We start from the raw sequence: 123,622 nt of genomic DNA on the forward strand, positions 1-123,622 counted from the left end.
TTGCCTGGAGAATCCCGAGGGATAGAGGAGCCTGATGGGCCACAGTCCATGGGGTCGCAAAGAGTCGGACACGACTGAGCGACTAAGCACAGCACAGCAACGTTTTCTTGAGGGGTTTGCACGTATTTGGATATTGTGTTATCTGTCACTGCCATATTTGAGGGTTCAATGGATAAACTAATTTTGTAAACCGTATAAGTAATCGTTAGTTTTTCAGGTAAATGAGGATAGTATGTGAAATACTTTTGTGGTATTTAAAATATTTTAAAAAATCGATTTAATTGGGGTACAATTTATAGACAGTAAAATGCACCCATTTAAATTGTAATCTTTCACGAGCATTGCAACGTGCATGTTGTTTGTTGTTCCGTCACTGGGTCGTGTCTGACTCTGCCACCTCATGGACTATAGCACACCAGGCTTCTCTCGGAGAAGGCAACGGCACCCCACTCCAGTACTCGTGCATAAAAGATCCCATGGGTGGAGAAGCCTGGTTGACTGCAGTCCATGGGGTCGCGAAGAGTCGGACACGACTGAACGACTTGACTTTCACTTTTCACTTTCATGCATTGGAGAAGGAAATGGCAACCCACTCCAGTGTTCTTGCCTGGAGAATCCCAGGGACGGGGGAGCCTGGTGGGCTGCCGTCTATGGGGTCGCACAGAGTCGGACACGACTGATGTGACTTAGCAGCAGCAGCAGCCTTCTCTGTCTGCCACTATCTCCCAGATAGTGCCCAGACTTGCCCAGACTCATATCCGTGGAGTCTACGATGCCATCCAACCATCTCATCCTCTGTCGTCCCCTTCTCCTGCCTTCAATCTTTCCCTGCATCAGAGTCTTTTACAGTGAGACAATTCTTCGCAACAGGTGGCCAAAGTATTGGAGTTTCAGCTTCAGCATCATTCCTTCCATTGAATACTCAGAGTTGATTTCCTTACAGATTGACTGGTTTGATCTTCTTGCCGTGCAAAGGACTCTCCAGCACCACAATTTGAAAGCATCAATTCTTTGGCACAACTCATTAGCATTAAATACGTTCACAGTGGTGTGCATCTATTTATTTTTTATCAGATTACAAAAGATACACAAACATTAACTGTGGAATATGTAATTTAAAAAAATATAGAAAAACCCAAAGAAGACAGTAGAACCCATCTAGGGGGGAAAAAATCTGTTGCTGTGTTAATTTCTTTATTTCAATCTCTTATCTCTAATTTTAAAAAGTAAAATCGGGATTTTACTCCATGCTTGCTTTCTCTTTGACTCTTTTCTCTATCAGAATATCACAACTGCTTTTATAGATTTATTTTCTTTTTTCTTTTCATGTGTTCAGTTAACAATTTTATTGTTGAATTTTTAATACTGAGGAAAACAGGGACGAAACCTAAAATCTCCCATAATTTTTTCTTAGATTAAAAAAGTATATATATATACACACATATGTGCGCATGCTCCATGTAAGAAAACCATGCAGTACAGAAAAGTTTAAAAGAAAGAAAGAGAAAGGAAAACAAGAGTAGAAAAACAAACAAAAGAGTAGAGACTTCCCGTTTCCTTCCAAACCAATTAACACGTTCATTTTGATTCTTTACAGCACAGAAATGTGTGTTGGTTGTTGTATTGTCACTAAGTCGTGTCCGATTCTTTGCAACCCCATGAACTGTAGCCTGCCAGGCTCCTCTGTCCATGGAATTTCCCAGGCAAGAATACTGGAGTGGGTTGCCATTTCCTTCCCTCAGGGAACTTCCAGACCCAGGGATGGCACCCACATTTCACAAACGGTAGGTAGATACTTTACTGCTGAGCCACCTGGAAAAGCTAAAAGTGTGTATATGCATATATATGTGTGTGTGTGTGTGTCTGTGTGATGTTCTTTTATTTCTGTCCCTGATTTTTCATTTATCAAAATGTCTCAAAACTCTTCACAAGAAAGCAGGTACACCTCTACCCCCACCTTTCTCAAAGCTTCATGTCTGGTGGCTGAGTCCCTCTCCAATGACCATCTACGTGCCCATAAATTTTACCTGACTTTTGCAAGTGGCCTGAATCTGTAGCTGGCATATTGAGTGCAGCACGTTCACAGCCTCATCTTTCAGGATTTGAAATAGCTCAACTGGAATTCCATCACCTCCACTAGCTTTGTTCGCAGTGATGCTTCCTAAGGCCCACTTAACTTCATATTCCGGGATGTCTGGCTCTAGGTCAGTGATCACACTATCGTGATTATCTGGGTCATGAAGATCTTTTCTGTACAGTTCTGTGTATTCTTGCCACCTCTTCTTAATATCTTCTGCTTCTGTTAGGTCCCTACCGTTTCTGTCCTTTATTGAGCCCATCTTTGCATGAAATGTTCCCTTGGTATCTCTAATTTTCTTGAAAAGATCTCTAGTCTTTCCCACTCCATTGTTTTCCTTTATTTCCTTGCATTGATCACTGAGGAAGGCTTTCTTATCTCTCCTTGCTATTCTTTGGAACTCTGCATTCAAATGGGAATATCTTTCCTTTTCTCCTTTGATTTTGCTTCCCTTCTTTTCACAGCTATTTGTAAGGCCTCCTCAGACAGCCATTTTGCTTTTTTGCATTTCTTTTTCTTGGGGATGGTCTTGATTCCTGTCTCCTGCACAATGTCACGAACCTCCATCCATAGTTCATCAGGCACTCTGTTCATCAGGCACTCTGTCTATCAGATCTAGTCCCTTAAATCTATTTCTCACTTCTACTGTATAGTCATAAGGGCTTTGATTTAGGTCATACTTGAATGGTCTAGTGGTTTTCTCCACTTTCTTCAATTTCAGCAAATTTGCCAATTTTTCAATAGGCCAGCAAATTAGGAAAACACAGCAGTGGCCACAGGACTGGAAAAGGTCGGTTTTCATTCCAATTCCGAAGAAAGCCAATGCCAAAGAATGCTCAAACTACCACACAATTGCACTCATCTCACATGCCAGTAAAGTAATGCTCAAAATTCTCCAAGCCAGGCTTCAGCAATACGTGAACCGTGAACTTCCTGATGTTCAAGCTGGTTTTAGAAAAGGCAGAGGAACCGGAGATCAAATTGCCAACATCCGCTGGGTCATGGAAAAAGCAAAAGAGTTCCAGAAAAATATCTATTTCTGCTTTATTGACTATGCCAAAGCCTTTGACTGTGTGGATCACAATCAACTGTGGAAAATTCTGAGAGAGATGGGAATACCAGACCACCTGACCTGCCTCTTGAGGTCAGGAAGCAACAGTTAGAACTGGACATGGAACAACAGACTGGTTCCAAATAGGAAAAGGAGTATGTTAAGGCTGTATATTGTCACCCTGCTTATTTAACTTCTATGCGGAGTACATCATGAGAAACGCTGGACTGGAGGAAGCACAAGCTGAAATCAAGATTGCTGGGAGAAATATCAATAACCTCAGATATGCAGATGACACAACCGTTATGGCAGAAAATGAAGAGGAGCTAAAAGCCTCTTGATGAAAGTGAGAGAGGAGAGTGAAAAAGGTGGCTTAAAGCTCAACATTCAGAAAACTAAGATCATGGCATCTGGTCCCATCACTTCATGGCAAATAGATGGGGAAATAGTGGAAACAGTGGCTGATAGACACTTACTCCTTGGAAAGAAAGTCGTGACCAACCTAGACAGCATATTAATAAGCAGAGACATTACTTTGCCAACAAAGGTCTGTCTAGTCAAGGCTATGGTTTTTCCAGTAGTCATGTATGGATGTGAGAGTTGGACTGTGAAGAAAGCTGAGTGCCGAAGAATTGATGCTTTTGAACTGTGGTATTGAAGACTCTTGGGAGTCCCTTGGACTGCAAGGAGATCCAACCAGTCCATCCTAAAGGAGATCAGTCCTGGGTGTTCATTGGAAGGACTGATATTGACGCTGAAACTCCAATACTTTGGCCACCTGATGCGAAGAGCTGACTCATTTGAAAAGACCCTGATGCTGGGAGGGATTGAGGGCAGGAGAAGAAGGGGACGACAGAGGATGAGATGGTTGGATGGCATCACCGACTCGATGGACATGAGTTTGGGTGGACTCCGGGAGTTGGTGATGGACAGGGAGGCCTGGTGTGCTGCAGTTCGTGGGGTCGCAAAGAGTCAGACACGACTGAGTGACTGAACTGGAACTGAACTGAATCTGTAGCAGTGGAATTGCTGAGTCCAAAAGTATCTGTGTTTATGCATTTAAATTTGTATTTCTGTTGCCCAAACTGTGCCAGGGACTTTTTTGGGAGGGGATTAGCAGTGTGGAGAGGGAGAAAAAGTGAAAAGAAGCAAGCTCCCATAAATCTAGAGGGAGCCTGACAAGAGGGCAAGATGTCCGCCTTTTCCCATTCTACCTGCAGGGGGCAGCAAACGACTGCCCAATTTCCAGCCATAGGCTCACCCTTCGGCTAGCTGGAGTTGAGATCGCCAAGCAACAACTTTCCCCTGACAGCGGATGGGAGCAACCAGGTAGCACCAACTTCTCAGGGAGGGACAGGACAGACTCAGGTGGGAAGATCTGTTCTCCCCTAGGCAACCCAGCGGCTTAGGAGCCCCCATTTTTTCACTTCCAAGGCTGTGTGCCCTGGAGCAAGTGGCCTGACTTCTTTGAATTTCTCTTCTCCCTTTTATAAAATGAGAATGATGATTACAACAACAGGTAATGCTTATATGAATTCATATGGATAACCTCATTTACTCTCACACTCACCCTTTTATGTAAATCATCCTCTGTTCAATTCAGTCATTTAGTCGTGTCCAGCTCTCTGCAACCCCATGGACTGCAGCATGTCAGGCTTCCCTGTCCATCACCAACTCCTGGAGCTTGCTCAGACTCATGTCCGTTGAGCCGGTGATGCCATCCAACCATCTCATCTCATCTTCTGTTGTCCCCTTCTCCTCCTGCCTTCAATCTTTCCCAGCATCAGGGTCTTTTCTGATGAGTTAGTTCTTCACATCAGGTGGCCAAAGTATTGGAGTTTCAGCTTCAGCATCAGTCCTTCCAATGACTATTCAGGACTGATTTCCTTTAGGATTGACTGGTTTGATCATCCTAATTATATATTAATAAAACCCTAACCCTAACCCTAATTTTAATTTTAATTAACATCCAAATTTTCTATTAATTGGTATAGAAACTAAGGCACAAATGTAATCCAGTGCATACTGAGTGTTCGGCCCTTGTCACCCACTATGAGGCCATCCTCTCAAATAAGAGGATTATTTTTATAAATCTTTTCATAAAAATTATGCATTATTTTATAAATCCTAGGAAAGTGTTTCTCAACCTTTACTCCCCATTATTACCTCCTAAAGAGACCATTTTAATTTAATTTAAAGAGAAAGTTTAATACCAGTGAATTAAGATTTTGTCAGGGAGGTTTAAGCTTTGGAGGGCCACTTTGTGACCTATTGAAATATTGGTTTTCTTGTCCGCCACTCTCCTGAACCAATTTTCATCCTCTTGAGGGTAGTATTAACTTCACTGATAATTTGTGTTCTAAGGGGGTAAACGTGGCAAATAAACTACGACACAATGCTTTTGATCACCTACATTTTTTATTTCATTTCTTTTAATTTGTATTTTGTTTGGCTTTGTCGGGTCTTAGTTGTGCGGGATTTTTGGTGTGGTGCATGGGCTCTTTAGTGGTGGCAGGCTGGCTCAGTAGCTGCAGCTCACAGGCCCCAGGGCGTGTGTGTTTCAGTAGTCGCACTGCGTGGGCCTGGCTGCTCTGAGGCCTGTGGGATCGTAGTTCCCCCACCAGGGATCAAACCTGAGTCCTCTGCATTGCAAGGCAGATTCTTAATGACTAGACCACCACTCCTTAATTTATATCCTCTCAAAGACTCTCTTTATTTTAGGGGCTCCAAAATCACTGCAGATGGTGACTGCAGCCATGAAATTAAAAGATGCTTACTCCTTAGAAGAAAAGTTATGACCAACCTAGATAGTATGTTCAAAAGCAGAGATATTACTTTGCCGACTAAGATCCATCTAGTCAAGGCTATGGTTTTTCCAGTGGTCATGTATGGATGTGAGAGTGGGACTGTGAAGAAGGCTGAGCGCCAAAGAATTGATGCTTTTGAACTGTGGTGTTGGAGAAGACTCTTGAGGGTCCCTTGGACTGCAAGGAGATCCAAACAGTCCATTTTGAAGGAGATCAACCCTGGGATTTCTTTGGAAGGAATGATGCTAAAGCTGAAGCTCCAGTACTCTGGCCACCTCATGCGAAGAGTTGATTCACTGGAAAAGACTCTGGTGCTGGGAGAGATTGGGGGCAGGAGGAGAAGGGGACGACCCAGGATGAGATGGCTGGATGGCATCACGGACTTGATGGACTTGAGTCTGAATGAACTCCGGGAGTTGGTGATGGACAGGGAGGCCTGGTGTGCTGCGATTCATGGGGTCGCCAAGAGTCAGACACGGCTGAGCGACTGAACTGAACTGAACTGAAAGAGTCTCAAGATTTTCATCATATAACTGCTGCTTTGTCTACAAACAGAGAAAATACAATGAATCAGTTAGGGCTTCCTCAACGTCTTCATCCTCAGAGTATATTCTTCGAAATCACTTTCCAGCTTTTCCAGGTTGTCAATATCTTTGCTTGATCACATAACATCTCCCTCTGTGCTATCAAGGACTCTTGCAAGGAGCATTTCTTTAAGACGATCTGCATTGTTTTCAAAGACTGAGGTATGGAAAGGGGGAAAAACACGTATGGTATGGCAGGAAAACAGGGGGAATAGTGCCTTCCAAGCAAGACAAAGTTGTCGGTAACGTGGCACAGCCCTCAAGTAATCCCTGGTGGGACTTCGCTGGTGGCCCAGTGGTGAAGATGTCATCCCCCACTGCACGGGGTGCGGTTTGGATCCCTGATCAGAGAGCTAAGGTCCCACCTGCCTCATGGCCAAACTACCAGAATACAACACAGAAATAATATTGTAACAAATTCAGTAAAGACTTAACAAAAAAAAGGCCCCCCAAAAGTAATCCCTGGTATGACATGGTAATGAAATTGAGCAGAACCCTGTAGGGCCTTGCCTGAGACAGACCCCCTTGTCTTCTACCTTCTGTTCTTAGAAAAGTTTTAGTGTCCTAGGCCTGTCCCAAGTTCTGAAGAGTGAACTCAATCAGAGAAGTGAGAAAATGTAGAAAGAAAGGAAAACAGCCAAGCAAACAAAATAGTAATAGTTTAGTCATTGACATAGTAAAAGACCTTTAGTTCCTCCTCAAAAACTATAGATGATATTCCGAGCCCTAACTGAGCTGTTTTGGTTTCCCTAATGGCTCAGATGGTAAAGAATCCGGCTGCAATGCGGGAGACCTGGGTTTGATCTCTGGGTTGGGAAGATCCCCTGGAGGAAGGCATGGCAACTCACTCCAGTATTCTTGCCTGGAGAATCCACATGGACAGAGGAGCCTGGTGGGCTACAGTCCATGGGGTCCCAAAGAGTCAGACATGACTGAGCGACTAAGCACAGCACACACAGCAGATATTGAAACCGCCAGCTGGTGGAAGAAGTTAACTGTATGCTGCCCAGAAGCAGGTAACCCCAGACTGGCTGGAATCAGAAGGTTGACGATCAAGATTCCCCCAAATAGCCACCTTGATACCTCACCACCAGCCAATGAAAAGGACGTACAAGAGCTGATCATTCACCCTGTGACTTGCTCTTTCACCTTGCTTTTAAAAACCCTTTCCTGAAGAGCATTACGGTCTTCAGGTCTTTTGAACATGAGCTGCCCATTCTTCTTGTTTGGCTCTGCATTGGGCACCTTGCCACAAACGCTGAAATTTCCTTCTGAACAATCCGGTGTCATTAGATTGGCTTTACTGCAGGCAGGGTGTCAGACCCAAGTTTGGTTCAGTTCCAACGAGCTAGGTATATCACCTCTGAGGTCTTTCCTCCACCAACCCATAAATTCAGTCCAATCATAAGAAAGCATCAGATGAATCGAAATGAGGGCCATTCTACAAAGGATCTGACTAGTACGCCTCAGGACTGTTGTTGTTGTTGTTCAGTAACTAAGTCGTGTCTGACTGTTTGCAACCCCATGGACAGCAGCACGTCAGGCTGCTCTGTCCTTCACTATCTCCCGGACTTTGCTCACATTCACGTCCATTGAGTTGGTGATGCCATCCAACCAGCTCATCCTCTGCCACCCCCTTCTTGTTTTGTCTTCAATCTTTCCCAGCATCAGGGTCTTTTCCAATGAGTTGGCTCATCACATCAGGTGGCCAAAACATTGGAGTTTCAGCATCAGCATCAGTCCTTTCAATGAATATTCAGGGTTGATTTCCTTTAGGATTGACTAGTTTGATCCAGACTCTCAAAGTAATGGAAAAAAACCCACCAAACTTCCCCAAAACCCCAAATGACAGACTGATGATCAGGGGCCTAAGGAGACATGGTGATTAAACACAATGTGGAATCCTGCAACAGAACAAAGGACCTAACACTAGTGTTCACAGCAGTGTTATTCACAATAGCCGAAAGGTGAATGAAAGAACCCCCAAGTCTCCATGGGTGGATGAATACATGACCAAAGCATGGTAGATCCATACCATGGAATATTATTCAGCCTTTAAAAGAATGGGGATTCTGACACATTCTGCAACACGGGTTCAATCCTTGGTCTGGGAGACTCCCACATGCTGTGGGGCAGCTAAGCCCTTGTGCCACAACTCCCGAGCCTGCGCTCTGGACTCTGAGAGCAGCAACAAGAGAAGCCTCCTCAGTGAGAAGCCTGCACACTGCAGCTAAAGAGTAGCCCCCACTTGCCGCAAGTAGAGAAAACCTGCACACAGCAACAAAGACCCAGCACAGGCAAAAATAAAGTACACATTTTAAAAGGAGCCCTGTGCCATGAACGATCGTTCCCCATGCCCCCTCCCTCAGCCTCTGGCAACCGTGAATTTGCTTTCTGTCTCTGTGGATTTGCCTGCTCTGGACATTTCAAATAAATGGGATCATACAGCATGTGGCCTTTTGTATCTGACTTCTTTAACTCAGCATAATGTTTCTGTGGTTCATCCGCGATGTATATATCTGTATATACTATATATACCTGTATTTACATGCATACATATGTATCATATTTGTATTGATCAGTATGCATAATATTTATATATTGATACTTAAGAAAGTAGCACAATAAATCCTTTAAATGTTCTGAAATCCATTTGTCTTTTTATTTTTCAAAATGCGTCATTCCCTATTATGACTGGATAATATTCCATTGTATGGATAGACCACGGTTTCTTTATCCATTCACCGACTGATGGCCATCTGTGTAGTTTCTACTTTTGGTCCATTTTGAATAATGCTGCAGTGAACATCCACGTACAAGTTTTCATGAGGACATAGATTTTCAATTCTCTTCACCTAGGAGTAAAAATTGCTGGGTCATATGGTAACTCTAAGTTTAACTTTTTAAAGACCTGCCAGATTGTGTCCCAAAGTGGCTGCATAATTTTGCAATCTCGTCAGCAGTGTGAGGGCTTCCCCAGCGGGGCAGTGGTATAGAATCCACCTGCAGTGCAAGAGACACTGAAGACGTGGGTTCAATCCTGGGTCAGGGAGATCCCCTGGAGGAGGACATGGCAACCCACTCCAGTATTCTTGCCTGGAGGATCCCATGGACAGAGGAGCCTGTGGGGCTATAGTCCAGAGGTTCACCAAGAGTTGGACACGACTGAATGACTCAGCACGCATGCATGAACACGCACCAGCAGTGTATGCTGGTTCCAATATATCTACACCCTGGTTAACACTGCTTATTGTGTGCCTTTTTTTATTATAGCCATCCTAGTGAGTGTGGGTTTGATTTGCATTTAATTTATCCAATGACTAGTGATGTGGCGCATGTTTTCATGTGCTTATCGGCCGTTTGTATATCTTCTTTGGAGAGACGTCTATTCAGAGCCTTTAACTGTTTTGTTTTGCTTTAATAGACGTTTTTAGAGCAGTTTTAAGATCACAGCAAAACTGAGAGGAAGGTGCAGAGACTTCCCTTACATCTCCTGCCCTACTAATGTACCACCTCCCCAGTTACCAACACCCCCCATCAGAGTGGGGCATCTGTTATAATTAATGAATCTACGTTGACCCATAATCAGTCAGAGTCCATCGTTTTAAATTAGAATTCACTCTTGGTGTTGTACATTCCGTGGGTTTGGACAAATGTATAATGATGCAAGGGGTAATGATGCAGACTCTTCATTATAGTATCATACAGAGTAGTTTCACTGCCTTAAAAATCCCCTGTGTTTCGCCTATTCATCTCTCCCTCCCCTTAACCTTCGCCCATTTTTCACTTGGGTTATTTGCCTTTTTATTGTGATGGTGGTGATGGTGTAGTCCCTGAGTAGTGTCTGACTTCTGCCAGGCTCTTCTGTCATGCGATTTCCCAGGCAAGAGTACTGGAATGGGTTGCCATGTCCTTCTCCTCTTTCTTTTTTTTTTGGTAGACTTGTAACAGTTCTTTATGTGGCTTGGTGACCAGTCCCTTGCCAGTTATGTGACTGGCAAATGTTGTCTCTGTTTTGTGGGCACGCGCGGGTTATTGTGTACACATAGGTTTTCATGTCCTCTGGGCAAATGCCCAGGAGTGAGATTGCTAAGTCATGTATAAGTGTCTGTTTAACTTTATAAAAAAAACCTGCCAACTCATTTTCCAGAGTGGCTGTACCATTTTGCATCACCATGAGCAATGTATAAGAGTTCCAGTTGCTCTATATCCTTGTCAATATTTGGTATTGTCATTTTTCCCCCCCAAAAAAATCATCCTCAGGGGTTCTTTAAAGCTTGATCATAGTCATACTTTATAAGATGGCTTCACATATTTGGAAGCTGAGGCAGGGGCCAGAGGAGCCCGGTGGGAGGAACTGTGATGGTTCATGCCATGGAAAGCAGGGATGAGGGAAGGGGAAGATTCAAGAGTGGTTCAGGGGGTCTAGGGTGTGGGGCTGGAAGTGGATAGGCGGGAGAGGAAAGTGGAAGGAGGCTAGATCCTGAGTGAGAAGGGCAGGGAGTACCAGGCTGGGAGCAACTGACTCCCAAACTTTCTGCCCAGGAGGATTCTGGGTCTTAATAACATTGGCAGCTGCTACGTTGTACAGTAAGTTCTATACATATGAACCTTCAAGTTACAAACTCAAAGATGTGGACACGCATCTGGCTCCAGCAAGGAATCAGAATCGGTGCCATCGATGTCAGACGGGAGTGAGATTGCAGCTTGCCCTCCATCTCCTATTGCTGATAGTCCTCCAGCTTCACCACATCTCACCTCCTCTCCCTCCTCCAGTCGGCTACTCTTCCTGACTGTTCATTTGATGCCAGCCCCTGTATGCCAGCTATTGTACTGTACTACTGTACTTTTCAAGGTACTGTGCTGTAGGACTTGAAATGTTGTATCTTGTGTGTTTGCTTTTTATGTGCAATTTGTGTGAAAAGTATTATTACTGTATGAATAGTACAAAAAGCCAATTGTATTAGTTGAGTGCTTCGACGAACTTTGTTGGACTTAATGAATGAATTGGACTTAAGAACGTGCTCTTGGAATGAAATTCATTCAATATGTAGGGGAAATTACTGAATTTACCCCTTGAGAATACATGGTGCACATTAACATATTAAAGGGTCTGACAAGTCCGGCAATAAAGAACTATGGTGTTAATTTAACCCAAACTTAGACATTAGATTGCTTTTCTCAAGCCATAACATGCTCATCATCATCTCCAATGCACACCTCGTCTAGCTTGTTCACTATCATGGGTCTAGAACTGGCTTAAATTCAATGGTTACAAATATTTTTTTGTTGGTTGGGGAAGTTGAGCGAATGATCTCATTAGATCTTCAGAGCAACTCTATGTTATTGTTGTTTTGTCACTAAATCTTGTCCGAATCTTTGCGACCCCATGGGTTGTAGCCCACCAGACTCCTCTGTTCATGGGATTTCCCAGACAAGAATACTGGATTGGGTTGCCACTTCCATCTCCAGGGGATCTTTCCGACCCAGGGATTGAAACCAAGTCTCCTGCTTTGGCAGGCAGATTCTTTACTACTCTATGCGGTAGGTACTAATATAATTTCCATCTTACAAACAAGGCTCAGAGAGGCCAGGTGACCCGCCTAAGACCACACAGTTAGTGGGTAAAGAGCTGGAATTTGGCCTGAAGTGTGCTGGCAGCCTCTCCCCCACCCTGCCTGTTTCTCAAAGATGCCCCACACCCCCAGTCTCACTGGTGATGGCAAGTGTGGGCTCCCCACTGAGGGCTGCCCTGGGACCTCCCTAAGCCCTTCTCCTTGCCCTGATGGCTGTGGACATATACTCAGGCCGTTGCCCAGAGAGCTTGGCTGTAACTTGAGTCTCACCCAGGCTGGGGGTGATGAGGAGGGTGGGCAGGTGACAGCCAGGGCAGGGAGATTTGCCCAGACACTGGTGAACGGCGGCCTGGCAACCAGGGTGGCCCTGAGGGGATCGGGGCGGGGGGCTTCGGGAGCCTGTTCAAGAGTCCAGGCAGAGGTCTCCACTATGGGCAACAAGCAAACAGTCTTCACTCACGAGCAACTGGAAGCTTATCAGGTAGGGATGATGGACCAAGCCATCGGTGGGTTTGGCAGCCTGGTTGTTTTCTTGGCTGAAGAAATGGGGACAGCATCCCTTCATCCTGGTGGGGTGGGGGTGCAGTCAGCAAGAGGTCTTGGGGTGGCTCTGTGTGTGGATTCAGGCAGCAATGGGTTGTGGGAGAGGAAGGAGGCGCCCCCCCCCCCCCCCCCCCGCCAGGCATCAGGCAGGGTCTGGGTTAAGCCAACATCTCTCTCCACAGGACTGCACCTTCTTCACGAGAAAGGAAATCATGAGGTCAGTCTGAGGAGGAAGGGAAGAAGAGCTGGGCACTTTATATGCTTTGCAGTTAATGGGGGAATCGTGTGCTCAGTTGGTGGATGCATGCAGAGATGGGAAGGCTGCTGAGAAGTCCCATCTGGTCCTATTGCCACATCTCTAGGCTGACAGGCTTGGGCTTTCTCCGAAAGGTGGCAGGGAGCCATAGAGAGTGTGTGAGCAGGGGCGATGTGGATCAAAACTTCCCCCTGAGGCCCAGTGAGAACAGGCTGGGACCCCAGGGGGCAGAGTCTAGAGCCAGCTCTGGGCAATGGGGTTGACATCAAGGTTAGAGGGTGAAGAGGTGGCCCCAGGCTGCTGCAGGTTCCTGGTGTGAGTGAGACAGGCATGGAGGGGTTATCCTACAGCATCACTCAGCCCATGGAACCATTATCCAGATTCCGGACCCATGAACTTTGACCTGTGAAACCCAAGTTGGCTGGGGTTTGACTGCAGAGTGATCAGGGCCAAGGTCCCAATTGTGTGGGTGCAGGACATCCATTATTGATGGGCAGAATTTCCACTAGTAAGCCCCACCGTCTTGGCGAGGACAGTTCACAGGGTCACCCTGACCATCATGATCAGATTACTGATGGGGAAACTGAGGCTCACACAGGGGAGGCTGACCTCAGAGCCCTGGGTAGATGGGTAGGGCCCCAAAGAGTTTGAGGCTAACATTTTGTGCATCTCAAGCTTCTTGCTTCTCACACAGACCTACTGAGCAGAAAGGGGGAAAAGGGGAAGGGGGACTTACTCGAGGCCACATAGAAACCCAAACCCAGACTATTCTCTGAAGGGACCCAGCGGTGAAGTTCCAGATACCCCCCTCTTCCAGTTCCTAGCCATCATATGGCTTCTATCACCTTCTGAGGCATCCCTAACAACTTCAGGATCTCTGGCTCATCAAGGATAGTCTGTACAAGGTGACTGCTCAGCATGTTCCAGTGACGGTACAGTATCACCAGGCAAGGGCATTGGAGTAGACACTTGACCCCACCATCTAGGCAGTGTGTATGGCCTTTGCTGTTTTGCAAAATGCCTTTCATTTACCCCTTGGAGAAACCTGAATATTAGACTTTGTCTCTGGCGCCTTGAGGGAACTACAACCCCCATTATGGAGGCAGAGAGGGAAAGTGTGAGGATGAGGGTCTTGCCAACAGTGTGATGATGTCCAGCAAATCGTAGATTCACTCAGAGTCTCTGAATGCTCAGTGTGAGATGACCTTGCCTTAAGCACTCTCTTTTCTGTCAACCCCATCTGCCTGGTGAGCTCTTATTTGTGCTTCAAAGCCCAGCACCTAGCACCCATGCCCCCTCCTCCAGGAAGTCCTTCCTTCTCCTTGGCTTACTTTCCCCACTCCAGTTTCCCCTAGCTTTGTTTGTTTGTTTGTTTGTTTTAACATTTTAAAAGCAATGAATTGATTTTCTGGCTGCTCTGGGTCTTGGTTGCTGTGGAGGTTCATCCAGTTTTGGTGAGCAGGGGCTACTCTCTAGTTGTGATATGTGCGCTTCTCACTGCGGTGGCTTCTCTTGGGAGCATGGGTTCACAGGTGCGTGGGCTTCAGTGGCTGTGGTGTATGAGCTCAGTAGTTGCCTCATGGCATGTGGGATCTTCCCAGACCAGGGACCAAACCTGTGTCTCCCACACTGGCAGGTGGATTCTTAATCACTGGACCTCCAGGGAAGTCCCTGGGGTCCTGTCTTTACCTTGGCTTTGTCCCTAGGGAGATAAAGGTGTCCCTGTGTGTGAGGGCTGGGCCCAGGGCTGAAGGCTCAGCATCCTTCATTGTAGAGTGAGCATCTGTGAAAGGGAGAGAGTAGAGACAAGCCCACCCTCACTCATCTCCCAGACCTTCTCATTGTTTCCCTCCCCATACCAGGCTCTTCTATCGCTACCAGGACCTGGCCCCTCAGCTTGTCCCTCTCGACTATACTAGCTGCCCTGATGTGAAGGTGCCCTATGAGCTCATTGGCAGCATGCCTGAGCTGAAGGTATGCCCAGGGCCCTGGGGCAGGCATGGGAAAAAATAGAAGGGATGTCCCTTGTTGTATTTCTATGAGGTGACTATTGCAATTATTTCTATTTTACAGGTGAAGAAACTGAATTTCAGATAGGTTGAGACACTTATTTATGATCACACAGCTAGGACATGAGAGAGACAATTCAAACCCTGGGTTGTGGGAAAGATGAGATGAGATAATGCAGGTAAAGGGCTTAGCACAGGGCCTGTGACATGGCAAGTACTTAGGAACATTGCGCTGAGTACGTGCTGAGTCTCTTCAGGCATGTCCATCTCTTTACAACCCTATGGACTGTAAGCCCGCCAGGCTCTTCTGTACATGGGGATTTTCCAGGCAAGAATATTAGAAGTGGGTTGCTGTGTCCTCCTCCAAGGGATCTTCCCAACCCAGGGATTAAACCTGCGTCTCTTATGTCTCCAGCACCGGCAGGCAAGTTCTTTACCACTTGCGCCACCTGGGAAGCCCACTCAGGAACATTAGTTCTTCTTTTTCATAGTAGAAGCCATTAAAGACAGATTCTTCTCAGCAGGATGTTTGACACTGTCTGGAGGGGACTTGTGGGGTGACAGAGAATAGAGATTATTTTATCACAAGGACAGAAGCCTCATTCAAGAGGGACAGAAAGTGCTGTGCTTCAGAATCCCCCTCCATAATTCAGCTTCTCCCAGGACGAGTCTTCAGTCTCAGGCAGCCTGTTCTCTTGAGGTAGTAAAGGGAAACACCAACTGCCCCAGATTTCCTCCCATCAGCTCTGCAACAAGCAGAAATGAGGTTCCTCCACCCCAACTGTTTAGAAACTCTCCCGAGGCAGCCTCTGATTGGCCATCTCGAGTCACATGATCATCCGAGAGGCACTCGCCATTGCCAGGTGAATGGAAATCCCTGATTGGCCTCACCGGGGTCATGTGACTGCCTCTGAAGCCAGAACTGGGGTTAACTGGCGCCCAGGCCATAGAGGAGGAGACTGGAGTTGCCTGGAGTCCCCTCCAGGGATCATAGGAGGAAGAGAGTCTTGGTGAAGGGTACTCAGAGGTTCCCAGGAAGGTGGGGGCTGACGGTGAAACCACACGGAGCCCCAGAAAACCTGGTAAGGGATGGATTTCCTGTCTCTAGGACAACCCCTTCCGTCAGAGGATCGCCCAGGTCTTCTCCGAGGATGGGGATGGCCACATGACCTTGGACAACTTCCTGGACATGTTTTCTGTGATGAGTGAAATGGCTCCCCGTGACCTCAAAGCCTACTACGCTTTTAAAATTTACGGTGTGTGCGCAGACCCCAGGGTGGGGAAGTGGGAACGAACCCAGGTCTTGGGTCAGGGACTGCATGGCCATCGCCTATGCCTCACCAAGGGCTCTGAGGCCCTGCCTGGCCCTGTCCTTCACCCCACCTTGGTACCTCCCCCTCCACTCTATCCCTCTGGTAATTCCATCCAGCTACACTGGCCTGGCTGTCTCCCCAACACATCAAACCCTTTCTGCCTCTGGGCCTTTGCCTCTGCTGTGCCTTTTGTCTAGAATACCTTTCCGCTAGTTCCTTCTTACCTTGATATTTCGGTCCAGAGTAGTCCCTGCCTCACTGCCCATGCCACATGCAATTTCTCTCCTAGCATGGAGCAGTGCTGCTTAACTTCTTGTTCATTCGTCTGTTCACATCTTGTTGATTTTCTCTCTGAAGAGACCCAAGAGCAGTGACAGTGTTTGGTTTGCCATCTGTCTCTGGCACACAGTAGGTATTCAGTAAATATTTGTTGAATGAATGAATGAAAACTTACCACAGTGCCTGGCACAAAGTAGGCACTCAATAAATACTTATTGAAAGAGGGAATGTATGAAAAAAATTATCAGTTGCTTGACATGTAGTAGTGTTAGTCTCTTAGTTGTGTCCAGCTCTTTGCGACCCCATGGACTGCAGCTTGCCAGAGTCCTCTGTCCATGGGATGCTCCAGGCAAGAATACTGGAGTGGGTAGCTATTCTCTCCAGGAGATATTCCCCACCTGGGGATTGAACCTGAGTCTCCTGCGTTGCAGGAAGATTCTGTACCATCTAGGCCCCCAGAGATTGACACATAGTAAGTGCTCATTAATACTTGAGTGAGTGAATGACCTCCCAGCAGTTACCTACCCAATTCCAAAGCAAGATCTGGCTGTTAGCCCAGGGTCTTGGGTTCCCTCCACTGCCTCAGTTTCTTCCTTTGTCACATGGGGACAAGATGTATTCACCACTGGCCCAGCCTGCCTGGTCCCTGTTGTCTGGTCACCCCCATGTCCCCACTTGTCCTGCTTTGCAGACTTTAACAATGATGACTACATCTGTGCGTGGGACCTGGAGCAGACGGTGACTAAGCTGACTCGGGGGGAGCTGAGCACTGAGGAGGTGAGCCTGATATGTGAGAAGGTGCTGGATGAAGCCGATGGGGACCACGATGGGCGGCTGTCCCTGGAAGACTTCCAGAACATGATCCTTCGGGCACCAGACTTCCTCAGGTGATATTCCTCTCCACTCTGCACAATCCATTCCCATGTATGAAAGGAGCGCTCACAGATTAGATCCACAGACTCTGAAATTTCCTCCATTTTTTCATTTGTGACCTTGGGGAACTTTCCTGACCTCCCTGGCCTCAGGCTGTGTCTTTTGAATGGGGCTAATTAGAGACCCTGGGGACACCTCTTGGGGGTGGACACGCTCTTTGGGTGAGTAGAACATGGTTGGAACTTCAGCCCTCACTTGCCTTAACATTTTGCAGTGAACAGACTGGACAACTGTACTTGGCAACCCTAGGGAGAATCAGCGCTCTAGGGAGGATTGTTGTTGTTCAGTCGCTCGATCGTGTCCGACTCTTTTGCAACCCCATGGACTGTAGTCTGCCAGTCCAAGGGATTTTCCCGGCAAGAATACTGGAGTGGGTTGCCATTTCCTTCTCCAGGGGATCCAGCATAGATTAAATGAGTTAATAAAGGGGGTGGGTGGGAATACATAGAAGATGTTTTTATATCTCCCATGAGCTTGGAATGGTTTTTACATTTTTAAATGATTGGGGGAAAAAAAACATACTCCACAACACATGAAAGTGATATAAAACTCAGATTTCCATGTCCGTTGCTGGTTTTATTGGCATACAGCCATGCCTATTTGTGTTCACAGTGTCCACAGCTGCTTTTGAGCTTTAAGGTGACATTGAGTCATTGTGCAAAGTTGTAAATATCAATCATTTGGCCCTTGGCAGAAGGAAGTTTGACTGACCTTGAGCTAGTACATGGAAAGAATTTAGAGCAGTTCCTTGCACACAGTAGGTGCTCAATAACTGTGCGCTATTGTTACTGTTGTGGCTTTCATGCCCAGAGGACCTCCTTCCTCTACCCCGGATAAGCAAGGCTGGTCTCGTGGCCACTGAGACATGAATAATGACATCACGATGAGTCCCTTGCCACTGACTGAGTACCCGATGTGTGTCCTGCTCTGTGTATTTGCCTCTTTTTAGCCCTCATTACTGTCTGAGCCACCAAGCTTCCCTAGAGGCTCGGATGTTAAAGAATCTGCCTGCAATGCAGGAGACCTGGATTTGATCCTTGGATGGGGAAGATACCCTGGAGAAGGGAATGGTTACCCACTCCAGTATTCTTGCCTAGAGAATTCCATGGCCAGGGGAGCCTGGGCGGCTACAACCCATGGGGTCGCAAAGAGTTGGAAATGACTGAGCGATGAACACTTTCCATTCTTTCCATTCTTCCAACACTTTCCACTCGTTGCAGTTCAGTTAAAGAGGGATAGCTGTTACCCCCATTTTGTCGTTCAGTCTCTCAGTTGTGTCTGACTCTCTGCGACTCCATGGATTGCAGCATGCCAGGCTTCCCTGTAATTCACCATCTCCCGGAGGTTGCCCAGACTCATATCCATTGAGCCTGTGATGCCATCCAACCATCTCGTCCTCTGTCTTCCTCTTCTCCTCCTGCCTTCAATCTTTCCCAGCAACAGGGTCTTTTCCAGTGAGTCAGCTCTTCGCATCAAGTGGCCAAAGTATTGGAGCTTCAGTTTCAGCATCAGTCCTTCCAATGAATATTCAGGACTGATTTCCTTTAGGATGGACTGGTTTGATCTCCCTGGTATTCAAGGGACTCTTCAAGAGTCTTCTCCAATACCACAGTTCAAAAGCATCAATTCTTCAGGGCTCAGCCTTCTTTATGGTCCAGCTGTCCCATCCTAGACTACCAGAAAAACCGTAGCTTTGACTATACAGACCTTTCTCAGCAAAGCAATGTCTCTGCTTTTTAATATGCTGTCCAGGTTTGTCATAGCTTCCCTTCAAAGCAGCATGTGTCTTTTAATTTCATGGCTGATGTCACTGTCTGCAGTGATTTTTGAGCCCAAGAAAATAAAGGCTATCACTGTTTCCTTTGTTTCCCATTCTATTTGCCATGAAGTGATGGGATGAGAGGCATGATCTTAGTTTTTTGAGTGTTGGGTTTTAAGCCAGCTTTTTCCACTCTCCTCTTTCATTGAGAGGCTCTTTAGTTCCTCTTTGCTTTCAGGCATAACAGTTGTGTCATCTGAATATCTGAGGTTATTGATATTTCTCCCGGCAATCTTGATTCCAGCTTGTGCTTTATCCAGCTCAACATTTTGCATGACGTACTCTACACATAAGTTAAAATAAGCAGGGTGACAATATACAGCCTTGACGTACTCCTTTCTCAATTTGGAACTAGTCCATTGTTCCATGTCTGGTTCTGTTACTTCTTGACCTGCATACAGATTTCTCAGGAGGCAGGTAAGGGGGTCTGGTATTCCTGTCTCTAAGAATTTTCCAGTTTGTTGTGATCCACACAGTCAAAGGCTTTAGAGTAGCCAATGAAGCAGAAGCAGGTGTTTTTCTGGAACTCGCTTGCTTTTTATATGGTCCAGCGAATGTTGGCAATTTGATTTCCAGTTCCTCTGCCTTTTCTTAATCCAGCTTGTACTTCTGAAAGTTCTCGGTTCACGTATTATTGAAGCCTGGCTTGGAGAATTTTGAACATGACTTTGCTAGCATGTGAAATGAGTGCAATTATGTGGTAGTCTGAACATTCTTTGGCATTGCCCTTCTTTGGGAACAAAATGAAAACTGACCTCTTCCAGTCCTTTGACCACTGCCGAGTCTTCCAAATTTGCTGGCATATTGAGTGTGGCTCTTTTAGGATTCAAAGTAGCTCAGCTGGAATACATCACCTCCACTAGCTTTGTTCACAGTGATGCTTCCTAAAGCCAGCTTGACTTTGCACTCCAGGATATCTAGGTGAGTGATCACACCATCATAGTTATCCAGGTCACTAAGATCTTTTCTGTATAGTTCTTCTGTGTTTTCTTGCCACCTCTTCTTAATATCTTCTGCTTCTATTAGGCCCATACCATTTCTGTCCTTTATTGTGCCCATCTTTGCATGAAATGTTCCCTTGGTTTCTCCAATTTTCTTAAAGAGACCTCTAGTCTTTCCCATTCTATTGTTTTCCTCTTTTTCTTTCCATTGTTCACTTAGGAAGGCTTTCTCATCTCTCCTTGCTCTTTCTTGGAACTCTGCATATAGTATAGATGGGTTTATCTTTCCTTTTCCCCTTTGCCTTTTGCTTCTTTACTTTTCTCAGCTATTTGTAAGGCCTCCTCAGACAGCCATTTCGCCTTTTTGCATTTCTTTTTCTTGGGGATGGTTTTGATCACTGTCTCATATACAGTGTTATGAACCTCCATCCATAGTTTCAGGTTCTCTGTCTATCAGATCTAATCCCTTGAATCTGTTTGTCACTTCCACCATATAATCATAGGGGATTTGATTTAGGTCATACATGAATGGCCTAGTGGTTTTCACTACTTTCTTCAATTTTAGTCTGAATTTTGTTATAAGCAGTTCATGATCTGAGCCACAGTCAGCTCCTGGTCTTGTTTTTTGCTGACTGTATAGAGCTTTTCCATCTTTGGCTGCAAAGAATATAATAAATCTGATTTTGTATTGACCATCTGGTGATGTCCATGTGTAGAGCTGTCTCTTGTGTTGTTGGAAGAGGGTGTTTGCTATGACCAGTGCGTTCTCTTGGCAAAACTCTGTTAGCTTTTGCCCTGCTTCATTCTGTACAAGGCCGAACTTGCCTGTTACTCCAGGTGTCTCTTGACTCCCTACTTTTGCATTCCAGTCCCCTGTGATGAAAAGGACATCTTTTTTTTGGTGTTAGTTCTAGAAGATCTTGTATGTCTTCGTAGAACTGTTCAACTTTAGCTTCTTCAGGCTTGGATTACTGTGACATTGGGGCATACTTGGAGCATAGGCTTGGATTACTGTGATGTTGAATGGTTTGCCTTGGAAACAAACTGAGATCATTCTGTCATTTTTGAGATTGCATCCAAGTACTGCATTTTGGACACCCAGGACATCCCCAGGGGTGGAACATGACTCAAGTCCCCCTTTCCCCCCTCAATCCCTGAATTTCTCAAGGAGACTAAAGCTTCACCTCCTCGTCGATTCATCAGAACTGCCAGAGGAGGCCTCACTGAGGCTGGCACAGTGCTTTATAGTCACGAAGCCCCTGCCATTCTGCCATTGCATCGCTGTGACCATGAGGACTGCTCCTTTTTTTTTTTTTTTTTGAGGGATTCTTGCGCACAGTGATAGATATAATGGTCATCGGAATTAAATTCTCCCACTCCCATCCATTTTAGTTCACTGATTTCTCAAATATCAGTGTTCACTCTTGCCATCTCCTGTTTGACCACTTTCAACTTGATTAATGGGCTTCCCTGGTGTCTCAGATGGTAAAGAATCCATCTGCAGTGCGGGAGACCTGGGTTGGGAAGATCCCCTGGAGGAAGGATGACAACCCACTCCAGTATTCTGGCCTGGAGAATCCCCATGGACTGGTGGCTACAGTCCGTGGGGTTGCAAAGAATCGGCCACGACTGAGCGACTAAGCCCAGCACAGCACACGTGGATCTAACAGTCCATGTTCCTTTCCAATATTGTTCGTTACAGCATCTGACTTTCACCTCCAGACTGGGCATTGTTACCGCTTTGGCTCCGTCCCTTCATTCTTTCTGGAGCTATTTCTCCACTCTCTTCCAGTAGCACATTGGGCACCTACCGACCTGGGGAGTTCATCTTTCAGTGTCCTATCTTTTGCCTTTTCACACTGTTCATGGGGTTCTCAAGGCAAGAATGCTGAAGTGGCTTGCCATTCCCTTGTTCAGTGGACCTCATTTTGCCAAAACTCTCCACCATGACCCACCTGTCTTGGGTAGCCCTACACGGGGCATGGCTCATAGTTTCATTGAGTTGGACAAGGCTGTGATCCATGTGATCAGTTTGGTTAGTTTTCTGTAATTGTGGTTTTCATTCTGTCTGCCCTCTGATGGTTGAGGATGAGGTTTGTGGAAACTTCCTAGTGGGAGGGACTGGCTGTGGAGAAAACTAGGTCTTGCTCTAGTGGGCGGGGCCACACTCAATAACTCTTTAATCCAATTTTCTGCTGATGGGTGGGGCTGTGTTCCCTCCCTGTAGTTTGGCCTGAGGTCAAACTATGGCAGGGACAATGACTGCTGTACTCACCTGGTAGGTAATGAGTCCTTTTTAGGAGGTTGCCATTATCCTCATTTTATAGGGAAGTAAACTGAGGCCCAGAGAGGTAGCCTTAGAGTCTGGGGCAGAGCCAGGATGTAATCACTGATCCAAAATGATGTGCTCTTAACCCCTGTAGGGGCCAGGAAGACCATGGCCTAGGGTTTATTGAAGGGGCCATCTCCACCCCACCCCACCCCGCCCCCGCCATGGCTCCTTGCCTGCCTTGGGGACTCGCGGTGGGAGTGTTGGGGAGGGGGATGAAGGGAGGCTGCTCTCTGCCTGCTGACAGACTCCTTCCTCTTTGCACCCAGCACCTTCCACATCCGCATCTGAGGGCACCACGGAGGAGCAGCTGGGCCAGAGGACGCTGGGGTGACCCCTCATCCTGCTGTGAAATCTGCTTTCCCTGGGCTGTGGGAATAAACACATGTCACTGAGTCACAGCTGCCTGGAAAATGTGTTTCCCCCCTAAACTGGGGAGATCAGAGGGAGGCAGCCTGGGACCGCACCTCTGTCCTCACTGTGTGATTCTGGCTTGGCTGCACGCTCTGTGGGCCATCATCTTCCCATTTGTACAAGGAAAGGGCTGACTCTGGACATCTCTCCGCTGTGAGGGCTGGAAGTGACTCACCTGGTGGGCAGAGGAGATGAGGCCTCTGCTGTCCCGCCCCAGGGCATCCCCAGGGGTGGAACATGACTCAAGTCCCCGTTTCCCCCCTCAATCCCTGAATTTCTCAAGGAGACTAAAGCTTCACCTCCTCGTCGATTCATCAGAACTGCCAGAGGAGGCCTCTGGGCAGGAATGTCGCTCCCTGAGGCTGGCACAGTGCTTTATAGTCACGAAGCACCTGCCATTGTGCCATTGCATTGCTGTGACATCCCAGCAGGGCTGGCAGAGAAGCACTCCCACTTCCTTCAGAGACAGGGGAGTGACTTGCCCAAGGCCACACCTGAAGTCATTTGCAGGGGCAGACTTGAGCCCAGGCCCACCTCCCTCCAGATCCCAAACCTCTACACCTTGCAGATTTGGGAAGCCACACACTATCCCACTTGGGCTTCCCTGGTAGCTCAGCTGGTAAAGAATCCATCGGTAATGCAGGAGACCCTGGTTCGATTCCTGAGTCAGGAAGATCCCCTGGAGAAGGGATGGGCTGCCCACTCCAGTATTCTTGGGCTTCCCTGGTGGCTCAGACAGTAAAGAATCCGCCTGAAATGTGGGAGACCTGGGTTCAGTCCCTGGGGTGGGATGATCCCCTGGAGGAGGGCATAGCAACCCACTAGCATTCTTGCCTGGAGAATCCCCATGGACAGAGGAGATTGGTGGGCTACAGTCCACGGGGTCGCAAAGAGTTGGATACAACTGAGCGACTAAGCACAGCACGGCACAGCGCTCTGCTCCACCTAGAGTCATCTTAGAGGCCCATTCCATGGCTCTGATCCATCCAAGGAGTAATCATTCTTGTGACTGAAACCAGACTCCAGGGACCTTCCCAGACACCTCCACTGTGCATAATTCTAGGGTGCCCCCTCCCATCCTAATCCCCATTTATCAAGCACCAACTGTGCGCCAAAGCCTAGGTTTTATTCACATTCTGCTGGTTCATCCTGAGAAAAGGGGAATTGCTCTTCTCATTTTCTGGATGAGGAAACAGGCCCAGAGAGGTCTAGTGACGCACCAAAGGTCACACAGCCCCACAACCCAAGATTTCCTCCTGAGCCCACTCCCAACCACAGCCCTGGGCTGCCTCTCCCTTCTTAAAGCAAAGGGCCTCTTATGCTTCTCCTAAAGCTGCCGCTGATGTCAGGAATGGTACTGTGCCAACCTTTCCTCAAGTCTCATCTCCTCCATTTGCACAAAAACCCAGGGGGAAGGCATGAACAGCTGACCAGGTGCAGGGGGTGTGGAGGAAGAGATCAAAGGCCTGGCTGCAGGTCCTGGTGTTGACACCCCAGCCGTGCGTGTGACTTTGGCCATACTTCTTCTCCTCTCTGAACCTGTCATCTTCTTTATTTTCTAAATTTAATTTAATTTTTTTTTTTTTGGTTGCACCTCGAGGTTTGTGGGATCTTAGTTTCCCGACCAGGGATCAAACCTGGGCCCTTGGCAGTGAGAGAGCAGAATCCTAACCACTGGACTGCCAGGGAAGTCCCCTGCCTCTTCTTTAAAATATGCAGAATGAGCCTGCCTGGTGGACCTACACAGGAGGTGAAAAAAAGTGAAAGTATTGGTCCCTGTCAGGCTCTTCCGTCCATGGGATTCTCCGAGCAAGAATACTGGAGTGGGCTGCCATGCCCTTCTCCAAGGGATCTTCCTGGCCCAGAGATTGCATGCAGGCAGATTCTTTACCATTTGAGCCACCAGGGAAGTCCCTGGGTCTGCTGAGAGGCGTGGAAGAAATAACGAATGTGGAGGGTCTAGTGTGAGGCCTGGCGCACAGTAGGTGTCCTAGTCCCATTGCTACAACTGATTGTTATTATTACTATTATTTTTAGATTGTGCCACATGGCAGGTGGGATCTTAGTGCCCCAACCAGGGATTGAACCTGTGCCCCCTGCAGTGGAAGTGTGGAGTCTTAACCACTGGACCATCAGGGAAGTCCTCATTATTATCATTAAAATGACCAGGTCACCCCACTGGCAATCACAGGACCAGACCCAAGCAATGTTTTATTACATTTCTCAGGTCCCTGAGGGCTAGTGGGTTGCGGCAGAAAGCAGAGGCCCAGGCGTGAACAGCCCCTAGCAGTGAGGGTCCCAGAGCCAGGGCAAACCTAGCAGTACCCAGGGGCGAAGGGTGGTGGGGGGTGGTACTCCTCAGGGAGAGAGTCCTGGGGTTCTCTCAAGTCTGCTGGGCCTGGTTTGGACGCCTGTATGGACAGGAACCTCACCACTGTCTGGTGCCAGTCCCTGACCTTCGAGGTTGCCTCGCTCCAGCTGACCGACCTTGAGGTTTTCCTGGAGGGGCTCTGTCTGCTTCTTGGAGCTTGGGGCTGTGGGGGGCTTGCGAGGGATGTGGCCACAAAGGGGTCCTTGTCGACGTTATTTTCCCAGGCTGTGTCACCTGTCCCAGTTTCTGAGCCACCAGTCACTGACGATGAGCTCAAAGCCCCCAGGTGGGATTTCAGCTGCTTCTGGACCTTCCTGCCCGTCTTGGGGAGCATCCTGAGATTCCTCCAGAGTTTCTGACAGGCCTCCTCGAGAGGACCCTCCATGGATGCACCTTCCAGCCTTGGTGACAGCTTCCTTTCCTTTGACCGATGGAGCAGGCCTGGCTTTGCAGAGCCCTGAAATGGAGAACGGGTGAGACCTGGGGCCACCTCACCCACCAGAGCGCTGAATCTCCCCCAGAAACTGGGACCCAGGTCCCACCCAGATGCCCCGGGATGGAGAAAGATCCCAAGAGACCCCCCTAAACTTGATCCCACACCCCATCCTTCCTGTCTCAGTAAAGGGCTTCACTATCTCCCCCAGTGTGCAGCAGACTTTTCCCATAAAGGTTCAGAGAGCCAGTGTTTTCAGCTTTGAGAGTCCAGTAGTCTGAGCTGCATTACTCAGCTCTGCTATCGTGGGAGGCAGCCAGAGATTACAGTCAGTGTGCCAGCATGTCCGTGTTCCCAAAATACGGACACAGAAATGTGGGTTTCACCTGAGTTTCACAGGTCATGAAATACTATTTTTCTTTTGATTTCTTTCACACATTCAAAAACACGAAAGTTGCACTTAGCTCATGGGCCACGCAGAAGGCAGAGAAGGAAATGACTACCCACTCCAGTATTCTTGCCTGGAGAATCCCATGGACTGAGGAGCCTGGAGGGCTACAGTCCATAGGGTCATAAAGAGTCAGACACGACAGAAGTGACTGAGCATGCATGCAGGCATGGGGATTCAAACCAGGATGATGACCTTCTTCCCTGCTGACCCTCCACCTCCAAGTCATTGGCAAGCTCCACCCTCAGACACAACTTAGGGACTTGAGTAACAGCAGGATCTAATCTTCATTCTAGAAACTCTCCTCCGGCAGCTGTGGGTCACCTCTGCCCCTGCATCCTGCCACCCCACCTCCCACTTTCCAGATCGGAGATGCCATCTTTGTGTCACATACCTCCTTGAGCGGGGCCATGGGATAAGAGGAGGGAATCTGATGTTCGCTGAAGCCAAGAGCAGAGCTGGAGGCTTCCTCTGCCAGGGCGTTGGAGTAAAGGAAGAGATCTTCATAATCCACGTTTACTGGATCCTTCTGCAGGGCAGAGGGGACCTATAGCTCAGTTCCAAGGAAGGGGACAGGGATGGGCTGGGGTCCTGTCCCACCCGTAAAACTTCCCACAGCAATGACTGAGGGCTGGGCTAGCCCTCTGGGCCTTATAAGGACTATGCCACACTCACAGCCAGCTTAGGGCCTAGGCCACACCCATCAATCCTTATAAGGAGATATATCCCTCTCACAGCAGCTTCTCAGGGCTAGGCCCCACCCACTGAGGCTTATAAGGAAATATGCTATTTGGGTAGGTCAGCCAAGGTTATACCTGGTACATGAATCCCTGTAAAAAAAAACAGCCTGGGGACCCAGGGAACAAGGACCAGGAGGGGCGGGGCCCCAGGGGAACAGAAACTGCAAGAATGATGGGATCTCAAGAGGCAGAGGGGGCATGCGGGAGCAAGAGTTTGGGGGGCTGGGCCCTTGGGGGGGGGGTCCCAATCCTCACCTGTGGGCAGGGCTGCATCAGCAGGTCCCCATGTGGCCGCAGCGGCTTCTGCTGATAGAAGGTGACCAAAGCATCTAGAGAGTCATGGACCCTCTCTTCCCCAGTGATCATGAAGCTCCCGTCATCCAGCAGTTTCACCATGAAGTGGTGGCAGCAGTTCTGAGCTCTGTGGGGACACGGCTGGAGTTAGGCTATCCCATTCTCCATCATACGGTTCCCAACCCAACCCTTCCTCCCCGCTCCACTCCCAGCTCTTGAGCTGGGAGCATCATGGCTATAGCCCACTGTCTAGATTCCCTTGTAAGCTCCTCCACTCATTAGCCATGTGACATGTGGCAGGTGACTGTACTGTGCCTCAGTTTCCCCCTTTATAATGGGAGGCTACTCAGGCCTTCTTGTGAAGGTGGAAAAATCTACTGCAGGTAAAAGCTTAGCTCCATGCCTGGCAAGGGTAATTGATCAATAGAAATGACAATGAAAATTGGTATAGGTACTCAATAAATGTTTCATTATTAATGAATGAATACATTTACTTGGTTGGCCACTGTGTGCTTACTGGGCTTCCCAGGTGGTGCTAGTGGTAAAGAACCCGCCTGCCAATGCAGGAGACATAAGAGACACGGGTTCAATCCCTGGGTCAGGAAGATCTAGAGGAGATCTTCCTAGAGGAGGGCATGGAAACCCACTCCAGTATTCTTGTCTGAAAAATTCCATGGACAGAGGAGCCCGGCAGGCTATGGTCCATAGGGTTGCAGAGTCGGACACAATTAGAGTGACTTAGTGTGAATGTGAGCATGTGCTCGATATGTCTCGTTTAGTCCTCACATCGAGACTCTGAATGAGCGTTGGCACTTTTATGTTAGCGGTGAGGACTTGGAAGGAGGCACAGAAAGAGTGATTAACTTGTCCACGATCACACAGCATGTTACGTGGCAGCCTTGGCTGCCTAAGTGACTGAAGGCGTAAGCTTTTCCCTCTGTGGGTAACTGTAATAGGACCATTTAAAAAATTCCTTTGGCCTGGAATCCTTTTGAAAAGTAGTTTGTGCTACTAACTCCTCTAACTCAGAGGCCGGATCAGGCGTTGAAAACTTAACGGAGCTGAGCTGCCCTGGTTTTCTGTAACATGTCCCCAAGGAGGTCAGGGAGTTGCTATTTATTTATTTCTAAGTTAACTTATTTAATAATTTTATTTTTGCCTGTGCTGGGTCTTCTATACTGGGCAGGCTTTTCTCTAGTTGCAGCAACCGGGGGCTGCTCTCTACTTTTGGTCCCCGGGCTTCTCGTTGCCGTGGCGTCTCTCATTGCACAGCGCGGGCTCTCGAGCTTGGGCTTCAGCAGTTACGGGGCTCAGTAGTTGCAGCTCCTGGGCTCTACAGCATAGCTGTGGCACACGGGCTTAGCTGCTCCACGGCATATGGGATCTTCCCAGACAGGGATCGAGACTGTGTCTCTTGCATCTCTTGCACCGGCAGGCGGATTCGTTACCACTGAGTCACGGGGAAGTCCAGGGAGTTGCCATGTAAATGGCTGGGGAGAGGGAGTTAGAGAAAAGGCAATAGCTCCTCTTGGGTCTCACGCAATCCCTGTTATCACATAGTCTCAGTTACCACCAAGCCCAAGTCTGCTGGCTATAGCCACACCTGCAGCCGCCCACTCTTCAGTTAGATTCTACCAGACCCTCATCGCGATTGCTCACTGAGAAGCTGTGGTATGAAGCACCCATGCCCCCTCCAAGTAGGCCCCAGAGTCCCCCTGCCCCCGCCCCTACCCCAGGCCTTACTTGTAAGAGAGTGTGTAGCCCACATGACTGTGACTGACCCTGATGAGGAAGGATCCCGGGGGCTGTGACTCCAGCAAGTTCTCAGCATCCCTGGAGAGCAAATACAGGAAAGAGATGGAGAAACACACTGGCCAGACGTCTGGTATACCAGTCATCCAGTAGTGGCACACTCCTCCCCCTCCAGCCCCCGAGCCACAGTGGTCTGTGCTCTTCTTTTCTCTTTTAAAAATTTTATTTATTTTAACTGGAGGATAATTGTGGTGGTTTAGTTGCTCAGTTGTGTCCGACTCTTTGCGACCCCATGGACTGTAGCCCACCAGGCTCCTCTGTCCATTGGAGGATAATTACTTCCCAGTATTGTGATGTTTTTGCCATACATCAACATGAATCGGCCATAGATATACATGTGTCCCCATCCTGAATACTGCTCCTCCCTCCCTCCCCACCCTCTCCCTCTAGGTTGTCACACAGCAACAGCTTAGGGTGTCCTGCTTCATCCATCAAACTTGCACTGGTCATCTATTTTACATATGGTTTTCCATTTTCTAAGTGAACGAACAGCTTAAAATGACTTCTTTTCTTGGTTGTTTCAGACCTTGGGATATTCAGAGACAAGGATGTTCTCCCAGAGGTGGTAGGAAGTCTCTGATGACCTTGATCATCTCTCACAGCCCCTGCTTGCCTTCCCAACAACTGGAAGGCAACTCAAAGACAGCTTTGGGTAGATCAAGGTGTCACAGGTAATAAAGCAGGAGCTATTCTCAAATGCTTTTGATTTTTAAAAATTTGAAATACATTTTTGAATATTTATTTGGCTGCGCCAGTCTCAGTTGCGGCACGCGGGATCTTCCATCTTTGTTGTGACCTGAGAACCCTTTAGTTGAGGCTTGTGGAATCTAGTTCCCTGACCAGAGATTGAACCTGGGCCTCCTGCATTGGGAGTGCGGAGTCTTAGCCATGGGACCACCAGGGAAGTCCCCAGATGCATTTGGTTTTAAATGCATTTGTTTTTCATTAGCTGTGTGACCCTTGGGGAGGGTCAGTCCCTTTCTGACCGTCAGCTTCCTTAAGGGGAAAGTAAACCCTAGCTCCCAGGGCCCATGGGAGGACAGAAGAAATGCACATGGTGTGAATATGGGAACTGCCAGCTGGTAGGAACACACAAGCTGCTCACTGATATTATTACTATTATCCTGGGTTCACACCTAGTGACAGGTAGCCTTCTAGGAGACAGAAGGGGGATTTTGGACCTGAGCTATCTACTACAGTGGAAAAGGAAATGGAAACCCCCTCTAGTATTCTTGCCTGGAGAATTCCACGGACAGAGGAGCCTGGTGGGCTCCAGTCCATGGGGTCACAAAGAGTCGGACATGACTGAGTAAATAACATCTGCTACAGAGGCCACTGGCCACGTGTGGCTGCTGAGCACTTGAAGTATGGCTGGTAGGAATCGAGATATACTAAAAGCATATAATACGTGCCAGATTATAAGGACTTAGGGCTAATTACATGTTGAATATACTGGTTTAAATAAAAAAATATGATTAACATTAATTCTACTTCTTTCACCTCTTTTAATAAAGCTACTAAAATGGCATAAAATTACAGTGTATGGCTTACATTATGCTTCTGCTGTGCACCCCAGAACTTAGAAACCATGCCCAATTCCTCCTTTCTGTGGCTTTCACAAGGTTTCCTCAACTTCCTGCATTTAGAATGTGGCAATAAATGTTCTTTTCCCTGTTTATTTAGAGTTAGCCCCTGGGGGTGACTAGGTGGATTTGTTCGTGTCCTAGGAGCTCAGTGGGGTGTAGAAAGTGCATTCTGGCTAAACCCTAATGGACTGAGAGCAGCTGCCTGGGGGGCACTGTGTTAAGAAAGATTCTGAAGCTGCATTTCACCATCACTGACTCAGTGAGGTTGCAGCCCTGCCTGAGAGAGGTGAGGGGAAGGGGCCTGTCAGATCCCTGGCAGGACTGCTCTGGTGGCCACGTGTATAGAGAGAGCTGAGGTCCAGTAACTTGCCCAAGGTCGCATAGTGAGTCCATGGAGGAGGCAGAATTTAACTCTCTTAACTCATGTAGCGCAGCTGAGCCCAGGCTCCTAAAGTCAAAACCTGCCTAGGGTGGGGTAGACCAGGAAAGAAGGTGAAGGGCAGGGTGGAAGGCGTGGCTGTGTCCTTACTCTCTTGAGATGGCACCGTGGAACCACTCAGGGACCCCTTCACAGGTCAGCTGGTCCACCTGTGTCTGAACGAACCAGTCCAGTCGTGGAGGCAGTGGTGGGGGCAGCCTTCTGGCCTCAGTCATGGCTTCCAGGGATGAGGGCTGACCTGGCGATGGGAAGGAGGAAAGAGAGTCATGTGTGGTCCACTTCCCACCTTCACTTCATTCATGCAGTTCATGGTGCCTCCTCCTTTGAGAAGTCCTCCAGGTTGGACAGAGCAACAGGATTGAAATTGACTTGTTTCTTGAGCACCTACTATGTGTTGGCACTTAAAGCACATTCATTCACTGACTCATCCCCCAAAACCCCCTCCCAAGGATTCTTCCTTTTCCTTTTATTCTTATTATGTGCACCATTACTACAAATATTAGAAAGCCCCTTTTATACATACATGTACTGAAGTTTAGAGCTTCCCTGGTGGCTCAGTTGGTAAAGAATCCACCTGCAATGCATGGAGACCCGGGTTCAATCCCTGGATAGGGTAGATCCCCTGGAGAAGGAAATGGCACCCCACTCCAGTATTCTTGCCTAGAAAAATCCCATGGACAGAGGAGCCTGGTGGGCTACAGTCCATGGGGTTGCAAAGAGTCGGACATGACTGAGCAACTAAACCACCACCATTTAAGTTTAAGAACCAAGCTTGTGTCACTCAGACGTGTCTGGCTCTTTGCGACTCCATGGACGGTAGCTCCTCTGTCTCATGGAGTTGGATGGAATTCAGCAATTGGATGGAATTCAGTATTCCAGGCAAGAATACTGCAGCGAGTAGCCAGCCCATTCTCCAGGGGATCTTCCCGACCCAGGGATCGAACCCAGGCCTCCTGCATTGCAGGCAGATTCTTTACCATCTGAGCCATCAGAGAAGTCCAAATTTATGTAAAGATTAAATTTAGTAACCATCTCTTTCCCAGGAGGGATGTGGAGATGGCAAAATAATAAGTGAATGGATGAAACAGCAGGTACACAGTGGGTGCCATAAAATGTTGCCATGGTTTCTTTAAACACTACAGAGATGTGGCCCCAAACAGCTGCTTCCGCCACTGTTGTCACCAAGGGTGGTGGCTACAGAGGGCACAGCCATAACTTGACAAGTGCATGACAAGTTCACACACGTTCTCAACAGTTTTAAGCTCAGGTACCAATGGACTTCATGAGGCAATGACACCGAGCTGGAAAACAGAGAAAGAAAACACCAGCAATTCGCAAAATGGTATTAAGTCAGTGAAAAACCAGCCAAAGGGTTGTGCCCTGCTTGGTTGTCCACACGTGACCCTTCACTCTTACCCTTAATTCTGTGCCCGCGCCAGAGCTCAAACCTCCCCCGTCCCCCACTGGTCTGATTTTTCAATATCTCAGAAGGTCTTTGTTACCAAGCTGTTTCTACAGGGAGGGTGTGTTTATTAACCCAGTCAATATTGACTTTCTCTTGCCAGAAGACAGATGCCAAGCACACCCTCTGGGGAAGAACCCAAAGAAACTCTGTAGTGAGTGAAATTAAACAAATCTATTAAGAAATGTTTGATAAAGCAGGGTGATAAATCAACTGAGCCCAATCAGAGCCAGACCACCTGGGTTCAGACCGCAGCTCTCCCACTTGGCTGTGTGATCTTGAGCATCTCACTTAGCCTCCCTGTGCCTGAATTGTCATCTGCCATTTGAGGCTAATGATGGTAATTGCCCGAGTTAGCACAGAGGTCAGCATGTATGCATATGATGAATATTCATGAATTCAGTAGTGACCTAGAATGAGGAAATATTCACAGGCTTGTTCTTTTTGCTACCTGGGAGAACTCTTACTTATCCTTCAAGACCCAGCAAGAATATCCCTCCTCCAGGCAGCTTTCTTGCCTCTTCTCCAGGACAAAGCCCTGACATTCATCTCTGTCTTCCATCTTTCCTATCATTCCCGCCTCTGGCTTAGCCTTGCCTCTTAGAACATCTGTGTCTGGTTCTGTCTCTCCCATATTAGGAGCTCTTGGGGATCAGGTCCAGGGCTAGGTTCTTTGGGATTTTTCTGGGTCCCCAGCATCACCTGGCACTGAGAGGGTGGCACAAGGGAGGGTGCAGGGTGATGAGTGAAGTCATACTAAGTTTTAAGCTCCTGACCACGGCTTTGGAGCCTCCCCCACCTCCTCATCGCCCACATCCTTCCTCTGCTCCACACTGACCAAGCTCGCTCTCTCCTCTCCATGTCTCTGCCCCGGCTGTGCCCCTGTCAGGGATGCTCTTTTCCAAATTCCAGCTCTGTTTTCCAATGGTCACCTACCAGTGCCCCCAGAAGGTTCGTCCTGCCTCTCTGGACCCCGCCAGCTCTGGCTCTCCTTCTGGTCCAGCCTGGATCCCATGTGTGTCTCACCTAGCACGGGGTGGGCACAGAAATAGGCACGTACCTGGGAGACCCTGTGGGGCCCAAGGCCCTCACTCTGGCTGTGCCTCGTCAACTACAGGAGCCTTGGGTTTCGGTTTAGGGTCTGCACGTCAGCAGGGCGGGGCACTCTGCCCCAAGTGGTTCCTGTTTCCTTAAGTAGGTGAGCCCTGGGCGGGGACTAGGACACCATCTGCCCCCTCCCCCACCTTCGGGCCCCCGTCTGCGGGGCCAGCTGAGCTGCTGCACTGGGTGCAGGTGGATGGACACCCTTCCTCCATCCAGACCTTGACAAGTCTTTTTCCCTTTTTTACTATTTTTTTGGCTGGGTCTTTGTTGCTGCCCATGGGTTTTCTCCAGTCGCGGTGAGCTGGGGCTGCTTTTCGTTTCGGCTTCTCCTGTTGCAGAGCATGGGCTCCAGGGCGTGCAGGCTTCCACAGCTGCAGTGCGTGGGCTTGGTGGTTGTAGCTCTCGGGCCTCGCGGGTTCTCAGCATGTGGGATCTTCCCAGACTAGGGATCGAACCCGTGTCCCCTGCAGTGGCAGGCAGATTCCTATCCACTGTGCCACAGGGAAGCCCAGACCTTGACAGGTTTTTACTGAACACCTATTGTGTGCTAGATCCTCAGAGGACACAGAGGTGACCCCAAGACAGGCATAGGCTCTGCCCTCCCAGCACTGATAACCTGGCAAGCAATGATGAGGAGTGAGAAATGATTCATGTCGTTTAAAGTGGACAGCCTATTAGGAAGGGGGAGCTGGTGTTGCAAGAACCCCTAGAGGAGGCCAAACTGATCTGGAGGAAGGGCTAGGGAGGGGCAGGTTGGAGTCGACTGGGGGACTGTTGTGTGGAAAGAATGCTCTGGGTGAGGGCGGGGTGAGAACAGCAGAAGCAAAGGGCCTGAGGCAGCAGGACTGAGCCTGAACAGGCAAAGGCCTCACTGTAAGCAGGGCTCCATTACCTTCCTCTGTAAGCAGCAAGCAAAGCACCCATGTAACATTCTACTGTATGCCTGCCTTGACAGCAAGACCAAAGCAGCCCAGGCTGGATGCATTTTATATATTCATTATTATTGTACCCATTTTTTTTTCTGATTAAAAAAAAAAACAGAACTAAGACATTTTGAGGGCATCCCACACACAGTGTGGGCCACGAGGGTGGGAACCCGGCTAACGGGTCAGCTAGCCCCATGTGTGCTGGCCGCCTCACCCCTCCCCGGCAAAACCACTTCCTCCGAACTTCTCAGACAGAAACGGCCCAGATCCCTGCGGCTGAGCTGCGGCCTCCCTGAGACCTATCGCCCTGGTACAGCTGGTCTAGATAGCTGCCTCCCCACAACCCCCACCCCCAATTGAAGGCTCCAGGGGGATTGCTCCAGCCCCCCGCTGGCCCCTCGCACCAGGGGTGGTGACGGGGGTTGGGGGTGCTGGTCCTGGAGCCCATCATGCTTGAACAGGGGGCGCGCTCACTCACTCACTCACTGTGTGGCTTTGCGTGAGTCGCTCAGACTCCCTTTCGGTCTCCGCATCTGTGAAGTGGGCACAGGGTCAGCCCTCCTTAGCCACATGATGAGAAGCTGAGACAACCTGGCAACACACAGCACGGCGTTCAACTAAGAGGAACACGGGGACTCTTCAGCCTCTGTTCCTGGCTGAGGGAGAGGCGAGCTTGGCCTCCCCACTTCATCTCTTGGATCCTCTATGCCTTCCCCGGCCCAGTGGATGCGCTCCCAGCCTTGGGGAGAGGAGCAATGCTCTTGGGGACAGACAGAATCGACCAACAGACCTTTATCACACAAAGTCTGACCATTGGGACCTCATTTACATGAAGCTCAGTCTCGAGAAATGAGGTTTTCCGTCTCCAGGCCACCTTCCTGAGGCCCCACCACTAAGGGCGCCACCCTGATGATGCTGACTGCGTGGGGAATGTGTTCTTTCACAGGCCGAGTCCTCCCCTGAGGCTGTCACAACAGAATCACCCCCACCTCTTGGTGACCAGTCTTTGAACCTGTGAATAGACACATGGCCCTCAGAGGAACATTCCAGAAGGGCACCAGCAGGGAGACAGTAGGGCGGGGGGCTCTAAGAGTCCTGTCCACCCGCTTAAGTCAGCCCCTTACTCTAGGATCTGGGATCCTCAGTGGAGGCCTCAGCTGGTGTGACATTCAGTGGACCCCGTGTGGCGTGGCTCTCCGGTAGCAGTGGCCACAAGGGAGTCTCAGCCCTGGGACACACTGGGCTGTGGACGTCAGGGCTGAGGAAGCCCTGTCAACTAGGCTCTGTCAACTCTGGGCTTCACGTGGCTTCACGGTTCTCAGGTTCGTGCTCCAATGCCTCCATTCTAGCATTCATTTGTTCGCTCCACAGACACTGGCGAGCCCCACCTGCGGGCATCACGCTAGATGCTGGGAAAGAAGGCCAAAGAGATTCTGTTCTTGTCCTGCTGGAGCTCATTATGGTCCACAAGGAGACTGATGCCATGCAAGTCCACACACGGGAGAGGCTGGCAGAAGAGAGGACAGCAGGGGAAATGTCCTGGGAGAGGAACAAACTTGGCAGGCTTGCGTAGCAGACAGGCAAAGTATCCAAAAGGTGGAGACAACCCACATCCATCAACGGGTGAACGCAGAAAAGATGCGGTCCATTCACACAGCGGGATACTACCCAGCTGTAAAAAGGTGTGAAGTGCATGACTGATCCCCAAAACTCTATGCTGAGTGAAAGCAGCCAGATGCAGGTCTCACCGTGTACGATTCTATTTATATGAAATGTTCAGGACAGGCAAATCCATAGAGACAGAAAGCAGATTAGTGGTTGCTGGGGGCTGAGGAATGGGGAGTGACTGCTGATGGGTAGTAGGTGATAAAAACATTCCAAAACTGACTGTGGTGATGGTTGTGACTAGTCAGAACTACGGAACTGCACACTGTGGTGGGTGAATGCTATGTGTATGAATTACATCTCACTAGAGCTGTTACTGGGAAAGACACTGATGCTGGGAAAGACTGAAGGCAGAGGGGAACGGCAGATGAGATGGTTGGATGGCATCACCAACTCAGTGGACGTTGAGTTTGAGCAAACTCTGGGAGATGGTGAAGGGCAGGGAAGCCCGGCGTACTACAGTCCACGGGGTCACAGACTCGGACACAACTGTAACTGAACAACAAAACCTGTTCCTAAAAAGAGCCAAGGCATCATGTATCTCAGTACAGCGGGGAGACGGGAGCTGAGAAGCCGATTCTCTACCTGGCCCCTCATCAAGATCTTTAGAAACAAGGAAAAATCATGACTCTCTGAGCAAGAGGCTGATACAAGGTGGGACTGAGGAGCTTAAGGATCCCACCTGACCTGGTTGGGAGCGACCGGTGAAAACTTGGGGCATTATGGAGCAAATACTTTACAGCTCAAAGCTGTTAACCTGGATGACCCGTCCCTGTTAGACAAGATGTAAAACAAGAGGTGAGCTTTTCTCTTGGGAGATGAGTAACAATGCTAATGGTCATGAATCAGATGACTGTCAGAGGCCTTAGCAGCTGGCCAGGGATGTGCCCTCTCATGGACTTTTCAGAGCCATCCTGCGAGGTGGAGACCATGACAATGTCCCTTTTGCAGATGAGGGAACTGAGGCTCAGCCCCTGGTTGAGTGGTGGGTCTGAAGCAGGATCTCCTGATAGGTGGAGGAGGCGGCTCACAGTGGAGTGCTCAGCTTGGCAAAACAGGTGTCAGCAAGGCTCAAGAGAAGCGTGGCGGCACGCTAGGGTCAATGCGGACCCAGCGGGCTCAGCAGAGGGCATGATGCTGGCAGCGTCCTGTTTCCCTGTGCTGTGTGTGTGTGTGTGTGTCTGGGGGTGCTGGAAAGCTTAGTTTCCCAAGTCAGTCTTCTTATAACTGCGTCACCTCCTCAGAGCTTGGGGCTACCTTCTCCTCCAGCTTGGGTTAACCTGCTGCCTCCACTTTGATCCCGTCCGGACCCGAGGCCCCTGCTGACCTGGGCTGCATTTTAAATAGCAGGTGTCCTGTGAACCCAACGTCTGGCCACATCCGTGTACCTACACGGAAAATGCGGACATAAAGATCCGTTAGCTTTGAAACGAGCTTTAATTTGTTTGTTTTCTGTAAGTGCATTTATCGACGTAAACAGAGCAGGGTAAAGAGATTTCCAGGGGAGAGCAGACTATTGCTGGTATGTTGGTTTTAATTCAAAAAAGAAAGAGAAAGGCTCCCTGGTGACACCCCTCTGACCTGGTGACCTGGTCCTGACTGCCGTCTCTCCGGGAACTTGAGTGGTTGAAACAGCAGTGGGCGATGACGGCAGTTGAAAACCCACCCAGACTGCTCTGCAGCCAGGCCCCGCAGGCCACCCTGAGCTCTCGGCACAGGAAGGGTGTGTGTGTGTTCCTGATAGATCACCTGGGCCTGCCATTGTGAATCAAAGACGGAATCACCTCCTGACACTACGGATCTGGAAAAATAAAAATCTCTAGAAAGAACGTCCAATTTGGAGACGACGGGAGGAGGGGGAGCGGGCACCCCCGCGGAGGGCGGGCCGAGTGGAGACGGTGTTTGAGTGGGGCCCCCGAGGCACACACGTGACCCCTCGGTGCTCAGGTGGGGGCTGCGGGAGAAACCTACTGGCCGAGCCCGAGGCCCGGCTGGACCAAGGGGCCAAACCTGGCTGTAAACAGGAAAGGCCACGCCATGCTGCTTCTTTCCTCAGGATTTCCTTAATTTGTGCTTCCCTTTGGTTTGACAGTTAAAATGAGATGGGATGAGGGGAATGGGGCGGGGGTGGGGATAATGGTTTCTGTCCCTTGTCCAGAAACTGAGAGGAGAGGTGACAGCGGGCATCGGATGGGCAGGGCAGGTGCTTCCTGGCCTGACGTGGGTCATCGCGCTCAGCGTGCAGAGCCGGGCGCTCCGGGAGTGATCGCCAGCCTCTGCGGGGCCTCGCTTCTGCCGCAGGGGGACGTGGATGGTGGACGGGCTTCCCAGTGGGGCTGTGGCTGTCGAGGCCCAGAGGTGGCGACCTGCCGCGTGGGCTGCTACTGACAGCCGCGCTGGACTCCATCTCTCTCTCTCTCGAGTTACACACGGTGTGGAACCATTCAGCGGACGTCGCAGGAAAGACAGCAGGTTCTTTCCACTCATTCCATCTCCAGAGTTGAAAAAGAGCAGTTGCTAAAATAAACAATTTCTCGATTGTGTTCTGGTGGCCGTGGGCCCAGTGGCCGCGGCGTGGCGGGGGGTGCTGGAGGGGGGAGGGCCCCGGCTGAGTGAGGGGCTCACTCAGGACAGGCACAGTCAGCTGGGCCGAGCGAGGCTCAGAGTAAGGCGGCACTCCTCACAGAAGAACACATCGGAAGAAGCTGCTCCTCTTCTGCTGGTCTGGGGTGATTTTGACTCCTTGGTTGCTCCCCTGGGGGCTGTTGCCTTCCTGAAATCACAAGGGGTTTCCTGGGGTTACAGCCAAGCAACATGAGCTCTACGTCCCTCCATCAACCAGCCAGTGTATCCATCTGTCACCTTCTACCCGTCTCCTTCCTTCCTTCCATCCAACCATCCGTCCATCCCCTTCCATCCACCCACCCACTCCCTCCCATCCGTCATCCATATACCCCCTTCCTTCTTTCCATCCGTCTCCTTCCAACCAACCATCCCAACCATCCCCTCTTATCATCCATCAATCCTTCCAGCTGTCCCCTCCAACTGACAACTCAAATTTCAAACACCCACAGATGTGCTTTTCACCTACTAGCCATCCACTGCTCCTTCTAACCGGGTATTCCTTCCATCACTCATTCATCCACCCATCCACCCCTTTCCAACATCTTTCCAACCACTGATTCACCCATCTCATGCTCTTCTCCCTCATTTTCTTTTTTCCAGTCACCCATCCTTTCCTCCTTTCCGTCTCCTATCAGAGGCAGCTGAGGGGCAGCGAAAGGCTCTGCCTCTTGGGATGTGGAGGTGCTGCGTTCCAGGTCCCGTTGCCACTCACACCCACCGGCCTCCCTGTCCCTGTGGCAAGGCTCCGGCTCCCACCTCTCCCTGCGGTTCACCCTCCGCCCTGCTGCAGGTGAGGCATGCCCCAAACTCGAGCCCTTCTGAAAACCCATCAGTGCTGCTGCCCAGCATTTGAAGCCTCTGATCTGGCCCCTGCCAGCCCGACATCTGAAATCCTATTTTTCCCGACATGTTTGGAAGGGTGCAGGTGCTATTTCTTTGACTAATTTCTTCTCACCTTCCAGTTCTCAGGTAAAATCTGAATTTATTCAACAGTAACTGCTGAATGTTATAACAATGCCCAACTTATACAATGTCCCATTTCAATTACATTAAAAAAAAATAAAAAGACCGACAGGAGATGACCCGGGACTGCCACCCTGAACATAAACAAAGGTAGTAAGAACTGGACAGAGTTTCACTGTTGGTGATTTGCAACTTAGTTAAAAAAAAAAAAAAAAAGAAATTACACAGATTATCGCTGAGCATCAGCATCTCATAATCTATGCCTCAGAAGGGGGCAACCAACAGGCCTGTATGAAAAGCACAGGCAGGGACGTTCCTGGTGGGCCAGCGGTTAAGAATCCACCTTCCCATGCAGGGAACGTGGGTTTGATCCCTGGTAAGGGAACTAAGATCCCACATGTCATGGGACAACTAAGCCTGTGTACTCCAGAGCTCACGCTTCGTACGAGAAGCCTACGCGCTGAAACTAGAGAAAGCCCGCGTGCCACAACAAAGATCCAGCACAGCCGAAATAAAAAATAATAATTGTACAACAAAGTAAAAAAATAAAAGCATAAAGTGTTGTCATGATGCCCAGTGTAACTCCCAGTGGGCCCAAGTGAGTCAGAACGATGGTTGAGAATCAAAATTTTATGGTTATATTGAAGAGAAAAGAATTCTAAGAAATTGCAACTGTAAGAAAATTTTTCTGAAAGTACGTTGGCTTACACAGACTGTTTCCTGTTTTGGCTAAAGAGCTGCTACTCAATCCATCATGCGCCCCGCAATTCAATTCACAGCATCTTAGAATTAATGACCAGATGTAGAATGGGTCATAAAGAGAGTGCTTCAAGCTCTTGTATCAGACAACAGGAAGCATCACCCGGCAGAAAAAGAATGGTTCCTGGAACAGAGGCTCTGGAGCAAGGCTCACGATAGCATGTGGGTGCTAAACATGCCCAGAACACAGTTCAGCGTTCAGACTCCACCAAGAAAGCGCTAGTGATGCCGAATGCTTGGGACTATGAAACTGCTCATGTGGTAAACCAACAAGCTGGAAATGAGTGAAAGGGTGTATGAGGAGGGACTCAGGCAGGACCTCTTAGAAGCCTCAGAGCCCTGGGATGCACTGAGGTTGCCACAACTTGCAGACAGAGGCTGGAAGGAAAAAGGCTATCAACCTGCCAGACTTGTCAGGATGGAAAACCAGCAGCTGTCAAGACACAAACCTTGCTTGGGGGCCTTGCTACTGGGTAGACTGTGGTTCTAAGCCTGCCTGGCGGGTTTTTCTGCAGAAGGCCCTCCATCTTCCTGCGTGCTTGGCTCCTGAGAGGGGAGGAAAGGGCCCTGTGTCCCCAGCCAGCTGGTGGGGTTAGTGAGCAGTGGGTGCTACTGAGTAGCTCTGGGCTAGAGGAAAGATGAAGCTCACGATGGACTTCCCTCGTGGCACAGTGATACAAATCCGCCCGCCAACGCAGGGGACATGGCTTCGATCTTCCATCTGGGAAGATCCCACATGCTGTGGAGCCATGAAACCCGTGCACCACTACCGAGCCGCTCGTTGCAACTACGGAAGCCCTCGAGCCTAGAGCCCGTGATCCACAACAAGAGAAGCCCCTGACTGTAATGAGAAGCCAGCGCACCATAATTTAGAGCAGCCCCCGACTCTGCAACAAAGACCCAGTGCAGCCAAATAAACAGTAAAATAAACAAATTAAAAACAACAAAACAACTATGTCATTCTTAAAAAAAAAAAAAGATGAAGCTGATGAGCAAGCTCAGGGTGGATGCCCCCACCCCACCTGCTAATTCGGCCCCGCTTCCTAAGTGCAGCCCTCAGAAGCAGGGCCCTGACCATTGGTGGCGATGCTGGCCAGTTCCAACAGGGACACCCACTCACCAATTTTTTATCCATTTTTGCTTTGATGTCTCTGGCGAGAGTGTAAAATGCCTGTGGAATAAGCACACAGTTAGCACCCTGGGAGTGGGAGGCAGATGGGGGCTGGCTGCTTCCTGGCCCCTGCCAAGCGATGTGTGTGGCTCAACGGTGGAGCCAGTGGGGGTAACAGTGTTAGGACAGGGACCCAGGCATGGGGCTCACCCGTCCATCCTCATCTATCTCCTGTGGCTGCAGGGATACCCCTGCTCACCCAGACCACCACTTCCCCTGAGCCTGGAGGTGGGATCACCCTTGACTGGTTAGACGGGAAACTGAGGCTTGGAGGGGCCATGTGACTTGTCCCAAGGCAGCCAGTGGCTCACTGACTCCTTGAGCTCTCGTCCTCGACCCCCGTGCTCTGTCTGCCTGCTCTGCCCTGCTTCTAACAGTCAGAGGCAGGGCAGAAAGACAAGTGGCTGGCTCCCTGGCCAAACAAGCTTCATTTTGGGTCGCTGCCCCCAAAGGCCTGGTAGGTAGGGCCAAAGGTTCATCTTCCCAGGATGGGTGAAGGCTCGAGCTGACCTGACCCCAGGCTGCTGCTGGTCCCAGTCTCCTGACCGTTTATTTCTTCCCTTCCCTCATCTGGGCAACACTTCCAAACCCCACTCTGGCACCAGCCCTGCCCCGGGCCTAATACACGGATGAATCAGCCTTAGCACGTGGTGTTGAGGGACTCCTGGTCTGGGGAGAGGCAGAGTCTTGCCAAAGACACGTTGATGTGGTCAAGTTCTGCTGTGGAGAGGGTCTCGGGGTGCTAGGGATGCACAAAGTGGTGGGCCTAAGGGCTTGGGGGATGGCACAGGCCTCCTGGGGGAGGGGCCGCACGGGCTCGTCCCTGACGGGAAAGGGAAGGGGGGCAGGACCACAGTGAAGGCTTGGAGGAGGGCACGGCCCAGGGGCCCAGGGACAGAGAGAGATGGGTGAGGCCTGGGTCATGGGCGACACACACTGGCTGGGCCAGCTAGGGATGGCTTTCTGTGCCTCTTGTAGGTGGCTGAGGTCGGGAGTGGCGTGGAAGATCCATTCTGGAAAGACCTCAGAAGTGGCGTAATGCAGCAGAAGGCAGGGGAGCTACAGGGCTGGTGGAGCGGAGAGGAAGGCCTGCCTGGGCCAAGTCTCGGCAGGGCCCCTGCTCTGGATAGGTGGGCGCTGCGAATGAAAGCGCACATCTGGAGGCGGGCCTGGGTGCCGGCCGCTGGGGGACTCTCTGCGCCTCGGTCCCCCACCCACAAAACCGCGCCTGCACCCCAGCGCGGCCCGAGAGCCAGTGAGATCCTGTCCCAGGTACCCAGCTGGGACTGGCCCCTGCTGGTGTCAGAACAAGGGGGCGATTCCCCAGACTGCTTGGGCCTTGCAAGGGGCCTGGCACGTGGTGCTGCTCAAGGAGAACCTCACGGTCATCAGTCTAGAGGCCGCGGAGCCTGGGACTCACGTTCTCCACGTTGATGTTGGCCTTTGCGCTTGTCTCCATGAACTTGATTCCATAGTCCAGGGCCAGCTGGGAGGGAGGGAGACACATATGTGAACATCAGCTGCTAGGTGCCCTGACCCCCACACAGCACGCTAAGTGGGTAACAGTGAGGGGGCCTACGCCCTCCAGCCCCTGGTGGAGAGCAGGTGGTGAGCATCCCTGGCAGGAGGGTCGCGGCGCCTGGCTCAAACCACGGCTCTGCTCTCTGCCCCTCTGGCCTCACGGAGACCCACCCGACGCTGGGTGGGGCAGCAAGGCGCGCCAGGAAGCCCTCGCTACTTTCAATCTTTAGGCTGAAGCCTGGCTAGGCATGTGCATCCCACCTTCCCTTCCCACGGCACATGCCCACTGACATCCGACTCCACTGTGTGCCTTAGCTAAGCCTAGCATCCCGGGAGGGTGGGTCATCTTTGTTCATAGAGATGGTGAGGGATTCTCCCCTTCTAAGCCTGCCCCCCAACCCCATCGGGGGGCCCAGGCGGGGCAGGGCAGGGCTGGCCTCCGGGCAGGGGACTCTAGACCCTGAGGTCCCTCTGCCCCCCGGCACCTGGCAGTGCCAGGCCCACGCCGGTCACCACACCCACCTTTTCTCCCCGCTCCTTGGAAACTTGTCTCTTGTCGTTCACGTCGCACTTGTTCCCAAGGATCATCTTTTCGACATCTGCAGAGGCGTGCTGGGGATGGGCAGGGCAGGGGTAAGGCAGACTGGACTGTAGGCCCGCTGCCAACCCGCGCCCAAGGTCAGAGCAGCGTGACCCGGACGGCTAGACACACCCTGAACACAGGGCAAGCTGGAGCTCAGAGAGGCTGAGGGGCCCGTCCCGTGTCTGAGAGCCAGTGCCAGGGCTGAGCGCAGGGTTCTGCCTGCCACCCCGACCAAGTGCACGCTTTCTGGCGGTCAAGGACGCCTTCTCTATGGGCTGCATCAACCAGGCTACCGTGCTTGTCCTTGGACTCCTGGCGGTGTCTGGCCTATGGGAGGCAAGTGAGGTTGGGGTCCTGACCCCTGCTCGCCTCTCTCCTTCCCTGGCTCCTGGGCTGGAGGCGCCAGCCGCTGTTCTAGCCAGCTCCCTTGTTTTGGGCTCTAGACATAGGCTGTGCCCGGGGTGGTCCCAGCCCTTGGCAGTCACCAGCCCTGGGTGCTGTGCCTTCAGGGCGTTTCCGTAACTCTGCCCTCATGCCTGAAAGGGCTGCCCTGGTAGCTCAGCTGGTAAAGAATCTGCCTGCAAAGCAGGAGACCCTGGTTCGATTCCTGGGTTGGGAAGATCTGCTGGAGAAGGGATAGGCTACCCACTCCAGTGTTCTTGGGCTTCCCTGGTGGCTCAGACCGTAAAGAATCCGCCTGCAAAGTGGGAGATCTGCGTTCAGTTCCTGGGTTGTGAAGATCCCCTGGAGAAGGGAACAGCTACTTACTCCAGAATTCTGGCCTGGAGAATTCCATGGACAGAGGAGCCTGGCAGGCTATAGTCCACGGGGTCGCAGAGTCAGACAGGACTGAGTGACTTTCACTTTCACTTCATGCCTGAAAATGGTTCCTTCTTCCCTCTCTCCTCTACACCCCACAGTGGGCCTCACTTCCTGAAGGGTTAGGCCATGAGAGGCCCTTAGAGATACACCAGTGTGCAAGCTATTACAGGAGGGTTTCAAAGCACAGGAAGTAGAAAGTTATCCAGACCCACGATCGAGCTTATCTAGTTTCTCAAGGAGGGAAAAAGGGTGGGCTGACTTCATGGCCACTTGCTTTAAATCAGAGACATCAGAAAAGCAGAGGAGGGCCTGAATCTCAGCTCTGCCACCCACTGACAGTGTAGCTTTTCACCACTGTGATCCTCGGTCTCCCTTTTGGTGTTATAAATGAAGTGATAATGTTTCTTATCTTTATATAAGGTGGGTCAAAGGTGACTAAAGCAAACAGAACCTTTCTGTTCTCAAAGATATAGTTCTTTTTCAAAAAAGTGTGTGCGCTTTTTCATTCGCACAAAGAACGGGTTTAATGTTATTACTTCAGATAAATAAGTAAATACACTTTTTTAAAAAAAAGAAAAGGTTCTTCTTGCTGTAGCTTAGATCTGGCTTCAGAAAAACGCTCTCTGCTGCTCCCAAATGTCCTACTAACTGGAAGGCTCTCTTGCCCACTGGTCGGAACGGAGAACTTCCAGAGACTGGTGTGAGGCCCCCTCCTGCCAGCACACGTGGGGTCCTCAGCCCAGAGCACCTGTCCACAGGTGCCGACCGTGCTGGGACCTTCAGCCCTGGCTTCACAGGTGCATGAAGTTCTCAGATCGGAAGCCTCACCTGGGGAGTCATCAAAAGCCACGAGTTTGTCATTGGGGGAGGCTTTGGGGGTGAGGGCAAGCTCTTTGGAGAGCAGGAAGATGACCACTCTGGTTCTGGGACTGGTGGGGCGGGAAGGGGGGCCTGGGGTTCTCTTCCCTTGGGGTTCTAGGTCTCCTCCCATGGGCTGCTGCGGGGCCAGCACGGTTGGCCTGAGCATGGGTCCCTCCTCCCAGCTCACAGCCGGCTCTGTGGCAGCTCAAAGTCCGGCCTGACACGCCCTCACCACACCCTCCAAGTACAAAGGTCACGCCACTTGGAGACCCTTCCTTCTTTAGAAAGCAGAATGCTCACGGAGCCTGGGTCTCCTTCTTCCATGATCCTGGGGTTAAAAAACAGACAAACCCGGCTGGTGGAACGGCCTCTCGGGGCTGCTCTGTGACAAAGCCACACGTGGGTGGTTTCCAGGGTTGACTGTGCGAATTCCCGTCCCTCTTTGTTCCTAGCGAGCTACTTCGAGGTGCCTCTGTGCTCAGGGATCTCACGGGTAAACCAGGGCGCTCCTGGAGACTTACCTCTTCAATGTTCCGAATCCAGTTCCGGATGTTATCAAAGGACTTCTCGTTGGTGATGTCGTAGACCAGCATGATGCCCTGAGCAGGGGGAGACAGACACAGAGGCTCTGGACAAGCTGCGAGCTCTCTCTGGCGGGAGGACCCAGCAAGGTGGGCAGCAGGGGCCCCGACAGGACGCCCTCCCGGCCCCTTCCTCTTGCTGAGCTCCCGCACCAGCCTCTCCCTGGTGGCCCCGGCTCTAGTCCTGTTGCTTGGCCACCGATGTGACCCTTCCTCCAGAAGGCCGGACACTACTACCCTCATGCTCACAGAAGAGCCCTGCGGCGGGAGAAACACAAGCCCGCATGCCTCGGCAGCCAGCGAGGTCCCAGTGGCTGGCCCCCCAACCTCGCCCCCTGCAGCCCCTGCTCTACAGGCTGTGCCCCGTGATCCTGAGGCCCACCGTGCTCCCCCTCTTGCCACCCTTGGCGATGCTCGGCCTCTTCCACACCCTCTCACCCCGCACCCTGCCGAGTCGTCTCCTAGACTCAGCCAGGGCTGCCTCCTCTGCTCATCCCAGCATCACCCCTCATCTGGTGCCCACCATGAGCTGGGCACTGTAACAGGGTCTCCCTGAGACCCACAGGCTTGGGTTGGGTGCCCCACTGTGCCCACTGTGAGAATGGGGACCCTGAGGCTGCAAGTGGGGGCGGGGGGAGGGGGGCTAGGTCCCTCTCTCCAGACACACAAGAAAGTAAAGGACACAACTGGGGTCTAAGCCTAAGGAGACAAACCCTGATGCCCATGTGCCTTCCAGCAACCCCACCATTATTGGGCTGGCTTCAAGCCCTGAGGCAGGCAACGCTGAAGTCTCTGTGGTTCTGTAACCAACGTGTGAGCCACTGGGAGATGGTCCATGGGTTCTGAAACAGCTGCAAAGTGAACCCGCCTCCGCTTGAGCCTACAATCTGCCATCACCGAGAAGGACAAATACCCCACTTGATAAAAGAGGAAACTGAAGTGCAGAGAGAGGTGGCCTTTACGATGCCAACCCAGCTCTGATGGAGCTGATGACAGGAACTCCCTGGACCCTACACAGGATCAAGGAGTGCTCAGGACCACCCTGCGACAGGACCCCTGCAGCCCTGGACATCCCCACAGGGCACGTGGTGAGCCAGCCTGCAACAGGATACCCGGCCCCCGTGCGGCTCGGCCCCCGGGTTCCGAGGCACACGGCCCCAGCTGTCCTGCTGAGGCCCAGCACGCTCCATTCCCTCACCTTTCATGCTTCCCTGGGGGGTCAGAATCTGCCTGCAATGCAACGCAGGGGCGTGGGTTTGATCCCTGGGCCGGGAATATCCCCTGGAGAAGGAAATGGCAACCCACTCCAGTATTCCTGCCTGGAGAATCCCATGGACAGAGGAGCCTGGTGGGCTACAGCCCGTGGGGTTGCAAAGAGTCAGACACGACTTAGTAACTAAACAACCACCACCTCCTCGAGGGGCCTAAACCCTCTGTTCACAAGCTCTGGTGCTGGCCAAGATGTCTCTAAGGCTGCCTGAATTTGCAGAGTAAGAACGCGGGCCATGTGTGCTGGGCAGATAACCACAGGGCGAGGCTGTGGCAAAACCACAGAGAGGGCACGCAAGCCGCTGCAATGCCCAATCCCCATCGTGAGTGTGAGGCTACCTAAGTGGCCGTACAGCCCACCACAGCCACGACTTCTCAAAAATGCCACCTGGCAACCCTCGCTCAGTGGTCTCTTGCGGAGACTAAATGGAGATTGCGGACAGAAGACTTGGAGGAGCTCTTGGTGGCTGTGATGTGTGCCATGCTCCAGCCAAGGTGAGCGTGAAAAGACGATTCCGGCGGGTGGACACTCTGAATCGGGCATCACTGGGGCCTCTACCCACGGGGCAAGAAACCCCACAGGCCTAGGAGGCCTTTCTGCGCCTTTATTCAGGGACTGGCCCCTTGACGGCCTAGGATTCTGCTGCCACCACTGCTAGGTTGGTCCCATGGATGCAAGGTTCCAAGGTCCAGATTTTTACCTGCAGGGGCTTGGCGGGGAGGGGGGGCGCGGGGGATATGAATACAACTCTATCAGGAAGGCACAGGAGGCCCTGGAAAGCAACTGTTTTTGCTCCATCATGTGTGACTCTTCCGATCCCATGGACTGCAACCCTCCAGGCTTCTCTGTCCATGGGATTTCCCAGGCAAGACCTGCTTACATTCCCACAGAAGGTAAAAGTCTTTCGTGTAAGAAGTGGGTTGCCATTTCCTTCTCCAGGGCATCTTTCCGAGCAAGGGCTCGAACCTGCGTCTCCTACATTGGCAGGTGGATTTTTCACCGCTAAGTCACCAGGGAAACCCAAAACACAAGATCACTCTATCTCTGGTCCTCCCTGACGCTCCCCTCAAGGCTCCAAGTGAGCATCTTCCTGGCCTGTTAGGGCACAGCGCCCCAGATCTGACTGCAAGCTTACAACTGGACACCAGATGTCCGATGCTCCCCAAACTTTGGACCCAAGGGTCTAGTGCCACAAGGACAAAGAGAAGGTGATGACAGGGCTGCAGCAGTGGCAACGTTCCCCGCCCTATCTTTTACGGTCACCCCTGGCTGTACAAGGCTCTGGGGCACCGGAAGTGCGGCAGGCGGGACTGAGGGCCTGGGTCGCCAGCGTTAACAGATTTAGATTCAAATGGCCACACTCAGCTGGCAGCTTCTGTATGAGTTAGCGTAGGTCTGGGAGGACATGGTCACCTTGGGACTGGACAGGGTCTCACAGATGGCTCAGTCCTGCCTCGTCGGGAGCTCGCTGAGGACATGAGGGCTGGGAAGAGCCAGTCACTCACTACCAGCCCAGACATTTATGTTCTGTGTGAATTTAAGCAGGGCCTGAAATGGTGCCGAGCCTCAGGCTCCTCATCTGTAAAATGGGGACGATCATGGCATTTACACTCAGGGCTTTATGGTCAAGATCTAGGCCCCCTGCCAGCTGCAGAGAAGGGTTTGGCGAATGGGGCAAGTGGATGGTGGGTGGGGGTATTATTTCAGCCCAGAGAGGGACAGGGTCTGCCTGAGGCCACACATCAAAAGTGCCCCCAGGACCCAAGTGCCCCAAGACCTCGCTGTACCACAGCACAGCAAGGTGAGGGGAAAATTAGTAAATTAATTTTAATGAGGAGCACTACGGTTGCATCCCACATGATTGAGTTTCTATTATGTTCAGATGCTGTGCGGGATGCTCTAAATACTTAATGCTTCTATTCATTGCTGCTGTCTGCCGGCACTTCCCAAGCTCCTAGCACCCTCAGTTTGGTCCCAGGCATTGGGCATGTGCTGGGAACCCAGAGGCAGCCCCGCCCTCTTGGAGCTTTCGGCCTAGTGGAGGAAACAGGTCTAAGCAGCTGACTGATGGGGCAAAGCTGGAGCTAGAAACGGGGAACTGGCCATCTATGCTCACAACTGCCTGGGACATTCCTGTTCTCTACACCACTTTCCAAGTAAGGAGAACGTGCTCAGAGAGCGACCCAGGTGGCTGAGTAGGTCTTGGGGACCTTCCTCCCACTCCCCGCAGCCCCTGGGCACCCTGCTTTGTATACACTCCTCACAGGTGTGGGACCTGTTTGCGGATCGTAAGGACAGGACCCTGGCCCAGGACAGGTTGCCCTCTGCATCTGATTGGGGCCTGGCCTGGAGAAGGTGCTTGGTGAAAGTATCTGACAGATGAAGAGTGAGTCCCCCCAATCGCCTCATCCTGCCTCAGGCCCAGGAAACAGATATAACAGACAACAACCCAGAGCAAGTCAGCTCCTGAAAGATCTTCAAGTTTTCGGTAGCAAATTCCACAGAGACTGACGCGGGCCACATGGGCGCTCCTCAGCACTGGGGCATGCCAGCTCCGATTTACCTGACCTCACCTGGAAGAACCGGCTTCCTGTGTCTTCCTTCACTCCTGGGGAATTAGGTTTCCTTGAACCCTGCATTGTCTCTGGAGCTGGAAGGGGATGCATGGACAAGGGGGTGGAGGTAGGGCACAGAGCCTTTTCCTAAAACTAACCTGGGACCAAGGACCCCCGAGGAGCCAGACCATGGGCTCTTCAGAAACTTCCAGGTGTCAGTGTCTAAGGACGAGATGTTCATTTGACTTGAAGGAGAAAAGCCCCAAACCCCACGCAAACCAATACATACCATTGCACCCCTGTAGTAGGCCGTTGTGATCGTCCGAAACCGCTCCTGACCAGCTGTGTCCCTACCGATGAGAAGGCGAAGAAGGAATATTAGCGGTGATGCAGAACAAGAACAATCGTCACAGTGAGAATGAGGGGCATTTACCCAGGACGGACAGCCAGCTTTCTCATGGGTCATCAACTCCTGATTCATTACTCTGCTGCGGGGCACTGGCCCCCATCATTAGAGAAAGAACCACGGCCAGGGCAGCTGTCTGACGTCTCCTGGCTGGGGATATGCCAGAATGGCTCCTCTTCCATACCCTGTCTTCCTGGGGATTTCCCCCAGGGTTTCTGGGCCACAGAAGAGCCAAGGCTGGGTGGTATTATCTGTGAAAATCCCGGGCCAGGTGTGTGGAAGGGGCTGGGCAGGTGGCAGGGGGCCACAGCCCTCGTTGGTGGGCTGAGTTAGGGGAGCCCCGAGAAGCTCAGGAAGCAGATCCCTGCTCACCATTCTTGGTGGAGACCCCAGGGGAAGGCCTTCCTTGTGGGTATGGTGGCGACACCTGGGTCAGATATGCCCCTGCCCAGCCCAGCTCCTGGCACGGAGGGTATTCAGTATTCTGTTTGAAGGTGACAACTGGCCAGTGGCAGAGCCAGGGCAAGACCACAGCTTTTGTCTCTGGGCCCAGGGCTCCTCCTGCGACCCTGCACCACCCTCTGCTCAGGGCTCGGCATGTCCGGACCAGACAGACACACCTGGTTTGGGGCCATGCTGACTTTTGGCAGCCAATAGCAGGTGACGCTAGCAGTTATGATCGGTTATTTTACGACTGTTCTAGAGGAGTTTTAAGAGTCGTTAACCCCACTGCGACTGCTAAGAGCAGAAGCAGGAGGAGGGGAGGAAAAGAAAGCAAAGCTTCTGCTTGCTGGTGCAGTGTCCCTTTGAACTTGGGCCCTGAGGCTGCAGGGAGCCAACGTGTTGTAAAATAGAGGAACTTGAACGGCCTGTAACTTACGAGGCGGCCAGAGACTGGCTGCCTTCCGAGCTCAGGAGGATCAGTTAGGCCACACCCAGATTTCAGTTCTGAAGTCAGCCTCAGAGGTAGAGACCCCTGAAGTTGAGGGGACCCGCTAGGTGGGTGGGGCAGCGCTCAGCATCTGAGACTTGAGCTGGGGAGAGGAGCTGCAGGGAGGGAGCTCCACAGCCCATCTCACAGCCCCCATCCCACACACAGGCACGTGCTTGGACTGGAAGGACCGAGTTGCCCTCCCCAATGTGACCTCTCTCTGTGTGGTTCAGGGTTTGCATTTCCCCTGTGAGTGATGGGGCTGCAGGCCGAGGCCCTCCTACATCTGACCACCTGAGCCCAGCCTTCCTAGGGTGGTGGCCTACAGACCACAATCCGTGATGGGGACTCACAAATTCTGACTTTATGGAGCATAGGAAGTCAGTCCCAGGTGAGCCGAACAGAAACAGATCTCCCTGTTGGGCCTGGCCTCAGCTCGTTTTCGGTTCTGGGGTTTCAGGTCTGCGTGTTAGGAAGTGAGGCCCGGGTGTCCCCAGGAGAGAAAAGAGGAAGTGATGTTAGGCCTCCCTCATCAAGCTGATGGGCTCATGGAGAGGCCGGGCAGAGGTATCCTTCACTGCTGCCACGAGGGTTCTCTGTGAGCTCAAGGGGAGCGGGCTGCTCTGAGGCGCAGTGTGTGCCCACATGTGAACTGGGTCTGGTGGCTGTGTCCTCAGAGGGGGTGGACACTGACTCTAAGCCCCACCAACCAGCAGAGCACCGTTCCTGGGGCTTCTGTTGGCTCCTCCTTTCTTTTTCTGGCCATATACCTGGGGATATGGGGCTTCCCTAGTGGCTCAGATGGTAAAGAATCCGCCTGCAATGCAGGAGACTTGGGTTCAACCCTGGGTCAGGAAGATCCCCTGGAGAAGGGAATGGCAACCCACTCCAGTATTCTTGCCTGGAGAATTCCATGGACAGGGAAGCCTCATGGGCAGTAGTCCATGGGGTCGCAAAGAGTCAGACACGACTGAGCGACTAACATTCACGTTTCTGGGCACGTGGGATCTTAGTCCCCTGACCAGGGATTGAGCCCATGCCCCGTGCAGTGGAAGTGCAGTCTTAACCCCTGGACCACTGGGGAAGTCCCTTCACCTGGGGCTTCTGAAGAAGGCCCAAAGTGTTTGGGCTAGGCACAAAGAGATGAGGGCCATGGTCGGGGGGCATGGGGTTGGGGGGTGTGGGTGGCGGGGAACCAGGGGCTTCTAGCTCAAAGCACTTGCTGGTGGAGGGGCTCATGAAGGCCACAATGCTTACCATATCTGTAGCTTAATCCTCTTGCCATCGAGCTCTATGGTCCTAATTTTAAAGTCAATTCCTGAGAGAAAAGAAAAAAGGCACGTCACCGTCAGCCTCCTCCCCAAGCTGCATCTACGGCAGGGGCTGCCAGCCTGTGCCAGAACAGCTGCCGCGGCCTCGGGGGCCCTGCTGGCGCTTGGGCATGCAGGATCTCTGAAGCCCTCAAACAAATCTGGAGGCGCCTGATGAGCTTTCTCCTCTCACAGAAGGGGAGGCTGAGGCTCGGAGGACAGAACGGAGCTGCACAGAAGGAAGCTGGTGAGGCGCAGGGCTGGCGGGCAAACCCAGACAGCCCAGGTGCCAGAGCCTTGCTCTCTTCCCTTCCCTGGTCAGCGGCCTCATGGAGTGCGTGCCAGAGCCCCCCACTTCCCGCCACCCGTACCTGGCCCTCCGCGCACACGGGCGCTGGGCCCGAGATGTGCCCGATGCAGACGAAGTGCTGGCATTTACACGTGTAGTCCCTTCCCTGTGAGTGGCCCCCACCCGCCTGCCTGTTAGCCTGACAAAACCTGCTGAAAGGCCCCCTCCCAAGAAGCCTTCCTGACCCTGCCCTCCTTCTCTCCCACCCTCCGGCCCTAGGCCCCTTTCCCCCGCATCAGGGCGACCTCTCAGCCTTCTTAACTGCCCTCCAGGCTCTCCCACCACTGTTCCCTCAATCCCCTCCCTAGCTTCCCAAACACACACTCAACCATGTCACTGAGCTAACCTCAGCTCCAAACCTTCCAGTGTGTTCACCAGCACATGAGTGGATAAACAAAACGTAGTCCATCCCTACAGAGGAATATTACTCAGCCATAAAAAGAAATGGGGCCTTGACACACGCTGCTATGCAGATGAACTTTGGAAATATGACACTGGATGAGAAAAGCCAGACAGGAAAGGTCATCTAGTGTACAATTCCAGTCATATGAAACATCCAGAAAAGGCAAATCCAGAGCAACAGAAAGGAGACTATTGGTTGCCCATGGGTGTGGGGGAATAAGTCTGACCAGCAGGTGTGGGCTGTCTTTCTGTCATAATGAAAATGTTCTCAAATTGACTGTGATGATGGCTGTACAACTCTGTAAATGGGTCTGAAGCCACTGACTTATACACTTTAAATGGGTGAGTTGAATTATATGTCAATAAAACATTTTTTTTCTTTTTTTTGGCCATGCCGTATGACGTGCAGGATCTCAGTTTCCCGACCAGGGATTGAAATGAGCCACAGCAATGAAAGCCTGGGATCCTAACTACCAGACCACCAGGGAACTCCCCAAAGCAAGACTGTTTAAAAATTTCCCCCAACACCTTCCAGTGGCTCCCCACTGACTCCCTGGCCCCAGAATAAAGTGAAGACGGTTGCCCAAGTGCTCTAACCTGGCCCCCTCAGCACCCATGGCTCTCAGCCTCCTCTCTGGCCACACCACCCAAGCATGTTTCAGCCACAAGGCTTCTAGGTCTGCTCTTTCCCCTCCGGGAATGTTCTTTCGTTCCACGGCCACCTGGCTCCCCTCTCTCTTCACTCAGGTCTCTGTTCCAGGCACCTCCTCGAGGAGCCTTCCTAACCATCCTCTTTCCTCCAACCTGCCTCCTCTTCTTCATGTACTGTCCCTCGCATTGTTTACTCACTCCATGAAGCTAGGAGCAAAACGTGACGATCTGAATGGCCTGCGTGGAGGAGTAACAGCTACGTGCAGTCTTTGCCTCTAAGAGTCTGTTCTCAGTCTCCACCTGTGGGGATTTCCCTGGAGTCCTGTGGCTGAGACTCTGCACTCCCAATGCAGGGGACCCAGGTTCGATCTCTGGTCAGGGAACTAGATCCCACATACAGCAACTAAGAGTTCACATGCTGCAATTAAGCCCTGGTACACCCAAACCAATCAATCAATATATATATATTTTTAATCTCCGCCTGTGAACCTTTGAGATTGAGGTCTAGCTTGACTCCTTAGAACCTAGGGTTCATGCGTGTGTGTTCAGCTGTTCAGTTGAGGTCAGACTCTTTTTGACCCCACAGACTGTAGCCTGCTAGAATACCTCTTAGGGATTCTCCAGGCAAGAATACAGGAGTAGGTTACTATTTCCTTCTCCAGGGGATCTTCCTGACTCAGAGACTGAAGCTGGGTCTCTTGCGTCTCCTGCACTGGCAGGCGCATTCTTTAACCACTGAGCCACCTGGGAAGCCTAGAACCCCACAGGGGAACGCTAATTCCATCCTTGCCTGCCTTAGGAGCTGTCCTGTGGACGAGAGGGAAGGTAAGCCTGCATCTGAGTAACTGGCCTTTAGAACATAAGCTCCAGGAGGGCAGGTGCTCTTTTATTTATGATTGCATCTCCAGTGACCAAGTGCAGCAGGGGTTGAGTACGTATTTGCTAGAAGCTGATCACCCAGTCCTGCACACAAACTCTGACTGCAGGCCTAGTTAGTTAACAGTTCTGCTTCCTCCTGATCCATCCAAGTCACCCCTCCAGTTCCTACACTAAGCCAGATGCCTGGTGCGCAGCAGGCAGTGGGGAAAAGATGGCTGTGTGAAAAAAAATGAAGAGCAATAGATCTACGTGGTCCTGCGTGGTTTGGCAAGCACTTTCACGTACATCATCCACCTCCCTGAAGGAATGAATGAATGGGGCTCTAAGGAGAAGCCAGGGGTTGAGCCAGGCTGAGGAGAGCTAACTCCAGGAGCCACGGGGCCACGTTCACACCACAAATGATCGATGGAGCTTATGGGAGCAGGCTTTGGCAAAAGTTAACCTGGGCAGAAAATGAACAGCCACTTAATCCCCAATCTATAAAGAAAATACAGAGGTACGCTCAGTGCCAATCGCCTCTATGCATTAGGCTGTATTTCAGGACTAAGCCACATGCAAGTGGCTTCTTAAAGCATTCTTAAAGTCTTCCTAAAACATCCCTTACTCCTGATATACACGCGTGCGTGCGCGTGTGCGTGCGTGAGTCGCTCAGTCGTGTCCAGTTCTTTGCGACCCTATGGACTGTAGCCCTCCAGGCTCCTGTGTTCACGGGATTCTCCAGGCAAGAATACTGGAGTGGGTTGCCATTCCCTTCTCCAGAGGACCTTCCCCATCCAGGGATCAAACCCAGGTCTCCTGCATTGAAGGCAGATTCTTTACTTTCTGAGCCACCAGCAAAGCCCACACACATGGGAATGAATGTATGAAATCAAGAAGCAATGTCCAATCGACAGAACCCAGAGCACCACTCTAGCTGCCTCTTGGGTTTTACTAACACACCAAATTTAATTAGGAAGTGTAAACTTTACAAGGCCTAAGAGTTATGAGGCCATAACTTCAAGGACATGGGGAATTAAATTTTCCTAGAAAATAGAGGCCAGCAGGAAGGCTACACATGTAATAAGGATCCCGGGGTGCGGGGGCGGGATTCTGGGTTTAAGTGCCACGTCCACCGCCTTAGATGACCTTGCCCAAGTGACATCCTCACCTGTAAGTGGAGGCTGGCCTCCTCAGAGACTAGATTGGGTTTTCCCGTCAAGAACTAAGAAGCAAACAAAAAACTCAACCCCCAAATTCTCACTAGGAAGGTTCTGACTCTGGGAAACCGAGGTCTGGGCTGAGAGCGAGCCACAGTCTACCAGGAGTGAATACCACTTCCTGATTGGTGGGGATGCAAAGGTAAACCCCAAAGTCTGACCTTGGTGTTAGCGAAGGGGAGGAATCAGAAGGACCTGTGTCCAGGGAAGGATGCTATCACGGTAGGAGACACTGCTTCCTCTAGATGGCCACTGACAGTGGTGAAAGCCTGCTATTCATTGGACAGCTCTGATCCTCCACCATCCAGGTGCTGGCCAAAACAGAGACACCACTCCTAAACTGAATAGACAGGGCTCGGAGAGGTGAAGTGCTTGTTCAAGGGCAAACAGCACCTGGACATCAGAATGATGAATGCCAGTCCAATTCTCTTTCCATTTGGCAGCTAAGAGTCTTGCAAAGTGCAGCTCTGGAGGAAGGCAAAGATGGAATCAGCAGCTCACTATGGGGATTAGGGAGATTGGGCACACATGGGTAAAGCAAAGCCCATTTCCTAGGTTTTTTTCCCCAACCCCTGGGCTTAGTGATCTTTCTCTCAGTTCCCCACCCCACAGCAAGGCTGCATAATTTACAGGCCATGGGCTTGATGGATGTTACTTTCAGGTCAAACCTTTTCATGTGGACAACGATCATTTTTGTGGGGTGGGGAGAAGCCAGCTCCACTTTCATGGATGTCAGAACTGAGAAGCAACAACTCTGTTCCACCACAATGTGGGTTGGCCCCGCAGGCAAGGGCTGTTCTGCAAAGTGACAACCAGGGTCCTGGGCCGAGCGATAGGGAAGTCAGGGCTGTCAGTGGCAGCGGCTGATTTTGGTTTCTCACTGAAGCTTTTATCTGGCATCCGCCTCGAGATGACAGGTCCCAGAGCAGACAGCTATCAATCGCCATTTCTGTCACCCTCGAGTGGGATGGAAGGCTGGGCACGGGCAGGGAAAGTCTCTGGACTCCCTCTCACCATTCCTTCTAGAAGAAATTCATCCATGGGGGAAACAGGTCAGGGAGAGGGGTGCAACCCCTGAATATTCCAGAGGAAAGAAGAGATGTCTGGGTTGGAGTCCTGGCTTTGAGATGGATCAGCTGTGCTTGTCCTGGGGGTGAGTGCTCCCATCTCTCTGGGATGGTTGAGCCTTGATTTCTGGGTTCAGACATAAAGCGAAAGTGAAGCCGCTCAGTCCTGTGCAACCCCATGGACTGTAACCTATCAGGCTCCTTCGTCCATGGGATTTTCATAGGTATCTGGGAACAAATACCATTTTTGCCACCCGTAGACGGTGTGACCACAGGCAAGTCTAGTGTGCTCTGTGAGCCTCAAATTCCTCATTTGTGAAATGAACTAGTAACAGGACCTAATACAGAGCATTCGGAAGTGTGATAATGCACCATAAAGCGCCTGGCACACAGTAAATGCATAATAAGGTCAGATGTCACTTGTTGCTGTCCTTTCCCCATGGACAAATTCTCCATGCCTGTTTCCAATTAGTAAGACGAGGAAACCAAAAACTGCTTCAAGGGCTGCTGCAAAGACAGAACAAGACGACGGGGGCCAAGACCTCAACCAGGACATATACTCCCTGAGCAGGCTGAGGGTTGGGGCCTCAGTCTTCCTATCTGCAAAATGGGCACCTGGTCCCCACTCCCTCCCATGTCCGGGGAACCCCCAAACGATGATGCAGGCGACTGCTCTTTAACCCTCTGCCTCCCTTAGATCCTCTGAGATCCCTGGTCCATCCCGCCCGGCCGCTCCCTCAGCCCCAGCTCCTCAGGGGCGCGCCCGGCCCGGGCCTCTTGCGCCCCCGGCCGCTCCCCAGCCCCGCTACCTATGGTGGAGATGAAAGTGGAGTTGAAGGCGTCCTCGGAGAAGCGGAACAGGACACAGGTCTTCCCCACCCCCGAGTCCCCGATCAGCAGCAGCTTGAACAGGTAATCGTAGGTCTTCGCCATATTACACTCTCTCCCCGACGGGAAGTGCTGCTAGCGCCTCTCCACTGGCCGCTAGCCCCGTCCATCAGCGCCGATCCCGCCCCCGATTGGCTCCTGGCCCGACCCGCGTCACCGCGGCCGACGCCAGCCCCCGCACCCCCGCCCGCCTCGGGAAGACGTGGGGAAGGGGCGAACTGGGCGCAGAGCCGGAAGCGACCCAAACACGCCGCTCATTGGCCGGCGCTCAGGATAAGGCGGGCTGCGATTGGCCAGTGGTGAGACGTCAAGGAGCTTCAAATACGGACAGGGAGGAGGCGTGGCATCCCCTGTCCCCGCCTTCTTCCCTTGACTCTGGGGCGACCCCGCCCCACGATGGGATGGGGATAAGCTGGGAGCTTGGTCAACGGCTTCGCGCGCCCTCAAACCAGGGGCTGGTCTGGAGCTTGTGCGCACGCGCGCCGGGAAGACCGTTGGTGCCAGCAGAGGGCGCACGCGCGTGGGGTCGCTGGCGCCCGCGTTCCAAGACCCGCGCAGCCTCAGTTGGTGCTCGGACAAGTGCTGGGAGGCAGCGTGGCTGTGATGGTGCGGTGTGGAGACGTCGGCGTCGTTCCAGGGGAGCCAAAGAGCAAAGGAGAACAGGGGCGCAGTGATAGTCGAAGCGAGGTCCCCTGGAGACCTGCTGAGGGACCTCGGCGCTGGCCAGGGGACCTACCTAGAGACACCCAGACCTCATTCACCAAGCTGCGCCCTGAGGCCTGCAGGACTCCTCAGGACCGGCCCACAAACCTGTTTAGAACCAAGTCTTACCCGGAGCCTCGCCCGCGGCAAACCAATCAGCTCTTTGAGGCGCACCTGGGGGCTTCGGACCCCTCTGAAGGAGTTAGCGCAGTGTGAATTATAGGGAATACTTAACAGGCGTTGGCTCTGTGCCTGCCAGTGTTGTCAGCATTTTCAGTGTTTTATCCCCACCCCGACTTCCCTGGTGGTAAAGCGTCCGTCTACAATGCGGGAGACCAGGGTTCAATCCCTGGGTTGGGAAGATCCCCTGGAGAAGGAAACGGCAATCCACTCCAGTATTGGTTTGGCCTCCAAACCGAGGCCAAATAGGTTAAGTGACTTTCCCAGGGTCTGAACCAGGTAGGCCGGATTTTGAACTCAAAAGAACCAGCTTTAGAGGTTGAGGTCTTTTTTTTTTTTTTTTTGGTCTGCACCATGTGGCTCAAACGGTAAAGAATCTGCCCGCAATGCGGGAGACCTGAGTTCGATCGCTGGCTGGGGAAGATCCCCTGGAGGAGGAAATAACAACCCACTCCAGTATTCTTGCCTGGAGAATCCCCGTGGACAGAGGAGCCTGGAGGGCTACAGTCCATGGGCTTGCACAGAGTCGACCTGACTTGAGCAACTTACACACACACGTACATGTTGCGTGTGTAGACCTTGGATCCCTGACCGGGTATGCCTCTGCAGTGGGAGTGCAGATCCTTAACCACTGGGTCGCCAGGGAAGTCTGGAGGCTGCGGTCTTGATCACGATGTTTTCCTGCATCGTTGAGATGAGCCATGGCGACCACTTGCAGGGCTTCCCTGGCGGCTCAGAGGATGAAGCGTCTGCCTGCAATGCAGGAGACCCGGGTTCGATCCTTGGGTTGGGAAGATCCCCTGGAGAAGGAAACGGCAACCCACTCCAGTATTCTTGCCTGGAGAATCCCATGGACAGAGGAGCCTGGCGGGCTACAGTCAACGGGGGCGCAAAGAGTCGGACACGACTAAGCGACTTCACTCTCTCACATACCACTTCGCATGGCCACCGCTAGGTGTCGCTCTAGGGGTATCATGCATAGAGACTTGCCCAAGGAAGTTAGTTATAAAAGATGGCCCCTACCTCTTCCACCCGCTGCAGCACATTTTTCTGCTAATCTTCCTATGGTTAGGAAGAGCTTCAGCCGGAGCCATTGGCCACTTCGCAGGTTTCTGCCTGTGTTGTTTGCTACTGTTGACCACATTCTCCGGTGGTCCTCTTCTTGGTACTGTTCCCATTTTATTTCCCCGTTTCTTTTTATTACCCACACCGCCTCTTCTCTGGGTGCTGCTTCTCAGAGTCCATTGCAGTCCTTGGGGGTGTTTTTGCTTGTCTCTTAGATATTGCTGTTCCTCATGGTTCTCTCTCTGTTCCTGCTTCCGGGGTGATCTTATTCACTTCCTTGGCTCCTATTATCTCCATGCTGGGTGATTTTCTAGCCCAGAGCTGAGCCATCCCTCCATGTCCCAACTACTTTTTGGGTATCTGCCTTTGCATCTGTTAAAGATACCTCAAACTCATCATATCCACAACTGAACTTGTCATCTTCTACTCATACTAGCTTGAGCTATCTTCTGAGTGAGACCTAAGTTGCTTTGATACTTTTTCATCCTTCACAGCCTGGTTTTTGGAGGTTCTAAATGGCTCTTAAATCTTGTCCTTCTATCTCTGTTGCTTGTCAGATCACATCTCTCCACTAGTCTCCCCGATCATTGTCTAATCCAGATTCTGCCCTTCAGTGTGCTTAGTCTAAAACATTTATCCCATATCCATCCATGGTCTATCGGCAGGATAGAGTCCTCACAATCTGGTCCTAACCTCACCTTCTGTCCACTCACACTTCATGGGATTGGGTACTCCCCAAGAGCTGAGACAGGTCAGTTTAACAAACATTAGTTGTATTAAGTGCTGAGGCACCAGGATGACTAAAATGGTATACTGAGATTAGATTACAGCCCAAGGGGGTAGGGGGGAGATGAGGAACTTCAGTCTAGCAGTGGTCGGGCACTTAGAGGACTGCATTATACTTCATTCGGTCTACCAGCTTAACAAGCTCAGTGTCAGCGGAACTGTTGTTTTTGATTGTACTAGGTGACAAAAAAATTGTTTGCCTTAATGTCTTAAAGGCTTTCATTTCTCCTTTTGATTCCCTATTCTCCTTCCTCAAGATCAGATCTTAGAGCAAATATCAAAGCAATTCAGGTAGTGAAACTGCAGTCATCTCAGACCTTTTCTTCTTTCAGTTCAGTTCAGTCGCTCAGTCATGTCCGATTCTTTGCAACCCCATGAACCGCAGCACGCCAGGCCTGCCTGTCCATCACCAACTCCTGGAGTCCACCCAAACCCATGTCCATCGAGTTGGTGATGCCATCCAACCATCTTATCCTCTGTCGTCCCCTTCTCCTCCTGCCCTCAACCCCTCCCAGCATCAGAGTCTTTTCAAATGAGTCAGCTCTTTGCATCAGCTGGCCAAAGTACTGAAGTTTCAGCTTCAGCATCAGTCCTTCCAAAGAACACCCAGGACTGATCTTGAGGATGGACTGGTTGGATCTCCCTGCAGTCCAAGGGACTCTCAGGGGTCTTCTCCTTTATGTTCTTAAGTTCCTGCCAACCGATAAACTAAGTCTTCAGTTACTTTCCTTCATATCACTTCTCCCTTCTTCTTCTGTTATGGCAAGCACTATATCCTGGGTTAACTGAAATATTGTCCTAGCCGATCTTCCTGCCTCTAGTCTACCCTCACTCTAGTCCTCTGACAATGAATGCTAAGTGGATGTTCCTAAGTAATGATTAAGTAATTTCTTCAATTTACTGGTTACTGATCAGTGGCTCTCCACTCCTGACCAAATTAAGTTCAGGCTCTCATCAACGTGGACCCTGCCTACCTTCCAGCTTTCCTACACCTTTCCTTTATATGTGTTAACAGAGAGAAAACCTTACTCAGGCCGGCCTTGTGCTTTCCTGACTCAAGTGACAGGGACCATCTTTCCTGCTGCTATCTTACCTATTAAAACCTTTCTCATCCTTTCAGCCTGGTGCAGGCAGGATTGGAGATGACAGTGGACCAGAGGTTTGAGTTACTAAGGCAAAGAGCTCTCCCCTGTAATATAGAGATCATAATCCTTATATCAGGTAGTCATGTAAACAGCAAATAAATAACATTTGTTGAATTGTTAGCATTTTCCCATTCACATTGGTTGAACCAAAATGCTGTGTTATGTCCCCACACATTCTAAAATTCACACAAATTGGAGTTTATGTAAAAATTTATTTGACCAAAATGTAGAAAAAGTGATACTATTACATATGATACAGTTGCAAGAATCTAAATGGAAAGTGTGGGTTTTATTCAATTGCACAATTTGCTAGTGTATCTCCTGGGTAGTGTGGCGCTTAATAAATAGGAGTGAGGGGCAGAGGATTCAGATAAGCTAGAAGCAGGGTGATTTTTTGAGTCAGAATTGTAAACTTGAGTTGGCCCCCACACTGCTGGGGAATGTGGAATGTTTCAGCTCTGAGATGTTAACGGAGAAAGCAGAAATATAACAAAATACAACACATTATGTGCAGCCCTGTGTACAAAATACTCCATATCCAGTTTAATCAGGAGTTTCTTGGTCTTTCATTAACTTGGTCCTGAAGAAGGAATTACAATTCTAGATAAGTAAATCTCCAATTTGCCATTCTCTCGAGTATAGAGATGAAGTTACGCCAATTTTTTGGTTTTTACTTTGCTGTCTGAGAGGGCCATTCTGCCTAATATTTGTTCACAGAAAAACAGTCTTGCTCAGATACTGATGGTTCTGAAAAAGACTGCTTCTCTGAATAGGACTGACTGCTCCAACATTCGCTCCTCCTGAGTGGATGGCCTCCTATCAGAGCAGATAAGCACGGATCATTATTGGAATAAGACGTCAGCTCCTCAGAGAACTTTAGATTGAAAGAAACATATAGAAGAGCATATCAAGGATCTAGTCAAAACACATTCGGCTAATTATTATGACTCTTTTCTAAGCATTCTCATGCTGACTGCTCAGAGGATGTCTGTTCTGTTCTGCATGGTGGAGTGCGGAAAACAGCCGGGATGATCAAGTTAACCTCTCTGTGGCTTATGACTTCCCACAGTAACCCCACCCCCCCTTTTTTGGTCTGGATGGAAAATCCCCACCCATTTTAATGTGATGATCCCTGGCCTCCTACCACGTGACCAACGGTGGACATTCTCCAACCTTTTAAACTGACCCATGACTAGACATCAGAATCTGTGTTTTTGAAAGTGTGGGGTTGTCTGTTCTCCCAGGAACCAAATGCCCTCAGTCTTAAAAGAGAGTATGTATGCTCAATAGGAAATACCCTGCCTACCTTAGGAATATATGCAATTTAAGGATAAAAATAGAGCTGAAAAAACGTGTCATTTTGAAAAACAGGAAGGAACAGATTAACTGGTGCTCAAAGCTTCTCTGATATAAAATATTTGGTCATGAATTCATAATTTGCTTGACATTTCCAGCAAAGCGAAGAGGCAATAACAAAAGAAACTTCTTACAAGAGAAGAGAAAGACACGGCGCTCTGGAGCTTCTGTTGGAACAAGACGCTTCTGTTTCGGTTATATACAGTTTAGTTCGTTTAGTGTCTGATCCAGTGTCTGATGTAAGCCCACGTTCTCTTCTTTGGCCTGGGCAAGTTTTTCTGGTGAAAATTAAGAATGAGGGAAAAACAAATTGATAAGCACCTTTATTAAAGGGGGGGGAGCAGTTTTTAAACTCCACATTGTCAGAGTGAAAGAACAGAGAAAGTACTCTGCATTCTAATCATAGCCGAACACCATGGACTTCTAGATACTACATACCAAATCTGGGAGTTAGATAGGGTTGGAAAATGAAATACAGGGTGCTCAGTTAAATTTGAATTTCATATAAACAAAAATTTTGATGGAAGCGTATTGCAAATGTTACCTGAAATACACTTAATGCTCAAAATTTATTCATTGCCTGTCTGAAATTAAAATTAACTGGGTGTCTTCTATTTTGATATGCTAAATCTGGCAATCCTAGAGGCAGAACACCTGGATTTAAGCCCCGGGAAGTAAATGCCACTTAACCTAAGTCATTTAAACTTTCTAGGTCTCAGTTTCCCCATCTGTCAAATGAGGGTAACACCATTGTGTGGCAGAGGGTTCTTATGAGAAACAAATGAGGAATGCTTCAGAACTTAGGAAACGCTACGCAAACAAAAGCTTTTAGTCTGAGATATGGACGTGTTAACACGTTTTCTCTCCAGTGCTGGTTAGTCCTTGAGCTTATGGAAGGGCAATATAATCCTGTAACCCATCTTTCCTTTGGAGCATCCGAGAATAGCTGTTCAAATTCCAGGAATAACTGTGTTACTGTTCCTATATGTCCATTTATGTGTCCACAGCAGTCAAACTCTAGGTAAATGCAGAATGACTGAAATTTAAGCCAGACTGCTGCTGCTGCTGCTGCTGCTGCTAAGTTGCTTCAGTCGTGTCCCACTCTGCGGTATGTTATTAAATGGTTGAGCTGATGAAACAAATGAAAAAACAAACAACCCCTCCCAAACTAAACAAATCAGCAAAACTCTAAGATGCCACCCAGAGCGATGCATGACAGAGCAGGAGAGAAAACTGGTTTGCAAGGAGTGATAGCTGCTAAGGGACTAGGCCAAGGCTCATTAAAATACCAGAGGAAAGCAAAATGTCTCATAAAATGTGATATGATCAGCTTGGAAATATTCAGAAAGAAATCGACTGCAAAAGATGGCCACCTTTCAACTACAACCACTGCAGCTTTCATGCGATGTGATACTTTAAGAAAAAACTAGTGACTTATGGTCTGGGAGGATTCTGTCAGAGAATAGTGACCTGGGCCCGTCGAGTCTGGATTAACACAGTAACTGAGTGCCTACTGCATGCAAACCCATCTGTTCTCAGTTATCACATTTATTCCTTAAGAACTCAGCTATCACTTTTATTTTGGCAGAAAAGGGCTAGACAGCTCAAATGGCAGAGCTGGGGTGCAAAGCAAGGTATCCCCACTCCAAATCCCAACCTCACTTCACCTTGCTACTTGGATTCCCTGGCATCTACTTTGTTATTAGGTCTGAGAGAAAGTAAGAGTCCCTTAAAGTGTTACTTGCCCTTGACAAAGGTGACAGCAAACCCCACCGTCCACCCACCCCATCACACTGTCAACAGGCAGTAGATCTAACATAGCCCTGATGTCTGAAGTTCCACCTAGGCGCTTAGGTGGAATGACTGGATAGGCAGGGCTGCAGTTATTTCAAAGGGTGGAGGCTACATATGTCTGGAAAAATCCCAGGAACAAATACCTGGAGAGAGCAAACAAAAAACACCCACCCCTACACCGTTTAATCTTTCCAGGGTCACATTCATGGCAATATGTGAGGGGAGTGGTTTATGCAGAAGTTCAGGGGGGAAGCCAGGAACAGAGGAAAGTTGGGGGTGGAAGGGTGTGGGTAGTTTAGTAAAGTTCTATTTTGCAGGAATGAACATAAAGAATTGTGACAAAGGTTCCCACCTGAATAAAAAAATCACTAGATGAGGAATAAGTTACGGTGACCAAAAAGAAATGATCTACTCAGAGGTTCTCATGCCACTTTCAGGATCAAGGAGCAATCTAGAAGGTGGCTTGGACTTCAAAATGTCAGTGTTTCTGGGACAATTTGAGGTGGTGGTGGTGGTGGGGTACAGGGGAGGACTGGATAGATTATTTGAAATTTGTGGATTCTCTTGGGGAAAACTGATGAGCTTTTGGTTGCTAGAAGTTTTTAACACCCACCCACAAACTTCATGCTGCTGCTGCTGCTAAGTCACTTCAGTCGTGTCTGACTCTGTGCGACCCCATAGACGGCAGCCCACCAGGCTCCCTTATCCCTGGGATTCTCCAGGCAAGAACACTGCAGTGGGTTGCCATTTCCTTCTCCAATGCATGAAAGTGAAAAGTGAAACTGAAGTCGCTCAGTCATTTCTGACTCTTAGCAACCCCATGGTCTGCAGCCTACTAGGCTCCTCCGTCCGTGGGATTTTCCAGGCAAGAGTATTGGAGTGGGGTGCCATCGCCTTCTCCGCACAAACTTCATGAGCCCTCACTAAACCAAAGCTCCTGGTTCTAGTTAACTATGAGGGGAGATACGTGTTGCTCAGGAAAGTTGCCTTGGAACTCAAGAATCACCTCAATTCCTTTGTTCGGCATTCTAGCAGGTTCCATTCCCTTGCCCTGCTACGGGACGCCCTTTAATTCCTTGCTGAGTTGCTTTCTAAGGGTAGGGAATAGAGGTGAGCTTCTCTGGTGAGCTGCCTCCCAGAAGTGGGAGCTGAAGAGGTGCTTCGTGAACAGTGAAGACATGGGGAACCCCAGACACCATTCTTCAAGTATAACAGAGAAAACAAGAGAAAAGGACTAAGGAGACCATAATGCCATTGCTGCTGTCTGAATCTGCAGATGAAGTTCCATCCCAAGGTAGCTTCTGTTTAGATATAAGCCTGCTGGTTTTTGCATGTTCTGCTGACTCTCTTAAGCTGCTCAAGAGGTTGGATGAGTCTCCATTGAAAATAATTTCTATGTAAGGGAAAACTGCTAGTGGCATGCAGATACAGTTAGCTAATGCATTTGAGAGCTCAGGCCAAGTTGGCTTTTGTTTTTATGTTGTCAGAAAAGAATCACATGAGCATAATTTTCTTCTTTTTGAAACCAGCTCCTCATGTGAACCACTCACTTTTGGTTGCAATCACGGTCAAGGGCCTCAGGCTACGGCTCAAAGGCAGCAAGTGGAGAAAATGGAAATGAGAGGGCATGAAGATGAGGACGGCCTGTCTTTATTTCAGTCACACAGTCACAGACACAGCAGCAGAAGGCTTGAAAGATCAAACCAGGAGGCAGGAAACTGGAGCTTCTAGAAGCCCACAGGAGTGGAGGCACCACAGTGAGAAGGCAGACTTCAGTATTGCAAGGACAGAGGGTGGCACCCCAGCCGCCTCTCAGAGAGAGGTCGTGTCGGTGAAAGCATGGGCCAGCTCCTCGCTGACAGCTTTGTATGTGAGCATCTGAGCGTACAGCTCGTCTGGAGGGCAGAGGGCTCCAAGGAGAGAGTTCAGAAGAGGTACAGGGGGTAGAATGCGATGGTTGGAATGGAGAGCCACACACTGAGCGGAAGAAACAACTGCGAGAACAAAGCACGAACTAGGACAGGGTTACGTCTCACGTGAAACAAACGAGAAAACGTAAGCCCCACGGGGTGATTTCTAAGTGGAGTGAAGCTCTGCAGGGGATTAGCCATAGTGAAACTTTAGAAAGAGTGGCGACTGAAAATGGTGAGAGCTTCTCCCCGCCAATCTCCCATCCCAGGTTATTTGACTTTCAGTGATGTCATCCAGTCCAAAGGTCAGACTTTGGAATGGGGGCATTTTGCCTTATATGGAAACCTCACTTCCCAAACCAAACACTGGGACACATGGTCTGAAGAACAGGTTCTGTACCCTTTCTGGGTGGGACAGGCAGTTTGGGAGAACTGAAATTCCAGGATTCTGGAATTTCCGGGTTACTCCGCGAAGAGCACAGGACAGAATTTTTTTTTTAAAGACGAAACACTTCAAGAAATTCTGGGATACGTGGGCACCAGACTCACAGACTGGAGTCTTTATTCAGGTCTCTACGGTCTCTAAATTTCCATTTTCTCATATTGTGATAAGCTTTGCGTTCTCTGGGAGAGAGTTTCCATAAAAAATGCAAGGCATTTAAAAAATGCGAGGCATCTCAGAAATGAGCAAATTGAAAGAAACTCTAAAGAGCTAAAAAATCAGCCATATTTGGATCTCTGTACTTACATATGGAGTTAATTACGCAGAAATATTTTAGTTCTGGAAAAATGGCAACCCTAGTTTGAATCTGATTTTGCACTGTCCCGTCCCAGGGCTCCAGACTTCCAGAAGTGACATCACTCTGCTCTCCTGACGTGGATGAAGCCCAAACCAGCCTTTCCAGATTTCCCCCGACTGTGGATGTGTCGTGTAAGGGGGAGACAGAGCAAACACAATCAGATGGTGATTTCATACCTTCCAGGTCATCAATTGTCTTTTCCAGTTTTGCAACTGTTCTCTCTGCAAATTCGGCACGGGTCTCAGCCTAGGGCAGAAGGAAGGAGTCACCAGGACTGCTTCAAGACCAACCCCAGGAGAATCCCGAGCCAGCTGGGTGGGACTCACACTCACCTCTTTCAGTTTGTCGGACAGAAGTTTAATTTCTTCTTCGTATTTGTCCTCCTTTTCAGAATACTGCGGGAGAGATCAAAACACTACTTTTTAAAATGGAGGGAGCGGGAGGAAAGCACAAGAGAACGCACATTCCCCGATGCTTGGAGAAAAGCGCGTGCTTGAAGCTATGAACCTGCCTAAGAAGCAAAGTAGAGACAGGCACCTTTCCAGGCAGAGGAAATGTGTGGGAAACAGAGAGTCTGGGAGGGGATCCCTGTGGGATGGGCCTGATCTCAAGACCTGAGCTGACAACTCGAGATATACGTGTGATGAAGACGGAGGCAGATGAATGAATGGAAACATGCCTCTCAAGGCCCTCCACAGCAGCTGGCTCAGTCTGTGTTTCCAACCCCGCTTCCCTCCAGCTTCCCGCCACTTCCTAACCCTCTTCTGAGCACTCTGTGGTGTCCCAGCCCTTGCCTGTGTCTGGGCCCCCAGGCATGGAATGTCCCATTCCTCGCTGCTGTCTGTCAGAAGGTAGGTTTGTCTTTTAAGGCTTAACGCAGGTGAGTATTAGCCAACCTTTATCATCTGCCAGCTGTGTGGTTAGCACCAATCCCAGTGTACAGATTAGGAAAGAGTCACAGAAGCTTTCTAATTAGTCAAGGGTCACATGGCTACCACCTGACCAAGCCACAACTGGAACCTGATTCTGGAATATGAGCTCCTGGCCGGCATCCTGCTCTATAGTTTTTTTTCCCCCTCTAATAATTTTATTTATTTATTTTTGGCTGTGCCGGGTCTTCCTTGCCGTGAGGGCTTTCTCCAGTTGTAGCAAGTGAGGAGGGCTGCTCTCTAGGTACACTGCACAGGCTTCTTACTGCGGTGACTCCTTGTGTTGCAGAGCACAGCCTCTGGGGTGCTCAGGCTTCAGTTCTTGCAGCTCCTGACTCTAGAGCGCAGGCTCAGTAGCTGTGGTACATAAACGTAGCTGTATGTGCAATCTTCCCAGATCAGGGGTCAAACTCTTGTCTCCCGCACTGGCAGGCGGATTCTTTACCACTGAGCCACCAGGGAAGCCGCTACGGTCTTTTCTAAGGTCACCTCCTTGCGACACCTTTCCCAGCTTTCCAAAGTCCTTCCGTGGAAGCCCTACAACACCCTACTTACTTTGTCAACCCTTCTACTCAACTAGACTACAAGCTCTTGAAGAGCAGAAGATCACTACAGCATCTCTCCCAATGACCAGTCTCTGGCATGCCCACATTTACTCACCAACTATCCCAGCATGAAATACCCGCCAGCCACCATGCTGGGACTAATGCCACAGCTCTAAACGAGACCAACAGAGTCCCGGTCTCTACAATCTAGCGAGGAAGGCATGCAATTAATTATAATAAATGTGATCAACCCTCACGATAGGGAAAGAAGTAGGTGGGGCTATGCAGCTGAGAAATACCTAAGCTAGATGAGCAATCCGGGAGGGGTGAACAGGGGGTTGCCAAGCAGAGAGAAAAGGCAGCAGCCACTCCAGGCTGACTGGACAGAAGGTTCAAACAAAGCACTGGAAGTGACCAACACGGAATGTCTGTGAAACTGAAGTTCAATGCAACTGGAGGGGAGTAGGAGGAGGGAGAGTGAGGAAGAGCTGAGAAAGGGGAACTCAACAGCAGAGGTTGGGAGGGGAGGGAAGGAAGGTCACGGAAGGGCCTGTACGTTCTCTCTCCTGTAATGACTAATGCTCTCTCCTGTAATGACTGCTTTGGGTACTGTTTCAGCAGCAACAACAAAAAAGCCCAACTCCAACTGTGACTGCTGCTCCACCTTCTAGAAAGTATTTCTGGAGGAACCTGGGGATTCAGTTGAGAGAGAGGCTCTGTAGGCTCCGTATTTATACGATGAGGCTCTGAATTCCCTAATATGAGCCTGACCAGGTCTCGATCTCAGATTCTAAATTCATCTTCAGGGGACTTCCCTGGTGGTCCAGAGGTTAAGACGCCTCGCTTCCACTACAGGGAGTATAGGTTTGATCTCTGGTCGGGAAACTAAGTTCCCACATGCTGCCTGGTATGGCCAAAATAAATAAATAGATAAATAAGTTCACCTTCTTAGGAGGTTGAGATAAAAGCTGGCATTAAGACCCTATGAAAGAGGGAAATCTAGCCATCGGACACCTTTTTCTATAGGAGGAAAAAAACCTGGCTGCTGGGTACCAAAGCTACTGTTAGCAAATACAGGTCAGATCCCCAATACGCTGGCATGCTCCTGCATTCCTTGGGGGAAGAAAAAAGTCCAGCAAATCACCCTCCAGCTCAAGCCAACCACCAACCTTTTCAGATGCAGCCTCTAGTGACTTCAGGTTGTTAGTGACATTCTTGAGTTCTTCTTCCAGGTCACCACATTTTCTGCCCAAAGACAAAAGAGGATTTTTGGTGTCTTATCTTTTTGCACAAACTGCAGTCTCCTAAAAGAAGTTTTCAAAAGGAGGAATCCGCACTGTCAGGGGCCCCCAGAAGGAATGTGGGGAAAAATGTTAATGGCTTTCTCTGAGACACAGTGCTGTGTACTTGTCAAAACCCCATCGTGCCAGGCAAAGGCGCGGCAGGCCGAGGAGTATTTGGGAGGTTTGTAAAGCTCTTGGGATTTGGGCTCCCGCCAAGTCTGAGGCAACAGGGACTTGTGAAATCCACGATTGATGAGGCTGACTCCGGAAGGTGCCTAAGAATGAGACGCAGTGCAGGAGGCTGGGAGACGGCAATCCGAGTTTATACCAGACACGCCAGGAAGCAGGCCTGGAACGGATTTTGGAAACCAGATCTCTCTCAGCACTGCAGGAATGCTCTGGGGAGCTTGATTCCTCACCCGAATCTGAGGGGAGAGGCTTTTGGGGTTTTGCGGTGGCAGGGGGGGAGGGGAGCTTATGGGGACTCTGGTCAAGCTTGTCACCTTTCCTCGCCACCAAGAATGTGTCCTAGCCAAACAATGACATCAAGAACAAGGCATTTAGACACAGACACGGCAGACTGCCCTCAGTGCTCCCTTAAGAAGGCACAGCCTCCTGAGGATGCCTCTCTGGGAAAATGGGACTTCTGGGCTTCTCGGCTACTGCCCGACATTTGTATTTCCCAATACCTTTGTGGCGAGAGTCAATACGTGGGCGGTACTTCCCAGGGCGGTGAGAAAGAACAAACATTTGCCTGTCACTCTTTGTCAGCCAGGGAAGCAAAGAGGAGGGACTGATGGATGAGCCCCAGACACCCATCCACTTGACCAGAGGCCCTGGTCGATATCAATTCCCAACATAACTTACTCCCTCCCAGCTCCCCTACCAACCCGCATCCACCATATCCAGAGCTGAGCTGGGCACCACCCAACCCCGCTCTGCCACTCACAGTTCGGACACCTCGGCACGCTCCTCTGCCCTCTCTAGCTCACCCTCCAGGATGACCAACTTACGAGCTACCTGCAGAAACAGGAAGGATCAATTAAGACACCCCCAAGAGCCACATCTAATAGGATACCCCATCCCTACCCGGTGCAAACAGCAAGGCCACGTCCAGCAACCTTGGGGCTTTCTGCTGCTGCTTCAAGTCTAATTTCCAAACCTAAATTCTCTCCTGTGGGCCCCAGGAAGGGGAAGGAAGAGACAAGGCCATGGGGGCAGGCAGAAGCTTTCGTGGTCTGAAGACCCATGGCCGGGGACCGCAAGTCCCCATTTAGCCTAACGCCTAGCTGGAGGACAAAGAAAGGGGATCTGATCACTTCGTTTCCCCTTTAAGTCTAAGTCCCCACTTGTCTGAGTGTCACAGAATTTCCCAGGACTTCTGGCATCGTGGAAGATACGGTTTCCTAGCCAAGTGGCTGTCTTCGGAAAAAAACAGATGTGGATGCAGGACAGCTGAGCTGACCAAGAGCTTCCTTTAGGCGGCCCCAGGGTTTTCCCTATCACAGGTCCATTTCTTCCCCGCTTCCTGCTACTGCCATCCACCAGCCCCACGCCCCGCCACTCACCTCCTCGTATTTGCGGTCGGCCTCCTCGGCGATGTGCTTGGCCTCTTTAAGCTGCATCTCCTGAATCTCCATCTTCTCCTCATCTTTCATGGCGCGGTTTTCTATCACCTTCATCCCCCTGCGAGGGGCAGAACTTGTCAAACACACATCCCCACCTCACCGCGCACCTCCAGGCATCTGCTCATCTAGACACTTCACCGACACCTCCCAAGAACCACACTCCAAAGAGGAGACTAGAGCTGCTCACACTCACGTGCATCTTTGCTGGACGCCAGGCACCATTTTTAAATGTCACAACCCCCGTCCCTAGAAATAGGTACAGTACCCCCATTTTACAGAGGAAGAAACTGAGGCATAGAGGAGCTAAGTAACTTGTGTACGGTTACACAGCCAGTAAGAGGCAGAGCTGGGATTCAAACTGTGTTGATGTGGCTCTGGAGTCCACACGCCTACAGTCTCTCACCAACTAGTAACGAGGGGGACTTGTACGCCAACAGTTACCCGGATCTGATCAAAGGTCTGGGCTGGCCTGGCTGTGCAACGATGAATTCTGCTGCATTGGGGTGGGGAGTGGGGTAGGTTGGGTGTGTTTGTATGTCACAAGGGGCTTCCCAGAAGAGAATCCACAAGCGAACACGGAGAGGAAAGGTATTCTTCAGTGAGAGAGAGAGCTATACAAGAAAGCCTCGGAGAACGGATAAAGAACATGTAGTATACACATACAATGGAATATTACTCAGCCTTTAAAAAGAATGAAATGATGCCGTTTGCAGCAAGATAGATGGACCTAGTGGTTGGCATATTCAGGGAAGTAAGTCAGACAGATGTGAAAGTCGCTCAGTCGTGTCCGACTCTTTGTGACCCCACGGACTACACAGTCCATGGAATCCTCTAGGCCAGAAGACTGGAGTGGGTAGCCTTTCCCTTCTCCAGGGGATCCTCCCAACCCAGGGATCAAACCCAGGTCTCCCACATTGCAGGTGGATTCTTTACCAGCTGAGTCACAGGGGAAGCCCAAGTCAGACAGAAAAGGAGAAATACTGTATGAGACCCCTTATATGTGGAATCTAAAAAGAAGTGATACAAATCAACTTATAAAACAGAAAGAGACTCACAGACTTATAAAACAAACTTATGTTGCTGGGGGGGAAGGGATAGTTTGGGAGTCTGGGATGGACATACACACACTGCTAGATTTTAAATGGATAACTAACAAGGACCTTTTGTACATCACAGGGAACTCTGCTCAATGTTATGTGGTAGCCTGGAAGGGAGGGGGGTTTGGGGGAAAATGGATTCATGTATATGTAGGGCTGAGTCCCTTGGCTATCCGCTTGAAACTATCACAACATTGTGAATTGGCTATACCCCAGTACAAAATAAAAAGCACAAAAAAAGAGAAAGCCCCAGAGGAATGAAAGAATATGGCAGGGCAGTCAGGGTGGTTGCACCACAGGCCGCTTGAATGACAGGCTAAGGGTTTTGCACCGAGGGAACAGGGAACCACAGGAAGGTTTCAAAAACAAGTGTGAATGGAAAGCAGAATGATGGCTGGCACTCCAGTGGGAAGAGCAGGTAAGAGGCAGATATCCACAAAGTGATGGGTGAGGAAGGCCTGAACTGAAGTGGATACATCCACTGGGGAGAAGGACGGTGTCCTGGGAACAGCCAGAAGTGCCCTACAACTTCTGACCATGAAATGGAGCTTACTGTGGCCTGCACTGTGTGGAGTGGACACGGTAAACTCAGATATCTCCAAAGAAGAGGCCAACGGAGTATAACGTATCAGTGTGTATCAGGCCTGCCCACAGCAGAGGACCATTATTACACTTCCAATAAACACTTCCATTCGGACCGTCACTGCCCTTCTCAGCGAACTATCAAAACGCTCTCCAGGCCCGTATGGGCTTTCCAGGTGGCACAGTGGTAAAGAACCTGCCTGCCAATGCAGGAGGCGCAAGAGACTTGGGTTTGATCCCTGGGTTGGGAAGATCCCCTAGTATAGGAAACGGCAACCCACTCCATTATTCTTGCCTGAAAAATTCTATGGACAGAGGAGCCTGGCGGGTTACACAGTCCATGGGGTCACAAAGAGCTGGATACAACTGAGCATGCATGCCTGTACCGGGCCCTGAGATCAGCAAGCTTGGAAAATCCTCTGCGGTCAAGGAGCAATCAAAGGGACTAGCTCAAGACCCCCTAGTAAATGGCAGTGGAAGGACTTCAATCTAGATTCTTCAGCTCCCAAGTACAGAATTCTTTCCACCTAAACAGCAGTCTCTAACAAGGGTGCCATCAAAGGCTACTGGTAACATGACACCAACAAGCGAGGGGCCTTCTGACCTGGGGAGGTGCGAGAAGTGAGTGAGACATCTGGCCAGGCCGGTCTGACGGTGAACAGGGGAAGCACCTAGCTGAGGCCCCTGGCATAGCCGTGAGCAACTTGTCACTGGATCCTTCAGACTTCCACGCGGCTGCCCTGAGCTACCGCCCTCTCACTCTATGAAGTGGCCGCGGCCTCCCTAAGGGCCATTCTACTGTACGGCAAAGAAACTTCCCACTGAGACAACTCCAAAAGTCAGTCTCCAAGACTGTCCAGTTGGTTTAGCCCCTCCAGTGTAAGGGTTTGACAGAAACATCAGGAATGGATCCTTGGGAGAAGTTTATACCAGAGAACTATGGTGCATGAGTGCCAAGTTGCTTCAGTCGGGGCCCACTCTTTGCGACCCCATGGACTGTAGCCCGCCAGGCTCCTCTGTCCATGAGAATCTCCAGGCAAGAATCCTAGAGTGGGGTTGCCATGCTCTCCTCCAGGGGACCTTCCTGACCCAGGGATCGAATCTACATCGGTTGCATTGGGAGGCGGGTTCTAGCACCCCCTGGCAAAGTTGGAAACTATGGTAGATGAGTCCAGTGAGATTTCTGGTGTGATGCTGTGGCAGACATGTGAGGACCACTGGCCCAGCCCGCACCACCACCACACAAGGAACCCACTGACCATCACACAGAAACGGCCACTTCTGTGAATTACACAATCTGCCCATAGTCCTCCAGAGCCCGCACCAAGGCGTGCTGCTTGAGAGGACACAGCACCCTGCTGGAGGCAGCAGAATGCCCTGGAGGTAAGCAGTGCTATCAGTTGCAAATACATTAATCGGAGTGGTTTGTGCGTGTCCCTGATACACAGTCCAGTGACCCAAGGCCTGAAGCACTGCTAATAATCATTCACACAGACAGCCCATTCCCATTCCCCGTCTTCTCATGTCACCCTGGAAACCGATGTCTTGAGAATGCTGACAACCAGACGCACAGTGGCTTTCAGACAGAACAGGAGACACAGCGCTCTGCAGACTGACTGCCGACGACAGTCATAGCTACAGCCTTACATCTGCCCGTTTTTTGGCCTTCCTCTGTCTGGTGGTAGTTTTCCTTCATAACCGCCACATCAAATGCCTCCACACATAGCATGACGGTTTACAAGGTATGGTTGCCCATCTGTATGTATATGTACACACGTGTGTCCTTGGGACCTCACTGACTCTCACCCCAGCTCCGGGAGGTTGGCAGAATGTCCCTGCAGTAAACGCTCGTGCCACCGGGCTCGAAGCGCCCTTACCTCTCACTCTCATCTGCAGCCTTTTCTGCCTCCTCCAGCTTCTGCAGAGCTGTGGCCAGTCGTTCCTGAGCCCTGTCCAACTCCTCCTCAACGAGCTGGATGCGTCGATTGAGAGCCGCCACATCACCTTCGGCCTAGGGAGGTCAGAGGTGGGACCAGGTTAAGAAGGAAACAGGTCAGCCAGCATTCCACTCACACAGTGCGCTTTTCTCCAGCCAACACACTTCCCCCGCCAAAGCCCACCCAGGAACCCAGGCGGTAAGGAATTCAGACTGTCTCTTCTGGACAATGTGAATTTCCCATATGATCTTTTCCGCCAAATGTCAGTGAACACTCCCCACAATAGGACAGGCTGTGAAGTCATTACGGGCTTCCCTGGTGTGGCGCTAGTGGTAAAGAATCCATCTGCCAATGCAGGACATGCAAGAGACGTGGGTTCAATCCTGGGTCAGGAAGATCCCCTGGAGGAGGAAATGGCAACCCACTCCAGTATTCTTGCCTGGAGAATCCCCATGGACAGAGGAGCCTGGCGGGCTACATACAGTCCATGGGGTTGCAAAGAGTTGAACACGAGGGAGCACAACACTCAAGTCAATATAGGACAGAGAGAGAAGTAAGCTGTATCTTCCAAGAGGATGGCGCTGGCCTCTCCATGGGACTTCTAGAGAGCAAGGCCATCAATCAACGGGCTCACTGTCATGTAAGGTCTGCTCCTAGCCACCTGAATGGTAAGACAAATGCAAGACTCTAGACGCCTCAGTTATACGCTGACCGTGCAGTGGGGGCAGTGGGGGGTTGGGGTGCTGGGTAGGGGCAGCCTGATGGAACTCCATCCTTAATCAAGGCTGGCTGAGAGATGTAGGGACAAAATGATACAAGAAAGCAAAGCAAATTTGGTTACAAGCACAGAGAGATGGCGGAATGGTTTTACTGGCTTTTCACCTACAAGGAAGGTAATAAATACGTTGGCATGCATAAGAGCAACAATTCAAGGATCAAAACGTACTGGTCAGAATCCTTGCTCCGCCTGCGTTCGGCCATGTGGCATGGAGCAGGCAGCCTCCCTGCTTGCTTTGAGCCTATCCCAGGGGCTGTTTCCTTCATACCTTTCTGGGGACTGTAATGCAAGGGTGTGGCATTGCAGCTGGCATGTGGGAAGCCCCACAAAGGGCAGCTCTTGCTGCCATGATTTCTCCCCCATTTAATCCTCGTGGATCTCACCCATTTTACAGTTGGGAAAACTGAGAGATGCAGGAGAGGTGAAACAGTCTTTTTCAGTGTCCCAGAGCTGGCAGGGAACAGATTCTTGAGCCCTAGACCAGGGTTCTTCCATTGCCAGATCTACACCCTCGGGTCATGTGCGGGCTTTGAGGCCTCACACTTAGGAATACTGGGAACTGGTTAAAACGGGGCCCAACTGACGGGAGAAGTATAATCACCCTGGCTTCTTCAGAACAAGACAAAGAATCTCCGAATGGGGGAGGGCTGTAAAAAATTAGTGGAGTAACAGAATGAGGCCAGAGTTGCTGAAAAAACACAGACTCAGGAAACTTTTCTCAGCTCCACTATCCTAATTGCGGAAGGAGAGGAAATTCCCCCAGGTGTTTCGGATCACAGCTTCCTTCGGAACACCAGTTTGGAGAATCCATTTAAACCACTGATGAGCTATTTTAAGAAATGTCACCCACTCCTTCCAAAGAGTGGGTGCTTTTTCTTCTTCTTAAAATTAGATGAATCTTCACTCCTTCAGCAACTGGGGCAGGAATGGACTCCTCCCCTCAACGTTTTTTTTTAGTACACTCACAAAATTGTGTAACCAACACCACCATCTAATTCCAAAAGCTTTGTCACCCCCAAAAGAAACCTCACACCCATCAGTAGTCAAGGCACTGATTTTTCAGATCACGCGGCGGAGCCTGATTCATGAGGAGGTTTTGTGTTTTTTAAAAGTGCCCCTCCTTTTATGGAGGATTCTGAATCCTGACAACCATGCTTTTGGCACATTTTCAACTATCTGGAACGGAAATAGTTCTGAGATACATTCTTCTATGTGCAGATATACATATATATATATTCTTGAAAAACTGCTAGTCACTGCTAGTCATTTTGGGCTCCACCCCTTCCTGCAATCAAAGCTTCTACACGCTACAAAGGATTTTCCTTATAAGGTAAAAGAGGCTTGCTAGATACATGTGGCAAAGCAACAGGAAGATGTCGGTTAATCACACAAAAATCTAAACCAGCTGTCGGGAGGCAGACCCAGAAGTCTGCCACACGCCGGCTCTTGGCTTGCTCTTCAAGAGCCTGAAAAAGGCCTCCCCTCCCCCCCCGGGCTTCATTCCTTCTAACCAGGCACCTTCTTAAGGCTTTCTCCCCTTTTCCTGACCAAGAGAAGCATGCTTTGAAAAGTGAACTTTTTAAGAAGTTCGAAACTTTTCCAAAAACATCTTTCCTCCCGACTGGATGGTCCCATTCCTGAGTCTTGGCTCCAAGCTGAGGGCCATTTTTAAGCAGGAGTAATTGTCCTCCAGCGAGATGGCTTGGGATGAGATCAGAGGGAGGGTTATGCCGGTTACGTGTGTGAAAGAGGCCGAACCAGCTACTGTTGGGAGGCTTACACCAGGTTTCTAAGGGCTCTTCACGCCAAGGCGGCCCTTGCAGGATTAAAGGCTTTGACTCCAGCCAGCACGGAAACAAGTCTTTGGGGGCGTGGGGGGCGGTTCTTACCCAGATCTATCGATCCCCACAGCAGTGCCCTCTGCCTGGGCATCTTTTCCACTTCTGGGGTCCCACCCTGAGTCTCAACACTCCAGCTTTCCGAGACCCTGGGCCTCCACTCTCTTCCCCCAACTTTCTTTCTGAGTCTTTGCAGTCTCTTGTCCCAGCAAACTCTTACTTATTCTAAGACTGCTCAGCCTCCATATTGAAGCTTATCCCACTGGCTGGTTCTTTCTGTCATGCTCCCAGTTAACAGAACACAAACCCCCGCCACCCACCATGGTAATCAGCCTTATCTGTCTGACTCCCCTTGCCCCCACTAGGCTGTGAGCCCCCCTCTAAGGGTAGAATGCGGGGAGAAAAGCGCAAGAATAGAGCACCTAGTAGGTGCCAGGCAGAGAGGTTTTCCTCCACAGTCCCTCCCAGCAATCCTACGGGAGGGGGGGGGGGCATTATTGTCACCCCGACTTTGGAGACACGCTCCTCCTAGGAGTCAAGTACCAAGTGGGATGGGACTGGAATACAGATCTCTCTCCAGTTCCAGAGGTGGCCACCACCTGTCCCGTCCCAAGGGTCATCAAGGGACGGAGAGAGGGCGGTGAGCCCCCCTGCCCCCATTCAGCCCCAGGCCTCGCATTTTGCAGCGGCCGCACACAAAACGACGGTGGGTCGAGGGCCCCGAGCTAACATTCCAAGGGGCTTCGCGAGCCAGGCAGGGTCCCGCGGCCCTCGTTCCCGCAGGGGACCAGCTGGGGAGGGAAAGGCCGGCGGCTCGGGAACTGAACTTCCGCCCCCCGCCTGGAGCAGACACGTCGCCGCCGCGCCCCTGGGAACAGCTGGGAAAGTTCGGCAGGAACCGGGAAGCCCTGGAGGTGGCGAGAAAGTGCGGCGCCCCCACCCCCACCCCCAGTATCGGCCGGTCCAACCCCAGACAATGGAAGCTCAACGTTTTCACTCTCACTTCCCGCTCCTAGGTGGAGCCGCAGCTCCCCGCCCTCTCCCGCCCGGACCCAGGCGCCGGCGGCGGCGAGTCGGAAGGCAGCAGGGTGCCCCCGACCTCCACTCCCCACTCCTGGATTGCGCACCCCCCCTTACATCTCCCCCATTTCCCGCTCCACCAGCCCCGCCCGACCCGGATGCGGCGCCCCCTCCCCCCGTCCCAGGCCAGGGAAGGAGAATGGCGGTGGAGGATGGGGTCTCTGCAGCCGGTCCGCGATCTGGAGCGCTGGGGTCCGAGGGTGCGAAAGTGGGATCAGGAGGGGGGGACAGCGGATGGCGGGCGGGGAGGGCGAGAAGCGGGTGGCACCGGGAAAAGGGAAGAAAGGAGGGTGACGGCGGGGCCGGGGGTGCGGGAGCCCGGGCGCGCGGGGCCAGGGCGCGGGCTCTCACTTTCTCGCGCCGCTCGCGCTCGCCGTCCAGCTCGCGCTGCAGGCCCTGCGCGCGGTCCTCCGCCTCATCTGCTTGCTGCTGCAGGGCCTGGATCTTGCGTTTCACCGCCTCCAGGGAGTTGAGGCCAGCCATGGCGCGGAGGCGCACGCAGCGGGCGGCGGGCAGCGGCGGGCGCTCGGTTCGGCTCGGCTCCGGCAAGAGCTGCAGCAGCCGCGCCCCGGGCCCCGAGCCTTTGCCTGCACCGGGGCCGCCCCCGCCTCTCCCCGCCCCCGGCCGGGCCGCCGTCGGGGCGATGAGGTCACCCGGCCGGGCAGCCGACGTCAGCACCGCTGGGGGAGGGCCTGACGTCGGCACCGCTGGCCGCAGCTGCTGGAAAGTGCCCCTTTTCTGGACTTATTTGGAGAAAGCGCCGGGAGGCACCGCCTTCTCCTCTTCCTCCTCCTCTTCCTCGAGCGCTTCCCGCCCGCCCGGCCCCCGGGCTCCTGCCCGGCCCGGCCCGGCCCGGCCGGGCCCGGCTGCGGGCGCCCCCGTTACTGGGCACGTACGTCGGAGGCTTTCTTCTCTGTCAGCTCCAGCTTCTCCTGCGCGTCTTTCAGGTTCTCGGAGTATTTGTCCAGCTCGTCCTCGGTCCCCTTAAGCTTCTTCTGGAGGTGGGTCAGTTCCTCCTCCACCTGGGGACAGATCGGGGGACGCATCAGCCTAGGGGGCCCCGTCCTCGCGGTGCAGACGCGCCCCCACACTCACAAGAATCCACGTTTCCTGGTCTGTGAAACAGGGAGAAAAACGTTCTGCCCCACTCACTCAATGCAGCACTCATACCTATTAACACGGCTTTCACATCCTTCCCTTGTCCTGGGACCAGCTGTGTTTATGTTTTTTTGGGGCCCCCAAGTACTCTTGCAAAATCTATCACAGCTTTTGAGAAACAAGTCCCGACACGTTTTCTAGAAACTCAGGTTCAATTTTGCAGCCTCCCCGGTGGAGTCTCATACTCTGGCCTGGACCATCAACCTTCCCAACACTGGCAGCCAGACCCTACCTCTGGGGAGAACCTGCCATGGCTCCCTATTGCCCAAAAGGGTGAAAAAATGAAAGTGTTAGCCACTCAGTCGTGTCCCTCTCTTTGTGACCCCATGAACTGTGTAGCCCACCAGGCTCCTCTGTCCATGGAATTCTCCAGGCAAGAATACTGGAATGGGTTGCCATTCCCTTGTCGAGGGGATCTTCCTGACCCAAGGAGCCAACCTGGAACCTGCCATGGTTCCCTATTGCCCAAGAGAGTGGTTCTCACAAAATACCCTGAAGGGTTGACAGGCTCAACCCCTACCCCTGTCCCCCACTCCTGGGACTTTGTAAAGCTTACTGGAAGAGAGCTACTCCTTAAAGATCACTTTCTTGGAAGATTCAGGTTAGGGCTTTTCAGTTCTTGCAGTCTGGCTTGTGTTTAATGAAAATGTCCCCAACACTCCCCAAATTTTCAGTCCTTTTCATTTATCCAGAGAGTCTTGCCCCCTCCCGGCACCCCCAGTTTGAGAAGTCCTATGGAATACAAAGACCCCTTAACCTTTCCATCACCCCCACCACACCAGTCAAGGGTCAACTCAGAAAGCTTCTCCGTCACCCTCCTTCCCTCTGCACCTCCCCCTCCTGCCCCTAACTTTGGGCTGGGGTGCTCAGTCCCGCTCAAGTTTTGATCTGACTTTATGTCTCAGGTGGTTTGACCCCTGGTCCTATTCATGCTGCCAAGGTGAGCAGACAGCCCTCTTGGGCCCAGCATCCTCCTCCCGCTTCCTCCTCATAGCAGGAAGCCCAGAGAGGTGGAGTGACTATCCGTGGATCACACAGCACTGGATCTGAATCCGCATCTGAACAAGCCCTCCTAACCGACCTACTTTTCTGCAGCCTCCCGTGGCTTGCTCCTGTTCAGTACTGAGACGGTGTGCAAAATGTGCCAGGGGCTGTGTGTGTTGTGTACATGTTTCACATATGCGTGTGTGCGCACATGCAGATTCTTAAAAGGGCTGCTATTCCAGCCTCCCATTCCCAGGACTTCTGAGAGTCTTACTGATGAGCTGAGGAATGGAAGAGGGGTGGGGGATCTGAGGAGGAGGAGGGTGGCTGCAGCTTCCGCCTACAACAGGGTTCACCAGCCCTGACCTTGACATCTAGGCAAGGAGCCCGGAAGGCTCCAAATCCCCGCAGTCTGACCCTGTCCCCCTTTCTGGCCTCTGTCGTCATCTGCAAAATGGAAGCCTTGACCTGGTGGTCTCCCAGCACCCTGGCAGCTGCTTTTGAACTTCCGCTTTCACGGAGAAAATGAGCCAGTTTCCTTAAAGAAACAGGTCAGCCTGACCCAACATCCACCTGACTTCCTTCCAGCCCTGTACAGTGCAGCATTTCCTAGGTGCTAGGACTTCCCCTGACAGTCCAGCGGTCCAGACTCTGTGCTTCCACTACAGGGCATGGGTTCGATCCCTGGTCAGGGAACTAAGGTCCTGCCTGTGGTGGCCAAAAAAATTTTTTTTCTATAGCAGCATTTCCTTGGTGCTGTGTGCCAGGCGCAATGCTCTTTTAATATGAAAGACTGAGGGCAGATTCTACAGCGTCAGGCTCATTTGGTGGGTGTCAAGATTGTTTTTGATGACTTTTTCTGGACAATAAAGGGTGGGGACTGTGATAAGTTGGGCAGGGGGCTATGAAGCAGTTAGAATGCCAGTGTCACAAAAGGGGAAAGTGAAAGTGAAGTCGTCTCCGACTCTTTGCGACCCCATGGACTATGGCCCACCAAACTCTTCCGTCTGTGGGATTCTCCAGGCAAGAGTACTGGAGTGGGTTGCCATTTCCTTCTCCAGGAGATCTTCCCAACCCAGGGATCGAACCCAAGTTTCCCACATTGCAGGCAGACACTTTACCATCTGAGCCACCAGGGAAGTTCAAAAGGGTAAACAGTCCCTAAATGAAAATGGGACCTGCCTGAGGCCCTTCAGAGAGGGTATTTGAACCCTTGTCAGACTGACTTCAAAGCTGGTTTGCTTGACCTCTAGGCTAGGCTGTGCGCACGGCCCAGCAAGCCCTCCTCCTTTTGACCTCCCCACCCAGGTTCCTTCCCTGGGTGGTCTGCACTGTTGCACCGGCCCCCTAGTCCCTGTCCCACCCTCTGGCCCCACCCTGACCCCTGGGGCAGGGGTACGCCTCTGTGTTTGGCGCTGTCTCCCTTAGGGATTTTCCCGATGGCTCAGCTGGTAAAGAATCCACCTGCAGTCCAGGAGACCCAGGAGATGTGGGTTCAATCCCTGGGTTGGGAAAATCCCCTGGAGGAGGAAATTCTCCAGTATTCTTGCCTGGAGAATCCCCTGGACAGAGAAACCTGGCGGCTACAGTTCAAATGGTTGCAAATAGTCGGATTCGACTGAGTGACTAAGCACTGCACACCCCCTGGGGCTGCTGGAGCCCTTAGTGAAACAGGCCTACGTCACTCTGGGCTCCAGTATCGCCCAGCACAGAACTGGGCTCAATGTTCACCATGGAACCCCGGGGGAAGTTTGCAGAATGAATCAATGATACAATTGCAAGTCCCTCAGTGGTTGGAGCCAGGTCTGAAAAAATAAAGCTGACACGGGTCAGGTCCCTGTCCCTCTGAACTGCACACACACAAAGCACCTAGGATGTGTGGTGTCTTGCTGGGGAGGCTGAGCCTCGCACTGGCTCTCCATGGTCTCCCTCAAGTCACTTCCTTCTTGGAGCCTCAGTTTCTCTGCCTGTAAAATGGCCAGGAATGTCGTGGACGGCAGACCTTAGTCACTGCAAATGGGGCCTTTGGGCTGGGCTGAGGCAGGATGTGGGGTCAAAGGCCAGTTGGGGCGGATGTCACTGCCCTGCGAGGGGCGTGGGCAGGAAGCAGGCCAGGGAGGCCCAGCCCATTCCCATACTGCGCAGAGAGGGTTTGGAATGGGGGCTTTGCTGCAGGATCCCTGAGGGTCAGGCTGGCCCAAGACCCACGCTCTCTGGCCTCCTGAAGCATAAGGCACTCCGAATAAGCTTAGCCTTTCGTGATCTCCTGCCTTTGTTCCCAGGCAGAATGGGCTATCTGCTCTATAGGGCTCAGGCTTCTGCTTTGCACCTCTGGCATCTTATGTACCCTCTATCAGAAGGCATCATTTGCCCCCATTTCTCAGATGAGAACACTGAAGGAGCTCAGTGAAAGAGCAGCAGCAATGTGCCCTGGTTACAGAGTTAGATGATCTGGACTGGATGTGAGCACAAGTCCATGGGGTAGCAAAGAGTTGGACATGACTGAGCACGCATGCGTGAACCACCCTAGTAGGCAGCTTTGGGCAAAAAAAAAAAACCCCACAAAAACCAGAATGAAAATCCAATTGGAGATCAGAGACCCTATCCCCACCTCCTTGGCCGTGCAGCTGGTGGGATGCTTGGAGGAGCCTTCCCTTTTGGACTTGTGTCTGCCCTGGGGCTTCCCTCGTGATTCGGTGGTAAAAAATTCTCCTGCGATTCAGGTGATTTGGGTTTGATCCCTGAGTTGGGAAGATCCCCTGGAGAAGGAAATGACAACCCACTCCAGTATTCTTGCCTGGAAAATCCCATGGACAGAGGAGCCTGGCGGGCTGTAGTCCATGGGGTCACAAAAGAGTCATACAGGACCGAGCAACTGAACAACAACTGCTTTGGTAGAATATGCTATATCAGTCACTCACACTTTAGTGCGAGTTAGAGCCATTAAATTGCTTTCATCTGAATCCCTGGCTAAAGCCCTCATGCTGAACGCTTAGTCGCTCAGTTGTGTCCAACTCTTTGCAACCCCATGGAATGTAGCCCGCCAGGCTCCTCTGTCCATGGGGATTCTCCAGGCAAGAATACTGGAGTGGGTTGCCATGCCTTGCCGCAAAGCCCTCATGGTAAGTGCTAAATGATGGATGGAGGCCGCAGCTCAGGGCCAGCACAGGATGGGAGTTTGTGTTTGCCAGGGAGGGAGGAGGGTTTGTGGCAGGGAGCACTGAGGGTGGGGCTGTCCTGTGCGGATATGTTACGGCGCACTTAGGGTAGCTCCGGGACACTGGGGGATGGGGAGCCCAAAGGGGAAGTAGGGTGGGGTAGGAAAAAATCCTGAGTTACTGGAGCGCTTACAGTGCGCCGGGTACCACGCCAAGGGCTCCACCTGCCTCGTCACCTCTAGTCCTCCCGCGGTGGTAAGGGAAGCAGACTGCCACTTCCTCATTTCACACATGTAGCCGCAGAAGCACAGAAAGGTGAAGCCGGCTTCCCTGGTGGCCCAGCGGCAAAGCATCTGCCTGCGATGCGGGAAACCTGGGTTCGAGCCCTGGGTTGGGAAGACCCCCCTGGAGGAGGGCATGGCAACCCACTCCAGTGTTCTTGCCTGGAGAATCCCCACAGACAGGAGCCTGGTGGGCTACAGTCCACAGGGTCACAAAGAGTCAGACACAACTGAGGTGACCTAGCATGCAGCAAGCATGCCCAATGCCTGAACTGTGAACCTGGCCAATCTGAGCTCAGAGCCTGCACTTTTACCTGCTGAGCTGGCCTGGCGCCCAGGATGGGCAGGGCTGGGCACTTGGTGTCACCATCCTGGGCGTCTCCTGGGGCTTATCGGAGACCCTGACGCTCCCCAGGGCCTGGCAGTTGACCCCAGGTGGGGCAGGCTACTGTGGGAGGGATCAAGACTCCCTTCCCTCCTCTTACTGGCTGCTCGGACCACCCAGACCCAGACAACTGACTCCTGTTCTCTGCCCCAAGCCAAGGTCTTGGGACTGTCCAGCCCAGCCCCCTTCCATTGGCTCTCTGATGGACCCCTGTTGTCCCGGCCCCTGGGAATCTTATCCCCAAAGCTCTGAATCCAGGGCCTCTGCCTGCCAGAGGCACCCCACCTTCCCCTGCCAGGCTCACAGCAAGGGCACCCTCAGAGACACACTGAGATTCTCAAGTTCACCCTGAAATCTCTACCCACCCCAGTCCCCAAACCCTCATCAGCTGCCGTTGCAGCCAGTCACAGCTACCCCACCACACACCCATACCTTCGGCCACACTTCCCAATCTGTCACCCACACTCACACACAGATACCCCAACTTAAACACAACCATGCGATAGGCGCACACGTACCCTGACAAACACGCACGCACCCACGCCAGCCCAGATGTAGTCACCTCAACACACACACACTCACCCTGACACACACAATTTCATCAACATCATGCCAACATTTGCACAAGAACACACAGCTAGTCTCTTCCCCTGTTGGTAAAACCCAGGGCAATACCACCATCAATACTCGCTCAGACTCACAAACACATCCATACTTTTTCACACCCACTGTCAACAGCTACACACTCAGGCCTTCCTCGGCACATATTCTCAGCCACCTTCAGGTCTCCACACAGCCAGAACACACACAACAGACGTAGACACACAAATGCTCAGATGTACACAAATACCTTCCACATACACACAGCAGCCCTAAACCACCCCTTCTAACACACCCCGCATGGTGATCCCCTCACCCCAACACACCTCCTCAGACTCTCGTCTTTGCACACACACACACAAGCAGCCCACACAAATGCCCCTCCCTTTCTTACACGCTTTCCCACTCTCTCTCTCACTCACTTTGCTTCCACTGGCCTTGCTGGAAATGAGTGCAGTCAGCCCCCTCTCTCCCAGCCCAGGAACCCCTCCAGGGAAGACAATAGTCCCCTTACTCTCTCTCAGCCAGAGCATCACCCCCTGTCTCAGCCCCGGTCTCCCAAGTCCTAAGGTTTCCTGAGACTCCCACCCTGCACCCCAGAACTTCACCAGCTCAGAGAGGGTGCTGGGCAGCCTGGCGCAGCCCAGCGGAGGTACATCACCTGCTTGCACTTCTCCTCGGCAGCTTTCTTATCCGACTCCGCCTGCTCGGCCCGGTCGATGGCGTTCTCCTTGTCCAGCTTCAGCATCTGCATCTTCTTCTTGATGGCCTCCATGGCTGGGTGGTGGGGGGCCGTGGGCGCAGAGGGGGCTGCGGCGGCTGTGGCGTCAAGTGAGCAGCCAGGGCGGCGGAGAGGCCCTTATAGGCTCCCGGGGTGCGCCGCCCTGCTGCGGGGTGAGTCTTGGAGGAGGCCCAAACGCAGGCCGCCTGGGCCAGCCGCCACTTGCTTGCTTGCTCAGGAGGACTTGGCCAGCTCACCGGCCTCCCTGCAGCCCTCGCCTTATTTGGGCCTAGGATTTTCTCAAAGGGAAAAAAAAAAAAAAAAAAGCCAGACCCATTTCCATTTTTAACCTGGTGATAGAGGTCCCGTGTGGGCAAGCGGGCACAGGGCTGGCCCAGGAGGATGAGGCTGGCCTGTGTACCGGCCTCAGTTTTCCCATCTGTGGTTGGGTGGGCTGAAGAGGGCTGGTGGGTGGGTAAGAGTTGGAGTGAGGTGGGCAGAGGAGGCTCCTGTTCTCCCTTCTCCCCGCTCCTTCTGGGTCCCTCCAGGTACTGGGGATCAGGGCTGCACCCCGTCTTCTGCCACCCCTGGAGGCCTCCCTGGATAACTCCCACCTCTGTCTGCCCAGTCTGTCTCCTTGCGTTTATCTTCTGTCTTCCTTTTGGTGACTGTCTCGTGTCTCTCTCTCCTGCCTTTGTGTCTCTCTCCATCTCGTTTTGTCTCTGTGTCTTTCTGTCTCTCTGTGTCTTTCTCCATTTTCCTCTTCCTGTCTCCCCGTCTCTTTGGGTCTCTCCCTCCTTGGACTTTCTCTGCGTCTCTTTGTCTCTCCTTGCCCGCCCCCCGTCTCTTTCTCTACGACTCTGTCTCTCTCTGTCGTCTCACCTGCCCCTGTGGATCTGACTCACCAGGGCTAGATGGACCTGGGCTGTCTTTCCCTGGGAATCTCTGGGAGGCCAAGGCAGGCCCAGACCAGACTCTGGACGCCTTCCTTGACTCTCGCCCTCTCCCTCCCCTGCTCAGAATCTGGCCACGGCTCTCCAGCACTGGCAGGGACAGGAAGTGGCTTACCTCCTCAGCCTCTCACTCAGGACTCCTGCCCACTCCCACCCCTAGCTCTACCCCCACTCAACTCAGCTCCTCCACTGCTTCCCCAGCAGGGCATTTATTATTGTTATTACTTGATCATCTGTTTTGGACTGTGAGCAGCTTTGGGGCAGTCCTGTTGCCTGAGTCTTGTCTGTGGCCCTCTGAATGCACCCCTGGAAGATCAGAAAGTCCTTATTAATTCAAATGAGCAATTCCCTCTGTACAGTCATGCACTCGCTCATACATTCACATGCAGACACATCTCTAACTAGGAAACTTCTATTCATCCTGCAAAACCCAGATCAGATGGCCCCTTCCTCCAGGAAGCCCTCCTGTACTCTAGACAGAGCTCTGGACCCCCAGCCCAGCATCAAGACTTCTATATAGGATTGAGCAGAGGTAGGGACTGCAGAGGGAGTGAAATAAAGGCGCTGGGCAGTAGGCAGCACCACTGGGGAGTGTGGGGGTCAGGCTAAGATCTAGAGTCCCTAGCACTTATCTGCCACCTCCTGATTCCTTCACTGCCCCTTAAACCAGCTTTCTTTTCTTTGTCATGGTGAGATCAGGGTGAGACCATCTCCCCTGCATACACCCCCCACCCCCATTGGCACAAAGGCCAAAATGGTAGCACACAGAATATTCTAGAACCTCCCTCATGCTCCAAAGGCACGTTTCTCCCCATGTTCAGGAGCTGAGATGCTCAACCCAGACCCCTCCGCAACTCTCTTCATCCACCTCCCTTATCTCACCCAGCCCTATGTCCTGGCTGTGCTTTCCCTTATGATAGAAGCATACCGTCATAACTGCATCTTGCAAAATTGAGTGACAATTAACAGACACTAGATAAATCACGGAATACCGCTCATTAATTGTACACCACGTGCGGGACGCCATACTCAGCATCAGACTCACGGTGTCTCACTGAAACCTCCCTGAACCCTAAGAGTTAGGGAACTGACTTTTTTTTTTTTTTTAAGAATTGTAGAATTTGGCTTTTTGTTTTATGCTGGAGTTGATTAGCAGTGTTGTGTTAGTTTCAGCTGTACCACGAAGTGATTCAGTTATACGTATACATGTATCGGTTCTTTAGCAAATTCTTTCCCCTGGACTTCCCTGATGGTCCAGTGGTTAGGAATCCACCTGCTAGTACAGGAGACACAGGTTCAGCCCTTGGTCTGGGAAGAGCCGACACGCTGTGGGGCAACTAAGCCCATAAGCTGCAGCTACCAGGCCCACACGCCTAGAGCCTGTGCTGCGCAATGGAGGAAGCCGCCTCGCGGAGCCTGTGCCCCTGCAGCTAGAGAGTAGCCCCCACTCGCCGCAACAAGAGAAAGCCCTCAGCAACAATCACCCAGCACAGCCATAAATAAATAATTAATTAAATTAAAAAAAATTCCTTTCCCCACTTAGGTTGTTACATAATATTGGGCAGAGTTCCCCTTGCCACACAGCCAGTCCCTGCTGGTTATCCATCTCAAATACAGCAGTGGGTACATGTCAGCCTCCCTGAACCTTAAGAAGTAGAGGACTGTTTTTATTCCCGTTTTATAGAAAAGGAACCTGAGGCCCAGAGTGGCCCATGCAGGGTCCTCGAGCTTGCGAGTCACTGGATCCCGCTGACTCTGAAGTCCTAAGACCCTACCCTTCCACTGTATCTTCAAATGCCCCGGCTCCCATCCTCTGACTGTCTCAGGGCAGGTCATCAGAGGTCAGCTCTCTACACCCCTGATGTCCCCCAGGGGGACCCTGGGACCCAGCCTCACCGCAGGTGGTGAGGCTCAGTCCTGACACCACCGACTCCAAAAAGGGATCCTTCCCCAGGAGACACTGGCTTGCTCCATGGCCTTGTAGGGTAGACCCTTGTCCCTGGAAGAGCCTCTTGTTCAGGGAGCTCCCGCAGGTGGAATCCGATGCCAAGGAAGGGACAAGGTGGTCAGGAATGGTGTTAGAGCCCAGCCCTGGCCCCTGCCCTGCAGCCTTAAGACTGGACTTACATGCTGTCTGTGTATCTGCCCCAGGGACGCCGCAGAAGTCCTGGGCAGGGCCGGAAGGGTCATCTGGGGTTCCTGGCCCCTGGAGGCCATGGTCCAGCTCTCCAGACTGTGTGGCCTGGGGCATGAGGTGGATGAAACCTGACATTTATAGCTTAGAAGCAGTGAGCTCCCTTCTTGAACCTCACTCTCCAACTGGGGGTCCTGAGGACCGGGGGTGGGGGCAGCGCTCCATGCTGCCACCTGGCGACCTCACATCCCTGAGACTTGGGGTCACTTATTGAGCACCTACTACATGCAGGCACTGTGCAGGGTTTGGAGACAAGGACATGACTCAGCCCAGTGGGGAGAGACCAATATCTGCAAACCATTGCTGAATTTGTTAGGTAGGATAGGGCAAATTTCTGTCTTAGGTTGGGATTCCCCAGAAGCGGATTCTGAGACAAAAAGTCAAGAGCAATTACTTTATTTGGGGGGTTATGCAAAGACACACAGATGAGGGGTGGGAAAGTGGACAGAAAGGAAGGAGGCTGATAAAGTCTCCTTTATGGGGAAGCCAGTTACCACTCTTGAGATTGGGGCACAGTCCCACAATGGACCTCTAGAGGGCAGCAGAGAGCACGCCTTTTGGAGTCTGAGGACCCAACAGGGGAAGGAGCTGGAGCATTTATCCAATTCCCGTCCTCATCAGTTGAAGGCAGCCCCTGGGCGTGCTTATATGCCAGCCTTCTATCTGGCCTTTGTGTGGGCCACCTCCAGCTTCAGCAGCTGCAGAAAGACCCTTCCCTTGCTTCTCTGCCCCTGCATAAGTGCTGGGAGAAGGAAGCCCTTGGTGTAGGAACCTGATTAGTTTTTTTTCATTCTTTTTTCTTTAGAACTGGAGGATAATTGCTTTACAATGCTCTGTTAGTTTCTGCTGTGCAGTGAAGTGAACCTGCTATTTGTGTACATATATCCCCTCCTTCTTGAACCCAGCCGCCCTGCCCCCCATCTCACCAATCAAGGCCAGCACAGAGCGCCGGACTGAGCTTCCTATGGTTTATAGCAGCTTCCCACTATCTATTGCACATATGGTAGTGTGTATATGTCAGTTCGAATCTCCCAGTTCATCCCACTCTCTCCTCCCACCCTGTCCACCTGTCCGTTTGTGTGTCTCTGTTCCTGCCCTGGAAATAGATTCATCTGTGCCATTTTTCTAGATTCCACATATATCTGTTACTATGCAATATTTATTTTTCTCTTTCTGACTTACTTCCCTTTGTTTGACAGACACTAGGTCCAGCTACATCTTCTACAAATGACCCGATGTCATTCCTTTTCATAGATGAGTGATATTCCATTGTATATATATGGACCACATCTTCTTTATCCATTCATCTGCCTTTGGGCATTTAGGTTGCTTCCATGTCCTGGCTACTGTAAGTAGTGCTATGATGAACACTGAGAGACATGTGTCTTTTTGAAACCTTGATTAGTTTTGGGTGGAAATCAGGGAAGGCTTCCCTGAGGAGGTGGCGGTAGAGGTGAGGTCTGAAGGAGGACTGTAAAGGGGTTGCCCCTGCTCCTCCCAAGATCTCTGCTGGAATCTGAGACACACAGAGAGAATGAGGGGCTAGAATGAATTTAGGGACTACTGAAGGAAAAGAGCAAAGCTGTTCTTAGGTTGCATCCGATGGAGTCTTGCTCGTCCAATAATATGAAAATGTTAATGACTGAAATGACGCTGGCTAAAGACGACCCAGAGCGTATGCTGAGTGGGTTGTGTGCAGCATGTGGGGGTGGGGTGGGCAGAAATGGAGGACTCACTCACCCTTCACTGAGAGCCTTGTGCTGTGCGTACTTGGAGTCCCCTCAGCAGAGAAGCTGCTCAGCTTTCACATCCCAAAGTCAGGATCTGAATTTGAGTCTGTCTGATTTCCCTGGACTCTAAAACCAACACTGCTTCGGCCCGCTCCCTTGTTCATTAAGAATCATTGGGGGAGGAGCCAGTGTGGGGAGGAGGGAGCAAAGGGCTCTGTGTTCTCCCCAAATTCTTGCAGACTGACTCTAAGGGAACTGTGTGGGTTACAGAGCTTGCCCACAAATGCTGAAAAACAGGCATGACCACAAGCTTTAAGGCATCGTCATAATAATGAATCATAATTACAGTGAACACTGACATGGCCCTCAATCTGCCTGCGCTGAGTGCCTCACATATATAAGCTCAAATATTAATTTTCACAATAAACCTATGATAGGGGCTGCTATTAGTCCCATTTTTACAGCAGGAGAAACTGGAGCACGGAGAGGGCAAGAAAGTTGCTCAAGGTCACACAGCTGAAAAGCGGCAGAAGCAAGATTTGAACTTAGGCTTGTCTGACTGCAGTTTCCACGCTGATCACCTACACTGAAGAGCCACCTCATATGCTTGGTGTCCAGCCCAAATTACCTTCACAGACAACAACCACTGCCCATTAGGTATCAGAGCTACTGCTATCGGGAGAGGATCCTCTGTGAGTCCCAGGTATTTCTATACAGCTTGCGAACAAGGATGTGGATGGCTTGCCTTCTGGCTATCTTTTCAAGGATATTTGTAGAGCAAACAGCCCTGGAAGACAGGATTTCTTGCTCTGGAGCAGAGAGCAGGTTTGTTTGCTGTCCATATAATAAGGTTAATGCTTCCTTCTGACATAAATGTAGGACAGGTTTGTTCATGGTCCACAGAAAAGACAGATGCTTCTAAACTCAGAGTTACTCAGCCATGGTGCAAACCCAGTGTGCACCGGGCCGTCCCTGTTGGGCACTTGGAGGAAAAAGCAAAAATGTGAAGTTCATGCCGCCTCCTGTGCTGTGAGAAATAAAGTCCTTGATCTCTGACCCTGGAGTCTTATGTCTTCTGTCAACATCCATGAAACTGGCAGGTTAAATAAAAAGCTTAAGCTTCTTTGGGGAAAAAAAAAGGAAAATAAAGATTAAATAATCAATAAAGTTAAAGGAAATTTATTCATAATATTTACAATTTAATTCAAAATAAAATTCAATAAGTGAGCAAGTTTAAAAGACACATATAGTCAAGATTAGGAAGATAGAGACATAATTATATGGGGCTTCCCTGGTGGCTCAGCAGTGAAGGAATCCACCTGCAATGCAGGAGACGTAGGAGATGCGGGTTCAATCCCTGGGTCTGGAAGATCAAACTCTTTTGCAATCTCATGGACTGTAGCCTGCAGGTTCCTCTGTCCATGGGATTTCCCTGGGGGTGAATACTTGAGTATTCTTGAGTATTGGCCACCTCACACGAAGAGTTGACTCACTGGAGAAGACTCTGATGCTGGGAGGGATTGGGGGCAGGAGGAGAAGGGGACGACAGAGGATGAGATGGCTGGATGGCATCACGGACTCGATGGACGTGAGTCTGAGTGAACTCCGGGAGATGGTGATGGACAGGGAGGCCTGGCGTGCTGCGATTCATGGGGTCGCAAAGAGTCGGACACGACTGAGCGACTGAACTGAACTGAACTGAACTGAATACTTGAGAGGGTTGCTATTTCCTCCTCCAGGGGATCTTCCTGACCCAGGGATTGAACTTGAGTCTCCTACCTTGGCAGATGGATTCTTTACTACTGAGTCACCAGGAGAAGGAAATGGCAACCCACTCCCGTACTCTTGCCTGGAAAATCCCATGGACGGAGGAGCCTGGTAGGCTACAGTCCATGGGGTTGCAAAGAGCTGGACACGACCGAGCGACTTCACTTTCACCAGGGAAGCCTATATGGTACTTTATAAATTACCAAGTCTCAAAAACTAAAACAAAAAAACCTGCGAGCTTGTAAGTAAAGTCTCAGACCCTTCACATTTCTAGATACCTATTTACTCTCTCTCTGTGATGTTACCTGACACCAAGATGTCTCACCTGGGATCTTGGATTTAGCCTATCTAAGCACCTCTGCTGCTGTCTTTCTGACCTGATGAAGAATGGCGTGGTAAAGAGTTAACACATGTCATCCTTTAAGGTTGGTTTCTGAGTCTATTCACATTTTGGACTGGAATTCTTTATAGTATAAGTCTATCTTGTGCACTGTGGGGTGTTGAGCAGCATCCCTGGATTCCACCCACTGGGTGCCATTAGCCCCTCACTCCCAGGACTAACAACACAAAATGTTTCCATGCATTGGCAATGTTCCTTGTGCGTGCGTGTTGCACGCATGCTAAATTGCTTCAGTTGTGTCCAACCCTTTGCGACCCCACGGACTGTAGCCTGCCAGGCTCCTCTCTGTCCATGGGATTCTCCAGGCAAGAATTCTGGAGTGGGTAGCCACTCCCTTCTCCAGGGGATCCTCCCGATCCAGGGATCGAATGCTTGTCTCCTGCATTGGAGGCAGATTCTTTACTGTCTGAGCCACGGTGGGCTAAATCCTCCTGTTCGTTAAGAATCACTCCTTTTAGGAAGGCCTGACACTGGGGCATCAAGGAAATCTGCCTTCTTTAAAAAAATATATTTATTTAGTTTTGGTTGTGCTGGGTCTTTGTTGTGGTGTCAGCTTTTCTCTAGGTGCCACGAGCAGGGGCTATTCTTCGTTGTGATGCTCAGGCTTCTCGTTGCGGTGGCTTCTCTTGTTGTGGAGCACAGACTTCAGGCATGAGGGTTCAGGAGTTGTGGTTCCCAGGCCCTAGGGCACAGGCTCAATAGTTGTGGCGCACTGACTTAGTTGCTCTGAGGCCTGTGGGATCTTCCCAGATCGGGGATCGAACCCGCGTCTTCTGCATCAGCAGGCGGATTCTTTACCACTGAAAAGCTGCCTTCGTTTGTCTTGGGGGGCTGTTTCTTGGGGGTTAGTTTGTTTGTTTTACTCCCCAATTATATGGAATACTTACAACACTCTCAGTTTGAACACGGGCATGTTGGAAGTCCTGGAACTTTGAATGAATGAATGAGTCAATGGGTAAGTGATCAAAAGCAACAATAGAACTGTACACCCACTTTCATGGCGGCGTGATGCACAAGACCTAAGTGGTGGGGACAACCCTAGTGACCACTGATGAACGGATGGATGAACAGAACGTGGTTCGTCCACACAGCGGAAGCCACACCCTCAAAAAGGGAAGGGAACTCTGACACTTGCTGCAAAGTGAATGACACTTGAGGACATTATGCTAAGGTGGAATAAGCCAGTCAAAGAAAGGAGAAGCGTGGTATGATTCGTGAGGGATCTTAGTTCTCTGACCAAGGATTGAACCTGGGTTCCTGCAGTGGAAACAGTCTTAGCCATTGGAGCTCCAGGGAAATCCCTGATTCATCTTATAAAAGGTCCCTGTGTGTGTGTGCGTGCTCCGTCAGTCGGTCGTGTCTGTCTCTTTGTGACCCATGGACTGTAGCCTGCCAGGCTCCTCTGTCCTGGAATTTTCCAGGCAAGAATGTGGCGTGAGTTGCCATTTCCTACTCCAGGCGATCTTCCCGACCAAGGGGTCAAACTCAGGTCTCTTGTATCTCCTGCACTGGCGAGTGGATTTACTCCTGCACCGTGTTGGAAGCCCATGAGGCTCCTAGATAGTCAAATTCTCAGAGATGGAAGAAAGCAGAATGGTGGGTGCCAGGGGCTAAGGGTTGGAAATGGGGAGCAAGGTTTTGATGGAGACAGTCCCAGTTCTGCAAGATGAAAAGAGTTTTGGGGATGGTTGGTGGTGACGGCTGCACAATAACACGAAGATACTAACGCTCCTTAACGGTACACTTACAAAAGATAAAGATGGTCAGTCTTACGTTTTGTGTGTTTTACCCCAATCTAAAAAATTAACAACAAAGCAACTAATAGCATCAGTGGAGTATTCATTATGCACCTGGCACCGAGTGTTTTCCACACGCTGTTTCAGGGTTTACAAACTTCAGTCATTCCCACGTCACCTCTACGCTTTTGTCCGTGCCTTTCTCTGGGTTTCTCCCAAAGGAGACCCAAAGTAAGGATGTGTGGGAGGTGGTTCTGTTGCAGTGAAAGGCAAAACAGAGGAATGAGTTTTTCTCTTTCCCTTTCCTGAGAACAAAGAAGATTTAGAGAACAGGGAGCAGCCCTGAACATTCCTAGTTTTTTTTTGCTTTAACTGCTCCTAACTCTGCATATCTGTAACCACGTTTGCTTTTCTGTCCCCCAACTGTACAGGAGCTACAATTCACATTTTTTCCCTTTGACTCTGTGCTAAGTACATCGCCTCTCTGGTGTTTACCCTTGCAACACCCTTTACATATCAGAAAGAAGGTGCAGAGGCCCTGAACTGCCAGGCTCAGTTACTGGGTTACTGATGCCAGTTTATGACTGTCTTTGAAACAACGCAAGAGGAAGCGGTCAAGGTCCTATCACCTTTTTCCCTCTTCACTGACTCCTAAGGCAAGCCCTTGCCTTACATAAGCCCCTAGAGGCCTCAGAGATGGGAGAGGGCACAGCTCTGGAGGCATGAGCCTGCTGTGTTCCCCTCCCTGCCGGCTGAGGATTAAAGCGCCTTTCTATTTCCTCCAAACTCTTGTCTCCCTATTCTTTTCTTTGGCTTCTGCGGGCAGAGAAGGCCAGGATTTTGGCCAGCAACAGTTTCTGGAAGTCTGGTGAGGGGGTGGGGAAAGAAGTCAGGGAGAGGAGGCATATTCATGAGAGGCTAGTCTGCGGGCAGCCAGGGGTTGGTTCCACTCAGGATCTTCTGAACCACTTCTGACATTTGCTCTAAAGACGTCTGAGAGTCATCCAGCTGACGGATCAGGAAGCTGGGAATATTTGCCAACTCTTTTTTAAAGTTATTTAATTTTTGAAATTTAGTTTTGGCCGTGCTGGGTCTTGATCGCTGTGCCTGGGCTTTCTCTAGTTTTGGCTAGAGAAACCAGCGGGGGCTCGTCCTCCTCGTGCACGGGCGTTTCGTTGCAGTGGCTTCTCTTGTTGTGGAGCAGAGGCTCCAGGACAGGAGGCTTCGGTAGGAGTGGCTCCAGGGTAACAGAGCACGGGCTCAGCAGCTGTGGTGAAAGGGCTTAGTAGCTCTGCGGCATGTGGGATCTTCCTGGACCAGGGATTCAACCCAGATCTCGTGCAGTATCAGGCGGATTCTTTACCCCTGCTCCACCAGGGAAGCCCCGCCCACCAACGCTTGACCCTCAGTGATTGATGGCTACTATCTGGACATTAACACCCTAGTGTATCTGGTCAGCCCTACATGAGAACAAGAACACTGTATCAGAAGCTGTTGGCATGTGATGGGAAGTGTCTGAAGGGGTTGAAGAGAGGGGTCCTCAGCAGTGGCTGCTAAGGCCATGTCTGTCTATCAAAGGTACTATCACTTCCTTGCTATTTAAAAGATTTTTTAAAATTTTATTTATTTATTTATTGGCTGCTCCTGTGTGTAGGCTTTCTCTCCCTGACAGAAGGGGAGCTGCTCTATGCTGTGGTGCCTGGGCTTCTCTGGAGGAGGAAATGGCAACCCACCCCAGTGTTCTTGCCTGGAAATTTTCACGGGCAGAGGAGAATGGTGGGCTACAGTCCACAGGGTCACAGAGCTGGGCATGATTGAATGACTGAGCTCATGAGTTTCTTGTTGCAGTGGCTTCTCTAGCTGTGGAGCACAGGCCTTAGAGCGCAGGCTCAGTACTCGTGGCACATGGCCTTAGTTGTGTTGCAGCACGTGGGATCTTCCTGGACCAGAGACTGAACTTGTATACCCTGCCTTGACAGGCAGATTCTCAACCATTGGACCACCAGGCAAGGCCTCTTTGATATTTTTTTTCTTTATGCATGCATGCATGCTAAGACGCTTCAGTCGTGTCCAACTCTGTGCAACCCTATGGACAGCAGCCCACCAGGCCCCGCTGTCCATGGGATTTCCCAGGCAGGAATACTGGAGGGAGTTGCCATTTCCTTCTCTGTTCTTTTTCTTGAAATCTACCATTAAAAAGAAACACTCAGGTGGGTTAGTCTTTGTGGGCTGGTTCCAAATATGAAAAGGAGTACATCAAGGTTGTATATTGTCACCCTGCTTATTTAACTTATATGCAGAGTACATCATGAGAAACGCTGGGCTGGAAGAAACACAAGCTGGAATCAAGATTGCCGGGAGAAATATCAATAACCTCAGATATGCAGATGACACCACCCTTATGGCAGAAAGTGAAGAGGAATTAAAAGCCTCTTGATGAAAGTGAAAGGGGAGTGTGAAAAAGTTGGCTTAAAGCTCAACATTCAGAAAATGAAGATCATGGCATCCGGTCCCATCACTTCATGGGAAATAGATGGGGAAACAGTGGAAATGGTGTCAGACTTTATTTTTTTGGGCTCCAAAATCACTGCAGATGGTGACTGCAGCCATGAAATTAAAAGACGCTTACTCCTTGGAAGAAAAGTTATGACCAACCTAGATAGTATATTCAAAAGCAGAGACATTACTTTGCTGAGTAAGGTCCGTCTAGTCAAGGCTATGGTTTTTCCTGTGGTCATGTATGGATGTGAGAGTTGGACTGTGAAGAAGGCTGAGCACTGAAGAATTGATGCTTTTGACCTGTGGTGTTGGAGAAGACTCTTGAGAGTCCCTTGGACTGCAAGGAGATCCAACCAGTCCATTCTGAAGGAGATCAGCCCTGGGATTTCTTTGGAAGGACTGATGGTGAAGCTGAAACTCCAGTACTTTGGCCACCTCATGCGAAGAGTTGACTCATTGGAAAAGACTCTGATGCTGGGCGGGATTGGGGGCAGGAGGAGAAGGGGACAACAGAAGATGAGATGGCTGGATGGCATCACTGACTCGATGGACATGAGTCTGAGTGAACTCTGGGAGATGGTGATGGACAGGGAGGCCTGGCATGCTGCGATTCATGGGATCACAAAGAGTCGGACACAACTGAGCGACTGAACTGAGCTAAACTATCATGTACTGCTTTTGTGTGTGTCTTAGTTGCTCAGTCGTGTCTGACCCTGTGACCCCATGCACTGTTACCTGCCAGGCTCCTCTCTGTCCATGGAATTCCCCCGGCAAGAATACTGGAGTGGGTAGCCATTCCCTTCTCTAGGGGATCTTCCCAACCCAGGGATTGAACCCTAATCTCCTAAATTGCAGGGGGATTCTTTACTGTCTCAGCCACCAGGGAAGCCCATCGTGTGCTGTGGTCAGAGCCAAAACCCGCAGAAAGTGACGGCGCAGCGCATCATCTTCAGAAGAGATCTCAGGTTCATGTGTGACTTTATGAGCAAGTGAGTGTACAGACAGAGGGCTGTGTCATTGGTTTTGACGAGTATAGAAATCTTTGCTGTTGTTCAGTTGCCAAGCTGTGTCCAGTTCTTGGCAACCTCATGGACTGCAGCATGCCAGGCTTCCGTGTCCTTCACTATCTTCAGGAGTTTGCTCAAACTCACATCCATTGAGTCAGTGATGCCACTCAGCCATCTCAACCTCTGTCATCTGCTTCTCCTCTTGCTTTCGAACTTTCCCAGCATCAGAGTCTTTTTAAAATGAGTTGGTTCTATGCATCAGGTGGCCAAAGTATTGGAGCTTCGGCTTCCATATCAGTCCTTCCAATGAATGTTCAGGGTTGATTTCCTTTAGGATTGACTGGTTTGACCTTCTTGCAGTCTAAGGGACTCTCAAGAGTCTTTTCCAGCACCACAAAAACCTTGTATTAGATGATGAAGAGGGAGTCATTCTAAAACAAAGTAAAAAAAAAAAACCAACTGGAATGGATGATGCTTAATGGAGGTAATTTTGTTCTGCTCCAAAGTGTCTCTAACTAGAATATTAAAACACTACTCAGCCATAAAAAGAATAAAATAATGCCAAGGGTAGACCTAGAGATGATTTTACTAAGTGAATTAAGTCAGAAAGACAAAAAACATATGATATCACTTATATGTGGAACCTAAAATATAACATAAATGAACTTTTCAGAAATAGAGCCACAGATGGAGGAACAGGCATGGGGTTTCCAAGAGGGAGGAGGAGTGGGGCAAGGATGGATGGAGAGTCAGCAGAAGTAAAGGTTATATAAAGAATGGATAAACAACAAGGTCCTGCTGCACAGCAGAGCAAACTATATTCAATACCCTGTGATAAGCCATAATGGAAAAGAACATGAAAAAGAATATATATAAGCATAACTGAATTACTTTGCTATATGACAGCAACTGATGGAATTCCAGTAGAGCTATTTCAAATCCTGAAAGCTGATGCTGTGAAAGTGCTGCACTCAATATGCCAGCAAATTTGGAAAACTCAGCAGTGGCCACAGGACTGGAAAAGGTCAGTTTTCATTCCAATCCCTAAGAAAGGCAATGCCAAAGAATGCTCAAACTACCACACAATTGCACTCATCTCACACGCTAGTCAAGTAATGCTCAAAATTCTCCAAGCCAGGTTTCAGCAATACGTGAACTGTGAACTTCCTGATGTTCAAGCTGGTTTTAGAAAAGGCAGAGGAACCAGAGAGCAAATTGCCAACATCTGCTGGATCATGGAAAAGCAAGAGAGTTCCAGAAAACATCTATTTCTGCTTTATTGACTATGCCAAAGCCTTTGACTGTGGATCACAATAAACTGTGGAAAATTCTTCAAGACATGGGAATACCAGACCACCTGACCTGCCTCTTGAGAAATCTGTATGCAGGTCAGGAAGCAACAGTTAGAACTGGACATGGAACAACAGACTGGTTCCAAATAGGAAAAGGAATACGACAAGGCTGTATATTGTCACCCTGCTTATTTAACCTCTATGCAGAGTACATCATGAGAAACGCTGGACTGGAAGAAACACGAGCTGGAATCAAGATTGCTGGGAGAAATATCAATAACCTCAGATATGCAGATGACACCACCCTTATGGCAGAAAGTGATGAGGAATTAAAAAGCCTCTTGATGAAAGTGAAAGAGGAGAGTGAAAAAGTTGGCTTCAAGCTCAACATTCAGAAAACGAAGATCATGGCATCTGGTCCCATCACTTCATGGGAAATAGATGGGGAAACAGTGGAAACGGTGTCAGACTTTATTTTTTTGGGCTCCAAAATCACTGCAGATGGTGACTGCAGCCATGAAATTAAAAGACGCTTACTCCTTGGAAGAAAAGTTATGACCAACCTAGATACCATATTCAAAAGCAGAGACATTACTTTGCTGACTAAGGTCCGTCTAGTCAGGCTATGGTTTTTCCTGTGGTCATGTATGGATGTGAGAGTTGGACTGTGAAGAAGGCTGAGCACCGAAGAATTGATGCTTTTGACCTGTGGTGTTGGAGAAGACTCTTGAGAGTCCCTTGGACTGCAAGGAGATCCAACCAGTCCATTCTGAAGGAGATCAGCCCTGGGATTTCTTTGGAAGGACTGATGGTGAAGCTGAAACTCCAGTACTTTGGCCACCTCATGCGAAGAGTTGACTCATTGGAAAAGACTCTGATGCTGGGCGGGATTGGGGGCAGGAGGAGAAGGGGACAACAGAAGATGAGATGGCTGGATGGCATCACTGACTCGATGGACATGAGTCTGAGTGAACTCTGGGAGATGGTGATGGACAGGGAGGCCTGGCGTGCTGCGATTCATGGGATCACAAAGAGTCAGACACGACTGAGCGACTGAACTGAGCTAAACTATCATGTACTGCTTTTGTATGTGTCTTAGTTGCTCAGTCGTGTCTGACCCTGTGACCCCATGCACTGTTACCTGCCAGGCTCCTCTCTGTCCATGGAATTCCCCCAGCAAGAATACTGGAGTGGGTAGCCATTCCCTTCTCTAGGGGATCTTCCCAACCCAGGGATTGAACCCAGGTCTCCTAAATTGTAGGGGGATTCTTTACTGTCTCAGCCACCAGGGAAGCCCATCGTGTGCTGTGGTCAGAGCCAAAACCCGCAGAAAGTGACGGCGCAGCGCATCATCTTCAGAAGAGATCTCAGGTTCATGTGTGACTTTATGAGCAAGTGAGTGTACAGACAGAGGGCTGTGTCATTGGTTTTGACGAGTATAGAAACCTTTGCTGTTGTTCAGTTGCCAAGTTGTGTCCAATTCTTGGCAACCTCATGGACTGCAGCACGCCAGGCTTCCGTGTCCTTCACTATCTTCAGGAGTTTGCTCAAACTCACATCCATTGAGTCAGTGATGCCACTCAGCCATCTCAACCTCTGTCATCTGCTTCTCCTCTTGCTTTCGAACTTTCCCAGCATCAGAGTCTTTTTAAAATGAGTTGGTTCTATGCATCAGGTGGCCAAAGTATTGGAGCTTTGGCTTCCATATCAGTCCTTCCAATGAATGTTCAGGGTTGATTTCCTTTAGGATTGACTGGTTTGACCTTCTTGCAGTCTAAGGGACTCTCAAGAGTCTTTTCCAGCACCACAAAAACCTTGTATTAGATGATGAAGAGGGAGTCATTCTAAAACAAAGTAAAAAAAAAAAAAACCAACTGGAATGGATGATGCTTAATGGAGGTAATTTTGTTCTGCTCCAAAGTGTCTCTAACTAGAATATTAAAACACTACTCAGCCATAAAAAGAATAAAATAATGCCAAGGGTAGACCTAGAGATGATTTTACTAAGTGAATTAAGTCAGAAAGACAAAAAACATATGATATCACTTATATGTGGAACCTAAAATATAACATAAATGAACTTTTCAGAAATAGAGCCACAGATGGAGGAACAGGCATGGGGTTTCCAAGAGGGAGGAGGAGTGGGGCAAGGATGGATGGAGGGTCAGCAGAAGTAAAGGTTATATAAAGAATGGATAAACAACAAGGTCCTGCTGCACAGCAGAGCAAACTATATTTAATACCCTGTGATAAGCCATAATGGAAAAGAACATGAAAAGGAATATATATAAGCATAACTGAATTACTTTGCTATATGACAGCAACTGATGGAATTCCAGTAGAGCTATTTCAAATCCTGAAAGCTGATGCTGTGAAAGTGCTGCACTCAATATGCCAGCAAATTTGGAAAACTCAGCAGTGGCCACAGGACTGGAAAAGGTCAGTTTTCATTCCAATCCCTAAGAAAGGCAATGCCAAAGAATGCTCAAACTACCACACAATTGCACTCATCTCACACGCTAGTCAAGTAATGCTCAAAATTCTCCAAGCCAGGTTTCAGCAATACGTGAACTGTGAACTTCCTGATGTTCAAGCTGGTTTTAGAAAAGGCAGAGGAACCAGAGAGCAAATTGCCAACATCTGCTGGATCATGGAAAAAGCAAGAGAGTTCCAGAAAAACATCTATTTCTGCTTTATTGACTATGCCAAAGCCTTTGACTGTGGATCACAATAAACTGTGGAAAATTCTTCAAGACATGGGAATACCAGACCACCTGACCTGCCTCTTGAGAAATCTGTATGCAGGTCAGGAAGCAACAGTTAGAACTGGACATGGAACAACAGACTGGTTCCAAATAGGAAAAGGAATACGACAAGGCTGTATATTGTCACCCTGCTTATTTAACCTCTATGCAGAGTACATCATGAGAAACGCTGGACTGGAAGAAACACGAGCTGGAATCAAGATTGCTGGGAGAAATATCAATAACCTCAGATATGCAGATGACACCACCCTTATGGCAGAAAGTGATGAGGAATTAAAAAGCCTCTTGATGAAAGTGAAAGAGGAGAGTGAAAAAGTTGGCTTCAAGCTCAACATTCAGAAAACGAAGATCATGGCATCTGGTCCCATCACTTCATGGGAAATAGATGGGGAAACAGTGGAAACGGTGTCAGACTTTATTTTTTTGGGCTCCAAAATCACTGCAGATGGTGACTGCAGCCATGAAATTAAAAGACGCTTACTCCTTGGAAGAAAAGTTATGACCAACCTAGATACCATATTCAAAAGCAGAGACATTACTTTGCTGACTAAGGTCCGTCTAGTCAGGCTATGGTTTTTCCTGTGGTCATGTATGGATGTGAGAGTTGGACTGTGAAGAAGGCTGAGCACCGAAGAATTGATGCTTTTGACCTGTGGTGTTGGAGAAGACTCTTGAGAGTCCCTTGGACTGCAAGGAGATCCAACCAGTCCATTCTGAAGGAGATCAACCCTGGGATTTCTTTGGAAGGACTGATGGTGAAGCTGAAACTCCAGTACTTTGGCCACCTCATGCGAAGAGTTGACTCATTGGAAAAGAGTCTGATGCTGGGAGGGATTGGGGGCAGGAGAAGAAGGGGACAACAGAAGATGAGATGGCTGGATGGCATCACTGACTCGATGGACTTGAGTTTGAGTGAACTCCGGGAGTTGGTGATGGACAGAGAGGCCTGGCATGTTGGGATTCATGGGCTTGGAAAGAGTCGGACACGACTGAGTGACTGAACTGAACTGAACTGAACTGAACACAGAATTATAAGTCAACGGCTTCCCTGGTGGCTCAGAGGTTAAAGCGTGTGCCTCCAATGTGGGAGACTCAGGTTCGATCCCTGGGTCTGGAAGGTCCCCTGGAGAAGGAAATGGCAATCCACTCCAGTATTCTTGCCTGGAGAATCCCATGGACGGAGAAGCCTAGTAGGTTACAGTCCACGGGGTCAGAAAGAGTTGGACACGACTGAGCGACTTCACCTTCACCTTCACACTTCAATAAAGTTAAAACAAAGCTTAACATAACAGCTTCAGCTAGATCTTTTTCGGCAGCGGCTTGTAACTTGATTTAGTCTAATTTTAAGATGCTGACAAACTTCAAGGCTGGTGCTTGAAAGAAGCTTTCCAAGGAGATGAGGTGTATCTCAAGATGTGATGACCGATACATATAGAATAGATGATTTGCTTTCTTTGTAAAGCCAATTCTGGCCTCTGTAAGCCCATACTGAATTAAATCTTGGAGACAGAGCTTTGGGTGAAATAGAAAAGAACAGCTTTATTGTTTTGCCAGACAAAGGGGGCCATAGCAAGCTAATGCCCTCAAAACCATGTGTCCCAACTTGGAGAGGATAATGAGACGTTTTACAGTAATGGTTCAAAGAGGGTGTGATCAGCTTGTGTGCACATTTTTCTGATTGGTTGGGGGTTAGGTAAATAGAACTCAGCATCATCAACGTTCAGGTTCCAACTGGTCTGGGGTCTGTGTGCTTGTGAGCAGCAAACCATTCTTAACTTCTCCCACCTGGAGGGCATTTCAGTATCTGCAAAACAGCTCAAAGATACTGTGTGTGTATCCACTGATGGAGAGACAGGGCCTTTCCCCAAAGCTGTATGTAGCTTCTCTTGACTATTCCTCCCTGGTCTTGCCTCTCCTCTCTTCCCTAATTAGCAACAGATTGAATCTGCACCTTGGACCTCGGGGAAGGTGCTGGAGGCTGAATGAAGGCTATTTCCTGTAAGCAGAAAGGTTTCGTGCCCAGGAACCCCATAGGACCCCGCTTGTTATCATTTGTCCTTTCACGGTGATAGCAGGGTGAACTTTTGAGAAGGTGCCAAATATCTAAGAATGTGTATCTGTCCCTGAGAGAGTTTCTGTAGAATTCAACTCCGTTAGTTAAAATAGTTTCTCTACCAACCAACCCCAGCCTGAAGCAGGATGCAATAACTAGGTTAGCTATTTATCCCACCACTATCTTAAGACAAGTCTGTCACCTGCTTTAATTTACAAAGGTTATATTTAAATTCCATTCTTTTGACTATGCTAAGGATTGTATGTTTCAAAGGATCCTTTTAAAAACTTGTTTTTTGTGCTTACAATTTTTTTTTCTGTAGTAGATCAGTTTAATGATTAAACTTGATGCCTTTGATAAGATTTGTCAAAAATTCTTTGGATCCCTAAGAATCAGGGAAGAGTTGGTTGCATAGGGTTTTGGGGTGGGGGTTGGGGGGGCTTATAAATGGAATATTGCCTGCCATATCGGTAAACAAAGGATGTCACAGTCATCAGCAATTACAGCCCTCCAACATGAGCTGGTGAGCTCTAAGGGAACTCAGGAAGGAAAGAATACCTGCCATCTAGAAGCCATCAGACCACAGCCACTCCCTACGGTGAGCCCTGAGGAACTCAGGATGTGAGAACCCAAGATCCTGGCCCTAGATAGCTAAGGTGTTTATCAAATGAATGACTTCAGCTCAGGCTCTTGCATCTTCCCATACAAAGAAAAGCGCTAAGTTCCCTAAGTTGACATGCCTGGTTTTCTTTCATCAACAATAATCGTTTGAGGTTCAGACTACCTATCCTTCGCTGCAAAGCTTCTATATATCCTGGCTCCCCCCTCGCTTCTTCACAGCAGTTCTCTCAGGGTTACTTGAGATGCTATCTTAAAAAACTCACACCCAGTAAAATGTAGTTCTCAGCTTTTAGGATGTGAATATTTTTTTTTAAGTTTATAGGGCTGAAGAATTGTTCCACATTTTAACTATGATGATGACTGCGTTTGTCAAACTTCAAACCAAGTCTTACTGAATGCAAATCCCATTTCAACAAACACGTCTTTCAAAAAGTTTAAAAAAAAAAGTGTCTCCAACTAGAAATGATTAGTGAAGTGACAAACTGTTGAGAAGGCAATGAAATTTGTCTTTTTAGGTATTCTTTGTTGGGACTGTGGTTGTAAAACACTTGTTTGCATTGTTTTGATTTCCCCTTGTAGCTCAGTTGGTAAAGAATCTGCCTGCAAGGCAGAAGACCTGGGTGTGATTCCTGGGTTGGGAAGATACCCCAGAGAAGAAAATGGCAACCCACTCCAGTACTCTTGCCTGGAGAATCCCATGGACAGAGGAGCCTGGTGGGCTACAATCTACCGGGTCACAAGAGTCAGACATGACTTAGTGACTAAACCACCACCATATTATTACCATATGACAATTAAAAATAATCTCACATAAATTCTTTGGCCTCAACATAGTGCAGGCTCTAGGTGCCAATTGTGTTTTCTCCTGAGTTACAGTTAAGTAAAATATATTTATCTCTTTCACACTTTTAAAAAATTAAAAAAAAATTTTTTTTGGCCAAGATGCATAGCACATGGAATGTTAGTTCCTCTACCAGGGATCAAGCCTTTGTGCCCTGCAGTGGAAGTGTGGAGTCTTAACCGTTGGACTTCCAAGAAAGTCCTCATTCCACACCTAAAATCACCTTGCTTGCCTGTCATTCATGAACCATATTATCTCATTCACTCCTCCTAACAGCACCCCACTCCAGTACTCTTGCCTGGAAAATCTATGGATGGAGGAGCCTGGTAGGCTGCGGTCCGTGGGGTTGCGAAGAGTCAGACACGACTGAGAAACTTTACTTTCACTTTTTACTTTCATGCATTGGAGAAGGAAATGGCAACCCACTCCAGTGTTCTTGCCTGGAGAATCCTGGGGAAGGGGGAGCCTGGTGGGCTGCCGTCTATGGGGTCGCACAGAGTCAGACATGACTGAAGTGACTTGGCAGCAGCAGCAGCAACATCCCTGTACACTAGGTGTTATTACCCTTATTTTATACGTGAGACAACCAGAGCTTAGAGGGTGAAATGACATATCCTAGGTGACACTCAGGTGCACATCATGATTTCATATTTGTATGTATTACCAAATGACCACCACAATAGGTCTAGTTAACAACCATCCCCATAAACTATAATGGAAAAGAATTAAAACAATATAGATATACATGTATAACTGATCTCAATGAGGCAGCAGGGAGCAGTGGCATGAAGCAAGATCTTAATTCCCTGCCCAGGAATTGAACCTGGGTAGTCTGGATGAGAACCGGGAATCCTAGCCACCAGACCAGCAAAGGCTACAAGCTAAAAGATAATTTTCTCTGCATATTTGTCCCCAAATGCATTTATTGTGGAGGCAGAAACTGTGAATGCAGATACAAAGTTTATTATTAGAGACATAGCACAGAAGGAAATGGCAACCCACTCCAGTGTTCTTGCCTGGAGAATCCCAGGGACAGGGGAGCCTGGTGGGCTGCCGTCTATGGGGTCGCACAGAGTCGGACACGACTGACTTGACTTAGCAGCAGCAGCAGCAGCAGCACAACAAGTGGGAGAGCACAGAGAGAAAGAGCTTGTTTAGCTGAGACGGAAGCAAGGCAGAGATGCACAGCCAGACGGAAAGGGTGTGGGCATTCCCCTTGGTGAGGAGGCACACAGCAAAGAGGCGGTTAAGTCATTTATATAGGTCGGTTCTTCTGGTCTTTGTCTTCCTTCAGGCCGGTTATCTGGTTTCTTCTTCCACACCTGCTCTACCCTGGGACCCTCTCCTGGGGCACACACACACCCCTCAGCTAAGAGGGATCTTGAAGTGAAGGCTTCTGGGAGGAGCAAGACTCTTCATGGCCTGGAGTTATACCCTGACTTTTGACTCCAAGGAGCCCTTGTGTGTCTCCCTTATCCTTTACTCAGACCAGGTTTTTTTCCCTCTCTTTATCTTTGCCATAATTATTCGCTTGAGATGTTTGCAGGAGACCCGTAAAGATTCTTTAATGGCTATTTACCCTGTTTCTGTTGTTACTTCCATTTCTGAAAGCAAACAAGGGGCTGGTTGTAAATTCCTCAACTGGAGCCCGCCTATCTCTCGCCTCAGGAAATACAAGGAGGAGACTGGCTGATTGTTAAGTGTCCAACCTGGAGCCCATCTATCTCCTACCTCATAACAGATACGTAACATACATATACGTGTATAATGGAATCATTTTGCAGTATACTTGAAACTAACATGATCAACTATAATAAAAACAAGCAAAAAGACCCAACCATCACCAGACATACTTACAAAATTTTTTTTTGAAAAGAACTTTTCAAGATCTACTTTCTTAGCAACTTTCAAATATAATCTACAGTATTATTAACTATATGAAACATGCTGTACATTATATCTCATGACTTAATTATTTTAGAACTGGAAGTTTGTACCTTTTGACCACTTTTACCCATTTTCCCTACCACTCACTCCCTGCCTCTGGTAAACATCAATCTGTTCTCTGTATCTATGAGTTCATTTTGTTGATTTATTTATTTATTTATTTAATTTTTAATTTTTTTATTTTTTTAATTTTAAGATCTTTAATTCTTACATGCGTTCCCAAACATGAAGCCCCTCCCACCTCCCTCCCCATAACATCTCTCTGGGTCATCCCCATGCACCAGCCCCAAGCATGCTGTATCCTGCGTCAGACATAGACTGGCGTGTTGATTTTTTTTAATTGAAAAAATATTTATTTCTTTATTTGACTGCATCAAGTCTTAGTTTCAGTATGAAGAACCTAGTTCTCTGGCTAGGGATTGAACCCTGGTCCCCTGCATTGGGACCGTGCATGAGTCTTAGCCACTGGACCACCAGGGAAGTTCCTGATATTGTATAATTGTATAAGTGAGATCAAATGGTATTTTGATCTCACCTCTCCTAGAGCAAACAAAGCTATTTGGGGTTAAGAACGACTGCAGGGAAGCACAGCTGCAGCAAACGAACAAAAGTACAAAAAGACCAAAGAACCCCCACTGCCACTTCTGCAGAGCCCGGAGCAAAAAGTGGGTGTCAGGAGCAAAGCCAGGGCACTGTGCATGCTCCCTGCACTCAACACCACCAGAGGGTGGGCAAACCACCTGAGCCACCCCTCTGGCCAGCCACTGGGTGCACCTCTTCCCGCACCCTCTACAAAGAGCAAGCTCCCAAGCAAGTTCACCTATGAAGGGACTGAGCAAGCAAGGGAAACTGTTACTTGTTCTCGCCCCTCTTTGCTGTAGCAGGAGCCCCAGTAAAGCCTTGCCTGAATTTCTATTTCCTTTTCTTTAAGTTTCTATTGATTGGGGAAGGCTAACAACCTTGGTGGGTATCGGCCCCAGCCATGAAGCTCTCCTTTCAGAAAGTTCTGGGTAACCTTGATAACTGACTGTTTGAGTGGCCCCACTTCTCCCTTCCTGTGCCTTCATTCTTGTTCTTAGGTTTTAAATTAGACAATAAAGAGTGAACTTGAAAAACCTCTGGCATCCTCCTCCTTGGACTCTGATAAAGGCAGAGCACCATGTCTGTGCTGTCTCTCTACCTGTGATTTCACTATGTAGCCCCTAGTGCATCCTATACCCTTGAGGACCTGTGAGCAAGAAATCTTATTTTTACAAAGTTGCCCAGTGGTTGTTGCTAAGGTGTGTCTTGCAATCATAAGAACCACAAGGGCTGGTCCAGCCACCAGGTGATAAACAGACCTGGGTAAATCAAGCGATACAAATACTTTGGCCAGGAAAAAGCTTTGGGTATGGCTATTGCCTGGGAGCAAATAGCCTGCTGAGTGTTGCAGAGAATTATCTAGAAACCATGCACTGAACTTATGCCTGTTTGAGCCTTAAAATAATGCCCAGGTCCCTAAACCACACCAGAGGAATCAGACGATGATGGCTGTAGAGTTCCCAAGAAGGATATCTCCTTCCATGAAATGTTCAGTTCACTCATGTCCAACTGTTTGCAACCCCATGGACTGCAACACGCCAGGCTTCCACATCCATCACCAACTCCTGGAGCTTGCTCACACTCACATCCATCAAGTTGGTGATGCTATCCAACCATCTCATCCTCTGCTGTCCCCTTCTCCTCCTGCCTTTGATCTTTCTCAGCATCAGGGTCTTCTCCAATGAATCAGTTCTTTGGGTCAGGTGGCCAAAGTATTGGAGCTTCAGCTTCAGCATCAGTCCTTCCAGTGAATATTCAGGACTGATTTCTTTTAGGAGCGACTGGTTGGATCTCCTTGCAGTCCAAGGGACTCTTCAGAGTCTTCTTTTGAAATGTGATGTGAAGTAAAATTCATATTTTATGACAAGACAATAAAAATTTAAACATAAAAAGTTACCTCTGCCCTTTGACCTTCTCTCTCCCCTTAACTGTGACTGTGTACCTGTGTAACGCAACTGTACGTTATACACCAAACCTCCCCACTGATAGGAGTACCTGCTCAGCTGTAGAGAGCAACACACTCCTAGCATTAATTAGACAACTCCTTAAAAGATTGCATTCCTTCTTGATCTTATCAGGGGTCACAAGACCCACTATGATAACACATATCGGGATTATGTAACTGTCAATCACACATCATTTTGATGCACAGCCCTGGGCTCCCCTGGTGGCTCAGAGGTAGAGAACCTTCCTACTTGTTTTGGAGCTACCCCTGGGGGTTCAGACGGTAAGGAATTTGCTTGCAATGCAGGAGACTTGCGTTTGATCCCTGGGCTGGGAAGATCCCCCGGAGGAGGGAATGGCTACCCACTCCATTATTCTTACCTGGAGAATCCTGTGGACAGAGGAGCATGGTGGGCTACAGTCCATGGGGTTGCAAAGAGTCAACACGACTGAGTGACTGACACTTTCGCTATCATAACCCAGTGTGGAATGTGAGAAGTACAGGGCACTTCAAGATAATGGGCTTGTCTCCCCTGAGCTCTCTGATTATTTCTTGACAACCTAGGGTTCACAGCTTCAATGTTACAGACAATAATGATGTCCTGGGAAATAGGCAAGAAATAAGATAAAAAGAACCTGGGTTTCTGAGCCTGAAAGGAGCAGAATCAGCCACTGACCTAGAATTCTGACTGTTGCATGAGACAGAGATAAACTATTCTTTTGAATCATTACTTTTTGTCTTTTTTTTTGTTTGTTTTTAGCAGATGTCGTAGATTGAACTATGTCCATTTCCCAAATTCATCTGTTGAAATCCTAACCCTTAATATTTCAGAAGGTGACCTTGTTTGGAAAGAAGACTGTTGCAGATATAAAGGGGCTTCCCTAAGGGCTCACCGGTAAAGAATCTGGCTGCAATGCAGGAGACACAGGGGATGCGTGTTTGATCCCTGGGTAGGGAAGATCCCCTGAAGTAGGGAATGACACCCCACTCCAGTATTCTTGCCTGGAAAATTGCATGGATAGAGGAGCCTGGCGAGTTACAGTCCAGGGGGTCACAAAGAGTCAGTCATGACAGAGTGCCTGAGCGCCCATGTATGCAGATATAATGGTTAAGGTGAGGTCATATTAGAGTACAACAGATTCCTAATCCAGAGTAACTGGTGTCCTTATCAAGAGGGAATATTTAGAGACGGACATGCACGCAGGGGAAGATGACATGTAAAGATGAAAGCAGGTATCTACAGGTCAGGGACACCAAAGAGAGCTAGTGAACCACCAGGTGGGGTGAGAGGCATGGAAGAGACGCCGGCTTAAGCCGCAGAAGAAAGCAACCTGCCAGTGCCTTGATTTCAGACTGAGGGTCTCCAGACGTGCAAGACAACAAAGTTATTTTATTTAAGCCATGTGTTGACAGTTTGTGGTATTTTGTTATAGAAACCCTAATATAGCAAATAGGCTATTCATCCTAACTAATACAAAAATTAGTATCAGAAGTGGAGTGTTCTAATCACAAAAATAAAAAATTAGTTGCACTCATCTAGTGACTTGGGGGCAAGGACACAAATATTAAATATTGCAGACTGGAAAGCTGGTGAACCTTGTTATGTCAGAGACCAGTATTTGGTAATGTCGTCACCTGGTATAACCTACCGGAAACGTAGACCATAGGTCTACTGAGTCTGTGTTTCTCGAAGTGACTGGGGAGAGTGAGAACACCACCATAAGCTGGCTGCTGCTTGCTGCTTGCCTCAAGGAATCGCAAGAAAGAGGTGATCTGACCCAGGAACAAGCCAGTTTTGAAAGTCAGCAATACCACATGATTGGAAGAGCCAACAACTTTCTCTTCTCTCAAACAGTTTAAAGAGGAATTTTGCCTCATGCCCAAGGCTATTATTTCAAATGACTATTAACAGAGAATGACACAGATGTAGGTAGTTCAAGAAACCAAATACTGTATATTAAATAGACTTAAGAACTTTGGCTAGGAAAAAAAAAAAAACAACTGTATATGGTTCCTAGCAACTAGGAGTACTAGACCAGATGTCTGCTGTTCTTTGAAGGAACTCTACTGCTAAAAAATCCAAGAATCTGCAAAACCTTACACCCTTTGAGTTTTTGCCTTGGTGCCTCTGTGTTACAGCAGCTTAACCTGACCTTAACACAAAGTAGCTCTTGAATCCTGGTCTCTCTGGTTTCTAGAGCACTTCCTTTTAACCATGTTGCGTTCTTTAGACTTCAGTTTAAGCGCTACAGGGTCAGAGGTTTTGTTTGTCCCCTGCCAGCCTCTTGAAAGAGTAAGCAACCAATAGTAACATGTAACAGATGTTCGATAAATATCTGTTGGAAGGATAAAGTAATAAACCAATGAACCAAGACTGAAATATAGGAACTATCTAAGACTGGGACTGTGCAGGAAAGTTCAGGACAGATGGGTGCTGAACCTGGACACTCAGAAGTCGCAATGCTGTGGTCACTGAATAAAAACTGGCCTCCTGCTGATGAGGGCCCCCAAGGCGCCCTTCATGTCGCTGTTGCGTAGGCTGTAGATGAAGGGGTTCAGCATGGGAGTGACCACAGTGTACATCACTGCAGCGGCTGTGTCCTTCTGGGCTGTGTGGGAGGACATGGGGCTGAAATAAACCCCAATGATGGTGCCGTAGAACAGGGATACCACAGAGAGATGAGAGCCACAGGTAGAGAAAGCCTTCCACTTGCCCCTCGTGGACGGGACCCTCAACACGGCAGCAGAGATGCGCGTGTAGGAGACCAAGATGCCCACAAAGGGGGCGATGATAGGCAGGGCGCCCACAGTATATATCATTGCATTGTTGAGAAAGGTGTCAGAGCAGGCGAGCTTCAGCAGAGGGCTCAGGTCACAGAAGAAGCTGGGGATCCGGTTGCGGGTGCAGAATGAGAGACGGGTCAGTAATACTGTGTGGATCAGGGCATTCCCCAAGGCTGCAGTCCAGGACGCTGCCATCAGGAGGCTACAGAGCTGTGGTGTCACAGACAGGGCATAGTGTAGAGGGTGACAGATGGCCACATAGCGGTCATAGGCCATGGCGGTCAGCAGGAAGCAGTCGATGCTGGCAAACCAGATGAAGAAGAACATCTGGGCCAGGCAGCCAGCATAAGGAATCCCTTTGTGTCCTGACACGTGGTTGGCCAGCATCTTGGGGATAGTGGTGGAGGTGAAGCAAATGTCCACAAAGGCCAGGTTGGCCAGGAAGAAGTACATGGGCGTGTGGAGCCGGACGTCATTGGCGATGGCCAGGATAATGGACAGGTTCCCCAGCTGCGTGACCAGGTACATGCTCAGGAAGAGGATGAACAGCAGCTGCTGTTGCTTGGGGTCCTCCGAGAGGCCCAGGAGCAGGAACTCAGAGACCAGGGTGAGATTAGCCCCAATTTCAGCCATCCTGAATCAATCAGAAAGGAAACGGAGGAGCTGTCCCGGGTCCTGGTCAAGGCCAGCCCCTCTTTTGCACCCTGGATCTCATCCCCTCTCCTTTGTTAAGCCGTTCATCACTTCTTCCCACTCTTTCCTGCAGCTGAATCCCCCCACCCGTTTGCTGGATCATTTCCATCAGTAGACACACCATTCATTCTTCACAGCCCACCTGCAGGGTGTCACTCGCAGCTTGGTGGACAGCTTCTAAGCACACTGACCATCTCTCACCTCTCCCACCCATGTCTCTGTGCACCAAGGCTTTATCTGATCACTGGAGCAGGTTTAACCTGCACACGGTGTAACGAGGACGTGCTGGCAGTTGGCATCCCAAGAAGGACTTTTGCCTAGTGAGGGACTGGGCTTGTTGGGTGAGTGTCCCAGCATCATCCCTTCTGAGCGAGGCAGCTCTGGGGTGTGCTCTCACAAGGATCCCTATTCATCCACACCTTCCTACCCCAAACACTCACTGAGTCTTCTGGGATTATTTTCCAAATAAATCTTTGCACTCAAGTTCTTGACTCAGAAACTGCTTTGGGGAGAACTCAAATTAAGATGGCTCAGTGGAGAGGAACCCATCTACCAGTGCAGGAGCTGCAGGAGAGGCGGGTTCAATCCCTGGGTCGGGAAGATCCCCTGGAGGCGGAAATGGCCACCCATTCCAGTATTCTTACTGGGATAATCCCACGGGCAGAAGAGCCGGGCAGACTACAGTCCATGGGGTCACAAAACGTCAGACACAGCTTAGTCACACTGCAAGCAGTGTGTTGTATGCTTATCACATGCTTTGTGCTATACAAGATGTACCCATTTATCATTATCTTCATTTTTTGTATTTATTGGTATTTATTTTATTGGAGTATAACTGCTTTACAAGATTGTATGAGTTTCTGCTGTACAAAGAAGGGACTCTGCTATGCGTTTGTGCTGAGTCACTTAAGTTGTGTCCAACTCTTTGCGATGCTATGGAAGCTTCCAGGCTTCTCTGTCCATGGGATTCTCCAGGTAAGAATACTGGAGTGTCAAGAGGGAGGGGACATATGTATACCTATGGTTGATTCATGTTGATGTTTGGCAGAAACAAACACAATTCTGTAAAGCAATTATCTTTCAATTAAATAAGCATAAAATGAAAAAAAAAATTACTGGAGTGGGTTGCCATGCCTTCCTCCACAGGAGCTTCCCAACCTAGGGACTGAACCCGTGTCTCTTACATCTCCTGCATTGACAGGTATATTCTTTACCGCTAGCGCCACCTGGGGATCAGCTCTATGTATACATAGAGGCCCCCACCCCGCGTCCCTCCCACTCGCGACCCTCCCACCCCATGCCACCCCTCTAGGACAGCTAAGCCGAGCTCCTTGTGTTACACAGCAGCTTCCCACTAGCTGGCTCTTTTCACATGGCAGTGTATGTATGTCAATCCTCCTCTGACAGTTTGCCCCATCTTCTCCTTCCCCTCTTGTGTTCTCGGATCTGTTCTCTCCATCTGCACCTCTATTCCTGCCCTGGAACTAAGTTCACCGGCACCGTTTTTCTAGATGCCACATATACGCCGCAATATCCAACATTTGTTTTTCTCTATCTGACTCGCTTCACTCTGCAAGACAGACTCTAGATCCATCCACTTCTCTACAAATGACCCACTTTCATTCCTCTTCAGTCTGAGTAAACATCACCTTCGAATTGTGAGGCTGGTCTTGGTTTCAAATAGTTAAGGTTTACTTTGGTTTTGATTGCTCGTGCCCTGTAGGTTTTGCCTAACTCATAGGTGCAATGTTCTGATGATTATAAAATCAAAAGCTTAGAAGAAAATATGAAAAGAAAGCATGCAGAATGAAGAGGCAAAAATATTCTTATTGGGTATGGGTAATGTTCTTATTAGATATGGCAAACAGTACTCTGCTGTATTTGTGGATGGTCAGAGAAGAAATGATATTCCCAGTGAATAGCAGTCTTGGAACATTTGATACTTGCAGAAGACTGGGCAACCTGGAACAGTTTTGTGACTGTGTAAGACTCACTAGAAACTATAACACTTAGTTTATATTTTTAGAAGAAAAAAATGTTTTAAAAATAAAAATATGGGTAAGTGGGACTTGGAGGTCCGCTGGCTAGGACATCATGCTTCTAACACAGGGGAATGGGGTCAATCCCTGAGGCATATCTGAGGTTATTGATGTTTCTCTCAGCAATCTTGATTCCAGTTTGTGCTTCATCCAGTCTGGCATTTCACATGATGCACTCTGCATATAAATTAAATAAGCAGGGTGACAATATACACCCTTGACATACTCCTTTTCCTATTTGGAACCAGTCTGTTCCATGTCCAGTTCCAACTGTTGCTTCCTGACCTGGATTAAGAAGATGTGGTGTTTATATATATATACATATGCAATGGAATATTATTCAACTATGAGAAAGAAGGACATCCTGTCATTTGCAACAACATAGATCTACCTTGAGAACCTTACGATAAGTGAAATAAGCTGGACAGGGAAAGACAAATACTGCATGGTATCACTTATATGTGGAATCTTAAAAAGAAAAAGTTGAAAAAAGTTCTCAGCTTCTGTGAAGTCTAGCCCCTGTTGACCTCCCCCATCTCCATTTGTTCACTGTCTCCCAGCCACATGGGTCTCTTGGTCCAAGACTGGTTCTGCCTCAGGCCCTTTGCACTTGCTGTTTTCTCTGCCTCAAAGGCTCTTCCTTCAGGACTTTGCTCCAGATTCCAGGAGTCATCTCAGATCTTTCTCTCTCCTATAGATCAGTGCGCAGTGACTGCTCATTCCTTGGTCCTCTGATGACTTGTGTTCTCTGGACCTGGGGAGGGACCTTCCCTTTGAGCCCGTCTGCCCGCTGCCCTGTTCCTCTCCTCTCCTGCCCTGGGAGTCTACATGTCCTATTTCACTTTCTTGTTGATTCACCGACCACTTGTTGCGCATCTTCACTGAGGTGTTCCCCAAGATGTGGCCAGTAATTCTGAGACGGTGACAAAGACAGTGTACCTCTCTCCACCTGCAATTCTACCTCAGAGGAATCATTTTGAAGGTGCACTCTAAGGCATGCTCAAGGAAGTTTGGAAAGAGAAGCATCCGTTCATGATAGAGGTACATCCATCAGCTACCATGTTCCCATTTGGTGGATGCTACAGTAAATCCCAGGTGGTGCTAGTGGTAAAGAACCCCTCTGCCAATGCGGGAGAAAAGAGACGGGGGTTCAGTCTCAGGGTCGGGAAGATTCCCTGGAGGACAGCATGACAATGCACTCCAGTATTGCTGCCTGGAGAACCCCATGGACAGAGGAGCCTGCAGGCTACAGTCCAAAGTGTTGCAAAGAGTTGAACATGACTGAAACGACTTGGTACTTAGCACACGCTATAAGTCACAGAAAGGGGGCAAACGTGGGACAGCTCGCACCAACCTGGATGAATGTCACAAGCATGAGGAAACCATCACGGAAGAATCCACGCAGAATAATGCCATGTATGAAGTGAAGTGAAGTTGCTCAGTTGTGTCCGACTCTTTGCGACCCCATGGACTGTAGTCTACCAGGCTCCTCTGTCCGTGGGATTTTCCAGGCAATAGTATTGGAGTGGATTGCTATTTCCTTCTCCAGGGGATCTTCCCAACCCAGGGATCGAACCCAGGTCTCCCGCATTATAGACAGACGCTTTACCGTCTGAGCCACCAGGGAATGCCATGTATATGTAAAGCTTAAAACATGCAGCACAATTCTATATGTTTTTGGTGGACACATCCTGTGTAGTAAAGATGAAAAATGTGCATGGGAGTGATAGAGACTTGAATTAGGGTGTTGGTTTTTTCAGTGATGGGGAGAGGAGAGGGGAAAGAGACAGACAAGCAGAGAGGGAGAAGAGGGAGAAGGGGGCAAACAAGAGCATGGGTTTAAGGAGATGTACGTGGATGCTCTACTTCTTAAGGTGAGTGATGACTATAGCTGTATCCCAGCATGAGTTATGATCTACGCTTTTTTGTGTTGCATGCCTGATATATTACATACAACACACACACGCACGCACGCACGCACGCACGCACACACACACACACACACACACACACGACCGTCTTCATGTTCAGTTGCTCAGTTGTATCTGATTCTTTGTAACCCCATGGACTGTAGCCTGCCAGGCTTCTCTGCCCATGGGATTCTTCAGGTAAGAGTACTGGGGTGGGTTGCCACTTCCTCCTCCAGGGGATTTTCCTGACTCAGGGATCCAACCTGGGTCTCCTGCGTCTCCTGCATTGGTAGGCTGATTCTTCTCTACTGAGCCATCTGGGAGACCTATCATGGTCCCCTCCTATCCTCAAGGAACTCACTAGGAGAGAGAGGCCCCAGATGAGTGGGCAAGTAATGATGGATTCCACCCCATTCTCTGGTCAAGATCACTGTCTCTCGAACTCCCATCCCAAGGGTCCAGACACACCTCTTGGGTGTCCGTTTCTGCTGAGCGTGCCTAGGTCCCCACAAACCTTGTAGCAAACCCTGCTCAGTGTCTACCCTCAGTGCTGTTCTTTCACTGTATCCGAGCTTAGCAGTGACCCTGCTGATCACCCAGTCACTTGGGCCAGAGATTTGGGCGGCAGACAGGTCTCCTTCAACCCCACTCGTGTCAAACTGACAGTTTAACCTGCCCCGCTCTTTTCCCAACCCCTCCTCTCCTGCCCAGCACCCTACCAGATTCTCATCTTGTCACTGTTAGATTCCAAACCCACCCCTTCTCTGGTCACTTTGGCTCCAGGCTGGCTCTTTGGGTTCAGCCTCTGCAATGGCCTCTACCAGGATGAGATGACCTGCTTTTCCCCAGCTTTAAAGCCTGCACTGGATCCCTATCACTCTGCTACCAGTAGCTAACAGTTCTTTTAAAACTTTATTGATTTATCTTTACTCTGCCCTTGTTGCTTGCTGTAAATAGGGTTTCTCTAGCTCCGTTCATGGGCTTCTCACTGCTGTGGCTTCTCTTGGGCTCAGAAGTGGTGGTGCATAGGCGTAGCTGCTCTGCAGCATGTGGGATCCTCCTGGCTCAGGGACTGAACTCGTGTCTCCTGCATGGGCAGGTGGATTCTTAACCACTGGATCGCCACGGAGTCCCTTGCTAACATTTCTTGCATGCCTGTGTGCTGAGTCGCTTCAGGAGGGTCCCACTCTTTGCAACCCTATGGACTGTAGCCTATCAGGCTTCCCTGTCCAAGGGATTCTCCAGGCAAGCATAGTGGAGTGGGTTGCCATGCCCTCCTTCAGGGGATCTTCCCAACCCGGGGATCCAACCCAGGTCTCCTGTGTCTCCTGTATTGTAGGAAGGTTCTTTACCACTGAGCCACTGGGAAAGACCAGCTAACATTCCTCACATGCACCTTTTGCACCCAGCACCAAGACAAGGAGTCCTACTTGTTTCCTCTTGCTTAATCCGAGATAGGCACTCTTATAGGATGACGAGGCTTGGAGAGAATAGCCCATTACCCAACATTTCACAGTCTCTCTTGCTCCAAACATGTGCCGTGAACTTCCAGATGTTCCAGCTGGTTTTAGAAAAGGCAGAGGAATCAGAGGTCAAATTGTCAACATCCAATGGATCATCAAAAAAGCAAGAGAGTTCCAGAAAACATCTATTTCTGCTTTCTTGACTATGCCAAAGCCTTTGACTGTGTGGATCACAATAAACTGTGGAAAATTCTGAAGAGATAGGAATACCAGACCACCTGATTTGCCTCTTTAGAAACTTGTATGCAGGTCAGGAAGCAACAGTTAGAACTGGACATGGAACAACAGACTGGTTCCAAATAGGAAAAGGAGTACATCAAGGCTGTATACTGTCACCCTGCTTATTTAACTTATATGCAGAGTACATCATGAGAAATGCTGGACTGGAAGGAGCACAAGCTGGAATCAAGATTGCCGGGAGAAATATCAATAACCTCAGATATGCAGATGACACCATCCTTATGGCAGAACGTGAGGAACTAAAGAGCCTCTTGATGAAAATGAAAGAGGAGAGTGAAAAAGTTGGCTTAAAGCTCAACATTCAGAAAACGAAGATCATGGCATCTGGTCCCATCACTTCATGGCAAATAGATGGTGAAACAGTGGAAACAGTGGCTGATTTTATTTTTCTGGTCTCCAAGATCACTGCAGATGGAGATTGCAGCCATGAAATTAAAAGATGCTTACTCCTTGGAGGGAAAGTTATGACCAACCTAGACAGTATATTAAAAAGCAGAGATATTACTTTGCCAGACTTCCCTGGTGGCTCAGAGGGTAAAGCATCTGCCTACAGTGTGGGAGACCTGGGTTCGATCCCTGGGTCAGGAAGATCCTCTGGAGAAGGAAATGGCAACACACTCCAGCACTCTTGCCTGGAAAATCCCATGGACGGAGGAGCATAGTAGGCTACAGTCCATAGGGTCGCAAAGAGTCAGACACGACTGAGCGACTTCAGTTTTACTTTGCCAACAAAGGTCCGTCTAGTCAGGGCTATGGTTTTTCCAGTGGTCATGTATGGATGTGAGAATTGGACTATAAAGAAAGATGAGCACCGAAGAATTGATGCTTTTGAACTGTGGTGTTGGAGAAGACTGTTGAGAGTCCCTTGGACTGCAAGGAGATCCAACCAGTCGCTCCTAAAGGAAATCAGTCCTGAATATTCATTGGAAGGACTGATGCTGAAGCTGAAACTCCAATACTTTGGCCACCTGATGTGAAGAGCTGACTCATTGGAAAAAACCCTGATGCTGGGAAAGATTGAAGGCAAGAGGAGAAGGGGAGGACACAGAATGAGATGGTTGGATGGCATCACCGTCTCAGTGGACATGGTTTGGGTGGACTCTGGGAGTTGGTGATGGACAGGGAGGCCTGGTGTGCTGTGGTTCATGGAGTTGCAAAGAGTCGGACATGACTGAGCAAGTGAACTGAACAGAACTTGTTCCAAAGCTCTTAAAACTCTGCAATGAAGGACCCAGAATTTGGAACCTCTTAGCAGGCCTTGTGCACACAGGATGCTTCCTTTTTTTTTTTTTTCTCTAAGTTTTTATTTTGTATTGGACTATAGTCAATTAACAATACTGTGATAGTTTCAAGTGGACAACAAAAGGACTTAGCCAGACTTATACATGTATCCATTCTCTCCCAAAGTCTCCTCCCATCCAGGCTGCCACATAACATTTGCTTCCCATTTTTTTGTACTCATTATCCAGACTGGTGAACGGAGGCTCAGAGAGGCAAAGTCACTTCCAAAGGTCATTCAGTAGCCTGGCTGGAGAGGCACAGCCCCCGTCTTGCTGGTTTCTTTTCCTGTCTGCTTCCCTCTCTCCCCACTCACCTGTGGCAGGTGTCTCCTCTGGCTTTGGAGTTGCCTGGCAGGAGGTGACGCAGCTTTTGCTGGGAGAATTTCCTGGGTTGCCTGCCACGTGGAGCAAGGTCTTCGGCCCCACAGAAGGGAGCAGGAGAAGCCGGCAGAGCCCAATGTACCGGCCATCCTCACCCTACAGGCTCAGTCCCTCGTGTCTTGTTAGGGCGCCTGCTAATTGTCTGCTGCATACCCTGTCCCTGCTGGCTCGTCTCTTTGGGAAAGAGGGCGACCACGTCTAGTTCTGGGCTTTTTCTTTTACCCCTGAGCTCAGGATCAAGGTGACTGTGGGGCTCTTTGGGGGAACTCTGCAAGTTCTGGGCTCAGAGGACTTCCCCGCACTCTAGGGGACCTGTCTGACCACTATCGTACGTCCTTGGCTCCCCACTGCTGGGAACAATGGTTTGCAGATATTATTCCTGTTTTTAAAAAATACTTTTCATTTTGTATTGGAGTAAGCCAATTAACAAGGTTGTGACAGTCTCAGGTGAACAGTGAAGGGCCTCAGCCATACATATGCATGTATTCATTCTCCCCCAAACTCCCCTCACCCAGGCTGCCACATAAGATTGAGCAGAGTTCCATGTGCTGTAGAGCAGGTCCTTGTTGGTTGCCCATGTTAAATGTAGCAGTGTGTGCATGTCTATCCCAAACTCCCTAATTATCCCTTCCCACCACCCTTCCCCCTCCAGCAACTATCAGTTCCCTAAGTTTATTCTCTATGTCCATGAGTCTCTCTCTGTTTTGTAAGTAAGTTCATGTGTATCATTTCTTTTCGAATTCAACATATAAGGCATGTCATGTGTTATTTCTTTCTTGCACACATTTCTTGTTAATTGAGTTGAGATTCACATGACATAAAATTAACCCTCAAAAAGTAAACAGTTCAGTGACATTTAGCATACTCATAATGTTGGTCAACCACCACCTCTGTTCAGTTCCCAAGCACTTTAACCCTCCTACAAGGGAACTTCATACCTATGAGCTGTCAATCCCCATTTCCCATCCCCCCACCCTAGAATCCATCTCTGTGCATTTACCTATTCTGGACATCGCACATAAATGGAACCGTACAATGTGTGACCTTTTGCAACTGACTTCCTTCACTTAACATAGTGGTTTTGGGTTCATCTACCTTACGTGTGTGTGCGTGCTCAGTCCTGCCCAGCTCTCTGCAACCCCATGGGCTGTAGCCTGCCAGGATCCTCTGTCCATGAGACTTCCCAGGCAAGAATACTGCAGTGAGTTGCCATTTCCTTCTCCACATCTACACTGTAGCATGCGCCAATGCGTCATTCCTTTTTATATCTGAAAAATACTGCATTGTATGAATGGACCACACATACTTTATCCATTCAGCAGTTGATGGACATTTGGGTACTTTCCACCTTTGGCTACTGTGACTGGTGTTGCTGTGAACTCTGGCTTACAGGCATCTGTTGGAGTCCCTGTTTTCAGTTCTTTTGGGTACATTCATAGAACCAGGATTGCTGGTTCATGTAGCAATTGCTTTCACATTTTGGCTGTTGTAAATAATGCTGCTATGAACATGAGCATACACATATCTCTTCAAGACATTGCTTTCACTTCCTATGGATATATATATATATATATACACACACCCATAAGTGGAATTGCTGGGTCATATGGTAATTCTATTTTTAATTTTGTATGCCGCAGTGGCTGTACCAATTTCTATTTCCACTGGCAGTGCGCAAGAGTTCAATTTCTTCCTATCCTCACTAACACTCATTTTAAACAAAATTACAGCCACCCTAATGGGTGGTATGAAGTGATGTCTCATCGTGGTTGTGGCTCACATTTCCCTGATGAATAATCACTTTGACCATCTTTTATATTCCAAACAATTTTGAACTTGCATATCTATTGATAAAATATATTTGGGCATATACCCCTGACTATGTGTAGATTTAAAAACTAGTAGCATTATCAACATTATAAAACAGGGCTCCCAAGTTTAAGTGAAAAAGGGAAGCTATTAGAATGAAATAAACTCGTGGTTGCTTCAAAGCACCCTGACAGTAACACCGCCTGCCTGCTAAGTCGCTTCAGTCATGTCTGACTCTTTGCAAAGGTGTGGAGTACAGCCTGCCAGGCTTCCCTGTCCATGGGCTTCTCCAGGTAAGAATACTGGAGTGGGTTGCCGTGCCCTCCTCTAGGGGAGCTTCCAGACCCAGGGATCGAACCCATATCTCGTGACTCCTGCGTTGGCAAACATGTTCTTTACCGCTGGTGTC

General features: G+C 49.8%; 5 protein-coding genes across 19 annotated transcripts; 1 reads left to right on the forward strand and 4 right to left on the reverse strand.

Annotated features, from left to right (window-relative positions):
- The first annotated feature begins 12,525 nt into the window (after window positions 1-12,525).
- Window positions 12,526-22,918, forward strand: CIB3 (calcium and integrin binding family member 3). The gene is made up of 6 exons (XM_015095771.3): window positions 12,526-12,576; window positions 12,821-12,855; window positions 14,757-14,868; window positions 16,012-16,159; window positions 17,187-17,382; window positions 22,787-22,918. The coding sequence occupies exons 1-6, from the start codon at window positions 12,526-12,528 to the stop codon at window positions 22,806-22,808; spliced, it is 564 nt and encodes a 187-aa protein (XP_014951257.1). The 3' UTR covers window positions 22,809-22,918.
- A 2,198-nt stretch (window positions 22,919-25,116) lies between these two features.
- Window positions 25,117-38,507, reverse strand: HSH2D (hematopoietic SH2 domain containing). Of its 8 annotated transcripts, none has more exons than XM_042249736.1 (7): window positions 33,577-33,631; window positions 31,578-31,628; window positions 31,145-31,292; window positions 28,961-29,050; window positions 27,179-27,344; window positions 26,578-26,712; window positions 25,117-25,759 (listed from the first exon to the last, which is right to left on the reverse strand). In XM_042249736.1, the coding sequence occupies exons 3-7, from the start codon at window positions 31,267-31,269 to the stop codon at window positions 25,247-25,249; spliced, it is 1,029 nt and encodes a 342-aa protein (XP_042105670.1). In that variant the 5' UTR covers window positions 31,270-31,292; window positions 31,578-31,628; window positions 33,577-33,631; the 3' UTR covers window positions 25,117-25,246. The 8 variants fall into 8 exon arrangements, with proteins under 8 accessions (XP_042105670.1, XP_042105671.1, XP_042105672.1 ...); XM_042249737.1 differs by having other exon boundaries at window positions 33,453-33,631; XM_042249738.2 differs by lacking the exons at window positions 31,578-31,628; window positions 33,577-33,631 and adding an exon at window positions 35,033-38,507.
- RAB8A (RAB8A, member RAS oncogene family) lies at window positions 37,630-58,065 on the reverse strand. Of its 3 annotated transcripts, none has more exons than NM_001161860.1 (8): window positions 57,923-58,046; window positions 52,517-52,577; window positions 50,212-50,272; window positions 46,038-46,115; window positions 43,773-43,862; window positions 43,150-43,215; window positions 41,679-41,729; window positions 38,892-38,984 (listed from the first exon to the last, which is right to left on the reverse strand). In NM_001161860.1, the coding sequence occupies exons 1-8, from the start codon at window positions 58,044-58,046 to the stop codon at window positions 38,892-38,894; spliced, it is 624 nt and encodes a 207-aa protein (NP_001155332.1). The 3 variants fall into 3 exon arrangements, with proteins under 3 accessions (XP_060271293.1, NP_001155332.1, XP_042105311.1); XM_042249377.1 differs by lacking the exon at window positions 38,892-38,984 and adding an exon at window positions 41,030-41,104 and having other exon boundaries at window positions 57,923-58,065; XM_060415310.1 differs by having other exon boundaries at window positions 37,630-41,729; window positions 57,923-58,065.
- Window positions 58,066-62,071: 4,006 nt separating this feature from the next.
- TPM4 (tropomyosin 4) lies at window positions 62,072-86,835 on the reverse strand. Of its 6 annotated transcripts, none has more exons than XM_004008453.4 (9): window positions 86,664-86,835; window positions 80,333-80,458; window positions 75,681-75,814; window positions 72,065-72,182; window positions 71,446-71,516; window positions 70,383-70,458; window positions 68,072-68,134; window positions 67,916-67,985; window positions 62,072-63,513 (listed from the first exon to the last, which is right to left on the reverse strand). In XM_004008453.4, exons 1-9 carry the CDS (start codon window positions 86,775-86,777, stop codon window positions 63,431-63,433), a joined length of 855 nt encoding a protein of 284 aa, XP_004008502.1. In that variant the 5' UTR covers window positions 86,778-86,835; the 3' UTR covers window positions 62,072-63,430. The 6 variants fall into 6 exon arrangements, with proteins under 6 accessions (XP_004008502.1, XP_060272238.1, XP_027825280.1 ...); XM_004008454.5 differs by lacking the exon at window positions 62,072-63,513 and adding an exon at window positions 66,767-66,924; XM_060416255.1 differs by having other exon boundaries at window positions 62,072-67,985.
- A 26,188-nt stretch (window positions 86,836-113,023) lies between these two features.
- On the reverse strand, window positions 113,024-113,971 carry LOC101118444 (olfactory receptor 1361-like). Its single transcript, XM_004009185.5, has one exon. It carries the CDS (start codon window positions 113,969-113,971, stop codon window positions 113,024-113,026), a length of 948 nt encoding a protein of 315 aa, XP_004009234.2.
- Between the last annotated feature and the right edge of the window lie 9,651 nt (window positions 113,972-123,622).

Source organism: Ovis aries, chromosome 5 (assembly GCF_016772045.2).
Source record: "Ovis aries strain OAR_USU_Benz2616 breed Rambouillet chromosome 5, ARS-UI_Ramb_v3.0, whole genome shotgun sequence".
In the NCBI taxonomy this organism is placed as follows: Eukaryota; Metazoa; Chordata; class Mammalia; order Artiodactyla; family Bovidae; genus Ovis; species Ovis aries.

Excerpts from the sequence above, each read along its gene's own strand:
- CIB3 (XM_015095771.3), top strand. The coding sequence starts at position 12,526 with ATGGGCAACAAGCAAACAGTCTTCACTCACGAGCAACTGGAAGCTTAT. Across the intron at positions 12,577-12,820 it reads AGCAACTGGAAGCTTATCAG|GACTGCACCTTCTTCACGAG; the intron begins GTAGGGATGATG and ends CTCTCTCCACAG. Across the intron at positions 17,383-22,786 it reads CGGGCACCAGACTTCCTCAG|CACCTTCCACATCCGCATCT; the intron begins GTGATATTCCTC and ends CTTTGCACCCAG.
- HSH2D (XM_012177731.4), bottom strand. The coding sequence starts at position 33,531 with ATGGGATCCAGGCTGGACCAGAAGGAGAGCCAGAGCTGGCGGGGTCCA. Across the intron at positions 27,345-28,960 it reads GGCTACACACTCTCTTACAA|AGCTCAGAACTGCTGCCACC; the intron begins GTAAGGCCTGGG and ends GTGTCCCCACAG. Across the intron at positions 26,713-27,178 it reads TGATGCAGCCCTGCCCACAG|AAGGATCCAGTAAACGTGGA; the intron begins GTGAGGATTGGG and ends TCTGCCCTGCAG.
- TPM4 (XM_060416255.1), bottom strand. The coding sequence starts at position 86,777 with ATGGAGGCCATCAAGAAGAAGATGCAGATGCTGAAGCTGGACAAGGAG. Across the intron at positions 80,459-86,663 it reads CCGAGGAGAAGTGCAAGCAG|GTGGAGGAGGAACTGACCCA; the intron begins GTGATGTACCTC and ends ATCTGTCCCCAG. Across the intron at positions 70,459-71,445 it reads CGTGCCGAGGTGTCCGAACT|AAAATGTGGTGACCTGGAAG; the intron begins GTGAGTGGCAGA and ends GTCTTTGGGCAG.
- LOC101118444 (XM_004009185.5), bottom strand. The coding sequence starts at position 113,971 with ATGGCTGAAATTGGGGCTAATCTCACCCTGGTCTCTGAGTTCCTGCTC.
- RAB8A (XM_060415310.1), bottom strand. The coding sequence starts at position 58,046 with ATGGCGAAGACCTACGATTACCTGTTCAAGCTGCTGCTGATCGGGGAC. Across the intron at positions 52,578-57,922 it reads CACTTTCATCTCCACCATAG|GAATTGACTTTAAAATTAGG; the intron begins GTAGCGGGGCTG and ends CTTTTCTCTCAG. Across the intron at positions 46,116-50,211 it reads CCTACTACAGGGGTGCAATG|GGCATCATGCTGGTCTACGA; the intron begins GTATGTATTGGT and ends CCCCCTGCTCAG.